Source organism: Amblyraja radiata, chromosome 1, assembly GCF_010909765.2.
Source record: "Amblyraja radiata isolate CabotCenter1 chromosome 1, sAmbRad1.1.pri, whole genome shotgun sequence".
Classification (NCBI taxonomy): Eukaryota; Metazoa; Chordata; class Chondrichthyes; order Rajiformes; family Rajidae; genus Amblyraja; species Amblyraja radiata.
In genome coordinates this window covers 151924823-152050870 of record NC_045956.1, presented here as the reverse complement: position 1 = coordinate 152050870, position 126048 = coordinate 151924823, and the positions used below count along the sequence as shown (strand labels likewise).

At 43.2% G+C, this 126048-nt stretch overlaps 1 protein-coding gene and 1 long non-coding RNA gene across 2 annotated transcripts; both read left to right on the top strand.

The window, feature by feature from the left end:
• The first annotated feature begins 5192 nt into the window (after positions 1–5192).
• On the top strand, positions 5193–19206 carry LOC116976199. The gene is made up of 3 exons (XR_004412904.1): positions 5193–5203; positions 10147–10151; positions 19117–19206. It is a non-coding gene; the product is annotated as an uncharacterized LOC116976199 (long non-coding RNA).
• A 9908-nt stretch (positions 19207–29114) lies between these two features.
• On the top strand, positions 29115–73002 carry LOC116984677 (O-acyltransferase like protein-like). Its single transcript, XM_033039010.1, has 7 exons — positions 29115–29307; positions 32529–32668; positions 32761–32839; positions 36365–36506; positions 36604–36836; positions 49153–49323; positions 72524–73002. Exons 1-7 carry the CDS (start codon positions 29115–29117, stop codon positions 73000–73002), a joined length of 1437 nt encoding a protein of 478 aa, XP_032894901.1.
• The last annotated feature ends 53046 nt before the right edge of the window (positions 73003–126048 follow it).

The following is a 126048-nucleotide window of genomic DNA, read 5'->3' as shown; positions in this document are numbered from 1 at the left end:
GCACCTTCCCCCAACCCTTTCTATGCTTTTATCAATGACTGCATCGAGGCTGGCATGGGCGGAAATCACTTTTAAAACATGGGGGGGACACAAAACGGCCTAACATCTAGGTGAGGGGTCGGTAACCTAGGGCCCACGGGCCGGATCCGGCCGTAACCCGAAATCATTCGGCCCGCAGGCGTTTTTTTTCAATTCGTTTTTGCGACCTGGGAACTGCAGCCAGTCCTGGGGCAGGCGAGCTGACCTGGGTGTGCAGGTGACCTGGGAACTGCAGGTCCTTTGGGCCACCGTGTCCGCGCCGACCACCAATCACCCTGTACACTAGCACCATCCGACACACTAGGGACAATTTACAATTTACCGAAGCACAAACCTGCACGTCTTTAGAATGTGGGGCCGGCGAGCTGACCTGGGACTGGCTGTCGCGCCCAGGTCACAAAACATGGGGATTGTCCCCCACCTCTCAAAACATGAGGGGGACAGCCCTCCCCCCCGGGGACAGCCCTCCCCCCCCCCCCCCCCCCCGTCTCCGCCCCCCTCTGGATTTCCGCCCATCCGAGTTCCGCCCAATCGTATTTGTGCAGAACTCGGGTTTTCATGAACTTCACCACTAACTTTCACCCTGCCCCCAAGGACTATCTCTGACACCTTTCTCCCCTTTCCTGAACTCTCTGTCTCCATCACAGGGGACTGACGACTACTATAAACCCACTGATTCCCCGACCCCATATTCTCTCTCCGGAGATGCTGCCTGACCCGCTGAGCTACTCCAGCACTTTGTGTCTTTTATTGTAAACGAGCACCTGCAGTTCCTTGTCTCTTGAAGCTGCTGGGTCGCCTGGATCAGTAACCCAAACTGCAGCTAAGTATGTGTTGTAACTTCAGTTAACACAAAATGTCATGCATTTCAGCAATTCGAGTAACGACGCTACTCTCAGCATATATGTACCATCTGAAAGAGATGTGATTGGCACACGGACGGGCACACAATGCCACATAGAAGCAGGTGCAATCTCAGTAATAAACATTCGCACAAGAGACTGAACAAAACAAACACAATATCCACTTTACACTACCTAGATATCAGGCTCAGAGCAGGAATAGGTGCTTTGATCGATTGAACACACCGACGATTACACAATGCAAAATGGGCAATTACTGCTGAACGTGATTATTGCTTGTAGTTTTTTGATAAAGTTGTACATGGAATAATGGCGAGTTAGATGTGGTATCATGTTAGTACTAAGTATAAGGCTAGTTAGATGTATCATGTTCATACTAAGTATATGGCTAGTTAGCCAAAAGGCTTTTTGACCACCCTATTGTCTTTCCGCTGACTGGTTAGCGCACAACGAAAGCCTTTCATTGTACCCCGGTACATGTGACAATAAACTAAACTTCAATTCTGTCCCCCCAGCTGTTCAGCCTCTATGCATGGATTAAAGGGATTAATTATCTGTTTGAAAGGTAAATAACAGTAATTTAAAAAAACAATGAAAGAATATTGTTTCTGTTTGTGTGGAGTTTGCACATTCTCCCTGTGATTGCGTGGGTTTCCTCTGGGTGCTCCAGTGTCCTCCCACATCCCAAAGACCAATTTATAGGTTAATTGGTCCTCAATAAATTGTCCTTAGTGTGTGGGGAGTAGATGAGAAAGTGGGATCACATGAAACTAATGTGAACTGGTGATGAATGGTCGGCATGGACATGGTGGGCGGAAGGGCCTATTATCATGCTGTATTTCTAAATAAAGTATGTTGAGTCCTGGAAGGTGTGACTAAGTTGGTTAAATGTATCATCATTCTGATGAAGTGTTTTTGACTGCAACAATAATTTCAATACTTGACTGTGTACAAGTATTGAAATTAATTTCACTACGTGTGACAACGTGCCATACCAAGTTTGTTCCTTTCTCCACAAATGCTGTCTCACCTGCTGAATTTCCCAGCATTTTCTTGTTTTTGTTACTAATTTAGCCGTGCATCTATTGGGAGCTTAAACTTTTATTCTTCTTGCATAAGTAAGGAAGTGAACGTAATAATAGTAAGATTAAACGAGAACTTACCAGTTTGAAGTTTGATCTTGATTTTATGAGGAGTTATATTTACTCCCACCAACAATGACATTTTCCTGTCCCCAACTCTTTCCAATTTCTATGGAGACTACACTCTTTGCAAATGCTTGGTTCCAGTCTCTCCCTGGACAATTTCCCCAGCAACTGCAAAAGATGTAACCTCTGCCCCTACACCTCTTCTCCCACCTCCAACCAGTTACCCCAGCAGTCTTCCTGCTGAGATGGAGATTCACTACATCTCCTCCAACATTGCCCATTGCACTCAGTGCTCCCGATGAGACCACCTCTACAGCAGCTTAGATTGGAATGAGCCAGAACCCCTCCTAGGTTCACCCATGGTGAACATTTGGAAAGTATTTAATATAGGAGGCCAAACGACTCTTGTAAATTTTAATATTAAAATCATAACGTTCTTCCAGCAAGTTTGCGATGTTTCAACTCCCCAACCTTCCCATGGGTTAATTTCATATCAACATCTATTTTATCTTCAGGACTTGTGGCAGTTTGCAAATAACTTTATTTAAGACTTTTTTGGAATTCCGTTTCGCCATGTTGCACGGATTTCACTGCCCTCAAGAAGAGATTATTTTCAAACCAGGTCTTCACATGAATCATGTTGACCCCAGCATTTATTAGATTTCTTGACGTTTCTGTTGATGATCTATTCTAAATGATTGATCTTTGACGTATCTTTTATTTACTAAACTTTGACAGCTTGATTCCTCCGAATATTAGGTTTACGTTACAAGTTTTCACACCATCCGTGATAGTATTTAATTGTGTGCTTGCAGAGTGACTCGGAGAAATTTGACTTCCTCTGTCTATATCAACTTAGCACTATTGAACTCAAGTTTCATGGTGAAAGGTAAAACATGATATTTTTATTGAATTTTTGAGGAATACATTATGATACGATATGATAGAACTTTATTCATCCCCGGTGGGAAATTGGTCTGCCAACAGTCACAACACACAACAGGTACACAAAAAGGTGAAATTAAAATTAAATTAATTTAAAGTCCCAATTTACGAAGCCAATGTACATTTATATTGCATATTCCCAAATGTCACACACACACACTTGACTAACTACTGATCCTAATTTGCTGGTTCCGAACTTTTGGGACTTTCATAGTTGACAAATCTGTTGGTGTGGCGGCAACTCATGGTTATCAAGCTGGTGTCTTAAGGCCCTGTCCCACTTGAACGTCATTTTCGCGTCATTTATGCGACATCATTTACGCGTCACGACGGGCGCATGGTGACGTAGGCAGTGACACGCAGATGCGGGCGGCGCCCCAGGATTTTGTGATTCACAAAATCTTCGCGCGCCACCTGTGTGACACGCAAATGTCACCCAAGGGAGACAGGCCCTTTAAGCCTCCAAGATGGGAGGAAGTGTGCACTCATTTGAATTGCGCATCATCTAAGGATCAGGCTTGTAGGACCTTACTCTTCTTTCTCATAATCTTATGTTCTATCACATCTGTATAGCGAAAATAAATTCCAAGATCCCCACCTGATGCAGGCTTAAGCTATTTCAATAAGTGAACTTACCAAGATTTAACTGAAGGTGGACTGAGAGGAAGATAAGAGCTGGATCAATGAGGAAAGTCTTGTCTTTAATACTATAACATTTAAAAGTAATTTAAAATACATTTGGACAGCTTCATGGATAGGAAAGATTTAGATAGGGGCCAAACATGGGCAGGTAGGACTAGTGTAGATGGGGCAGCTTGGTCGGCATGGGCAAGTTGTGGTGAAGGGCCTTTATACCGTGCTGCCTGACTCTATGACTATTACATCACTGAGGGACTGCATCATGAATAACTGCTTCTCAAATGCTTTACAGATCCATTGTTTAAGGAGAGCACATGAGGCATTGTTGCATTTTAATGGAAAGTTCATAATTCATAAAACATAGGAGCAGAATCAGATCATTCGGCCCATCGAGTCTGCTCTGCCATTCAATTGTGGCTGATCTACCTTTCCCTCTCAACCCCATTCTCCTGTCTTCTCTGCATATCCTTTGACATGCTTACTAAAAATATATTGAATATGTGCAGCACTAAATGTGAAGAAAGAAATATCCTGTTTGTATTTGCTACATATATTAGGATATTTATTAAATAAAGTATATTTTTGAGTGGCAAAAAACTGGAGGGTGGCTAATGTTCCACTATTTAAGAAAGGCTGCAAACAAAAGTCTGAGACTTATACTACGGCACGGTGGTGCAGCAGTAGAGTTGCTGCCTTACAACACCTACAGTCAGAGACCTGGGTTCGATCCCAACGACAGGTCCTGTCTGTATGGAGTTTGTATGTTCTCCCCGGACAGTGTGGGTTTTCTCTAGGATCTTCAGTTTTCTCCCACCACTCCAAAGATGTACAGGTTTGTAGGTTAATTGGCTTGCTATAAATGTAAATTGTCCCTAGTGCGTGTATATTCGTAATAAGGTGGATGAGTTGAACGTGCAGATAGCCATTAATGATTATGATATAGTTGAGATCACGGAGACATGGCTCCAGGGTGACCAAGGCTGGGAGCTGAACCTCCCTGTTAGATGTGGCCCTTGTGGCTAAGGGGATCAGAGGGTATGGAGAGAAGGCAGGTACGGGATACTGAGTTGGATGATCAGCCATGATCATATTGAATGGCGGTGCAGGCTCGAAGGGCCGAATGGCCTACTCCTGCACCTAATTTCTATGTCTATGTTTCTATGTGTAGGATAAGGTTTGATGCGGGGATCACTGGTCGGCGTGGACTCGGTGGGCCGAATGGCCTGTTTCCACGTTGTATCTCTTAACTGAAAAAATAAAAACACCATAGTGCAGTAATCCTAACTTCTGTGAAAGGAAAGTCGTGGAAATAAATTTGAGGGATAAGATATAATGTGCATGGATAGACAGGGGTTGATTAGGAATCGTCAGCATGACATTGTGCATGGGAATTCATGTCTCACAAATTTAATTGAGCTTTTCAAAGAAGTACCCAAGAAGATTGTGGGCAGGGCTGTGGACGTGGTCCATATAGACTTCAATAAGGCTGTGATAAGATTCTGTATGCTAGACTGCTCTGGAATGTTAGGTTGCATGGGATCCAGGGAGAGCTAGCTAATTAGGTACATAGTTCATGGTAGGGAGCAAAGGGTGGTGGTGAAGGGTTGGCTTTTGGACTGGAGGTCTGGGACTAGTGTGTAGGAAGGCTTGAATCTCTCATGGTCATAGCTAGATGCACACTCTCTTCGTTTTTTTTAATGTATTTAAAATTACTGTCTGAATAGGAAAATCTTTCACACCATATAATGACAGCTGCTTTGCTTTTAAAGAGGCCTCGGGTTCAGCTCAGTTCAGTCTTTTCACTTACAGTTTAGTTTATTGTCATGTCATCCGAGGTGCAGTGAAAAGCTTGTGTTGCGTGCTATCCATTATTGCAGCAGAAGGACAATACATGATTACAATCGAGCTATTTACAGTGTATAGATACATGATAAGGGAACAACGTTTAATGCAAGGTAAAGCCAGCAAAGTCCGATTAAGGAAACTCCAAGGGTCACCAAAGAGATAGATAGTAGTTCAGCACTGCTCTTCTGGTTTTAACCATATAACCATATAACAATTACAGCACGGAAACAGGCCATCTCGGCCCTACAAGTCCATGCCGAACAATTATTTTCCCTTAGTCCCACCTGCCTGCACTCATACCATAACCCTCCATTCCCTTCTCATCCATATGCCTATCCAATTTATTTTTAAATGATACCAACGAACCTGCCTCCACCACTTCCACTGGAAGCTCATTCCACACCGCTACCACTCTCTGAGTAAAGAAGTTCCCCCTCATGTTACCCCTAAACTTCAGTCCCTTAATTCTGAAGTCATGTCCTGTTGTTTGAATCTTCCCTATTCTCAAAGGGAAAAGCTTGTCCACATCAACTCTGTCTATCCCTCTCATCATTTTAAAGACCTCTATCAAGTCTCCCCTTAACCTTCTGCGCTCCAGAGAATAAAGACCTAACTTATTCAACTTTTCTCTGTAACTTAGTTGTTGAAACACAGGCAACATTCTAGTAAATCTCCTCTGTACTCTCTCTTGGTTTTGGTAGGATGATTCAGTGCCCTGATAACAGCTGGGAAGAAACTGTCCCTGAATCTGGGGGGGTGCGTTTTCATTCAGTTTAGCCATGCTTGTGCCATTTGCTATACATTCCTTTGCCCCCTGTTGATTGTTTGCACACCCTTCCCTGAAGAAAGAACATGTCTTAAATATAGTCTCATCTGATTTATTTGCAAGAGTTGACGCACATCCAGTTTTATTATTATGTAATGACATTCTTTTATTTAAAAGATTATCATGTAATGTGCTATTCATTTTTACAAAATACCTATTTATTTATATTATTAAGGAACACTGTCACCAAGAAAGATGTTTAAGTATGCAAATACTTCGAGTTTATCTTATTGCTTCTTGGTACGGAATGTACTTTTCGTCCAGTGCCTAATAGCCTGTTAAGATTATTATTTTGTTGCAGAGTTTGGGGTCCCAAGAGCCAAAAAGCTTTTAGCTGTAGAGAGAGGAATAAATCAGAGCCTAAAGTTATATAATATCCAATTGGTTTAAATGGAGCAACTCGTCCAAAGCGAGGAGCTGCTAAATTATCACCAGCATAGTGGTATTTTATTTCAAAGAAATACTGTAAATAAAAAGCAAGCAAACATACAAAACAAAGGAGATACAGACTTTGTGCCCAGACTGTTTAAGATAGTAACGGAGAAAAAAGAGATGTCACTTACAGGGAGTTCTGCCATACTGTGTATTTACAAACTGCACACTGGATATTATATCATTGATGAATTAGGGAACGTTAGATGTATTCAAGAGAGTTAGATATAGCTCTTAGGGGTAATGTAATCAAGAGATATGGTGAGAAAGTAGGAACAGGGTACTGATTTTGGATGATCAGCCATGATCATATTGAATGGCAGTGCTGGCTCGTAGGGCCAAATTGCCTACTCCTGCACCTATTTTCTATGTTTCTATTATTTGTATTATGTGTGCCAAATTGGTTAAATCGTAATTTTGATTGGAAACTAGAAAGCCACTCAAAAGTTACTTTGGAAAATGACAAGTAAAGGAAAAGTTGCCTTGGCAAAAAAAAAGATATGACAAAAAGAAACTGTTTTCATGTAACCTCCCCACACTATGATCTCCCGAGGACAAGGTTTGTCAATTTCACCGCTGCTGGTCAATGAAATTGACAAGTAATTGCTTCTAATGACACGTGCAATGATACTCATGTTTAATAAACAATATAATATAGACCTTTGTAGTAACAAAAATAACTTTACAGATAGAGACATAGTTATACAGTATGGAAACAGACCATTCGGCCCAACATACCATGCTGACCAAAATGTCACATCTACACTAGTCCCACCTGCCTGCATTTGGCTCATAACCCTATAAACAATTTCTATTCATGTAGCTGTCCAAATGACTTTTAAATGTTGTTATAATACCGGCCTGCATCACCTGCTCTGGCATCTCATTCCATATGCTTATAATCCTCTGTGTGAAAAAGTTGCGCCTCAGGTTCCTATCAAATTTTCTTCTCACCCTAAACCAATATGCTCTGGTTCTTCATTCCCCCACTGAGTAAAACTCTGTGCAATCACCCTCATACCACTGATAAATATTCAAGGGTATACGTCCTATCAAAAAGACAGACAGATGGGCAGAGAGGGTGGGGTAGCTGGTGGTGAGGAATGAAATTCAATCCCTTGCGAGGGGTGACAAAGAATCATGAGATGTAGTCAGTATGGAGAGAACTGAGGAATTGTAAGGGTAAAAAGACCCTAATGGGAGTTATCTACAGCCCCCCAACCAGTAGCTTGGATATAAGGTGCAAGTTGAATCAAGAGTTAAAATTGGCATGTTGCAAAGGTAATGCAACGTTTGTTATGGGAAATTTCAACATGCAAGTAGACTGGGAAAATCAGGTTGGTACTGGACCCCAAGAAAGGGAGTTTATGGAGTGCCTCCGTGATGAATTCTTAGAGCAGCTTGTACTGGAGCCTACCAGGGAGAAGGCAATTCTGGATTTAGTATTGTGTAATGAACCGGATTTGATAAGAGAACTCGAGGTAAAGGAGCCATTAGGAGGCAATGACCATAATATAGAAACATAGAAACATAGAAAATAGGTGCAGGAGGAGGCCATTCGGCCCTTCGAGCCAGCACCGCCATTCATTATGATCATGGCTGATCGTCCCCTATCAATAACCCGTGCCTGCCTTCTCCCCATATCCCTTGACTCCACTAGCCCCGAGAGCTCTATCTAACTCTCTTAAATCCATCCAATGATTTGGCCTCCACTGTCCTCTGTGGCAGGGAATTCCATAAATTCACAACTCTCTGGGAGAAAAATATGATAAGTTTTAATCTACAATTTACGAGGGAGAAGGGAAAATCAAAGGTGTCAGTATTACAGTTGAACAAAGGGGACTATGGAGCCATAACGGAGGAGCTGGCCAAAGCTGACTGGAAAGATACCCTAGCAGGGATGACAGTGGAACACCAATGGCAGGTATTTCTGGGAATAATACAGAAGGTGCAGGATCAGTTCATTCCAAGGAGGAAGAAGGATTCCAAGGGGAGTAATAGGCGACTGTGGCTGACAAGGGAAGTCAAGGACAGTATAAAAATAAAAGAGAATAAGTATAACATAGCAAAGATGAGCAGGAAGCCAGAGGATTGGGAAACTTTTAAAGAGCAACAGAAGATAACTAAAAAGGCAATACGGGGAGAAAAGATGAGATACGAAGGTCAGCTAGCCAAGAATATAAAGGAGGGTAGTAAATGCGTCTTTAGGTATGTGAAGAGGAAAAAATTAGTTAAGACCAAATTTGGACCCTTGAAGACAGAAACAGGTGAATTTATTATGGGGAACAAGGAAATGGCAGATGAGTTGAACAGGTACTTTGGATCCGTCTTCACTAAGGAGGACACAAACAATCTACCAGATGTACTCATGGCCAGAGAACCTAGGGTGACGGAGGAACTGAAGGAAATTCACATTAAGCAGGAAAGGTCCATCAGGAAAGACTGAAGAAGGTCCATCTGTCTCCTCAGATCCTGGTGAACCTCTACCGCTGCACCATCGAGAGCATCCTTACCAACTGTATCACAGTATGGTATGGCAACTGCTCTGTCTCCGACCGGAAGGCATTGCAGAGGGTGGTGAAAATTGCCCAACGCATCACCGGTTCCTCGCTCCCCTCCATTGAGTCTGTCCAAAGCAAGCGTTGTCTGCGGAGGGCGCTCAGCATCGCCAAGGACTGCACTCACCCCAACCATGGACTGTTTACCCTCCTACCATCCGGGAGGCGCTACAGGTCTCTCCGTTGCCGGACCAGCAGGTCCAGGAACAGCTTCTTCCCGGCAGCTGTCACTCTACTCAACCACGTACCTCGGTGACTGCCAATCACCCCCCCCCCCCCCCGGACACTCCTCCCACAGGAAAAACACTATGTCTGTATATATGCTAATGTAAATATTTATTCAAATCATATGCTATGTCGCTCTTCCAGGGAGATGCTAAATGCATTTCGTTGTCTCTGTACTTTACACGGACAATGACAATTAAAGTTGAATCTGAATCTGAATCTGAAATAGTGTTGGGTAGACTGATGGGACTGAAGGCTGATAGATTCCCAGGGCCTGATGGTTTGCATCCCAGGGTACTTAACAAAGTGGCTCTAGAAATCGTGAATGCATTGGTGACCATTTTCTAATGTTCTATAGATTCAGGATCAGTTCTTGTGGATTGGAGGGTAACTAATGTTATCCCACTTTTAAGAAAGGCGGGAGAGAGAAAACAGTTATAGACCAGTTAGCCTGACATTGGTGGTGGGGAAGATGCTGGAGTCAATTATAAAAGATGAAATAGCGGCACATTTGGATAGCAGTGACAGGATCGGTCCGAGTCAGCATAGATTTTTGAAGGGGAAATCATGCTTGACTAATCTTCTGGAATTTTTTGAGGATGTAACTAGGAAAATGGACAAGGGAGAGCCAGTGGATGTACTGTACCACGGCTTTCAGAAAACATTTGATAAGGTCCCACATAGGAGATTAGTGGGCAAAATAAAAGCACATCGTATTGGGGGGGGGGGGAAGGGGGGTACAGATATGGATAGAAAATTGGTTGGCAGACAGGAAAAAAAGAGTAGGGATTAATGGGTCCGTTACAGAATGGCAGGCAGTGACTAGTGGGGTACCAGAAGGCTCGGTGCTGGGACCACAGCTATTTACAATATGCATTAATGATTTAGATGAAGGGATTCAAATTAATATTAGCAAATTTACAGATGACACAAAGCTGGGTGGCAATGTGAACTGTGAGGAGGATGCTATGAGGATGCAGGGTGACTAAGACAGGTTGGATGAGTGGGCAGATGCAGTTTAATGTGCATAAATGTGAGGTTATTCACTTTGGTGGCAAAAACAGGAAGGCAGATTACTACCTGAATGGTGTCAAGTTAGGAAAAGGGGAAGTATAACGAGATCTGGGGGTCCGTGTCATCACTCACTGAAAGTAAGCATGCAGGTACAGCAGGCAGTGAAGAAAGCTAATGGCATCTTGTCCTTCCTAACAAGAGGAGTTGAGTATAGGATCAAAGAGATCCTTCTGCAGTTGTACAGGGCCCTGGTGAGACCACACCTGGAGTATTGTGCGCAGTTTTGGTTGAGTACGATTGAGGGAGTGCAGCGTAGGTTCACGAGGTTAATTCCTTGGTCGGCGGGACAGTCATATGTTGGTGGAGCGGTTGGGCTTGTATACTCTGGAATTTAGAAGGATGAGAGGGTATCTTACTGAAACATATAAGATTATTAAGGGATTGGACACGCTAGAGGCAGGAAACATGTTCCCGATGTTGGGGGAGTCCAGAACCAGGGGCCACAGTTTAAGAATAAGGGGTAGGCCATTTAGAACGGAGATGAGGAAAAACTTTTTCACACAGAGAATTGTGAATCTGTGGAATTCTCTGCCAGAGGGCGGTGAAGGCCAATTCTCTGGAGGCTTTCAAGGGAGAGTTAGATAGAGCTCCTAGGGGTAAAGGAATCAAGAGATATGGTGAGAAGGCAGGAACGGGGTACTGATTGTTGATAATCAGCCATGATCACATTGAATGGCTCGAAGGGCCGAATGACCTACTCCTGCACCTATTGTCCATTGTCTATAAAACAAACTTCATCAAAGATAATTCCAAATATGTCAAAAGTTAGGAATTCTTTCTTATCCATTGAAAACTCTTTTAAGCTATTTCTGGAAAGTTGAAAAAACATGTCAATGTGGGAAAATGAAGGCCTTGAGGCAATGATTACCCATGAAACTAGTGATAATTGTTCTTTCTGTTGTTTCAGAACAGGCCCTTCTCTGCTGTAGTTCGGTCACCTGTAATTTACTCTCTCCAATCGTGCAGCCTGGCCCACAGGTCATGTCCCGAAACGTTGCTGTTAATGAGACGTAATCCTGACAAAGAAGCATACTCAACCACTAACCGCACCGTTTAGATTTTTAACCTGCGTTCACTCTGTTGCGGTTATGTACTTTGACTTTGAAACACAAAAGACTGCAGTTGCTGGAAGCTAGACCTACAAACAAACTGCTAGAGTTCACTTATCCATCCTTTGTGTGGAAAATAAAGGTTGATGTTTTGGGTTGAAACCATGCCTCGGATTTGTTGCTGTTTCCTTTGCCTTATCTATCTCTCTTACCACTTTTTCTGCAACTTATAATTAACTTTCAGTTACATCTCCCAGTTATCTCAAAGGATCTGTGACCTGAAATGTTAAAGATAAAGTAGACTATTATCTGAATGGTGGGCGTTTAGGAAAAGGTGAGATGCAACGAGACCTGGGTGTCATGGTATACCAGTCATTGAAAGTAGGCATGCAGGTGCAGCAGGCAGTGAAGAAAGCAAATGGTGTGTTAGCATTCATAGCAAAAGGATTTGAGTATAAGAGCAGGGAGGTTCTACTGCATTTGTACAGGGTCTTGGTGAGACCACACCTGGAGTATTGCGTACATGTTTGGTCTCCTAATCTGAGGAAAGACATTCTTGCCATAGAGGGAGTACAGAGAAGGTTCACCAGACTGATTCCTGGGATGGCAGGACTTTCATATGAAGAAAGACTGGATAGACTCGGCTTGTACACGCTGGAATTCAAAAGATTGAGGGGGGATCTTATAGAAACTTACAAAATTCTTAAGGGGTTGGACAAGCTAGATGCAGGATGATTATTCCCAATGTTGGGGAAGTCCAGAACTAGGGATCACAGTTTAAGGATAAGAGGGAAGTCATTTAGGACCGAGATGAGAAAATCAATTTTTACACAGAGAGTGGTGAATCTGTGGAATTCTCTGCCACAGAAGGTAGTTGAGGCCAGTTCATTGGCTATATTTAAGAGGGAGTTAGATGCGGCCCTTGTGGCTAAAGGGATCAGGGGGTATGGAGAGAAGGCAGGGATAGGATACTGAGTTGGATGATCAGCCATGATCATATTGAATGGCGGTGCAGGCTCAAAGGGCCGAATGGCCTACTCCTACACCTATTTTCTATGTCTATGTTTCTAAAAGCCCTGTCCCACTGTACGAGTTCATTCAAGAGTTCTCCCGAGTTTGCCATGATTCGAACTCGGAGGTTTACGGTAATGGCCGCTTGTAAGTACTCGGAGTTCTCGTGGAGATTTTTCAACATGTTGAAAAATCTTCACGAGTCTTCCCGAGCTTACAGCTTTTCCCGAGTACCTGCCGTTAGCTACCGCTAAGAGACGTCCCCGAGCTCCGACGTACCCGCTACGTACATTCTACATGCTTACCACGAGTTTTTTTTTTTTTTTTAAACTCAGGAGAGCTCTTGAATTACCTCGTACAGTGGGACAGGGCTTTAACTCTTTTTTCCATTCATGCTGCCTTATCTGCTGAGTATTTCCAGCATTTCCTTTTATTTTGTGTTTTATTTTTGGCTTTTATATGACATGCTGTTTTGTCAAACTCGTGACAAGTTTTATGCAGTTGTAATCTGAATGATTTGATTAGTGACAGACTTGAAGAAAACTTGTCAAAAGCTAAAATTAGACGGAATATTTTTACATTTGTCACTCAGTGATGCAATTCTCCACAGCCACTCAATAATTAACATGTGTTCTCTAAGTTGCTGTGCAGTCAATGTTTACACATTAATTACTGGTGGAAGTATGTCAAGTTTTCTGATAATTGAAAATTGTATGAAATGACCCTCATTCCAACTTATGTGTGAATGATTGCTGTCTGAAAGTATAATTGCAAATTGACCGCACCAGTTTTATGGAGTAATGTGATTTGGATTGAGTGTATTGGAGTAGTGAGTCGTGTGGCTTAAATAAGTATTTAAATCTGATCCAATTGCCCAACAAAAATGAGGAATGCAGGCTTGTGGCAATAAAACATGGATCTCAGCTGCTCTGCCGTGGGCATCAGCAGCAGCTTCTTCCCAAAGAAGAGGACAAAATGTTGCACTTGCTGGAGGCTGGAGCAGATTGGAAAACAGCTTTCTTGCACATTCTCCAGAGAGAAAAATAGAGTGATTCATACCCTTGTTTCCCACCTTGCAAAGTAACACATTTGCTTCAAAGCACCATCTAATTCTATGTAGTTATATTCCATTTCCTATTTATTAAACATTACACTTTCTTGTTGTAAGGTAGAGTCATCAGGCGAAGCTTATCTGAATTCAGTGACTCACGGATATAAACATTTCTATTTTAGGTTTGCAAAGCCACAAGGCAACATCTTGGACTTTAACTTCCTATATACATTTAAATAGAGAGAAAGAATGACTTATGTGTCATTTCATTCAAATGCAGTGCATATTGTTTCAGAAGAACTGCAGAGTTCAATGAATATTTTGTACTGGCCTTTCTTCCCCTCTGCTTCTTGCTTAGTTTGTGGGTTTGAATCTGTCCAGTAACAATATTTTAGCAGATGATGTGAAGTTATGTGGTCAAGTTTAACTTGTGGAAAGTGGATTTTAGATTAAAGAACAGGGTGTGAGAGGTGATTTTTCATTAGAAAGTGACAATGTTGATGTGAAAAGTTTCAGACTGAAAATGAGTCATTAAAATTTAGGGTTGAACACAAAATCCATTTTGGGTCTCAGTGCTGAAAAAACTCTCTGAGGGATCTAATGCTTCCTTCTTCCATTCCATGCAAGCATCCCTTGCATTATGGAAATTGTTTACCCTATTTCCTGAGAATCCTTTTTTTTAGTTTCCACTTATTTATTTAATCATTTGGTGACTAGCAGAATTAAAATGGTACATTCAATTTATATGTGGCCTATTGATGATTGAAGTGAATTTGTATCCAACCCGAACATTTACTGGGATGAAGGTTTTCTTTTTCTCCTTGTTGGGTTATGGAGGCAAAAATAAACAATGTGATTCAGCTGAGAATGTGGAGAACGGCACGGTTAGTTGTACGGCAGAGATGGGGTCTGGCATCGTTAGGTGTGTGCACAACCGAATTTTGCTGTGATTAGGTGTACAGCCAGATCCAATGAATAGCATGTCTGGGTGTGCAGGTGTGTTCGGGTGTGTGTGTGGAACTGAGGATCAGCATTGTTCAGTGTGTGTGTGTCTGGAACCAGAGAACAGTGTGGTTGGGCAGCGGTTTGTGTTGGTGCATGTACATGCCCATAGAAACATAAAGTAAATAGGTGCAGGAGTAGGCCATTCGGCCCTTCAAGCCATTCACTGTGATCATTGCTGCTCATCCACAATCAGTACCCCATCCCTGCCTTCTCCCATATCTCTTGATTCCTTTACCCCTAGGAGCTCTATCTAACTCTCTTTTGAAGTGAATTGGCCTCCACTGCCTTCTGAGGCAGAGAATTCCACAAATTCACAACACTCTGGGTGAAAATGTTTTTACTCATCTCAGTTCTAAATGGCCTACCCCTTATTCTTAAACTGTGGCCCCTGGTTCTGGACCCCCCAAATATCGGTAACATAGGACCTCTTTGCTCCTATACTCAAACATCTCATTATGAAGGCCAACGTGCCATTAGCTTTCTTCACTGCCTGCTGTACCTGCATGCTTACTTTCATTGTCTGACGGACAAGGACACCCAGGCCTCCCCTTTTCATAATCTGACACCATTCAGATACTAATCTGCCTTCTTGTTCTTGCTACCAAAGTGGATAACCTCACATTTATGCAAATTACACTGCATCTGCCATGCATCTGCCCACTCACCCAACCTATCCAAGTCACCCTGCATCCTCATAGCATCCTCTTCACAGTTCACACTGCCACCCAGCTTTGTGTCATCTGCAAATTAGCTAATGTTACTTTTAATTCCTTCATCTAAATCATTAATATATATTATAAATGGCTGCGGTCCCAGCACCGAGCCTTGCGGCACCTCACTAGTCTCTGTCTGCCATTATGAAAGGGACCTGTTAATTCCTGCTCTTTGTTTCCTGTCTGACAACCAATTTTCTGTCAATGTCAATATCCTACCCCCAATTCCATGTGCTCTAATTTTGCCCACTGATCTCCTTTGTGGGACATTATCAAAGGCTTTCTGAGTCCTGATACACTACAGCCACTGGCTCTCCCTTATCCATTTTACTTGCTACATCGTCAAAAAATTCCAGAAGATTAGTCAAGCAAGATTTCCCCTTCAAAAATCCATGCTGACTTGGTCCGATCCTGTTACTGCTATCCCGTTACTTCAATACACTGCTAGTATATCTTTAATAATTGACTCCAGCATCTTCCCTACCACCGATGTCAGGCTAACATGTCTAAAATTCTGTTTTCTCTCTCCTTTCATAGAAAGTGGGATAACATTAGATCCTCTCAAATACACAGGAACTGATCCTGAAACGATAGAACATTGGAAAATGATCACCAATGCTTCCACAATTTCTAGAGCCACCTCCTTGAGTACCCTGGGATGCAGACCATTAGGCCCTGAGGATATATGAGCCTTCAGTCCCACCAGTCTATCCAACACCATTTTTTGCCTAATGTGAGTTTCATTCAGTTCCTCCGTCACCCTAGATCCTCTGTCCCCTAGTACTTCTGGGAGATTGTTTGTGTCTTCCTTAGTGAAGACAGAACAAAAGTACCTATTCAACTCATCTGCCATTTCCTTGTTCCCCATAATAAATTCGTTTCTGTCTTCAAGGGACCAACATTTGTCTTAACTAAGCTTATACTCTTCACATACCGAAAGAAGCTTTTACTATCCTCCCTTATATTCTTGACTAGCTTACCTTCGTACTTCATCTTTTCTCCATGTAATGTATTTTTAGTTATCTTCTGTTGATCTTTAAAAGTTGCCCAATCCTCTAGCAATGTTACAAAATTTTGAGATTTTAAAAATCAAGTCTGCAATTTATCCCATCAGTTAAGGCATAAATAGAAGTTTAATTTGACACCTAATTCACTTTCATATCTTCAGTATTAAAAAAGTTATGGGCATTATCATACTCGGAAATTAGCATCTTGTTCCCTATTGCTTTTCCATTGATTTAACTCAAAAGCTGTGATCGAGGACAGTCAAAAGCCCATAACTTTCTTAAAAATTAAGAGAACTGAATGAAATTTTCATTTATTATTGAAGCATTCTGAAACAAATATGAAACAATCTTACTTGGATGACCTGAAATTAAAGCATATAATTAGTTAGTTACCTAATTGTACCTAATTACAAAATTCAATTACTAGATCTAAACATCTATCCATTTTTTAAGAAAAGGTTAACATTTTTAAATAGCCTAAGTGTCCAAATAACATTCACACAAGAATTCACAATATAACATGATTTTTAAATCTCATTGTCATGAATTTATAGGCCAAATGGAAAGAATTTAGTGTTTAATTCCAGTAAATTAATGGCCATTTAAATCATCTTGCGAGTGAGATTTTGTGGAACGCGATCGATTGGAATGTTGCATTTGCGGTGGATTTAAACCCCATATCGGCAGGAAAAACACTGCCGGTTCGTATGGGGCCTAAATCACCTTTTCGCAATGTGAAATTTTGATTAAAGGCATCTTAAGAAGCACGTTTATATGTAAAAATAAACGGCGTACCTTGCTTTGTCCCGTACGTGAGATCCATCCCGTTGTCGGCGTTGACGGCTTTAGAATACGATTTTTATTTTACTCCTGCTATTAAATTATCCAGCACTATTTTTAAAAAACTTGATAAAACGGATGTCGGAGCGATTTTTCTTCAGCAACTAAACAGCATGACAAAGATCGATTTCAACAGGCTGGAGAAAACGGCATTTTAAACCCGCCCCCCTCTCAAAGGCGCCAAAGTCACGCACACGGCCAGTGACAGAACTGCAGCGCCGCTGAAGGTAGGTTTTGTAACATACCTAAATCCTCTTGCTTCCAGCTCATCTTTGATATGTTATACGTTTTCTCTTTTAGTTTTATACTGTCCTTGACTTCCCTTGTCAGCCACGGTCGCCACTTACTCCCCTTAGAATATTTTTTCCTCTTTGGAATGAAATGATCCTGCATCTTTGGGATTATTCCCAGAAATTCCTGCCATTGCTGTACTACCGTCATCCCTGCTAGGGTTCCTTTCCAGCCAACTTTATCCAGCTCCTCCCTCATGACTCCACAGTCCCCTTTGTTCAACTGCAATACTGACACTTCTGATTTTACCTTCTCCTTCTCAAATTGCAGATTAAAACTTATCATATATGTTCCCCGACCATATACCAGCATGGTTAGGTTTAGTTTAGTTTAGAGATACAATGTGGAAACAGGCCTTTCGGCTCTTCGAGCTTAGTCACAGGGACTGACCAGGCCAGACCAGTCAAGGGAGAGAGAGTACACATTTCATACCAGATGAGAGAGAATGGAAAGATACAGCTTGTATGAGAATAAGGAATACCTGGTATGAATCATCTATTTGTTTGTACAACTACTTCAATAAAGAATCTATTAACCTGGAAATGACGACTTGAGGATCCGTTTCTTATCGTCTGCGTAAGTTCACTCCTACCTGTCTGTGTAGTAATGGCAATGAAAAGCTGGACATGGGAAAAGTTTGAAATAGCCATCACAGAGACTTTAGAGGAGATGCAGAAGGGGTTCACCAGGATGCTGTGTGAATTGAAGACTAGGTTGAATTGGTTCTAGGACAAACTTGGATTTTTATTCTCTGGTTTCATGAATATGGATTCACTAACAGAGCTTTCACAACTTCGATGCGTTCAGGAAAGAAAACTGAAAGAACTAAAGTACTAGCATTTTTAAAGTGCCATTCACATTACCAAGGCACAGTGATTCATAGCTAATGGATAACCTTTGGACTACTGTTACTGCAGTAATGTGAAGAAAAATAATAGCAAAATTACTTCTCAAATACCATTTAGATGATTATCCAGATAATCTGGTTGTGCATTCTTGGTTGAGAGATAGCTGTTGGTCAAGCGACAAGGAGAATGTAGCTTCAAGAGTAACATAAATAATTCTGTATCCACATATAAGACCAGGATGGTTCTTAAACAAGATTAAAGGAGCAACAACTGGTTGATTATATTAAAAAATTAAAAGTTTATTAAATATAAAATTCCATGTTTAACCACAGGCTGATGAATAGTTCACAACCTTTGGTCTGTAGTTCACTTGGATGACATTCTATTGTGATGCATCATAGCTTCATTTGGCAACACCTCTGCAAAACACCACAAGAAATTACAGAGAGCTGTGGATGTCGCCCAGTCCATCACACGGACAAGTCTCCTCACCATCAACTTCACCTGCACTTCGCGCTGGCTCGGGAAATCAGCAAACATAATCAAGGACTATATTTACCTTCGTCATAGCCTCTTCTCCCCCTATCTCATTGGGCAGAAAATACAAATGCTTGAAACCACAAGAAGGAACAGCTCTCCCTCACAGTTATTCAAAGGGCCTATTTCCGTGCAGTATGACACTGGTTCCCAGTTTTATCCACACACAGTGTAGATTGTTTACTTCTTACTAACCAAATGTAGAGCTTGTTAGTAGAAGCTCTGCCTACTATGCAGTTTATATTATCAGAAATCTGCTTAAGTAACTAGTCTGAGTAGCTGCTATCTTACTGTAACACCAGGCAGCCGAATGCTGTGAGTGATCTTTAATAAACAGGTGTTGTACCTTGATGTGCGTACGACTCATTATATGGTGTCAGAAGTGGGATACGAACCCACGCCTCCATTTGGAGTTGTTTCTGCACCGCGGGAGGTGAACGGACCTGTGGCTGCAACAGCTGCTGGGGTACGGGCAGGGCAGCACGGGGGACATTTACAGACACAACCATCAACATCTCCTTCCTGTGAAGGAACCACATCCTGCGGCTCCGTATCCACAGGCTTTATAGACCATCCCACTGCTGGGCCGACTGCTCAACAACCACAGACTGTGTCCCCCGCGGCCTCTCCATGGCGTTCAGCACCCAGCTCGCCTATTTCACCACCTCCACTCGGCAGGTCTCTGGTTCCGTCCCCGGTCACGTCACTGGTGAAAGGAGGAGACACGGATTTATACCGCACACGCACCGGACGGGTCAGCAGGCCACCCCTTAGATACGGAGATTTTGTGTAACCATCTATACTTCCCCATATGCGTTATTAGCGATTCGGCTACTGTATTATTTAGCCAACATATCAATGCTTAATTTTGTTTCTAGAAGGAAAGATTAGATTGTTTACTTCTTACTAACCAATTGTAGTGCTTGTTAGTAGAAGCTCTGCCTACTATGTTGTTTATATTATCAGAAATCTGCTTAAGTAATTAGTCTGAGTAACTGCTAGCTTACTGTAACACCATGCAGATGAATGCTGTTAGTGAACTTTAAAAAACATGTGTTGTACCTTGAGACAGAGGGGTCTCGACCCAAAACATTGCCTATTTCCTTTGCTCCATAGATACTGCCTCACCCGCTGAGTTTCTCCAGCAATTTTGTTGTCTACCTGCAGATTTGTAGGGATCATTATTGGCTTCTGGTATGTAGGATAGAAGTAGTGTACGTTTGGTAGCTAATTGTAAGGTCGTACAAAGTATCAAGTACCCGCCCCCAAGTGTTCAAAATAATTCTGCAAGAAATATCTGGACAAAATAATAATATATGCCAACAGTAGCTCCCCTAAACCTAAATGGCTCCTACAGTCTCCACTTATGCAATGCAATGACCAGAACTGCAATACTCTAAAAGTGGCCACAACCAAAATGTTATACATGTACAACACAAGACCAAGACAGTTTCGACACCTCAAACAATGAAGACAAATATAGCATACGCCTTCTTTACCGCCCACCCTATTTAACTGTGTTGCCATTTTCAGGGAGTTATGGAAATGTGCTCCAACATGTCTGTGCATATCAGTCCTGTCATATACTGCATATTCTTCTCTTACATTTGACCTCCTAAATTGCAACACCTTATACAGTTGTCCACATTAAACTTCAACTGGAGGCACAAGAGGCTGCAGATGCTCATTTGACCTCCAGACATTTTCCACCCATATGCCAACTTCTCTTGCCTGCAATCCACCTATCATTTGCATGGCTTTCTCATGTTCCCAGCCTCCCCCACCCCCCTCACTACTTACACTCTGAAGAAGGGTCCCGACCTAAATCGTCGCCTATCCATGTCCTCCACAGATGCTGCCTGAGGCAGAGTTACTTCAAAACATAGTGTTTCTTTGGTAAACCACCATCTGCAGTTCCTCGGGTCTCCATATATATGTGTGTTGTTGCACATTGTAGCTGCTATATGGACTTTTATTTATCTTTTCAGGAACACTAAAGCTTATTTAATACTCTTACTAATAAGTTGTCAATTATAAGAGGTGCTTGGCAAGCATCAAAATTATAATTCAATCTCACTTACTATACAAATGCCTATGTATTTAATAGTAAGATTAAACGAAAACTTACCGGTTTGAAGTTTGATCTTTATTTTATGCGGGATTACGTGAAGAAGGACGTCAACCCGCGTGCGCGTCAACCTTTAAAGCAGCGGTGTGAAAGCACAGATTACAGTTGTTGAAATGAAAAATAGTAAGATACGAGAGACTAGAATACCAGCTGATCTTTTATGAGGGGTTGGGAGCGGGGGGGGGGGGGGGGGGGCACGTAATCCCTCATCGTAACGCCTCATAAAATAAAGATAAAACTTCAAACCAGTAAGTTCTTGTTTAATCTTACTATTTCATTTCGGAGTCACATGAGTGACTACGTGAAGACTTTGAAGCTCTGAGCTTTCATGCCGTGGACTCAAGTCCAAGCCACGCACTGTGTAGGTTGACCAAGGATAAGAGGTAAATGCATTCAGACACGTCAATTTTTGAGAACACCCTGAAGCTTTTAATGGACAAATCATAACAAATAGCAGATCCTCTTATCCAGGGAAACTACTAAACAGAACTTAAAACGGTTTCGGCAAAGGCCCTTGGTCTGGTGACTGGTTTATGATAGAAAGCCTGAAAAGTACATTCTCCTGACCATCCTGCGGTTGCTAGGATCTGGTCTAGCGGGACGTCCATTGTCCTCGCTGCTGTTGTAGATGCTGCCCTGGTGGAGTGAGATTTAAAATAGTCAGTATCAACTCCTGCGTATGTCAGCACCTGTTTCAGCCACCTGGAAATGGTCTGAACCGAAACCTTGTTGTGAGGTTTCTTAAAACTAATAAACAATGCTTGTTCCGAACCCCTGAGGCTCTTGGTGACCTGAATATATAGTCGTAGGTGTGTTACCTCACAGAGCCGGTTGTCCAAGGGGTAAGCTGCAAAAAGAAGCTTGAGGCCGGAGGTACCTGGTCTGCTTTGCTTAACTCGGTCATACACGTAAAACGTGATACTGTAGGCAGACATGACCATACTATCCATTTGCAGCTTGTGTAATGACTGGGCCCGCTGAGCTGACACCAGAGCCATGAGCATCACTACTTTATACGTGAGCTGGGTCAGGCCCACCGGCGGAGCAGTGTTAATACTATGCCTACATCCCAAATTTCCGTATATCTGGGCCTAGGGGGTTTCATGTTGAAGACGCCCTTCATGAACCTAGACACTAGTGGGTGTGACCCCACAGATTGTTGTCCTGATCGTGGTCCCAAATATGCCGATAGTGCACTTCTGGCACAGTTAATAGAAACATAGAAACATAGAAAATAGGTGCAGGAGTAGGCCATTCGGCCCTTCGAGCCTGCACCGCCATTCAATATGATCATGGCTGATCATCCAACTCAGTATCCTGTACCTGCCTTCTCTCCATAACCCCTGATCCCTTTAGCCATAAGGGCCACATCTAACTCCCTCTTAAATATAGCCAATGAACTGGCCTCAACTACCTTCTGCGGGAGAGAATTCCAGAGATTCACCACTCTCTGTGTGAAAAAAGTTTTCCTCATCTCGGTCCTAAAAGATTTCCCCCTTATCCTTAAACTGTGACCCCTTGTTCTGGACTTCCCCAACATCGGGAACAATCTTCCTGCATCTAGCCTGTACAACCCCTTAAGAATTTTGTAAGTTTCTATAAGATCCCCCCTCAACCTTCTAAATTCTAGCGAGTACAAACCAAATCTATCCAGCCTTTCTTCATATGAAAGTCCTGACATCCCAGGAATCAATCTGGTGAACCTTCTCTGTACTCCCTCTATGGCAAGAATGTCCTTCCTCAGATTAGGAGACCAGAACTGTACGCAATACGCCAGGTGTGGTCTCAGCAAAAACCTGTGCAACTGCAGTAGAACCTCCCTGCTCCTATACTCAAATCTTTTCGCTATGAATGCTAACATACCATTCGCCTTCTTCACTGCCTGCTGCACCTGCATGCCTACTTTTAATGACTGGTGTACCATGACAACCAGGTCTCGTTGCATCTCCCCCTTTCCTAATCGGCCACCATTCAGAAAAAAATCTACTTTGCTGTTTTAGCCACAAAAGTGGTTAACCTCACATGTATCCACATTATACTGCATCTGCCATGCATTTGCCCACTCACCCAGCCTATCGAAGTCACCTTGCAGCCTCCTAGCATCCTCCACACAGCTAAAACTGCCCCCCAGCTTTGTGTCATCCGCAAACTTGGAGATGTTGCATTCAATTCCCTCGTCCAAATCATTAATATATATCGTAAATAGCTGGGGTCCCAGAACTGAGTCTTGCGGTACCCCACTAGTCACTGCCTGCCATTGTGAAAAGGATCCGTTTACTCCTACTCTTTGCTTCCTGTCTGCCAGCCAGTTCTCTATCCACATCAATACTGAACCCCCAATACCGTGTGCTTTAAATTTGTACACTAATCTCTTATGTGGGACCTTGTCGAAAGCCTTCTGAAAGTCCAGATATAACACATCCACTGGTTCTCCCTTATCCACTCTACTAGTTACATCCTCGAAAAATTCTATAAGATTCGTCAGACATGATTTACCCTTCATAAATCTTTGTCCAATGATTTCACCACTTTCCAAATGTGCTGCTATCCCATCTTTAATAACTGATTCTAGCAGTTTCCCCACTACCGACGTTAGACTAACTGGTCTGTAATTCCCCGTTTTCTCTCTCCCTCCCTTTTGAAAAAGTGGTGTTACATTAGCCACTTGCCAATCCTCAGGAACTACTCCAGAATCTAAAGAGTTTTGAAAATTTATCACTAATGCATCCACTATTTCTGGGGCTACTTCCTTAAGTACTCTGGGATGCAGCCTATCTGGCCCTGGGGATTTATCGGCCTTTAATCCATTCAATTTACCTAATACCACTTCCCGGCTAACCTGGATTTCACTCAGTTTCTCCATCTCATTTGACCCCCAGTCCCCTGCTATTTCCGGCAGATTATTTATGTCTTCCTTAGTGAAGACAGAACCAAAGTAATTATACAATTGGTTTTCCATGTCCTTGTACCCCATGATCAATTCACCCGTTTCTGACTGCAAGGGACCTACATTTGTTTTAACTTATCTTTTTCTCTTCACATATCTGTAAAAGCTTTTGCAGTCAGTTTTTATGTTCCCTGCCAGTTTTCTTTCATAATCTATTTTCACTTTCCTAATTAAGCCCTTTGTCCTCCTCTGCTGGTCTCTGAATTTCTCCCAGTCCTCTGGTAGGCTGCTTTTTCTGACTAATTTGTACGCTTCATCTTTTGTTTTGATACTATCCCTGATTTCCCTTGTTATCCACGGATGCACTACACGGATGCAATAGCACTATAACTCAATTTTTCTTTAAAGAACAATTTAGAGAGAAACTCCAACACATCGGTTATGTGTGCTGAGTCATAAGATATATTGGATAGTGAGCAGTACTCTTCCCATTTCCTAATATGAGAAATATATTGTATATTCGTACTGTCTCTCCAGGCTGCAGTGAGTACATCCAACGTGCGTTCAGTCAATCCAAACCCCAGAAAAGGTCTTCTCAGACTCTTTAAATCAATAATTAATTTGGTTATGGAGAGGATGTTTTCAAGGTGGAAAGCAGACTACTGCCTTTAGGGATGGCCATAAAAAGCTGATCTTCCCAGTATAGCACATGGCTTCTGTCGGCCAATCTGGTAGCACCAGGAGGCTAGCGACAGGGTCTCGCTTGATAGAAACATAAAATCATAGAAAATAGGTGCAGGAGTAGGCCATTCAGCCATTCGGCAATTCAAGCCTGCTGATTCATGGCTGATCACTCAAATCAATATCCCATACCTGCCTTCTCTCCATACCCCCTGATCCCTTTAGCCACAAGTGCCACATCTAACTCCCTCTTAAATCTAGCCAATGAACTGGCCTCAACTACCTTGTGGCAGAGAATTCCACGGATTCACCACTCTGTGTGTAAAAATGATTTTCTCATCTCGGTCCTAAAAGACTTCCCTCTTATCCTTAAACTGTGACCCCTTGTTCTGGACTTCCCCAACATTGGGAATAATCTTCCTGCATCTAGCCTGTCCAACCCCTTAAGAATTTTGTAAGTTATAAGATCCCCCCTCAATCTTCTAAATTCTAGCTAGTACAAGCCGAGTCTATCCAGTCTTTCTTCATATGAAAGTCCTGCCATCCCAGGAATCAGTCTGGTGAACCTTCTCTGTACTCCCTCTATGGCAAGAATGTCTTTCCTCAGATTAGGAAACCAAAACTGTACGCAATACTCCAGGTGTTCGGCGTCGGCGTTCCATCATCCCGGCGTGAGGGCCTGAGCATCGGGCCGCCCCCGTGGCGGCGACTGCGGGTGCTCGGGAGGTCCCCGACCACGGGTGAACATCTGGGAAGATCGGCGGGGAGGCTGGCTGGACTTATGGTACCTTCCTCAACTTTGGTGCCACTGTGGGGTTATGTTGTGTCAGTGGACTTCTGTGTTTGTGCTTTAAAAAAATATGTTTTTATTTATTTATTATTTATTTTTATGTTACTTGATTGTAAGGAAAATCCATTTCGTTGTCTCTTATGAGATAATGACAATAAATTGAATACAAAAAAAAAACACAAAAAAAATCTAGCGAGTATAGATAGTTGAGGCGGTATGAGGAAAAACATAAAACTCATCCTTGCCCAATGTAGCGGGAAATACATCCACCGCCACTGTCCGTGGGCCTTGTACATGTGAAGTACAATATCTGGTGTTCATACCGGTCGATGATGTTCATAGAACATGTGGTTTACTTTTTATTCTGTGCGTTACTGAATTACCATATAACCATATAACCATATAACAATTTACAGCACGGAAACAGGCCATCTCGACCCTTCTAGTCCATGCCGAACACGTATTCTCCCCTAGTCCCATATACCTGCGCTCAGACCATAACCCTCCATTCCTTTCCCGTCCATATAACTATCCAATTTATTTTTAAATGATAAAAACGAACCTGCCTCCACCACCTTCACTGGAAGCTCATGCCACACAGCTACCATTCTCTGAGTAAAGAAGTTCCCCCTCATGTTACCCCTAAACTTCTGTCCCTTAATTCTCAAGTCATGTCCCCTTGTTTGAATCTTCCCTACTCTCAGTGGGAAAAGCTTATCCACGTCAACTCTGTCTATCCCTCTCATCATTTTAAAGACCTCTATCAAGTCCCCCCTTAACCTTCTGCGCTCCAAAGAATAAAGCCCTAACTTGTTCAACCTTTCTCTGTAACTTAGTTGCTGAAACCCAGGCAACATTCTAGTAAATCTCCTCTGTACTCTCTCTATTTTGTTGACATCCTTCCTATAATTAGGCGACCAAAATTGTACACCATACTCCAGAATTGGCCTCACCAATGCCTTGTACAATTTTAACATTACATCCCAACTTCTATACTCAATGCTCTGATTTATAAAGGCCAGCACACCAAAAGCTTTCTTTACCACCCTATCTACATGAGATTCCACTTTCAGGGAACTGTGCACAGTTATTCCCAGATCCCTCTGTTCACCTGCATTCTTCAATTCCCTACCATTTACCATGTACGTCCTATTTTGATTTGTCCTGCCACCTCACACTTATCAGCATTAAACTCCATCTGCCATCTTTCAGCCCACTCTTCCAATTGGCATAAATCTCTCTGTAGACTGTGAAAATCTACTTCATTATCCACAACCCCACCTATCTTAGTATCATCTGCATACTTACGAATCCAATTTACCACACCATCATCCAGATCATTGATGTACATGACAAACAACAGTGGACCCAACACAGATCCCTGTGGCACCCCACTAGTCACTGGCCTCCAACTTGACAAACAACCATCCACCATTACTCTCTGGCATCTCCCATTCAGCCACTGTTGAATCCATCTTGCTACTCCACCATTAATACCCAACAATTGAACCTTCTTAACCAACCTTCCGTGAGGAACCTTGTCAAAGGCCTTACTGAAGTCCTTTGCTATCCCGGCGTCCAACACCATATCGTGTCTGTCATACCAGTGACATTTTTATATAGCCAACAATATAGAATATGGCCTAGATTTCGAAGTGATAACTTATACCACCGATGTGGTAATCCTAAATTAAGCTGAACATGCCTCTTCCCGCAATAAATGTTTAACTCATAATGTGCACCCATCAATGCTGAGTGTACTCAAAGAACTGGTGATGCATCTTATTTTAGTCACCACAGCAGATGTGATTTTTCAGAATTGACTATATTGAAATTCTATACCGCACAACAGACTTGAGTGGTGCCAATAAAACATTCAGTTATATTACTGAATTTTGGCTTAAATACCAAACCCTTGTGATAATTTCCCCTACATGTGAGTGATGCACACCCTTATGTTCTAAACCCCATATCCACCTACCTTTATGGTTAACAGTGGCTTTGTGGCATGAATTCCCGTCCCCGAGCTCTGGGAGGTGGAACTGCTGGGGTGTTCCAGATGCGCATCTTGGAGGAGGGCCGGCCTTGGCCATACTCTAAAAAAGAATTTGGCTCATAGAGGTCGGGCCTCATGCTGCTACCAGCTTCAGAGAAACGAGTGCTGCTGGTAGAGGCGTAGGATGTTGCCGCCGGAAAACCGTGGCTCTGCTGGTTGATAAAGCCGGGATTAATCCCAAGTCTTTCATCTCATCATCGAGGTCTTTAACCTGTTTGGGTAGGTTTTCCCCAAATAGGTAGTTAGGCGGCTGTACGTTGCTTGATTTACACAACCCTGCAAATTTAGGATTGAGGGTGGGCCTGATGGCATTTTTCCAATGACAATTAATTTCGAATTGCGCGTTGCATAGTAAAGCAAGCGCATCTTGTTGGTTCCCCAATAAAGGAACTTTATCCACAGTCCTTGCAAACGCTGTGATACCTGAGGCCAGCAGGCCCAGGATTTTTTGGAGTTTTACCTCCTGGTTTCTGATGGTTTCACCCAGATGGTTCCATATCGAGCTATTGACAGCCAGTACATTTAAAGATGGATAATTGATGGGTGTGTGGTGCCTCCTGGCTGTGTCATGATAAGGAGTGTGTCATGATGGAGCATCCTCTCCATGAGGTGCTCCATCCGGCGACGCTACCCATAGTGGGAGTTGCACCCTCCTGGCCTGACTCATCTGAGTCTATAGGCCTTACAGACTTCTGCTTGGCTTTCCCACCCTTGGGGTAGCCACGGTGCTCTGCAGAGTCACCAAGTCTGCAGTCGCTGGTATTAGCGTCAGCGACTGGGGTGGTGAAGTTGGCGGTCCCCCGCTATCTGCGGCCCCGCGGTCTTCTGTAGCGGGTCTCGCTCCGGGTCTCCTAGTCTTCATTTTGTCCATATTTATCGTTCAGGAACTTGTAGCGAATCTGCAAACAAGTTTGAACGACAAAACGACATGCGGGTTGACGGCCTTCTTCACGTAGTCACTCACGTGACTCCGAAATGAAATTACTGGGTAAACACCACAGCAGGCCATTGAATTCTATTGAATACTTAGACACAAAAATTCTCATTGAGCAATTAAATTTGCCTGTGTAATAATAATTATTCTATTTTGAAAGGACCAATTAGGTGTGAATAATTTTGACAAGTTTGGTGAACTTATTAAAATAATTTTTTTAAATTTGGTGCAATTGAATTCAATTTATTTTAATTTGTTTTTTCCAAATATTATTTCCTTGCAAAATCATGTTTCCAAACTATATTTAATTGCTCGTTGACTGTTTGCCCTCTGGATACTGCTTACTAGGATTGTCGTCAGTGGAAACCAGTTCGTAACGAGGTCTGAACCAATGTGAATAAATCTGCTTTCACAAGTAATGACCATGACAAAGATGAAGGAAATCAGTATTGTACCTGAAAAGATGTTATGATTATTGTACACTCAGGGAGGAAATAGATCTGATGGACATACGTATCTTTCAGTGGAAAAGATGTTCAGCGTGAGTTTCAATTTATGTCATGTTCACCGTTGAATCTAACCAATTACATGCTTTAAATTTTCCATGGTGTAAGTATGGTTCTTTTGACGTACCATTTTTATAGCATCATTAGGACCTGATCTGAAGTGACATCACAAACGTTCATGTGAACATGTATAAATCCAAGGGGCAGCATTGGAAGATTCACCAGGTAGCAAAAATGCGAGCAGTTTGGATTTTCTTTATGCTGTCACTGGTACGAGGTAGAACTTTAGATCGAAATATCTCTTCGAAGTGCCTGGAAGACAGCATTGAATTTCTTGAGGACCTTCAGTCTGAAACTCCAGAAGAGTATGCCTTATTGAGTAAGTACTGTAAATGCTTCCTTTAACCTAAAAATATTGTGTGATGTTGGAGCTAATATTTCAAATGCACAAGGGCGTGGATTTACAGGCTGAGCAATCATATGAAATATAATTACAAAATCATGGGGATGATGGGGAATTAAAATGAGAAAAAGTGGATTTTCTATTGTATATTGGGTGCAATTAAAGTTGGCATCTCAAAATAAATGGAAATAAGAAGGAAGGAATAGAATGGAATGAGCCCAGTCGGCTCATTCTTTCATCATATGTCAGTCCCTTCATCCCAGAATTAACTGAATGAACCTTTGCAGCACTTCCTCAATAGCAATAAAGTCCTTCCTCAAATTAGGAGGCCAAAATTGTACACAATACTCCAGGTGTGGTCTCACCAGGGCCCTGTACAACTACAGAAGGACCTCCTTCCTCCTAAACTCAAATCAATTCGCAATGAAGGCCTACATGCCATTAGCTTTCTTCACTGCCTGCTGTACCTGCATGCTTACTTTCAGTGACTGATGTACATGCACACCCAGGTCTCGCTGCACCTCCCTTTCTCCTAATCTGACACCATTCTGATAATAATCTACCATCCTGTTCTTGCCACCAAAGTGGATAACCTCACATTTATCCACATTATACTGCATCTGCCATGCTTCTGCCCACTCACCCAACCTATCAAAGTCACTCTGCATCCTCATAGCATCCTCCACGTAGCTCACACTGCAACCCAGCTTAGTGTCATCCGCAAAATTAGAGATGATACATTTAATTCCCTCGTCTAAATCGTTAATAAATATTGTATACAACTGGGGTCCCAGCACCGAGCCTTGCGGCACCCCACTAGTCACTGCCTGCCATTCTGAAAAGGACCCCTGTATTCCTACTCTTTGCTTCCTGTCTGCCAACCAGTTCTCTATCCATGTCAATACCCTACCCCCAATACAAATTTAGCACACTAATCTCTTGTGTGGGATCTTTACAAAGGCTTATTGAAAGTCCAGATACACCACATCCACTGGCTCTCCCTTATCCATTCCACTTGTCACATCCTCAATAAATTCCAAAAGATTAGTCCAGCATAATTTCCCCTTCATAAATCCATGCTGATTTTGACTGATTCTGTCACTGCTTTCCAAATGCGCTGCTATTATATCTTTAATAATCGACTCCAGCATCTTTCCATAACCTTACCAATGTAAGGTTAACTGGTCTATAATTCTCCGTTTTCCCTCTCCCTCCTTTCTTAAAAAGTGGAGTTACATTGACTACCCTCCAGTCCACAGGAACTGATCCAGAGTCAAGAGAACATTGGAAAATGATCACCAATGCATCTACAATTTCTAGGGCCATCTCCTTGAGTACTCCGGTATGCAGACCATCAGGCCCTGGGGATTTATCTGCCTTCAGTCCCTACAGTTTACCTAACACCATTTTCTGACTAATGTGGATTCCCTTTAGCTCCTCCCTCCCACTAGTCCCCTAGTATTTCCGGGAGATTGTTTGTGTTTTCCTTAGTGAAGACAGAACCAAAGTAATGTTCTGCCATTTCCTTGTTTCCCATTATAAATTAATCTGTTTCTGATTGTTAGGGACCTACATTTGTCTTCACTAATCTTTTCCTATTTACATATATAAAGAAACCTTTACAGTCAGTTTTTATATTCCCCATAAGCGTTCTTTCATGCTCTTCCCCCCCCCCCCCCCTCTTAATTAACCCCTTTATCCTCCTCTGTTAAGTTCTAAATGTCTCCCAGTCCTCTGGTTTGCCGCTTCTTCTGGCCAATGTATATGCCTCTTCCATGTATTTAACTCTATCCTTGTCTTCCTTCATCAGCCACGGTTGAGCTGCCTTCCCAGTTTTATTTTTTCCCCAGACAGGTAGGAACAATTTCTGGAGTTCATCCATGCGGTCTTTAAATCTTCACCATTGCTTCTCCACTGTCAACCCTTTAAGTATAATTTGCCAGTTTATCCCAGCCAATTCAATTCAATTTCAATTCAATTCGACTTTATTGTCAATTCCCATCTCATACTTTCAAAATCTCATTTATTCAAGTTCAGGACCCTAGTCTCTGAATTAACCGTGTCACTCCCCATCCTAATGCAGAATTCCACCACCACTGTTGCACAAGGGGCCTTGCACAACAGGATCACTAACTAATCTTTCCTCATTACACAACACCCAGTCTAGGATGGCCTGCCCTCTAGTCAGTTCCTCTACAAATATTTGTTTAAAAACCCATCTCGTATACATTCCAGGAATCCTCCTCCTCAGCACTGTTACCAATTTGGTTGGCCTAATATATATGTAGATTAGTCACACATGATACCAGCTGTACCGTTGCTATACACATCCCTAATTTCCTGCTTATAGCATCCTGCCCCATGAGCATACAGCATACAGTATCCTGCCCCCTGAGATCTCGGAGAAAACCCACGCGGTCAAGGGGAGAATGTAGAAACATCGTACAGACAGCACCCGTGGTCGGGATTAAACCCAGGTCTCCGGCAATGCAAGCACTGTAAGGCAGCAACTACCGCTGTGCCACCGTGCCGCCCGCCGAACCGTGTTCTATGTATTAAGACGAGAGAGGGCAGTAGTGGATCAGGGGCCGATAGGTGGTCTGAGGTGGGTTACGGATGAGAGACAGAAGGGCCCAGGTAGGGAAGGGGTGGAAGGAGAAAAAAAAGGACATTAAAAGGAGTCTTGCGACTGACAACGATATCCCACAAATGAATAAATTTGAACCTTTTGGAAAAATTCTTCTATGTTTGAAGACAAAACTTTGAGGTTTATGGCAATCATAATTATAATATCCCTCAATTTTCTGGGAGGATGGTTTAATATTCCTTGTCTAGAAATCATTAGGTTTCAGTGAAGTTATGATGATAGTTGGGGGCTCAATACTGTGAATATTATCAGCATTGTAGCATATAATAACCTGTTGTTATTAATATTATTATTGTTTTGAATCTCCCTTTCTCCAGGGTAACCTGTCCCAGCTTCCTGATATCATTTAGCTAAAATGTCTAGATAATTTTCCTCATTGCCACATTCGCTGTACAACAACAAAAAAATGTAGACAACATGACAACACTCATTGTATCCTGTCCATGATTGTTTTAAATGTCTTTACAATGATTGTTAATTTCTGAACTAACTCGTGTCTAAAAATGTCTCGGCAAATAATGAATACTTTTTTTTCTCTTGGGAAATTCAGTGTATGATTCCATTGGAAAGGAAGGCAGCAATATTCTACATGGAAATGTTGATCAATTGGGATCATATAGTGAATGTACATCAGCTCAAGCTTCTTCTGGGAATTTTAGTGGCCAGTATTGTAAATTCACAATTCAACAGGTACAGCATGAACTCAGAACAAAAAGTGATACGTTTGCCTTTTGTATCATAGAGCTGATTCAGCAATAACACTTCTCTTTTGTTTTGAATAGGGCAAGATTGAATATACTGTTGCTATTTGTGTGCCCAGTTCTTGTAAGAAAGATGATATATTGATGCTTGAATGGCTTGGTAAGATTGTAAAAGTGTTATAACAGATTATACATATGTAACATTCCATGGCATCTGCTATCGTTGTGCTCTGTGGTTTCTTAGTTTGATCCCTGGTTAAAGTGCATTGACAGTGTGCTGCTTTGTGGGTGAGAAGGAGGCAGAAAAACTTCTATTCCATTCACATTTAGTTATTAACCTGCTAGATGGAAAGCTGCATAGAAGCATAGGTGTTATGATAATCCAATCAATCAAGTTCTGACTAAACTCAGTTTTGATATTGAGCAAATAAAGGAACTAGATCAGTGATAAACTGTCCTATTGTGGGCTATTTATATACATATAGTTTTTTATTTTTGTTATCTTTCATTTTCTTTTTTCCCCACCTCCAAAGTTGTTTATTCGCATGGGAGTTTGGCTCCCCTTCTCCTGGCCACACATGGTGGCTTATACAAAGCTTTTGCATATGAGCCTTGGTAATAGCTAGGTCTTTATATAGTAAGGCTAAAGGGAGTGCCCTTCGGTTCTGCCTACCTTACATGAAATGTGAAAATGGACATTTTTTTAAATTTCAGTTGGAAATATTGAAAATTATCGTTGTACTTAAGAAACTCCAAAGCAAGTAGCTGAAATGTTCCCAGCAGGCGAGTTTCTGCCAACTTGGTGGAGAGTACATGGTCTCTTAGAGCAGAAAGACATTGTGCTTACTTAAAGAAAAACACAGAGTACTGGAGTAAGTGGAGTAGCTCTTCTTCACTGAAGAATGTTTCCGATCTGAAAGGATCCCTATCCATGTCCTGCAAAGATGCCGGCTGATCTGCTGAGTTACTCCAGCACTTTGTGTTCTAAGCAAGATTCCAGCATCTGCAGTTCCTTATGACTCCAATCTGCTAATTTAAGCCCATAACAGTTTAGAGGCATGTTGGTAGACCAAGGGTTTGGGAACACCCAAGTGTACACAACAATAGGTCAACTGAAGGAAATCATGCACATTTTTGTTGCTTATCGGACTGGATCAGTGAAGCGATAGTGTTGAGTAGAAAATAAAGTCTTCAATAACGAGTTTGTCTTTCTAGATCACATTAATAAATTGCAACATCGAATCTCCCTAGTCCACATTTTGGATTGCTTAAAGCTGGGAAGGAATCACTTAGGAAGACCTTTTTAAAAGGACAGTCATTAGTTGATATTTAGACAATTGGGTGTTACAAGGTAGAGAGATTGTTTGGAGAATTATCTTAGTCATCGACTCATACAGAACGGAAACAGGCCCTTCGGCCCAACTTGTCCATGCTGACTGATGCCCCATCGATACTAGTTCCACCTGCCTGCATTTGGCTCATATCTTTCTAAACCATTAGTTTCCATGTCCCTGTCGAAGTGTCTTTTAAATGTTATTAAATCCAATAAAAATGTATTAAAAATAAATAAATAATAAATGTTATTATAGTACCTGTCAACTACTCCCTCTGGCAGCTTGTTCCATATACCCACGACCCTCTGTGTGAAAACATTGCCTCGCAGTTTCTTATCAAATTTTCCCCCTCTTACCTTAAACTTCTGTCTCTCTGGTTCTTAATTCAACTACTGGTACTCTGGGTAAACGACTCTGCATTCACCCTACCCATTCCCGTCATGAGCATTTATCTCTATAAGATCATAAGATCATATGAAATAGAAGTAGAATTAGGCCATTTGGCCCAGCAAGTCTACTTCGGCATTCATTTATGGCTGACCTACCTCCCGCCTAACCACATTCTCCTGCCTTCTCCCCGTAACCTCTGACACCTGTATAAGATCACTCCTCATCCTCCTGCCCTCCAAGGAATAACGTCCTAGGCTGCCCAACATCTCCTTATAGCTGGGACCCTCAACATAAAACATCCTTATAAAACTTCCCTGCACTCTTTCCAGCTCTATACTGCAAGTTTCCAGAGAACCGGCCTCCACTGCCCTCTGAGGCAGAGAATTTCACAGACTCACAACTCTCTGTGTGAAAAAGTTTTTCCTCATCTCCATTCTAAATGGAGTACCCCTTATTCTTAGACTGTGGCCCCTGGTTCTGGACTCCCCCAACATCGAGAACATGTTTCCTGCCGCCAGCGTGTCCAAACCATTAATAATCTTATATGTTTCAATAAGATATCCTCTCATCCTTCTAAATTCCCGAGTATACAAACCCAGCCGCTCCATTCTATCAACATATGACAGTCCCACCATCCCGGGAATTAACCTGGTGAACCTATGCTGCACTCCCTCAATGGCAAGAATGCTCTCCCTCAAATTGGGAGACCAAAACTGCACACAATACTCCAGGTGTGTTCTCACTAGGGCCCTGTCCAACTGCAGAAGGATCTCTTTGCTCCTATACTCAACTCCTCTTGTTATGAAGGCCACCATTCTTCACTGCCTGCTGTACCTGCATGCTTACTTTCATTGACTGATGAACAAGGACCCCCAAATCCCATTGTACTTCCCCTTTTCCCAACTTGACTCCATTTAGATAATAATCTGCCTTCCTGTTTTTGCCACCAAAGTGGATAACCTCACACTTATCCCCATTAAACTGCATCTGCCATGCATCTGCCCACTCACCCAACCTGTCCAAGTCACCCTGCATCCTCATAGCATCCTCCTCACAGTTCCCACTGCCACCCAGCTTTGTGTCATCTCCAAATTTGCTAAATACTTTAAAGAGCTGATCATCTAAATTCAGTGCCCCATTCTTGCTTTTCCCTCATATCCCTTGATTCCTTTAGCCCTAAGAGCTAAATCTAACTCTTGAAATCCCTTGTTACATTCCTTCCTAACCCAGGAACAGTAAGTTTAATCAAAGCACAGGCATGGGATCAAACCTGTAACCTTTTTAGTCTCTGTAGTTTTGCATGTCCCCTACAACTCTCATATTTTCAAATGGGACACTTATAGCAGGCTAGTAATTCCACCTGAACCTACCTGATCTCCTGGTTGCTAAACACTTTAATTCTTCTTCCCATTCCCACACTGACCTTTCTGTCTTAGATCTCCTGCATTGTCAGAGTGAGGCTAAACGCAACTTAGAGGAACAGCTCTAACTTCGGGTAGCCCCGGCATTCCCTCTCTCTCCAACCCTCCCCCACCCAAGTCGCACCAGCTTCTTGTTTTCACCCAACTAACAGCTAACAATGGCCTGTTTACTTTATCATTGTCACTTTTTTGCATATCTTTCATTCATGGTTCTTTATCTCTCTACATCTCTCAGCGTCTCATTTCCCCGGTTCCTAACTAGTCTGAAGAAGGGTCTCGACCTGAAACGTCACCCATTCCTTCTCTTCAGAGATGCTGCCTGTCCCGTTGAGTTACTCCAGCTTTTTGTGTCTATCTTTGGTTTAAACCAGCATCTGCAGTATCTTCCTACACATAGTAAATTTATGCAGCAGGCTGGTACACTCTGTGGGTTATTGTTGTCTAGTTTCCTACCAAATAAAGCCAGTTATGGTTTACGATTTAAAAAAATAGTCAGAATCAATCAGTAGTTTTTAATACTGCCTTTTGTTTTATTTTCAGGAATTTTCACGTACAAGAACAAGTCTTTCATAGGTCCTTCACAAATTCTATCGTTCATTAGTGCCAATGCTACGTACAGGGTGAAAAGTGTTCACTGCCAAAATAATACTCCTTACATTGATGTTTTTGTTGGCATTTGTATGTATGTAATAGACATATTCAATATATTATCAATTAATATCACACATTTTTGTGTTTATATGCAGGCTGTTTCTTATAATCTCTTTTTTTCTAAGCAGATTTGTTGTTGCTCTTTTCATTACCATGATGATAGCTGGATCCATATATGTAACAATAAAAGAATGGAAGAGCACTGGTAAAATGATGGAAGATGATTTAAGCCCACCTCACAAGAATTATAAGACAATTTCAGTTAGCAAAATAAATGGCCATCAGTTGCAAGAAAGTAGTGCAAAATCCAAGCATCAATCATCAGGCCATGGTGTAACGGAGGGAAAGAACAATAAAGTAGGTAAGCATGCACATAATTTTACAATTAACCTACTGGGGACAAAATGCACACAGAATTCCTGCATTAGGAATTAAACAACATGCTGAACTCTCAGTTCAGTTTCCGTTTAGTTTATTGTCACATGTACTGAGGTACAGTGAAACGCTTTTTTTCATGCTCACCAGTCAGCAGAAAGGCAATACATGATTACAATCGATCCATTTACAGTGTATAGACACATGACAAGGGAATAATGTTTAGTGTAAGGTAACGCCAGCAAAGTCCAATCAAGGATATTCCGAGGGGCACCAAAGAGGTAGATAGGAGTCAAGCACTGCTCTCTGGTTGTGAGTAGGATGATTCAGTTGCCTGATAACAGCGGGGAAGAAACTGTTCCGGAATCTGGTGATGTGCGTTTTCACACTTCTATATCTTTTGGCTGATGAGAGAGGGGAGAAGAGGGAGTGGCCTGGGTGCAACTCGTCCTTGATGATGCTGCTGGTCTTGCTGAGGCAGCGTGAGGTATAAATTGAATCAATAGAAAGGAGGTTAGTTTGTGTGATGGTCCACAATTTGCTGCAATTTCTTACTGATTGGAGCTGTTCCCAAATGGAGCTCTGATGCGTCCTGATAAAATGCTTTATATGGTGCATCTGTAGAATCAATCAATCAACCTTTATTGTCATCTTGCAAAGCAACAATTGTACAGTTGGTGAGAGTTGTAGGGATCATGCCAAATTTCCTAAGCCTTCCAAGGAAGTAGAGGTGTTGGTGTGCTTTCATGGTCGTTGCTTCAATAAGGGTGGTCCAGGAGAAGTTGTTGGTGAATTGGTGGTGACTGGATTGATCATCGCATCAAAGGTCTCAATTTTTACACTGGAGATTAATTAAAACTTAATTCTTCTTGAACTTTAACTTAAACTGAGGACAAAACAAGCGCTCTGGAAATTGAAATTGGAATGTTTACAGGATTGTCCCATGAAAACCAATAATTACTGTGGTTCAACATGACGTATTTATATCAGATTTTCAACATTTGCAGCATTTTGGCTTTGAAGTATTTTTACCCTGACCGCACATTTTGTTTCATTTATAGAATGGGAGTTTTACTGGCAGGGTCAGTATTTATTTGACTGGCCTCTTGAACTGTGTGCCAAGTCAGTTTAGAGGGCGGCATAAGTGTCAACTACATTTGAGGGCCTGGACTCAGAGACAGATCAGATTCAGTGGACAATGGCAGATTTCCTTCATTCGGGGACATTAGTGGGCCACCTGATATGTTAATGAATTTGAGAACTGATTTTTAACTCCAAATATATTATTTGAAGTTAAATTCACCAGCAGGTGGTGTGGGATTTAGATTTGTGCCGACTAATTAGTGGTACAGGTCTCTGAATACTTGCCCATAACATGACCATTGTGCAACTACGCTTTGTTGCAATCTTCCTGAGGATTGGAGGGTAGCTAACGTAACCCCACTTTTTAAAAAGGGAGGTAGAGAGAAAATGGGGAATTACAGACCAGTTAGTCTAACATCGGTAGTGGGGAAACTGCTAGAGTCAGTTATTAAAGATGGGATAGCAGCACATTTGGAAAGTGGTGAAATCATTGGACAAAGTCAACATAGATTTATGAAAGGTAAATCATGTCTGACGAATCTTATAGAATTTTTCGTGGATGTAACTAGTAGAGTGGATAAGGGAGAACCAGTGGATGTGTTATATCTGGACTTTCAGAAGGCTTTCGACAAGGTCCCACATAAGAGATTAGTATACAAACTTAAAGCACACGGTACTGGGGGTTCAGTATTGATGGGTTCCTCCCACATCCCAAAGATGTGCAAGTTTTCAGGTTGATTGGCTTCTGTAAATTGCCCCTCGTTTGTAGGGAGTGGAGGCGAAAGTGGAATAACATAAGAACTGGCTGGCAGACAGGAAGCAAAGAGTAGGAGTAAACGGGTCCTTTTCACAATGGCAGGCAGTGACTAGTGGGGTACCGCAAGGCTCAGTGCTGGGACCCCAGCTATTTACAATATATATTAATGATTTGGACGAGGGAATTGAATGCAACATCTCCAAGTTTGCGGATGACACGAAGCTGGGGGGCAGTGTTAGCTGTGAGGAGGATGCTAGGAGGCTGCAAGATGACTTGGATAGACTGGGTGAGTGGGCAAATGCATGGCAGATGCAGTATAATGTGGATAAATGTGAGGTTATCCACTTTGGTGGCAAAAACAGGAAAGTAGACAATGGTGGCCGATTAGGAAAAGGGGAGATGCAACGAGATCTGGGTGTCATGGTACACCAGTCATTGAAAATAGGCATGCAGGTGCAGCAGGCAGTGAAGAAAGCGAATGGTATGTTAGCATTCATTGCAAAAGGATTTGAGTATAGGAGCAGGGAGGTTCTACTGCAGTTGTACAGGGTCTTGGTGAGACCACACCTGAAGTATTGCGTACAGTTTTGGTCTCCTAATCTGAGGAAGGACATTCTTGCCATAGAGGGAGTACAGAGAAGGTTCATCAGACTGATTCCTGGGATGTCAGGACTTTCATATGAAGAAAGACTGGATAGACTCGGCTTGTACTCGCTAGAATTTAGAAGATTGAGGGGGGATCTTATAGAAACTTACAAAATTCTTAAGGGGTTGGACAGGCTAGATGCAGGAAGATTATTCCCGATGTTGAGGATGTCCAGAACAAGGGGTCACAGTTTAAGGATAAAGAGGAAATCTTTTAGGACTGAGATGAGAATAACATTTTTTCAGATTCAGATTCAGATTCAGATTCAGATTCAACTTTAATTGTCATTGTCCGTGTACAGTACAGAGACAACAAAATGCATTTAGCATCTCCCTGGAAGAGCGACATAGCTTATGATTTGAATAAATATTTACATTAGCATATATACAGACATAGTGTTTTTTCTGTGGGAAGAGTTTCCAGGGGGTGGGGGGGGGGGGTGATTGGCAGTCACCGAGGTACGTTGTTGAGTAGAGTGATAGCCGCCGGGAAGAAGCTGTTCCTGGACCTGCTGGTCCGGCAACGGAGAGACCTGTAGCGCCTCCCGGATGGTAGGAGGGTAAACAGTCCATGGTTGGGGTGAGAGCAGTCCTTGGCGATGCTGAGCGCCCTCCGCAGACATCGCTTGCTCTGGACAGACTCAATGGAGGGGAGCGAGGAACCGGTGATGCGTTGGGCAATTTTCAACACCCTCTGCAATGCCTTCCGGTCGGAGACAGAGCAGTTGCCATACCATACTGTGATACAGTTGGTAAGGATGCTCTCGATGGTGCAGCGGTAGAAGTTCACCAGGATCTGAGGAGACAGATGGACCTTCTTCAGTCTCCTCAGGAAGAAGAGACGCTGGTGAGCCTTCTTGATCAGAGTTGAGGTATTGTGGGTCCAAGAGAGGTCATCGGAGATGTTAACACCCAGGAACCTGAAGCTAGAAACACGTTCCACCTCCGTCCCGTTAATGTGGATGGGGGTGTGCGTGCCGCCCCTGGACTTCCTGAAGTCTACAATGAGCTCCTTGGTCTTCTTGGAGTTAAGGGCCAGGTTGTTGTCAGCGCACCATGCTGCTAAGTGCTGGACCTCCTCCCTGTAGGCCGACTCATCGTTGTTGCTGATGAGGCCAATCACCGTTGTATCATCTGCATACTTGATGATGGTGTTAGTACCATGTACAGGTGTGCAGTCATAGGTGAAGAGGGAGTAGAGGAGGGGGCTCAGCACACAGCCCTGTGGAACGCGGGTGTTCAGGGTGAGGGTTGAAGAGGTGTGCTTTTCTAACCTAACAGATTGTGGTCTGTTGGTTAGAAAGTCCAGTATCCAGTTGCAGAGGGAGGGATCGATGCCCAGGTTACCGGTTTGGTGATCAGTTTAGATGGTATAATGGTGTTGAATGCTGAACTGTAATCGATGAACAGCATTCTTACGTAAGTGTCTCTGTTGTCGAGGTGGGAGAGGGCGGAGTGAAGTGCCGTTGAGATGGCATCCTCCGTACTCCTGTTCTTGCGGTAGGCAAACTGATAGGGATCCAGTGTGGGGGGTAGGCAGCTTTTGAGGTGTGCCAGGACCAGCCTCTCGAAGCACTTGGTGATGATGGGGGTAAGTGCAACTGGGTGGAAGTCGTTGAGGCTTGCCGCAGTGGAGTGTTTTGGCACTGGCACGATGGAGGTGGTTTTAAGGCACGTGGGGACAACTGCTTGGGCAAGTGACAGGTTGAAGATGTCAGTCCAGACGTCTGTCAGCTGCGCAGCACAGGCCCTGAGCACGCGCCCGGGGATGCCGTCAGGGCCAGCAGCCTTACGTGCATTAGTCCTACTCAGTGCCACGTATACGTCGTAGGGGGTGAGTGTGAGGGGTTGGTGATCAGCAGGGAGCACAGCCTTGATGGCTGTCTCTAGATTGTCCCTGTCAAAGCGGCCATAGAAGTGATTAAGCTCCTCAAGGAAGGAGGCGTCGCTGGATGTGGGGGTGGTGTTGGTGGGTCTATAGTCCGTGATGGCCTGGATGCCTTGCCACATGCGTCGGGGGTCGGAGTTGTTGTTGAAGTGCTCCTCAATCCTTAGCTTATGGCAGCGCTTGGCCTTCTTGATGCCCCTCTTCAGGATAGCCCTGGATGAGCTGTAGGCTCGAGCATCGCCTGACCTGAAAGCGGTGTCCCGTGCTTTCAGCAGTAGCCTGACCTCGCTGTTCATCCATGGCTTCTGATTCGGGAATATGGTCACCTGTTTGAGGGAGGTGACACTATTGATGGTGGAGTTTACAAAGTCCAGAATAGAGGATGTGTAGGAATCAATGTCCGTGTGGGAGTCAAGGGTGGCCTGGGCTGCATACGCCTTCCAGTCAGTGTTTCCAAAACACTGCTGAAGTGTGAAGTCCGCTTCCTCTGACCAGACTTTAACTGTCCTCACAGTTGGTTTAACCCGTTTGATGAGTGGGGAGTACTTAGGGAGCAGGGACAATGAGACGTGATCAGACTGACCAAGGTGGGGGAGGGGGATGGCTTTGTAAGCTTCAGCCATGTTGGTGTAGACTTTGTCCAGTGTCTTGTCTACTCTAGTGGGGAAGGAAACATGTTGGTGGAATTTGGGGAGTACAGTCTTCAGGTTAGAGTGATTGAAGTCACCCGCAACAATGAAGGCTGCCTCGGGGTTGTGCGTCTGTTGATTGCTAATGGAAGTATGCAGCTCTTTCATTGCAAGCTTGGCATTAGCATCAGGAGGGATATAGGCTGCAGTCACAACAGTGGAGGTAAACTCTCTGGGCAGATAGAACGGTCTGCATCTAACCAAGAGGAAATCAAGGTTAGCTGAGCAGTGACTCTCGATGATGGTGGAGTCCGTGCACCATGCTTTATTTACATAAATGCACAGACCCCCACCTCTGGTCTTACCGGAGTCTGATGTCCTGTCCGCTTGGAGTAAATGACGCCCCGTTAGCTGGATAGCGCTGTCAGGAACGTCGGTGTTGAGCCAAGTTTCTGTGAAGATCAGGATGTTGCAGTCTTTGATCCAGTTGTAGGAGGTGATCCTTAGCCGGAGTTCGTCCATTTTGTTTGCCAGTGAGCGCACGTTGGCGAGGAAAAGGCTAGGAATCGCCACCCTGTGTGGGGCTAGCTGTAACCTGGCCTTTAACCCACCTCTGCGTCCCCGGCGGTGCTTTCGTACGCATCGCCGTCTGTTGGTGCTTCTGGTCGGCCGAGCTGGCTTGGTGCGCTCTGGTGTTCTGCCGCTCCGTTGCTCCGTGGCTCCGCAGGCGTTCTACAGCCCTGCAGCTCTGCTGATGGTCTCGAGCTCCGGGGCTCACCTGGCGTTCTCCAGCCCAGCGGGTTGGGTGGCGGTCTCCAGCTCCGCGGGTCGGGTGAGCTCCACGGGTCGGGTGGCGTTTTTGCACAGAGAGTGGTGAATCTCTGGAATTCTCTGCCACAGAATGTAGTTGAGGCCAGTTCATTGGCTATATTTAAGAGGGAGTTAGATGTGGCCCTTGTGGTTAAAGGGATCGGGGGTATGGAGAGAAAGCAGGTACAGGATATTGAGTTGGATGATCAGCCATGATCATATTGAATGGCGGTGCAGGCTCAAAGGGCCGAATGGCCTACTCCTGCACCTATTTTCTATGTTTCTATGTTTCCACTTTCCTCAATGGTCTTAACTCAACTCATTGAATGCAAAGTACAACCTTTTTTAAAAGCCAACACCAAAAGCAACACATATTTGAGAGGAAATCAATTTTTAAACAAAGGATTGGTTCAATTTGCATTCATTTGTAAAAATGATATTGGCAACTCCTGCTTGTCATACAAGTTGCTCCTTATGTGGCTAATTTGTGGTCAGTGGCTTGCCACTGAAGTTAAAGGTACCCATTCTCAAAGGTCCAACCCGGATTGAGGCACAAACTTCTTCCTTTGGTGATAATATCTCCTCTTGGATCTCAGTTCATAAAGATCTTTGGTGCCTCATAATGCCAGAGACCCTGGGTTTGATCATGATTTCGGTGCTGTCTGTGTGGTGTTTCCAAGATCTCCATGACCACAAAGGTTTCCTCTGGATGCTCCGGTTTCCTCCCACATCCCAAAGATGCGCAAGCTTGCAGGTTGATTGGCTTCTGTAAATTGCCCCTCGTTTGTAGGGAGTGGAGGCGAAAGTGGAATAACATAAAACTGGTGTGATTAGGTAACCGGTGGTCGGCATGGACACATTGGGTTGAAGGGCTTGGCTCCATGCTGTATTATTCAATGAAGCTAGTCCAGATGTTAACAAGTTGGCTGAGCAGCCAAACATAGAGTCATACAGCAATTAAACTGGCCCTTTAGCCCAATTTGCACACGCCGACCAACATGTCCCATCTACGCTAGTCCCACCTGCACATGTTTGGACGATATCCCTCTAAACCTATCCTATCCTATCCTATCCTATCCATGTACCTGTCTAAATGTGTCTTAAATGTTGCGATACCTTGTCTTGCAACTCTTTCCATACACCCACAATCCTTTGTGTAAAAAAATTATCCCTCAGGTTCCTAATAAATCTTTCCCCCCTCTCCTTAAACCTTGATTCCCCATCTCAGGGAAAAATTGTGCATTTCCCCGATCTATTCCACTCATGATTTTGTACACCTGTATAAGTTCACCCCCATCCTCCTCCTGTATTCCAATGAATAGAGTCCTAGCCTGCTCAACCTCCCCCTATAGCTCAGGTCACCTATAACGTTTTCTTGGGAGAAAATCCCTTTGATTGTTTATAATGATTGATAGTTAATGGTAAACACTATGCACAATTTGGAAAGGGACTGTTGAAAACCCTCACAGATTGCAAACCAGGGAGTGTCAAACATGTCTTAATATCAGCTGTTGAAAATATAATTTCACTGAATGTGAAATATAGATTAGTACATAACAATTATGGTTGCAGCTGAAACATAATAAATAAAATATTTTTTTAAAGACCAAATTAAATATTGCACGTTGTTGACTTTCTGTAATGGACCTGTTTCAGAGTACCCTAAAGGTCTAAATGCTGCTGGTGGTTTTCTCATTTTGCTGCTGAAAAATCACCCAGAATAGATGCTGTCTGTTCTGTTGAGTTACACCAGGAATTTGCGTTCATCTTTGGTGGAAGGTTGTTTCAGCCACAGTTAAAGGGACTGTGAACTTACCTCGTCTGTTGCTGTGGTGTTCAGCGTGTGCATTCTCTTACTGTTGGGTTCTGCTTTAAGTGCTTTATCCAGTGCCTGGGATATAGAAGCTGGGAGGTCATGTTGCATTTTTGCAAGACATGAGTGAGGCCACATTTAGAGTATTGTGTTCAATTTTAGTCACCCTGTTATGGGATCATTGTTGTCCAGCTGGAAAGGGTGCAGAGAAGATTCATGAGGATGTTGCCAAGACTTGAGGGTCTTATGTCTAGGGAAAGGTTGGGCAGGCTAGGGCTTTATTCCTTAATCAGTGGGGTAAATGGAAATGTAGAGTTAAGGCTACAATCAGATAAGAAGCAGTTTACCAAGACTGTTAAATAATGGAGCAGGCTTGAGAGACAGAATTGGCGTATTCTTGTTCCTTATTTGCATGTTTCTATGTATGTTCATATGTCTGTACCTCTCCAAGTGACCCATTCATTTTCACCAAATCTATTCCAATCCTTAATTTTCTTCAATCAACCCATCTGAATTTTGACCCTTGCCCAATGCTATGCACTTTCCATCATCTCTGTACTTCTATTTCTAACTCTAGTTTAGTTTATTTATTGTCATGTCTGCCGAGGTACAGTGAAAAGCTTTTGTTGTATGCTAACCGGTCAGTGGAAAGACAATACATGATTACAATCGAGCAATTCACAGTGTACAGATACATGTTAAAGGGAGTAACATGCATAATGTTTAGTGCACGATAAAACCAGTAAAGTCCGATCAAAGATAGTCCGAGGGTCTCTAATGAGGTTAATCTTCTTCTTTCGAGTCCATCTTGTTACAAATGTTGACCCCACTGTCATCGTCCGTCCTGAAAAGGACGCAAGCTTCCGGCGACAATCAGTGTGAGCCATCACTTGTCGCAATAGATGATGATGGTAGCAGAATTAGTTCAGGATACTTCCGGTTTCCAGCCCCACGATGTGGACACTTCTGCTATGGGGCCTAATGAGGTTAATAGTAGTTCAGGATTGCTCTTCAGTTGCTCTCTAGTTGCTCTCTATGCTCTTCACACATTGACTGTTTGATCTGTATGGGCTCCACAATGCCAGCAGCTTGCAGATGGAAGATCTTTGTGCACACGAGTAGCACAAGGACTGTAAGATTTGATGCATTCTGTGGGCAACAACATTTTGCTACCAGGAGGACCTCATGCTCAACTCCAGATAAACTCACAGAAAAAACCTCTGCGGACAACTTCCACGCCAATAATTTTCAGCTTACAGTATTTTACACATTTGTAGGAAGGATGTGATTACATTAGAGAGGGTGCAGGAAAGGTTCACAGGAATGTTGCCATGACAAGAGGGCTGCAGGTGCAGCAGGCAGTGAAGAAAGCGAATGGTATGTTAGCTTTCATAGCAAAAGGATTTGAGTATAGGAGCAGGGAGGTTCTACTGCAGTTGTACAGGGTCTTGGTGAGACCACACCTGGAGTATTGCGTACAGTTTTGGTCTCCAAATCTGAGGAAGGACATTATTGCCCTAGAGGGAGTGCAGAGAAGGTTCACCAGACTGATTCCTGGGATGTCAGGACTGTCTTATGAAGAAAGACTGGATAGACTTGGTTTATACTCTCTAGAATTTAGGAGATTGAGAGGGGATCTTATAGAAACTTATAAAATTCTTAAGGGGTTGGACAGGCTAGATGCAGGAAGATTGCTCCCGATGTTGGGGAAGTCCAGGACAAGGGGTCACAGCTTAAGGATAAGGGAGAAATCCTTTAAAACCGAGATGAGAAGAACTTTTTTCACACAGAGAGTGGTGAATCTCTGGAACTCTCTGCCACAGAGGGTAGTCGAGGCCAGTTCATTGGCTATATTTAAGAGAGAGTTAGATGTGGCCCTTGTGGCTAAGGGGATCAGAGGGTATGGAGAGAAGGCAGGTACGGGATACTGAGTTGGATGATCAGCCATGATCACATTGAATGGCGGTGCAGGCTCGAAGGGCCGAATGGCCTACTCCTGCACCTAATTTCTATGTTTCTATGTTTCTATGTTTACTTATTGTATAAGGAGACACTGGGACTGTTTGGTGTGGATAAAGAAGGCTGACGGGTGACCTCATAGAAGTTTATCAAATTATCAGTAGCACAGATAGGGTAGATAGTCACAGCCATTTTCCCAGGGTAGGGAATTTTATAACTAGTGCATAGGTTTAAAGTGGGGGGAGAAAGATTTTGGGTAGATCTAAGAGGCAAGTTTTTCACACAGAGGCTAGTGGTTCCGTGGAACAAGCTGTCAGAGTACGTGCTAAAGACAGGTACAATTACAATGTTTTAAAGACATTTGGACAGATACGTGGGTAGAAAATGTTCAGAGAGAAATGGGCCAAATGTGGGCAAATAGGATGCGACAGATGGGACAAATTAGAATTGTTTTCGCTGAAGCCTGGAATGCTGAGGGGAGACCCGATAAAAGTGTATAAAATGTTGAGATGGTGTGATGAGGTATGGTAGACAGTCGAAACCATTTCCCAGAGTGGAAATGCCAAATATGAGGAAGCATGGCTTTATTGTGAAAGGAGCAATGTTTAAAGGAAATGTGCAAGGCAAATCTTTTACCTCGAAAATACTAGAACCTGATCGTTGTAAGAAACGATCTGATCCTGGACCTGGTGATGAGGGACCTCAGTTGTTGTATCCACTGCCTGACTGCAACAGCAAAACGAGGGCATGGCCTGGATAGTCTCATTTCGATGCTTTACTGGGTAGGGAGGGTTGTACCCATGTTTCTACGTATAGAGACGTTGTGCTCTAACAATCCCCTGCTGCAAAAAATATAAGTACATTGTTTGTGTAGGAAGAACTGCAGATGCTGGTTTAAACCAATAATAGACACATAAAGCTGGAGTAACTCAGAGGGACAGGCAGCATCTCTGGAGAGAGGAATGGGTGACGTTTCGGGTCGAGACCCTTCTTCAGACATTGTTTACTTGAAGTTCCCTCTCTACTATGTAGTGAAATAGGGTCAATCATGAATTCAGTAGTGGAGTGAAAGATCAGTTTTCTGGCATCTGACCTCCAGCTCAGCTTGGTTTGGTTGAGCTTGGAAATCTAAGACACTTAGACAACCACCTTGGTGGCTCACAACAGTTCCTTGTGGAATGATTGATTATCAGTTAGCTTAACCTGGCCCATTATTTTGAGCACAAATTGACAGAAGAAAATTACATGCAATCAGTACATTTTCAAGGAAAAAACCCCATTAATGCCAACAGCAAATGGATGAGAGAGCACCAGTCTTTGATTGTACTCCTGACATTTAATATCATTGATTTTATTATAGCCTAATGTTGGGAGGTGAGTACAAGTGCTGGAGGATATTCTTGCACCTACTGATTTAGTACAAGTCATCAAGGATGAATTTCTATCCATTCAAATTTAACTAAGTCAGGAATAAATGAAAATCCAATGCAATGTGCTGCAGGTTTTCTGATATTTCAATATTATTATATTCACTAATTTTCCTTTGTACTCCTTAAGATCCTACTTTTCATGATACATGTCCTCCTCATTCGTGGTCCCAAAATGCATCACACACACATTTGGCTAGATTAAACTTAAACTGTCATTTTTCAACCCATTTCACCAATACAAGAAATCTCTTTGCTAGATTACTTCAACACTAAGACTACCTTCAACACTATTTCAAGAGAGATTTAGGTTTGGCTCTTAGGGTTAAAGGAATCAAGGGACATGGGAAACGGGGTACTGATTTTAGATGATCAACCATGATCATATTGAATGCTGGTTCGAAGGGCTGAATGGCCTCTACTGCACCTATTTTTCTATGTTTTTTCTATGTTTCTAACAACTCGACCAATCTTCATGCCCAAACATTCACAAACATACTGATCATGTCTCCCACATCCACATCAAAGTAATTCACATATGATACAAACACCAAGAGTCCCTGTACTGATCCTTGTGGATATCAACAGCCCTTTCCGTTTCTTTCATCCCCTTCCATCTATATCCCTTTAAAGGGCCTGTCCCACGAGCATGCGACTCCATGCGGCAAGCGTGACCTAATGTGGTCGCTTGAGCCGTACGGCCTCGCGGGGCCGGTCCCACTCCGATCGCCGGAGCCGTATGGAGTTTTGCGGAGCTGTTCCCGACATCGCGCGGGGCTCCGAAAAACTGACCGTGTTCAAAAATTCCGCACGTCAATGGCCTTCCGGCCCGCAGCCGCCTCGATGCCATACGCACTGCCTCAACGGGCGTGCGCAGTGTCTTGACGCATTACGCAGCGTCTTGACGCCGTACATCACGCGCGAACCTCCCGCGGACTTCGCTCGAACTTCACGTCACTCACTCGACCTCCGCGCGAGCCCCGCTTCGGGTTTGGTCGCGCTAGCCGCATGCAGACGCATGCTGGTGGGACCGGCCCTGTATGGGGATCACTCGACCTCCGCGTGGCCCCCGCTTTCGGTTTGGTCGCGCTTGCCGCATGCAGGTCGCATGCTCGTGGGACAGGCCCTTTAATGTACTCATAGAAGCGGAACATCATGGAAATTAAAATTTGAAAAACAATTGATCTGCATGGATTAATAGCGTGATCAACTGGAGTGTTACAATCATTTTCCAATATCCATTATAAAGCTTTATTTTTTAACATTTTTTCTTGTTGTTTGGTCTTTGCAGGATTCCTCGAATGGATGTTAACCAGCTTTGCCATACAGAAGACTGTCCCCGCTGTGTTATCCACACAAATCACTGCAGGAAGCTATTCCGCGATACATGGGATTCGAGTCCTGAGTTTATTGTGGATAATTTCAGGACATGTCTGCCACTTTACCTTACTGAATAATCTAGGTACCCTGATGAATATTAGGCATTAATTCTGTACACATATTTGCTTTTCACAATCTTTTTTATATTTTGATAGATTATATGAATGGGAAAGGTTCTAAAAATGTTAAGAGATCTCTTTGTTAAAGCAGCTCCTATTATCAAGATGGAGCCCGAGTTCATTGCCATTTGTGCAGAACAAGGCCATCAACATTAACAGGTCCCAACTCAGAAGGAAATATTTTTATTTGTCAGCATCTGGGGATATGGATCGCATGCAGGTAAATGGAAGCATAGCAACACATAAAATAGGTGCAGGAGTAGGCCATTCGGCCCTTTGAGCCAGCACCGCCATTCAATATGATCATGGCTGATCATCCAAAATCAGTACCCCGTTCCTGCTTTCTCCCCATATCCCTTGATTCCATTAGCCCTAAGAGCTATACCTAACTCTTCAATACATTCAGTGGATTGGCCTCCATTGCCATCTTGTACCTTGTATCTTGTACCTTCCAAAGAGTCCATCAGGGATTATACTGGAATTTGGACAATTTTTTTAAATATTGGACAATCTTTACATTTACAAGCCAATTAACCTATAAAACATGTACGTCTTTGGAATGTGGGAGGAAACCGAAGATCTCGGAGAAAACCCACGCAGGTCACGGGGAGAACTTCTCTGTGGCAGAGAATTCCACAGATTCACAACTCTGGGTGAAAACGTTTTTCTTCATCTCAGTCCTAAATGGCCTACCCCTTATTCTTAAACTGTGACCCTTGGTTCTGGACTCCCTCAACATCGGGACCATTTTTCCTGCATCTAGCCTGTCCAATCCCAAGTATTTTTAATGTTTCTATAAGATCGTCTCTCATCCTTTTAATTCCAGTGAATATAAGCCTAGTCGATCCATTCTTTCATCATGTGTCAGTCCCGCCATCCCGGGAATTAACCTGCACTCCCTAAATAGCAAGAATGTCCAAGAATAGCAAGAATGGCTTTAGTTTAATTTGGCATCATTTTCCACTCAGACATTGTAGGCCGAACACCCTTTCCTTGTGGTGTACTGTGCTGTATCCTATGTTCTAACTGAAATATCCAAGAAATTATCCCAGTTCAACAAAACATCGTTAGATCCAATATATCTCTACTTAAGAAAATTACGTTTAAAAAAAAAAAAGAAGATGCATACAGATTTAAAACTGGGATAGCAAACATCAGTCTGAGCTTCTGATTGAATGTGGAAGAACCTGCATTTAACCTGTACAATTTTATATTTATTTAATCACATTTTTTTCATGGTTATTGCTTGCATTTTAACACACCAATACAGAAATTAAAGCTCATGGGCTTCTGAAAAAATGACATTTCATCAGCAGGGTAGAATAGGGTAGCACAGTGGCACAGCGATACTGACTTACAGCGCCAGAGACCCGGATTCAATCCTAACCACGGGTACTATCTATATGTAGACGTTCTCCCTGTGACTGTGTGGGTTTTCTCTGCATGCTCTGGTTTCCTCCCGCACTCCAAAGATGGGCAGGTTTGTAGGTTACTTGGTTTTGTTAAAAATGGTAAATTGTCCCTAGTGTGTAGGAGAGTGCTAGTGTACGGGGACCGCTGGTCACTGGTCCACGCTGTATCTCTAAAGTCTAAAACATTCACAAAGTTAAATAATGTGGACTGTAAAACTACTGTTCGGTCAATACTTTATAGAATCGAATAAACCTGTCCTAAAAAAATCTTTTATTTCTGAAAGCTTTATTTGTTGTCCGCCAATGTTTATGGGATATTGCTCACATCATTATTTATGCCTAATAGTTAAGCTACTGTGTTAACATTTAATCTGTTCACCATTTCAAGTTAAATTTATGATTCTTGTGTTGTTCTCATTTCTTATAGATAATCCAGTACAATGGTTGTTGTCTGTCCCAAACAATGTCCTTTACATTTTTTCCCTTGGTGGCCCTTTTTATTTGGCAGTGGATACCTTTTTCCTACTTAGGTGAGTGAAAAGTGTTACACCATGGGAAAACTGTCTGAAAAAGTGTCTCCTGACCAGAAACATCACCTATCCATGTTCTCCAGAAATGCTACCTGATCCGTTTAGTTGCTCCAACTGTGTTTTTTTGTAAACCAGCATCCACGATTCTTTGTATCTCCTGTGATGAAACGCTAATTATTTGCATAACCACTGGCTTGTAGTTAATATCACAGGCAAATCGATATAATGTTGATGAACTGAATGGAATTGTAAATGATGTGCTCTCAATGGATTACAAATTCAACAGATTTTCATACTGATCTTTGCACCTGCTCTGGTGTGTTTCTTATGCTCTTACTATTCATAGGCTTTCATTAGGCCATGTTCTTAATTCTAAAGAAAGGCACAAAATGTTGGTATAACTCAGTGGAGCAGGCAGCATCTCTGGAGGACATGTTTCAGTTCAGGACCTTTCTTCAGACTTAAGTCTCGAGTCTGAAGAATGCTCCCGCCCTGAAATGTCGCCTATCCATTTTCCCCAGGGATGCTGCCTGACCTGCTGAGCTACTCCTGTACTTTGTGTCTTTCTTTGGTATAAACCAGCATCCGCAGTCCGTGCTGTTACATATTCTTTAATGAGTTTTTTGCTACCTAAGCCTCTGTTCGTATCTATTGTTCCTGTAATGAATGACTTGGAATCTGTGACAATATTTATATTGAGGTAGTGATTATTACTCTCTCATTTTCACATAACTTTTCTGGTACTTTGTTAAATCGACCAATACTCATTGCATACTTAGGAGGCACATATAACCAAACACAAACGTCTCAGATTCACTTTCCCAACAATTCTTAATTCTGTCATTTGAAATTAGCATCCCGATTGTCACTGTACTTAGCGCCATAAAGTCATACAGCGTTGGAACAGCGAGCCTTTCGGCCCAACCTGCCCATGCTGTCCAAGATGCCCCATCTACACTAGCCCCACATGCCTGTGCTTGGCCCATTTCCCAAGAAACACTTCCTACCTGTACAAATGCTTTTTTAAACGTTGTTATTGTACCTATCTCAACTACCTCTCTGGCAGCTTGTTCCATATACCCACCACCTTCTGTGTGAAAACGTTGCCCCTCAGGTTCTTATTAAACCTTTTGCCTCTCACCTTAAATCTATAACCTCTCGTTCTTGATTTCCCTGCTCGGAGTAAAAGATTGTGCATATTCCCTATATATTTGTCTCCTGATCTTATACATAGAAATTAGGTGCAGGAGTAGGCCATTCGGCCCTTCGAGCCTGCACCGCCATTCAATATGATCATGGCTGATCATCCAACTCAGTATCCCGTACCTGCCTTCTCTCCATACCCTCTGATCCCCTTAGCCACAAGGGCCACATCTAACTCCCTCTTAAATATAGCCAATGAACTGGCCTCGACTACCCTCTGTGGCAGGGAGTTCCAGAGATTCACCTCTATAAGATCACCGTTCATCCTCCTGCACTCTAAGGAATAAAGTCCTAGCCTGCACAACCTCTCCCTACATCTCAGGCCCTGGAGTCCTGGCAACATCCTCATAAATCTTCAATGACAAATCTTCCATCTTAACAACATCTTTCCTACAGCAGGGTGACCAAAACTGAACAGAATGTTCCAAATGGGTTCTTACCATCAAACATGCTGTACGTATTAGGGCAGTATGGTGGTGCAGCGGTAGAGTTGCTACCTTACAGCGTCAGACACCCGGGATCGATCCAGACTACAGATACTGCCTGTCCGGAGTTTGTACGTTCTCCCCGTGATCTACGAGGATTTTCTCCGGGAGCTCCTGTTCCCTCCCACATTCCAAAACAAATACAGGTTTGTAGGTTAATTGGCTTGGTAAAATTATAATTTGTCTCTAGCGTGTATAGAATAGTGTTAATGTGCAGGGATCACTGGTTGACAATAGACAATAGGTGCAGGAGTAGGCCATTCGGCCCTTCGAGCCAGCACCGCCATTCAATGTGATCATGGAGGGATATGGTCCAAGCGCACGCAAGGGTGACTAGTGTAGCTGGGACATTGTTAGCCGGTATGGGCGAACTGAGCCGACGGGCCTCTTTCCACACTGTATCACTCTATGACTCTAATAACGGCAGCAGCAGCAAATTAGTCCAGTAGTTGAATCCTCAAAAGACATTTGACTCTAACCTGAGAGAAATTATTTTTACTTCATATGTTTCACCAGTGAGACTACATTTCAGATTGACTTAGATGTTTTCACCACAAAATCAAAAGGAAAAACATTATGTTGTAGCTGCAATCTGCTCTTAGACACATATTTTGGCTGATGCCTGACATTTTGTGACAATCTGCAGCAACATGTTAGTCTCCCTGCAGCATGCCAGTGATTCAGCCTGGGTTTATCTTTAGAAAGATTATTTTTGAGGATTAGGAACTGAGTACATACCATGGCTAAAATATTGCATGAATAATCCAATCCTTCTATGATATTCCCAACCCTGCGATGTGAGCAGAACTAGTTCAAGGAATAAGCTCGACAAAGTATTTGCTCCATCCAGTGTAGGGATAAATTCTCTTTCGTTTAGTTTAGGGATACAGTGCAGAAACAGGCCCTTCGACCCACAGAGTCTGTGCTTACCAGCAATCACCGCACACTAACACTATTCCACACATACTAGGGACAAATTACAATTATACCGAGTCAATTAACCTACAAATCTGTACGTGTCTGGAGTGTGGGAGGAAACCGGAGATCCCGGAGAAAACCCTCGCAGGTCACGGGGCGAACGTACAAACTCTGTACAGATGGCATCCACAGTCAGGATCGAACCTTGGTCTCTGGCGCTGTACGGCAGCAACTCTACCGCTGCACCACCGTGCCGCCCTCTGGAAGAGATTGATTAGAAGCTGAAATCTATTGATGATTAGTTTTGTAAAATACCAACCAAAATATCAAATAAAAGAAATGAAATAACAAGGAACTGCAGGTGCTGGTATGCCAAAGGAAGGCACAAAATGTTGGAGTAACTTAACAGGTCAGGCAGCATCTCTGATAAACATGGATGGGTGATGTTTCAGGATGGGACCTTCTTTGGACAAAAATAAAAACAGAGGGTGATGGTTATTTGGAACAATCTGCCTGAGGAGGTAGTTGAGGCAGGTACTATTAAAAAATAAATAAGCTAGAAACATCACATGGTATGGTTATGAGGAATGAGCTGCTAGAGTCAGTTATTAAAGATGGGATAGCAGCACATTTGGAAAGTGGTGAAATCATTGGACAAAGTCAGCATGGATTTACGAAAGGTAAATCATGTCTGACGAATCTTATAGAATTTTTCGAGGATGTAACTAGCAGCGTGGATAGGGGAGAACCAGTGGATGTGGTGTATCTGGACTTCCAGAAGGCTTTCGACAAGGTCCCACATAAGAGATTAGTATACAAACTTAAAGCACACGGCATTGGGGGTTCAGTATTGATGTGGATAGAGAACTGTCTGGCAAACAGGAAGCAAAGAGTAATCGGGTCCTTTTCACAATGGCGGGCAGTGACTAGTGGGGTACCGCAAGGCTCAGTGCTGGGACCCCAGCTATTTACAATATATATTAATGATCTGGATGAGGGAATTGAATGCAATATCTCCAAGTTTGCGGATGACACTAAGCTGGGGGGCAGTGTTAGCTGTGAGGAGGATGCTAGGAGACTGCAATGTGACTTGGATAGGCTGGGTGAGTGGGCAAATGTTTGGCAGATGCAGTATAATGTGGATAAATGTGAGGTTATCCATTTTGGTGGCAAAAACAGGAAAGCAGACTATTATCTAAATGGTGGCCGATTAGGAAAAGGGGAGATGCAGCGAGACCTGGGTGTCATGGTACACCAGTCATTGAAAGTAGGCATGCAGGTGCAGCAGGCAGTGAAGAAAGCGAATGGTATGTTAGCTTATAGCAAAAGGATTTGAGTATAGGAGCAGGGAGGTTCTACTGCAGTTGTACTGGGTCTTGGTGAGACCACACCTGGAGTATTGCGTACAGTTTTGGTCTCCAAATCTGAGGAAGGACATTATTGCCATAGAGGGAGTGCAGAGAAGGTTCACCAGACTGATTCCTGGGATGTCAGGACTGTCTTATGAAGAAAGACTGGATAGACTTGGTTTATACTCTCTAGAATTTAGGAGATTGAGAGGGGATCTTATAGAAACTTACAAAATTCTTAAGGGGTTGGACAGGCTAGATGCAGGAAGATTGTTCCCGATGTTGGGGAAGTCCAGGACAAGGGGTCACAGCTTAAGGATAAGGGGGAAATCCTTTAAAACCGAGATGAGAAGAACTTTTTTCACACAGAGAGTGGTGAATCTCTGGAACTCTTTGCCACAGATGGGTAGTTGAGGCCAGTTCATTGGCTATATTTAAGAGGGAGTTAGATGTGGCCCTTGTGGCTAAGGGGATCAGAGGGTATGGAGAGAAGGCAGGTACAGGATACTGAGTTGGATGATCAGCCATGATCATATTGAATGGCGGTGCAGGCTCGAAGGGCCGAATGGCCTACTCCTGCACCTATTTTCTATGTTTCTATGTTTCTATATGAGGTAATTGAGGCAAGTGCTATAAAAAAATAAATGAAGCTAGAATCATCACATAGTATTGATGGAAGGTGATGGCTCTGAGCGTGGGCAGTTGGTAAGCAGTGGGACGGGGGAAAGGGGGTAGCTGAGCAAGACGCAAGATATAACAGCCTACAGAAGCTTGCCAGTGACCCTGACTCTTGAATCCACCAATGGTCTGGGGCTTGAGTCAGATTTTTATGTTAGTAATACTGGTGGTAGCCTCACTGCCATGATCGTACATTGTTTGATCGATTGACATTGAAAGATCCAGCAAAGAAACATATTCTTTGATCCACTGAGTTCATGTCGTACATTGGGCAAATTATAATGCAGAAGTGTGTAGGAAGGAACTGCAGATGCTGGTTTTAACCAAAGATAGACACAAAATGCTGGAGTAACTCAGCATGACAGGCAGCATCTCTGGCGAGAAGGAATGGGTGAAGTTTCGGGTCGAGACTCTTCTTCTTTCTCTCCAGAGATGCTGCCAGTCCCGCTGAGTTACTCCAGCATTTTGTATTATACAGAAGTGATTGTTCAACACGGTGGCGATCTTATCTCTCGAACAACATCAAGCACATCATGTTCCATTGGTCCCTTACAGTATCTGCCACCAACCTCCTTTCATCGAGCTCATACCAGCTCATTTCTCTTACACTAGGCTGGGGCCAAAGAAATTTCAAACCTTTCAAGAGAAGACTCTCCTTCAGGGAGTTTTCCTATGTCAGAGTACTCATTTATTTCCAGTAGGTGTGGTGGACTTTGAATAAAAGACTGTCAGGTAAAATTCCACTCAATGTGTAATGTAAAGTTAGTTTAGTTTAGAGGCAAAGCACGGAAACAGGCCCTTCAGCTCACTGAGTCCATGCTGACCAACGATGGATAACATTATCCAACACAATAGGGACAATCTACAATTTTTACCGAAGCCAATTAATCTACCAGCCTGTACATCTTTGGACTGTGCGAGGAATCCGGAGCACCCAGAGAAAACCAATGTGGTCACGGGGAGAGCATACAAACTCCATATAGATGGCAACCCAAGTCAGGATCAAACCGAGGTCTTTGGCGCTGTAAGGCAGCAACTTTTCGCCGTGTCACTGTGCTGCCAAGCACATATGTATTTTATATTTAAGGCAAGGCATTATGAGATAATATGTTAAATTAATGACTAAATCAATGGGAACCAATATGTTAATGACTGAATCAATTAATAATTGATTGCATCTCTAAATGGTTTAATTAATTAATAAACTAAATGCAAATTATGTTGTGTTTGTTTTCAGTGGTTTACTGAGTGCAAGGACACTTTTAAACATGCACCATCAACCCGATCAAGGACTGACCAAAACTGTAAAGGATTATGTGATAAATAGATTACAAAGGTAAGGTCTGGAGACAGTTTTCATAAATATTAACAGTGGTGTTGACAGCATTCACCACTACAATGATTTAAATCAAACAACATCTTCCATCATCTAAAGAAGGGTCTCGACCCGAAATGTCATCTATCCTTTTTCTCTAATGCTGCCTGACACGATGAGTTACTCCAGCCCCTTGTGTCTATCTTTGGTATAAACCAGCATCTGTGGTTGTTTGTTTCAACATCTTCCAGCAGCCAATCCCATGCATCAAATTGTGTATCTCTGCAATTACTGTCAGAGATGTTCCATTTCAGAACATAATTATTTGGTGCAGTCCTTACCATCAGAGCTGGCCTCAAAATGGCTGTGATGGCATTCATTTGAGTTTCATTTCCTTAGATGAAAATTAATGTCAAAGATTTTAAATAACAGTATCTCTAGTGTCTCTCTCTTTTATCTCCGTCCTTAGCTGGAATAGGCTGCATGGGTCAAAAGTTTTCTTTCGTAGTACAATGATTCAGTGATTCAATGAATCTCATTAGGCTTTTATCATTATTTTAATTTGCCTTTGCTTCTAAACCTCTAGTCCATGATCTGCGCTGTACAAATTAACCTCAGGCAGCGGTGCAAAATGTGCCCAACATAAGCACCAACCTCCGCCCAGTCCGCCTAAACCTACCTGATCTCCCGGTTGATCAACACTTTTAACTCCCCCTTACATTCCCATGCTGACCTTTCTGTCCTGGGCCTCCTTCATTGTCAGAGTGAGGCCCAGCGCAAATTGGAGGAACATCACCTCATATTTCTCTTGGGTAGCGGCCCGGCGCGGGAGATGTCGCCAAACGGAGAGCGGAGAATCTGATCCCGGCAGAAGAAAATGAGAGTCCCCATCGCACCGCCAGTTCCAGCCCCTTCCCCTCTGGTCCCCCTCGCTGGCTCCTACCCCCCTCCCCCGTGATACCCCCTCTCCCCCACCACCCCCGTCTTTTCTCTGAGCTCTGACCCCGCCCACCCACCCACATACCCGCACCCCTCACAACGCCCTCCCCACCCCCCGGCTGACACCCCCCTCCCTGTACAACCCCTCTGCCCCTCCCCCCACAACCCCTTCCACAATTCCGCCCACACACACCCCCTCCCCCCCACAATCCCCCACTACCCACATCTTGCCCCACATCCCTCCACCCCACCTACACACCCCCTCCTCTGCCCAAAATCCCTCCCTCCCCCACAACAACACCACACCCCTCACACCGCCCACACCCCCTCCCCCCACAATCCCCCCCTCCCCCCACAATCCCCCGTCCACACACACTCCCTCCCCCCACAACCCCTACCCCCGCCCCCTGTGTGCTGCTGCTAGGCAAAATGTTGTGTTCAAGGGTATGAACAACACTTCAAACCAACATGAATGACTGTTCAAACAAGTATCCCTTTCACGTGGATACATTATTAAAAGATGCTCATGGCCTTATTTACCAAAGATTAGGATAATTTTACTGATGTCTTGGACAATATCTGTACCTCAAACTACATTACCTAGAACAGGGGTTCCCAACCTGTTTCATCCCGTGTACCCCTGGCAACTTTAATAGCACATAACAATGTTAGTTCACTTATTTATGAACAACTAATGATGAACAGATACCGGTATACTAGAACTAAACACAGTCAGTCAATGAGAAAAAATATGTACAAATCCAGAATCAACAAATTTACACCCATGGGTAGGTGAAATTTACCTTACCCCAGGTTGGGAACCCTTGACCTAGAACATCTACCTGGCCATCTACCTTCCTGAAAGCGGATATAATAGTAGCATTTTAGAGGGTTCCAGATAAGCATGTGGATATGCAGGGTGTAGATGGATATGGATGACATAGAGGCAGAGCAGTTTAATTTGGTGTCATGTTTGTCATAGACATAGTGGGCCAAAGGACCTGTGCTATATTCTGTTCTGTTCTATATTCTATGATCCTTGTGAAACCTTGGCGCCTGGAAATTAACTGGATTGTTCCTCCATTAAGTAAATGTTCTTAGACAAAAAATAATTAATTTCCATTCAGCCCTTTTGGACTTTATAATAAGATAAAAGATGGTGCATGATTTTTTCTTTTGCTGTGCATAATTATACGCAGTTAATTAATATATGATCTTGAGCATCGTTATGAGATAATTCAGTACTATAGAAGTTATGAGTAATTACTTTTCATTCAACTATGGCGGGGTCAAATTACAGCACATGGTGTAGGACTGTAATGACAACCCTAGCAAATTTTCAGAAAAAAGTACATGTGCATGTATTGTAGAATATTTTTTGGGCATGTACATTCTCACCTGGTGGAATTCTGTATCTCACCTTTTGAAGTTTTACCACGGATATAGAGATTGAGGAATTATCACATGGAAACCTATTGCAAAAATAGAAGTTGCAAAAATAGTAGCATCAGAAACAGTAAATAACAGAATTTCCCAGAATCTGCAGTTCCTTCTTAAACAAATTGAAAATTACAATGTTTTTAAAGCAATTTGAAATATAGGTATCAGAGGTTATGGGAAGAAGGCAGGAGAATGGGGTTATGAGGTAGAAATAGGTCAGCCATGATTGAATGGCAGAGTAGACTTTGATGGGTCGAATGGCCTAATGCTACTTCTATCACTTATGATCTTATGATAACCTTGAATGGCCAGACATGGGTAAGAGGATAACATCACAGTGAAAAGGTGAAAAGCATGGAACAAGATCAAAGTATTTGCATAACTTTTAGTCTCTTGTATGGTCACTGATCAATGCTGTCTGCAATTTCAATATGAATCAAATTTGAGAAAAATTACAACAAAGATGTCCATCATGTGGTTGAATACAGAACGTCACTATTTGTTCAAAACAAAAATGAAGCAAATATATGCCCCAGGAAAAGAGCAGCCATGGTTAACCATGTACCTTTACAGAATTGTCCTAAGTGTTTTACTTTCTTGAATGGGCATAATGAAAATCATCAACATTTTAGCTGCAAACTACTCATTGAGCACCCCACCCCTGCCAGTGTGCACTCATTTCTCCCACTGCCCCATCACCCTATTGCTGTCCCCTCCTTATGTTTATCCCCATCTCGGTACCCATCTGCCAATCAACCCCCCCATCCCACCTCACCTCACCTATAGCAATATCATAGTCATAGATTGATAGAGCGTGGAAACAGGCCCTTCAGCCCAACTTGCCCACACCAGCCAACATGTGCCATCTACATCTGTCCCACTTACCTGTGTTTGGCCCATATCTCTCCAAACCTGTCCTATCCATGTACCTGTCTAAATGTTTCTTAAATATTGCCATAGTACCTGCCTTAACTACCTCCTCAGGCAGCTTGTTCCATACACCCACCACCCTTTGCGTGAAAAAGTTACCCCTCAGATTCTTATTAAATCTTTCCTCCCCACCATAAACCTATGTCCTCTGGTTCTCATTTCCCATACTCTCAGCAAGAGACTCTGTGAGTCTACCTGATCTATTCCTCTCATGATTTTATACACCTCTTATAATATCACCCCTCATCCTCCTGTGCTCCAAGAAATAAAGTCCGCTTGCTCAACCTCTCCCCATTGCTCAGGCCCTCAAGTCCTGGCACCATCCACGTATATCTTCTCTGCGCCCTTTCCAGCTTGACAACGTATCTTCATGTTGACAACTTGTCAAGCTATGCCCCCCAGCCTAATCATTCTCTTCCAGCTTTCTACCCCTTACCCCACAATACAATAATACAATACAATATTTATTCCATGTCATTTGAACCTCAGTGAGGCTCAAACTAAACTGCGTTTCTACAGCCATACAAACAGAACAATTCCTACAGACACACACACAATTCAATTTACACAAACATCCATCACAGTGAATCTCCTCCTCACTGTGATGGAAGGCAAAGTATTTTCTCTCCCCTGCACCATCTCCCGTGCAGGGAAGAGATTTAAAAGTTTCCCCTCCCCCCCCCCCCCCGCCCCCCACATAAACTCTGTTAAAAACAGTATAAAAAACACAAACAACTACATTTAACTAGACAAAAAATAAAAAAAAGACAGACAGGCTGTAGGGGCCGCTGCAACAGGTGAGTCGCGCCGCTGCAGTAATATTCCATCAGTCTGAAGAAAAGTTCTGAGCCAAAACACCATCTGCCCATTGCTACCACAGATGCTACCTGACCCACTGAGTTCCTCCAGCTGTTTGTTTCTCACTCAGTAAGAGTTTCGGATAACAATCTCTGATTGTTTTGTTGATCTCTATCTGAACTAATCCATGGATTTTATTTCTTCATTTTCGGTCCTTTGTCCTACAGGTTTATCTAATTTCCTGCATTAGCCGTGCCTTTCACATACTTGCAGGCTCTCTTGTTATAAATGCCTTTAAATAACCTAATTTACATTTTCCTGGGTTACTATTCAATGATTTGGAATATACTCAGCTCTTTTGCCTTTCTTTCTGCAATTGGAGTATTTATTGATTCTCCAAGCTCCTTTCTTATCCTTTAGTTTAGTTTACAGATACAGCGCGGAAACAGGCCCTTTGGCCCATCGAGTCCGCACCGACCTGTGATCCCTGCACATTAACACTATCCTACGCACAATAGGGACAATTTTACATTTATAAGCCAATCAACCTACAAACTTGTACGCCTTTGGAGTGTGGAAAGAATCCAAAGATCTCAGAGAAAACCCACGCAGGTCACGGGGAGAATGTTCGAACTCTGTACAGACAGCACCCGTAGTCGGGATCTAATCCAGTTCTGTGGCACTGTAAGGCAGTAGCTCTACCGCTGCGCCACCGTGCCGCCCTCTAATGATGAACTTAAGGATTGACTAGTCTTTACACTTGAGAAATGCAGGTTGACCTGTTGTGTATTTCAATATTCATGTTTAAACTTCAGATTTCCTAAATATCTACATATTTTGTTTTTTTGAACAACCCGATTCCTGTAGATAGCCTTGTGAACAAGAACAGGGAATAAAATGCTTTTGTTTTAAATGTATCATCATAGATAGGACACTGGGCTTTTAGACTCAGACTCCAGAAGGTTCCCTTTGTCTTACAGACATCTTCACTATCATTACCGTGACTTGTCCTTCTTAATTTAAGTGATTAGCTGTCATAATATGTTTAAACTATTAGATGACACATGAATGCTCAGATTATATCCTGTTGCAAAGAGGAAAGTTACATCCGAGTGTTTGTCTCAGCTGGAGACTTGCTGGCTGGGAGAAAATCCTGGAACTATTTGTTTTGGAAAGTTCTGTGTCAATTAGAATGACCTGTCTTAGTTAATTTGTTCTTACTGTCCTTCAAAACCTCAACAACGTTAATATCTTACTGTCCTCACACATAAAGATGATAATAATTTTATTCAGATTAATGTTAGAATATACTAAACATGTACCTGCTTGGAAGCAAAGTACGTGAATAATTGTCCTCATGATTTCAATATCTATTGACAATAGAGTTCTGCAGAGTGTTAGGGAAACTTATCTCTGTCATATTTTAGATTATGAAGTAATACCACGAGGTTTTCCTGTGCTTCATGTTTACAACAGTGATGTAGATAGAAGTACTTGCTTTGTTAGGCCTGTCTCACATGGTGATTTTTTTGACGACTGCCAGCATCATTGGCTGAAGTATCAGGTCACGGAAAAATTTGCGTTGTGATGCGGCGGTGATGGGTTGTGACACTGCGGGATGACGTATGACGCGCGGTGTTTTTTCAAGTGTCGCAACATTTTTTTTTGTCGCCGCTGGATTTTGAAATGTTCAAAATCTTTTGACGACACTGATATGACGCTGGCAGTCGCCGAAAAAATCGGCAAGTGGGACAGGCCCTATAGAGAATTTTCAAACTGGAATTTTACTAATCCAAAGGGAATATTACTACATAAGGATTTCAGGATATTACGGGTGAGCATTCAACCTGAAATATGGATCCCTGAACAAGCTAACTGGCACAACTACCAACTTCATTACTAAAAGCAAGAACAATTTTACTTCGGAGTCACGTGAGTGACTACGTGAAGAACCCCACTAGGACGCATGCGTGTCATATCGCTACACGCATTGCAACGAGTCACAGCAGCCTTAGCGGCAGAATTTAAAAGCCGGGAACAGCAGGTAAGGAGACTCTGCGTTCTTTCCACTTACTTTACAGGTGGAGGCATGGACAGATCCACGAGAAACAAGAAGGCTGCAAAAAAGCTGGCGGGGGAGAACCGCGGAGTTGCGGGCAGCCAGCGGCAGCCAATGGCACACCAATCTCCCGTAATGGGAACAGCTGTGCCCGACTTCGCTCCCGCACCGGCCAAATCAACACCACGGCCGGGCGGTAAAGCGAAGCAAAAAACAGACAGAGTCGTTGACTCCGATGAGTCCGACTTTGAACAGCCGCGAGCGGCCAGTGCCCGTGAGCATTGGGGCCGGTTGGAGCGGCTTCAGGAGCAGCCGCGAGCGGCCAGTGCCCGAGAGCATTGGAGCCGGTTGGAGCGGCTGGAGGAACAGGAGCAGCCGCGAGTGGCCTGTGCCCGAGAGCATAGGAGCCAGTTGGAGCGGCTGTTGGAGCAAATACTCCAAAGTGGCAGGCTCCGGGAGAGGGAGCCTAGTCACAGTGGGCAGCTAGTAAGTCCTACAGCAGTACCTCTTGTGGAGCTGCACAGTGTTTCTCCCTCATCAGAGGGGAGTACGGGGCTCAATTCTGGGCTGACCCTGTGAAGAGGGGTGTGCAGAACATACCTCTAGTGTGCATGGGGTGCAAGAAAACCTATTGGATATGGTGTCCCAGTTTATTCAACCCGACCAAACTGGCCAAAACCTGGAGCCCAAAATAGCTGCAAGTATTGACTACATGTCATTCAACCAGCTACAAGGACAGGCATTACTGGACACCACAGCAAGACACTTACCACCAGGGAACTGCACATCACTGAATGTTCCCAGTGTCAACCAGTGTATTTGGAAACATGTACATGCATCAATCAGAGCCAGGGACTTGAAAATACAAAAAGTTCTGAAAGTCCTAACAGCGGGAATTACGGCTTTCGCCTGCACATTGAACGAACAAGGCATGACACAAGATCACCAAGATGCACTGGCTTTATTTTGCAACTCCCAATACGAGTTAAATAGTATTAGGAAGAGTGCCATCCAACCGGCTTTAGACCCCAAATTTGCAGGCCTCTGCAAACCTGGAACCTCCAAACCACCAATACTACTATTTGGAGGGGACTTATCCAAACAGGTAAAATATCTTGACGAAGAGGCTAAAACCCTGGGGCTCATTAAAGCAGCGTCCAAAAACTACTTCGGCCAGAAACAGCACCCCTACGCAGCCACCAGTCGGCCAAGACAAACTGGTGAAAGCTCGAAGGCCAGGAACACTCAACATCGGTCTTTTTTAGGCCATGGTCCAGACCGGCCTTCCTGGAAAATGCGCAAACCCTCAACACCAACCCAACTACAGATCCAGACACCGGCGCCTCAACGTCCACGGAGGATGCCGAAAAAGTAACAAACCTACCACTGGTAACCATGGAGGTAGGTGGGTCTGGTTCCTTACGAGGTTGGTGGGAGATTACAATTCTATCTGGATGCATGGAATAAATGAACTACCGACACTTATATTTTCAGAAGTATAGGGTTATACCATAGAATTTATACAAAAACATAATCCTCCAGTTCAGCATGTACCGAACCGAATGTTCGTGCTTACAGGCAAAGAAAAATCAAAAGCGCATGCTGAACTACAGTGGCCTTATAAAAAGGAGTAATGGAGGAAACCCAACACGAATCACAGGAATTTATGTCCAAAATCTTTATCATAAACAAGATGGTGGTTGCCGCATCATCATAGATTTGACTAATTTGAATACTTTCGTACTATATATTCATTACAAGATGGAAACCTTTGTTACTGCTATGCAAATGATTTCCTAAGGTTACTACATGGCAAGCATCGATTTAAAAGATGCTTACTATACAGTACCTATTAGAGGTGACCACAGATGTTATTTAACACAATGGATCATCTGGGGTACACCCTTAACTCAGTTCACATGTCAGTGACTTTGCCGAAAGAAAAGGTTACAGCCTTAATGGAGGCTTGCAGCAAAATCATTGACATCACAAAACCATCCATCAGACTGGTAGCAAGAATAATTGGCATAATAGTGGCTGCGTTTCCAGCCACACAAATCGGACCTTTCCATTATCAAAAATTACAGAGGGCTAAAATACGAGCACTCAAAAATTATGGTGGTCATTTTGACAGACCAATGAAGCTACCAACAGAGGCCATAATGGAACTAAAATGGTGGAAAGATAACATTAGGCATTGTTCCAATCCAAACATTATCAGCAACCCATCTATGGTACTACAAACTGATGCCAGTGCACTTGGTTGGGGTGCTACCAATTCCATCTCCAGCTGTGGGGGAGATGGAATGCACAGGAGGCATCATTATTACAAACACTGGGCATAAACTACCTGGGAATGTTAAGTGCATTCCATGGCCTTAAGTCATATTGTTCTGGGTTATATCACCAGCATGTTAGACTACAAATTGACAACACCACCGTGGTAGCATATATCAACCATATGGGTGGAAACAAATCGACATCATGTGACAATTTGGCCAACACAATTTGGCAATAGTGTATCCAGAGAGATATTTGGATATCAGCTACCTACTTACCAGGTAAACTAAATTTAGTGGCAGACAACAGGTCACGCAAATTCAATGAAAACACTGAATGGATGTTGGATAAAAATGTATTTGCTGAAATTACAGCACGGTATGGAACACCAGATATCGACCTATTCGCCTCCAGGCTCACACCAGTTATCGAATTATGTTCATGGGAACCAGAACCTGGGGCAGCGGCAACAGATGCATTTTCGCTGCATTGGGGTATATTGTTTATTTATGCATTCCCTCCTTTCTGCCTCATCAGTCGGGTATTAAGGAAAATACAGCAAGACTCCGCGTCTGGTATTTTGATAATACCCGATTGGCCTACTCAACCATGGGTCCCGGTGATACTCGACATGGTATTAGAACCATGCATCACCATCCATCATAGACTTAATTTACTGGTTCATCCCGCAACAAGGGGAAGTTACCCATGTCATAATTATATAAACCTATTAATTTGTAGAGTTTGAAAGCACCTCTACTATACCTGGGACTGACGGACCGAACAGTGGATATTATTTCAGCGGCCCACAGACAGTCCACCAAAAAACAGTACTTGGTGTCATCAAGAAATGGGAAAAGTACTGTCACAACAATAACATCACCCACAGATCTATGAACATCCCGTCTGTTCTGGAATTCCTGGCAAGCCTCCATTACGATGAGAGGCTCAGTCATAGTGCCATCAACTGTGCCAGAAGTGCTCTGTCAACATACCTGTGGCAAGGAACAGAGCGGCATTCTGTTGGGACACACCCCCTGATAACCAAACTCATGAGGGGCATTTTTAATGTTAATCCCCCAAGAACCAGGTACTCCCAAATATGGGATGTGAGCATTGTACTGACCATGTTAAGAAACTGGTCTCCACCTACAGCTCTGTCCCTACAGAAACTGACTATGAAAACAGTCATGCTGATGGCCTTGGTCACGGCACAAAGGGTCCAGTCGCTACAGAAACTAAGGCTGGACAACATGACTATTTTGTCTGGAAATTTAACTTTTCACATCAATGAATTTGTCAAACAGAACAGACAGGGGTCAGCAGGCCTAAAAATAGAATTCAGGGCCTACCCGACAGATGATCGTCTCTGTATTGTAACACACTTACTATTATATATGGAGTATACTAAGATCTTCAGAGGCAAAGAAATGGCACTTTTAATCAGCTACAAACAGCCACACAAAAAAAGTGACAGTCCAGACCATCTCGAGATGGCTAAAACAGGTCCTAATAAAGGCTGGAGTAGACACTAACATTTTAAAATCTCACTCCACCAGGGCTGCAGCTACATCGGCAGCTATAAAGTTGGTTGTTCTTATGGACCAAATCCTCAAGACAGCAGGATTGTCAACGGAGAAAACTTTCCAACGATTTTATAACAAACCAGTAATTGAACCTGGAACATTTGCAGAAACAATTTTAAGTTCTGTAATATGATTTTACCCCATAAATAGGGGCTATAATTTGGTGTTAATAAATTTATCGTTGTTTTTCAATATCGTATTGATGTCTAATGATGTTAACAATATTCTCCCCATAATTAAGGCAGATGTGATGCATGGACTCGTATCCACGGCATGAAATCACAGAGCTTTAAAATCTTCATGTAGTCACTCATGTGACTCCAAAGTAAAATAGTAAGATTAAACGAGAACTTACCAGTTTGAAGTTTGATCGTTATTTTATGAGGAGTAACGTTGAGGGAATACGTGCCCTCCGCTCCCACCCTTGATCATATACTCAACTGGTATCTCTTCTCTAATCTTACTATGTTTAGTCATTACAGTTATCTGTGATTTCACACCGCTGCTTTGAAGAATGACACGCATACATCCTGGCGGGGTTCTTCACGTATTCCCTCAACGTTACTCCTCATAAAATAACGATCAAACTTCAAACTGGTAAGTTCTCGTTTAATCTTACTATTTGTTATCCTTATTGGCTTATCAATAAATTTGGTAAAGCTAAATAAAATCACTCGCAATGTAGAATTATAAATCCCCATGTGATCATCCTTTTCTTTGTCATCATTTAACTCTTTAAACATCTTCCTCATCAGTCCCACACCCTTGTTCTCTGCATATTATTTTCAACAATCATTTATTCAAATGCAATAAAAGCTGTTGCAACTTTTGTTTCCACTACCCTGTCAGACAATGTATTCTAGATTATAACAATGCTGTATATTTAAAACAAACGCCTTACTTCAGTCTGAAGAAGGGTCTCGACCCGAAACGTCACCTATTCCTTCGCTCCATAGATGCTGCCTCACCCGCTGAGTTTCTCCAGCATTTTTGTCTACCTTCGATTTCTCCAGCATTTGCAGTTCCTTCTTAAAACTTACCTTTGATGCTTCCCTTATCATTAATATTTAACTGTGCCTTCTGGTTATTGAAATTTGCTATAGTGGAAACAGCTTCTGATTATTTACTCTAAAGTTTTTCATGATCCTTTGCCCCTTTTTTTCTTTCAAGAGAACAGTGCCAATAGACAGGGCTGCCAACTCTCACGCTTTGAGCCTGAGACTCACGCCCTCAAGCAAACTCTCACGCCCTCACGCTCGTCAGAAATTTCTCACGCTCAGTGGTGAGAAATTTTGTGATCAACGAAAATTTCAAAACTCGGATAAACTGCATGGTCCGCGGGTGTTGGAGAGCAGGGGCTGCGGGAGGGATGGAAGCAGAACCAGCGGCGGGAACAGATGCGGGGAGCCGGGGCGGACGAGTGTTTGCCGGGGCTGGTGTGTCGCTCGCTGCAGCTCTGGCCATGGAGCACTCCGGGCAGTGCGAGTGTCCTGGGCGTCGGAGGCGTCGGAAGCGTCGCGCCGCTGCCGTGAGAGTCTCTGTGCCAAAGGGACAGACTCTCAAAGGGAGGTGGAGAGAGAGAGAGGGGGGAAGGAGACAGGGAGACAGTGGGGGGAGAGAGAGGGGGGTGAGAGGAGAGAGAGGGGAAAGACAGGGGGGGAGTGAATGGAGAGAGAGAAGAGGGAGAGGGGGGGGGAGAGAGAGGGGGGAGAGTGAGGTGGGAAAGCGGGGGGAAAGTGAGAGAGGGGTGAGAGGGAAGAAAGAGGGAAGAGGGAAGAGAGAGAGGGGGTGGAGAGGGAGGAGAGGGTAGGAGAGAATGGGAGAGAGAAGGGGAAGAGAGAGGGGTGGTAAAAGAGAGAGGGGGAAGATGGGGAGAGGGGGAAAGAAAGAAACGGGGGAAAGAGAGAGATAGGGGGCCAAGAAAAAGAGATAGAGACAGAGGAGAAAGAGAGGGGAGAGAAGCCAAGGGGAAGAGTGAGGTAGGAGGGAGAAATGGGGAAGAGAGGAGGAGAGAGGGGGGAAGAGAGTGAGGTGAGAGGAGAGACAGAGAGAGAGGGGAAAGAGAGAGGGGAGAGTGTGTGGAGAGGGAGAGAGAGGGGGAGATAGAGAGGGGGAGAGAGAGTTAGGGGAAAGAGAGGGGAGAGAGAGAGGAGAGAGGGGACAAGAGAGGGGGAGGGGAGAGATAGAGGGGGAGAGAGAGAGAGGGGGGCTTGAGAGGAGAGAGAGCGGAAGAGAGGGGGGAGGGAGAGAGAGTCTCTGAGTCGAATTTGCCCAGGTGACCGGCATGGATCAGGCTGTGGCTCGGTGCATCCTGGAGGACAACCAGTGGCTGCTGGAAGTAAGTACCAAGCACTGGGTTGAAACGGTGGAAGGTAGTGGACTTCAAATGGGGGTGTTTGGAGAAAGCATCCTGCTTGCCTTCTAGATTTTCACTTACTGTAACTGCAGGAAAAATGTTCCCGATGTTGGGGGACTTCAGAACCATGGGTCACAGTTTAAGAATAAGGGGGGGGGGGCAGTTAGGACTGAGATGAGGACAAACTTTCTTCACGTAGAGAGTTGTGAATCTGTGGAATTCTCTGCCAAAGAAGGCAGTGCAGGCCAATTCACTGGATGTTTTCAAGAGAGAGTTACATTTAGTTCTTGGGGCTAACAACATCAAGGGATATGGGGATAAAACAGAAAAGAGGTACTGATTTTAGATGAATAGCCATGATCATATTGAATGGCAGTGCTGGCTCGAAGGGCCGATGGCCTATTCCTGCACATATTTTCTATGTTTCTATGCTTGAGTATATGGCAATAAAACTCGATCACTTGATTTTGAAGCATTCATGCATGGTGGAGGTATAATGTAGTCATAGAGTGATACAGTGTGAAAACAGGCCCTTCGGTGCAACTTGCCCACACCCGCCAACATGTCCCAGCTACGCTACCTACTTTTGGTCCATACCTCCAAACCTGTCCTATCCATGTATCAGTCTAACTTTTTCTTAAATGTTGGGATGGTCCCTTCCTCAACTACCTCCTCCGGCAGCTTGTTCCATACACCCATCGCCCTTTGTGTGGATAAAGTTACCCCTTAAAAAGTTACCTCTTAAAAATACTTCATACAAAAAACATTGAAATCATACTTCTACAGTGCACTAAAACATGATTTAATACATCATTTAATTTAAAACATGAGGTATTAAAAATCAACACTGCTGGAGACTTCGTGGCTGCAGTGGATGGCCATGTCGTCTTTAGTGCTCGGACTAGACCTTCGCCTTGCACAGTGTGTTGCTGCGTCGCCTTTCCAGCCTTTAAAGATCATAAAGATCTTCCGCCTGGTCCGCCAAAGTCAAGTCAAGTCAAGTCACTTTTATTTATTTAGCACATTTAAATAACAACTCTCGTTGGCCAAAGTGCTTTACATTGGTGGAGGTACTAACGTTATACAACAGTGGTTCATAGATTAAATACATACATCACTACATACATATACATATATCCCTCGCTCAGAGGACGTCAAGAAAGGCTTGGGAGTAGAGATGAGTTTTAAGTCTCGACTTAAAGGAGTCGATGGAGGGGGCAGTTCTGATGGGAAGAGGGATGTTGTTCCACAGTCTAGGAGCTGCAACCACAAGCACCTGAGCTAATGCCTAGACCGCGGGATGTTCAGTAACCCCAAGTCGGCCGATCTGAGGGACCTGGAGGTGGAGTGGTGGGTGAGAAGACTTTTAATGTAGGAGGGGGAAAGCCCATTAAGGGCTTTGTAGACATAAAGGAGGATCTTGAAATTTATTCGGAACCGCACAGGGAGCCAGTGGAGAGAGGCCAGGATCGGGGTGATGTGGTCCCTTTTTCGGGTGCCTGTCAGGAGTCTCGCTGCGGCGTTTTGGACCAGTTGCAGGCGGGACAGGGAAGATTGGTTGGTGCCAGTGTAGATGGAGTTGCAGTAATCTAGGCGGGAGGAAATAAATGTGTGGATGATCTTTTCGAGGTCATCAAACTGGAGGAATTGTTTTATTTTAGCTATCGTCCGAAGCTGGAAGAAGCTAGCTTTTACCACGGCATTGACTTGTTTGTCAAATTTCAATGCTGAGTCAAATATTACGCCAAGGTTTTTGACATGAGGTTTGAGTAGTGGGGTAAGGCTTTCAAGGCTGCCTGCTATCGTTTTGATTGAGTCCAAGGGGGGGAGAAGGATGACCTCAGACTTTCGTTTAGTTGGGGGAAGTTCTGGGCCATCCAACACTTTATATCCTCGAGGCAGCAGATAAGGTTAAACAGATTTGATTGTTTTTTGGGCTTCGGGGGGAGATAGAGTTGTGTATCGTCTGCGTAGCAATGGAAGGAAATGCCGTGCCTTTGAATGACTTGGCCTAAGGGGAGCATATACAGGGAGAAGAGAATGGGGTCAAGGATGGAACCTTGTGGAACCCCACAGCAGAGATTAGCTGGGGAGGAGAAAGAGTTGCCTATGTTAGTAGAGAAACTCCTACCTTTGAGGTAGGAGATGAACCAGCTCAGGGCAGTGCCATCAATACCAACCCTGTACCGGAGACGGCCAATTAGGATGGTGTGGTCTTAGGGCTCTGGTGGTGTCATTGAGCTACGGCCAGCCTTTAGGCTTAGGCTTTTTCATTTTAAGAGGAGCAACAGAATCCAGAATGGAAGAGCGAGTGGTATTGAATAGAGAAATGAGGTAATCTGTGCTGAGATGGAGGGGAGACGCCTCAATAGTGCAGATGTCGGGGGCGGCTATGAGAGCCTCAGAGAACTTACTGGCAGTCGAAGAGTTTACGTAGTGGGAGTAGCGAGCAGGGAGATGGGATTTTGAGGGAGAGAAAGGCAGAGATATATCGAATATAATAGCACTATGATCAGACAGACAGGCATCAATAATATCTGTGTTACAAATTGGGAGGTATGGCCAAGCTTGTGCGTGGGTCCAGTGGTGAGTAGAGACAGATTGAAGGACTCAACCAGGTTCATAAATTCACTCACAAGAGGCTTTGTGGGACAGCAGACATGAATGTTAAAGTCACCAAGAATCAGGACCCGGTCAAATTTGGGCAACAAGCTAGCGATAAGATCACCAAATTGTGAGATAAAGTCCTTATTCGTTTTTGGTGGGCGATACACAAGAACAATTAAAAGTGGACAGGTTAGACCAACTATGATTAGTTGATGTTCAAAACTGGAGACGTTGATCAGTGTTCAGAAGGTGGCAGTTGAAATGCTTCTTAAACACAGTGGCTAGGCCCCCACCGCGACCTGAGAGCCTGGGCGAGCTGAAAAAGTTACAGTTATCAGGACAGAGTTCCAGGAGTGGAGCAAGGTTACCGGGATTAAGCCAGGTTTCTGTGATTAGTAGGAAGTCCAATCCACGTGCGGTGAAGAAGTCATTGAGGATGAAGGTTTTGTTCAGCACTGATCTCGCGTTGATCAGGGCCACTTTTGCAGGTGAGTTGTGGTCCGATAGCGGCCCGAACCCATACATCCATCAGGAGCCGAGCGAGGACCGAACGGTAAGTGAAGCCTTGTCGGAGGCCCAGTCCGAGGCCCAGTCCGGGGCTCAGTCCGGGGTTCAGTCCGGGGTCTTGTCCGGGGCCTCGGATGAAGATCTCGACGATAGAGGCTCGGCTCTGTCCGGGGCTCAGTCCAGGGCTTCGTCCGGGGGTCGGTCGGGGGCCTCGGATGAAGATCTCAATGACCGAGGCTTGGATGTCTAGTAGTGCTTGCCGTTCGTACGCCAGCTTTGACTTCCTTGCTTTTTAACTCTGTCTCAGTTTATAAAACTGGGGATCTTGCATGTTTTTTTAAATTTCAGTCATTTCTTATCTTGCTCCTTCCAAAGGCTTGCATATATATGATCTCAGAACCATCCTCTCATGCACCATTTAGTTAATATTGACTCTCTTCCTTCTTGCTACAAACATTTACTTTACACTTCCCTGCACAACATTTCATCACAATTTCACAACGTTGTCCATGTTCGTCTGAAAATTGTTTTACCATCCTTCCGACATTTAATGATATGAACAAGATTTGTGTCATCTTCCTTTGTAATTATGCCCTACACGCTAATGTCTAGGATAGTAATGTGATATTGGGCTGTGCTACTGTATACTTCTCCCCACTTTGAGAAGAGCAGTTCAACACTATTTATTCATGCTACTTCTGCCTCTTAATCCAATGCATTTCCATTACTTAATGTCCATTATGTGGTTGTTTATCAAATGCTTTTAAAAATCTATATGCACATAAATATCATCACAAGAGCTTCAATAACTCTTTCTTTTGTCTTATTATGCAAGTTTCCCAAATATGATTTATCCAAATGGAATCAACACCTGCTGCCATTAAACATATTTTGCCAAGTGGCAATAAGATTTAAGATTGAATAAGTTTTAGAAACATAGAAAATAGGTGCAGGAGTAGGCCATACGGCCCTTTGAGCCAGCACCGCCATTCAATATGATCATGGCTGATCATCCAAAATCAGTACCCCATTCCTGCTTTCTCCCCTTGATTCCGTAAGCCCTAAGAGTTATTTCTAACTCTCTCTTGAAAACATCCAGTGAATTGGCCTCCACTGCCTTCTGTGGCAGAGAATTCCACAGATTCACAACTCTCTGGGTGAAAACGTTTTCCTCATCTCAGTCCTAAATGGCCTCCCCTTATTCTTAATTTGGGATGTTAGCTCCCTCTCCGCTTTTTTACCACGATAAAAGGAAACATTTCTCAATTCTTAACAACTTCAACATAAAATATTTTATTTTTTATTTTGGTCTTCTCAATTTTGAGAGTGAGCAACACTGCAGATCTTGAAAAATAAAAAAATATATTGGGTTAACTCTGTTTCTGGATTTCCAAAAAATATATTTATATTAGTTTTAGCAAAAATAACTAAATCTTACATTTCCCTTTATAATCAGTCAAAATGAATTTAAAACCAAATATCACTATTTTCTATTCATGTTTACTCTTTTACAAAACTTGCTGAAAGGCAGAAATTGTCCCCCCCTGCGTGATGTAGATCAGGAAATGTTATGCAACCTAAAATTAGTTCTGCTAATTAAAACAATTATAATAATCATATATTACAACAGCAAGTTATGACAGGAGTCAGTATAACTGTCGGGATTAATCAGGATGCTGTTGCATTGGTAATGCCTTCTTTACGGTTTCATAACTGGAGTAAACATGATGTCAGGTCTGAGGTATAAACTCTTGCCTCAGGAAAGGGATTTCACTGAACAGCCCTGAAATGTGGAAATGACTTTTGTAACATATATTCCTGTTGTGCTCTATTCCACAAGGAAGAGGGAAATGTTGCCTAATCCACAACACCATACAAGAATAATCTGCTATTTTAATTTTGTCTTTAGTCTGGGAGTTGTATTCAGTGGAGGTTTATGTAAATGCAGAATGGAAATTTACGCACAGTAATATAGTCCTTATATTTTCAAGCGATCGATTGTTTTACCTGTTCTGTACCTTTTGTTGCTCTACTGTTATAATAAATGAACAGTTCTGGGCATTTAAACAAAATGACTAACAATTATTTTGTTATTTTTAGAATTCTTCCACTCTACATTTACACCATGTGCTTATTTATTGGGATGTGTTCACTTATTCCATGGAAGTCCTTGGGAGAAAATCCAAAGTCCCACTTGGAGAAATGCAGAAGGTCCTGGTGGACAAACCTGCTGTTTATTAACAACTTCATTTTGATTGACCAGCAAGTAGGTATTTTCTTTAAAAAGGAATGGATGGAATGGAATGGAATACTTTATTGTCACATGTGACAAGGCACAGTGCAATCCTTTGTTGCATGCCCAAGGTATACAAATAGTGGCCACCTAAGGCGCTGACAAGTTACAAAGCACGCCGGCTCCGCCTTTGTTATCCACACCCCCTCTCCCCCACACCGGTTCCCCCATGCCAGGTCCTCCATTGTCCATCATTCTCTCCCCTCACCCCCCGTTGTCCATTGTTCTTCCTCCTCCCTCACGGCGGTCCCATCAACCACGGGTCGATTGATCATTTATGGTTTGTTAAAATTAAACTGACCTGAGATTTAAAGTTAGACAAAAATACTGGAGAAACTCAGCGGGTGATGCAGCATCTATGGAGTGAAGGAATAGGTGACTTTTCGGGTCGAGACGCTTCTTCTGACAAAGTTATTGACAGTACTGACAATGAAGACAAATGTAGGTCCCTCACAGTCATAAACAGATGAATTTATAATGGGAAACAAGGAAATGGCAGACCAGTTAAACAAGCACTTTGGTTCCGATTTCACTAAGGACGACACAAACAATCTTCCAGAAATACGAGGGCACTGAGGATCTAGTGGGAAGGGGAACTGAAGGAAATCCACATTAGTTGGGAAATGGTGTTGGGTAAACTGTTGGGACTGAAGACAGATAAATCTCCAGGGCCTGATGGTCTGCATCGCAGAGTACTCAAGGAGGTGACCCTAGAAATGGTGTCCCTCGCTGGAGTCAATTATTAAAGAAGTAATAGCAGCGCATTTGGAAAGCATTCCTGGTCTGGTCAAAGTCAGCATGGATTTATGAAGGGGAAATCATGCTTGACTAATCTTCTGGAATGTTTTGAAGATGTAACAAGTAGAATGGATAAGGGAGAGCCAGTGGATGTGGTGTATCTGGACTTTCAAAAAGCCTTTGACAAGGTCCCACACAAGAGAATAGTGTGCAAAATTAGAGCACATGGTATTGGGGATAGGGTATTGACATGGATAGAGAACTGGCTGGCAGACAGGAAGCAAAGAGTAGGAAAGGGGTCCTTTTCAGAATGGCAGGCAGTGTCTAGTGGGGTGCCGCAAAGCTCGGTGCTGGTTGTTTACAATATATATTAATGATTTAGACAAGGGAATTAAATGTAACATCTCCAAGGTTGCGGATGACACAAAGCCAAGAAACCACAAGAATTGCTGACTTGTTCCTACTTTCCAATCCTACTTTTCCTTTTCCCCACCATGTGGTATAAATACCAGGGGCAATAATAGAATGTACAATACATACATTGTTAATCTTTTTTAGGAGATAGTTTCAGACCTGCATTTAGGTAGTGATACTGGATATTAGCTTTGAACCCCGTCTCTGAAGGGTTGTGTATACTATTTCAAGGTGCTTTTCCCAACAGGAGCTCCTATTACCTTTCAGCCTTCTTTATGTCCCAGAAGAAATGAATTATACTCCTGACTGGCACCATTTGCAGTCTGGGTGGCACATATTCACTGACAAAGATCTAAATGTATTGGAATTAAATTGGCAATTGGGTGGGAACAGCAGGGAAAGTGTCTCAAATACCTCGGAAAGAACTGCCAATGCACTTTATCTGTTTATTTATTATGTGTATATATGGTCTATGGTATATACACACACTGAACTTTTATCTCCCGTTCTGTATTATGTTTACATATTCCGTTGTGCTGCAGCAAGCAAGAATTTCATTGTCCTATCCGGGACACATGACAATAAAAACTCTCTCTTGACTCTTGACTTGACTCATGAAGATAGACACAAAATGCTGGAGTAACTGAAGGAATGGGTGATGTTTCGGATCGAGTCTGAAGAAGGGTCTCGACCTGAAACGTCACCCATTTCTTCTCTCCAGAGATGCTGCCTGTCCTGCAGAGTTACTCCAGCATTTCGTGTCTACTGTCTCAAATACCATGCAGTTTGTCGAAATGGACAGAACATTTGCCTGTCCTCTTCTATGTCAGAGTTTGCCATGATAAGTTGCAAACCTGGAGTATTTGAACTGCATTCCAAATTTACTGTTATTTCTGCATTTACAGTACAGTAAACCCTCAATATTACAGACCTCTTTATGATGGATTTTAGTTATAGTGGACAGACCTACCGTCCTTCACCTCCAGGCTGGGCTGCCCAAGTACTTCCTCTCCGGCCGGTTCCAGGCTGGGCTGCCAACACTCTGCTGCACTGCTTCCCCAGCTGCTTCCAGGCCAGACCTACTTCCGCCACCACTGGCCCACACAACGTCCTTGGCCACTTCAAGACCGCGCCTGCTGCCGCCACCCCTTTACCTGCACTCCTGACGTCTGTGGGCCGCGACCAATGACTCCTCCGATTTCCGCCTCTCCCCCGGATACCAGCAGGGCAGGGCTGTCAACTCACCAAATTCCAGGCCCAGTCCCAGACTGAGGGTCTGAAGTAAGGTCACGAACCGAAACATCACCTATCCTTGTTCTCCAGAGATGCTGCCTAACCTGCTGAGTTACTCCAACACTTTGTGTCCTTTTGTGTATTAACCAGCATCTGAATTTCTACTACTACTACTACTTATACAATTATGCTCTATTACTAGGTTATAAGTTTATAATGAACACCATTCCCCACCAGTCTGTTATAACAAGGGTTTACTGTACTCATATTCCAGGAAAGGGCCAAGCTTTTTGTTATCCAAAGAAATAGAATTATCTATTTGTGATATGAAATAACTTATCATAGACTCTGTCGTTGCAGTGCATGGGTTGGACCTGGTACCTTGCAAATGACTTCCAGTTTCATATCACAACTCCCATCTTCATATTTCTGCTGTTCAGGTAAGCACTATTAAATACTTACACCATGATTAGAACAATGGAGGGTCTGGCAAGGGGGGACCGCCGTGGGGGAGGTGGCTGCTATTTGTTTACATTGTGTATGCAAAGAAAGAATTTCACTGTGCCTAGACACATGTGACAATAAAGTATTCCTATTCCCATATTTTGATATAAATGTATATTGTCTACTTTAGCTTCTAAGGTCATAAGGTCATAAGTGATAGGAGTAGAATGAGGTCATTCGGCCCATCAAGTCTACTCCGCCATTCAATCATGGCTGATCTTTCAAGAGAGAGTTAGATAGAGCTCTTAAACATGGCAGAGTCAAGGGATAGGGGGAGAAGGCAGGAACAGGGTACTGATTGTGGATGATCAGTGCTGGCTCAAAGGGCCGAAAGGCCTATTCCTGCACCTATTGTCTATAGTCTACCTCTCTCTCCTAACCCCAGTCTCCTGCCCTCCCCACAACCTCTGACACCTGTATTAATCAAAAATCTATCTATCTGTGCCTTAACACGAAGCTGGGGGGCAGTGTTAGCTGTGAGGAGGATGCTAGGAGACTGCAAGGTGACTTCGATAGGCTGGGTGAGTGGGCAAATGTTTGGCAGATGCAGTATAATGTGGATAAATGTGAGGTTATCCATTTTGGTGGCAAAAACAGGAAAGCAGACTATTATCTAAATGGTGGCCGACTAGGAAAAGGGGAGATGCAGCGAGACCTGGGTGTCATGGTACACCAGTCATTGAAAGTGGGCATGCAGGTGCAGCAGGCAGTGAAGAAAGCGAATGGTATGTTAGCTTTCATAGCAAAAGGATTTGAGTATAGGAGCAGGGAGGTTCTACTGCAGTTGTACAGGGTCTTGGTGAGACCACACCTGGAGTATTGCGTACAGTTTTGGTCTCCATATCTGAGGAAGGACATTATTGCCATAGAGGGAGTGCAGAGAAGGTTCACCAGACTGATTCCTGGGATGTCAGGACTGTCTTATGAAGAAAGACTGGATAGACTTGGTTTATACTCTCTAGAATTTAGGAGATTGAGAGGGGATCTTATAGAAACTTACAAAATTCTTAAGGGGTTGGACAGGCTAGATGCAGGAAGATTGCTCCCGATGTTGGGGAAGTCCAGGACAAGGGGTCACAGCTTAAGGATAAGGGGGAAATCCTTTAAAACCGAGATGAGAAGACCTTTTTTCACACAGAGAGTGGTGAATCTCTGGAACTCCCTGCCACAGAGGGTAGTTGAGGCCAGTTCATTGGCTATATTTAAGAGGGAGTTAGATGTGGCCCTTGTGGCTAAGGGGATCAGAGGGTATGGAGAGAAGGCAGGTACGGGATACTGAGTTGGATGATCAGCCATGATCATATTGAATGGTGGTGCAGGCTCGAAGGGCCGAATGGCCTACTCCTGCACCTAATTTCTATGTTTCTATGTTTCTATGTTTAACAACATCCACTGACTTGACCTCCACAGCTTTCTGTGGCAAAGAATTCCACAGATTCACCACCCTCTGACTAAAGTTTAGTTAATTGTCTGTGTACTGAGGTACAGTGAAAAGCTTTTGTTGCGTCCTAACCAGTTAGCGGAAAGACTATATATGATTCCAATCTCTTCAATTAACTCCATCTACACTTCAAGCTGCCTCGTCAAGGCCACCAGCATTATCAAGGATGAGTCTCAACCCAGTCACTCCCTCTTCTTCCCTCCCCCATTGGGTAAAACATATAGAAATGTGAAAACGCACACCTCCAGATTCAGGGACAGCTTCTTCCCAGCTGTTATCAGACAACTGAACCATCCTACCACAAATAGAGAGCGGTGCTGACCGACTATATACCTCATTGGAGTCCCTTGAACTATCTTTGATCAGACCTTTCTGGCGTTACCTTGCGCTAAACGTTATCCCCTTACCATGTATCTGTACACTGTGAATGGCTCTATTGTAATCATATATTGTCTATCTGCTGACTGGTTAACATACAACAAAGCTTTTCACTGCATCTTGGTACACGTGACATAAATAACTTGTAATCATTAAAGATTTAGGTTTATAATTGTCACACGTACTGAGGTACATCGAAAAACTTTGTTTAGCATGCTATCAAATCAGATCAAATAAAATACATAAATGCAATAAAGTCAAACTCGAGAATTATAGATAGCACAAAGGAGAAGATATAGAGTGAATAATATAGTTCTCAATGTTGTTGCTCATCTGTTCCATAGATAAAGTTCAATGTCCATAATGGGTTAGAGCACAATCAGTCAGTGCCCTAGCTTATGGAAGGACCATTCAGAAGCCTGATAACAGGGGGGGGGGGGGGGGGGGAAGCTGTTCCTGTGTCTGGTGGTCAGCACTTTTGAAATACCTGTATTTTCAGCCGGATACAAGGAGGGAGAAGAAGCAATGATTGGGGTGGGACATGTCTTTGATTATGTTGGCTGCTTTTCTGAGGCATCGTGAAGTGTAGATGGTTAATAGTTAAGTCTGGAGTAGATTTTAAGTAGACAATAGACAATAGACAATAGGTGCAGGAGGAGGCCATTTGGCCCTTCGAGCCAGCACCATCATTCAATGTGTTCATGGCTGATCATCCCCAATCAGTACCCTATTCCTGCCTTCTCCCCATATCCCCTGACTCCGCTATTTTTAAGAGCCCTATCTAGCTCTCTCTTGAAAGCATCCAGAGAACCTGCCTCCACCACCCTCTGAGGCAGAGAATTCTACAGACTCACCACTCTCTGTGAGAAAAAGTGTTTCTTCATCTCCTCAAATGGCTTACTCCTTATTCTTAAACTGTGGCCCCTGGTTCTGGACTCCCCCAACATCGGGAGCATGTTTCCTGCCTCTAGTGTGTCTAAGCCCTTAAGAATCGTATATGTTTCAATGAGATACCCTCTCATCCTTCTAAACTCCAGAGTGTACAAGCCCAGCTGCTCCATTCTCTCAGCACATGACGGTCCCGCCATCCCGGGAATTAACCGTGTAAACCTACGCTGCACTCCCTCAATAGCAAGAATGTCCTTCCTCAGATTAGGGGACCAAAACTGCACACAATACTCCAGGTGTGGTCTCACTAGGGCTCTGTACAACAGTAAAACGACCTCTTTGCTCCTATATTCGATTCCTCTTGTTATAAAGGTCAACATGCCATTCGCTTTCTTCACTGCCTGCTTACGTTCATAGACTGATGTACAAGGACCCCCAGATCCCGTTGTACTTCCCCTTTTCCCAACTTGACACCATTTAGATAGTAATCTGCCTGTTTTTGCTACCAATGTGGATAACCTCACATTTATCCACATTAAACTTCATCTGCCATGCATCTGCCCACTACCCCAACCTGTCCAAGTCACCCTGCATTCTCATAACATCCTCCTCACAGTTCACACTGCCACCCAGCTTTGTGTCATCTGCACATTTGCTAATGTTACTTTGAATCCCTTCATCCAAATCATTGATGTATATTGTAAATAGCTGCGGTCCCAGCACCGAGCCTTGCGGTATCCCACCAGTCACTGCCTGCCATTCTGAAAGGGACCCGTTAATCCCTACTCTTTGTTTCCTGTCTGCCAACCACTTCTCTATCCACGTCAGCACTCTACCCCCAATACCATGTGCCCTAATTTTGCCCACTAATCTCCTATGTGGGACCTTATCAAATGCTTTCTGAAAGTCCAGGTACACTACATCCACTGGCTCTCCCTCGTCCATTTTCCTAGTTACATCTTCAAAAAATACCAGAAGAATAGTCAAGCATGATTTCCCCTTTGTAAATCCATGCTGACTCGGACGATCCTATTATTGCGATCGAAATGTGTGGCTATCTCATCTTTTATAATTGACTCCAGCATCTTCTCCACCACCGATGTAGAAACATAGAACATAGAAAGTAGGTGCGAGAGTAGACCACCAGGTCCGTCGAGCCCGCACCGCCATTCGCTCATGGCTGAACACTAAACAGACACACTTACCCACAAACAGTAGACACAAGACACAGAACACAAGACACTACCCTCCCCTTTATACCGCTATCACCCCTCTCCACCCCAAGAACCTCGTGATCTCCTGGGGGAGGCAAAAAACCGGATAAAAACCCAGGTCCAATTCGGGAAAAAAATCCGGGAAATTCCTCTCCGACCCCAATCCAGGCGATCGACACTTGTCCAGGAGATCACTCAGGTCTTACTATACTAACCATACCTAGGTCCATATCCCTGCCCTCTCCCCGTAGCCCCTTATCCCCTTGGCAGCTAAAAAACTATCTATTTTAGACTTAAATATATTTAACGTTTCTGCTTCCACTGCTCCCTGGGGCAGTGAATTCCATAAATTAACCACCCTCTGGGTGAAGAAGTTCTTCCTCATCTCAGTTTTAAAAGAGCCCCCCCTTATTCTGCAACTATGTCCCCTAGTTCTAGTTTCCCCGATCATTGGGAACATCCTCGGTGCATCCACCCGATCAAGGCCCCTCACGATCTTATATGTTTCAATGAGATCGCCTCTCATTCTTCTAAACTCCAAAGAGTAGAGTTCCAGCCTACTTAACCTTTCCTCATATGTCAATCCCCTCATTGCAGGAATTAATCTTGTAAACCTTCGCTGCACTGCCTCCAGGGCTAGTACATCCTTTCTTAAGTATGGACCCCAGAACTGTACACAGTATTCCAAATGTGGTCTCACTAATACTGTGTACAGCTGCAGCAAGACCTCCGTGTTTTTATACTCAATCCCCCTAGCAATAAAGGCCAAAACTCCATTGGCCTTCCTGATTGCTTACTGCACCTGCATACTAACTTTTAGTGATTCATGTACTAATACCCCTAGATCCCTTTGCGTTGCATTACAACGCAGCTCCTCCTCATTTAGAAAATAATGACATAATGTCAGGCTAAATAGTCTATAATTCCCCGTTTTCTCTCTCGCGCCTTGTACAAGTAGGTTTTAATTTTTGCCAGGGATGTTTGGCTGGGAGAACCTACTTGTACAATAGGTGTGGATAAGAATAAGCTATTTTTTAGCCAAGGGATTACAGCAATGTAACCCTTAAATCCACAAGTAAATGAATGGCATTGTCAGAGCTAATATTGCAGGAGATGTTGGCATTGTTTCCTGCTTTATGATGCCCCATTGAGGGACAAAATTGAGAGATGATGCAAAGGTACTGAAGCGTGCATTCTAAGTCCAGGGATGACCTTTGCAGACCCTGGCAGCTTCCAGATCCACAGTTTTGTCCACGGCAGATGTTGCAGCAGATGGTCCAGATGCCACTGGAGCCTCTGGTCAACTGTAACATTTTCAATCAGAGCTCCTCTGCCTTTAGGTATTAGTATGATGCAAGGCAGGTTATGCTTGCACCTTCTAACCACATAGACTCTGCAGTTGCTTTATAGTCTGCTTTTGACTGCACCCAACATCCCATCCCCAACACCCCATCCCCAACACCCCATCCCCAACACCCCATCCCCAACACCCCATCCCCAACACCCCATCCCCAACACCCCATCTCCAACACCCCATCCCACCCTGCTGACACACAAACAATCAATTCCTAATCAGTCAATATTCGCCCAAACACATGCTGGAGAGCAACTGAATACTCATGAACTAAAGAGAAAAGATGGAAAGCAAGCTCAGTATGCAATTTAGTCATTTGGTGGAACTTTTTGAAAGCACTACTAAGTACAATGCATTTTCATTCAAGCCTTTTGCATTTCTTTAGAATTGGTCAGTAATTAGTCTGTGACATTCTACTGTAAATTGCACGAAACTGCATGGGCTTTTAAGTTTTAGGGCATCAATGGAAAATAAGGCTAAGGTTTTTGATAATGTGGCAGAGGGAGAAAAGTTTGATATTGTGTGGAAAACGTCCCTCTACTTACCTACATAATCTCAAATTCATTGCCACAGACTGCAGTGGAGGCCAAGTCAATGGATACTTTTAAGGCGGAGATTGACAGCTTCTTGATTAGTAAGGGTGTCAGGGGTTATGGGGAGAAGGCAGAAAAATGAGTTTGAAAGGGAAAGATAGATCAGCCAAGGTTGAATGGCAGAGTAGACTTGATGAGCCAAATAGCCTAATTCTGCTCCTAGAACTTATGAACGTATAAATGAACCTGTCATGGTAATAATTTATGTGTGGTAACAGTAGTAGATGGGAGTGACTATAACTGACATCACTCATCAGCATGATCAAAGTTGGTGTTTTGAATATATTACGGAGCATGCAATTTTTCTATTCTTATTCAGGAACAAAGTGCTAATGTTTGCCCTGGCAGGATTTCTCTTGATGGCCTCTTTTATCGTTACTGCTTTAATCTCATGGTTCTTCAAATTGCCAATAGGACTTCACATAGATGCCAGGTAACCTCCGAATCCAACTACTACTATTAAGACGTCTGAAGAAGGGTTTCGGCCCGAAACGTCGCCTATTTCCTTCGCTCCATAGATGCTGCTGCACCCGCTGAGTTTCCCCAGCAATTTTGTGTACCTTCGATATTCCAGCATCTGCAGTTCCCTTTTGAACACTATTAAGACGTTAATAGCTCGGAAAAGTCTTGAAATTCCCATCAACAATATTAGGAGGTGACTCCTGAGTGTATTCTGATAATGTTCATTGTTTTAAAGAAGTGTTATCCTACCTATTTTAACTTGGTTAATGGCCATAATGTTTCTTGGGGTGGGAGGAAGAAAGGAAGTGGCGGAGACAGTGGGCTGTGGGAGAGCTGGGAAGGGGAGGGGAAAGAGGGAGAAAGCAAGGACTACCTGAAATTGGAGAAGTCAATGTTCATACTGCTGGGGTACATAGGGAGACGGATACGTACCAAATGCAGGCAGGTGGAACTAGCATGGATGGGACTTCATGGTCAGCATGGGCAAATTGGGCCATAGTTTCCATGTTTCCATGCATTACAACTCCATGGAAGATTAATTGGATAAATTAAGGGCCGTGTAAGTAGTCCTTGAATTAAATTAAGAAGGCTAAATTAAGATGAAATTGAACCAATTGAAGTGGTTTTAGGAGAATCAATGAATAACTTCCCTCCTGGTGCAGTGCAAGAGTATGAAAGCTAAAATGCAGCCAAAATATCAAGATAAACTTGTTTCAACTGCAAGGTCTGGATTTATCTACTGAGTCCCCTTAACTTCAAGCCATAATTTTAATAGAGCACTATAATCCTCAAACAAAATACATTTCCAGTTAAGCATAGCCATTTTTCCAGGGTCAATAGACAATAGACAATAGGTGCAGGAGTAGGCCATTCGGCCCTTCGAGCCAGCACCGCCATTCAATGTGATCATGGCTGATCATCCCCAATCAGTACCCCGTTGCTGCCTTCTTCCCATTTCCCCTGACTCCGCTATTTTTAAGAGCCCTATCTCGCTCTCTCTTGAAAGCATCCAGAGAACCTGCCTCCACCGCCCTCTGAGGCAGAGGATTTTACAGACTCCCCACTCTCTGTGAGAAAATTGACCTCGTAACAAAATAGAGGTTAAAAAATATTTAGTCATTTGTGAATCCAGGCCTAGTTGCAAAGGTGCAAGAGTCAAACCTTGGAAGTGATTGCATGAAGAATTATGCAACTACTCATCAGTATCACAAGACTGAGTCACAGTCTCGTGTGGCATGGAAACAGGGCATTTGGCCCAACTTGTCCACACCTACCATTAGGAATCCCTTCTGTATTAATCCCATCCCCCAAAACCTGGTCCATAGTCCTCCATGCCCAAGAGATTCAAGTGCTCACTTGGATACTTGTTAAATGCCAACAACAACTCAGCTTCATCCATTTATTCAGGCTCTGATTACAGCTACTTATCACACTGGGCAAAGAAAATCCTTTCTATCATATACCTTCTAAATCTCTTGCTCATTACCCAGAATCTATCTCCCCTTGAATCAAGGAAAGGTTCCCGGCAGTCTATCCTATTTATATCCCTCATAATATTATACATCTCAATCACAATCCCTCTTGGTCTTTTCTGCTCCTCTCCATATAACTGGACTGCTCAATCCCTGTCTGCGAGATACATCTGATGAGCAAAGATGGTAGATAATGAAGAATATAGTCTGGAAAGAGTAAACTTTAGAACCTACTTTAAATTGGATTATAGTGTAATAAGGGTCCAGTTTTAAAGTTCCAGATGTATTACAATTTTGGAGCTTTTCAATAATGTAATTACTTAATGATGTTCATTCAATGTCTGTCACTAAAGATCGCATCACATTTGTTTTCAGATTGCTTTCACATGGTGAATATAACATACAATATTATACAAAACCTTATTGTCGCTACGGCCCTTTCTTAATTGGAATTATGTTGGGCATTTTATTGCATCAAAAGAAAACATCTCTGCTGACCAAGGTACTTACTTCAAGACAATGAGGAAGGGAAATATTTAGTGTCTGATTTTTGCTTGGGTTTGTGTAGAGGTAATAGTTTCTTAGGTTTTGAATATAGTTGAATATTTGTACATAATAACTTAAGGACATAAGTAATAAGAACACAAGAATAAGCCTTATGACTCCTTGAGCCCACTCTGCCATTCAGTAAGATTAGAGTTGAACTGAATGTTGGTCTCAACGCAATTGTCCTGCCTAACCTGCAAAATAATTCCTTTCTCATTGTACAAAACTACATTTATCTTAACTTTATTATTGGACTATTCTACCTGCCATCACTACTGCACTAAAATCAAGAAGAATAAAAGAGCACAACAAGGTTGCACAAGAAACAGCAGATTTCCTTTATCTTGTCCCTCTCTGCTCAGCCTCCTTGCCTCATACTCCACACAGTGCTTAAGCCTCTTGAGCCTAAGGGACGGACCGACAGATGCACGCACACTCTGCTACACATTGCCTCACTTTTATTGGCTGCTCAATTAGCCACATTTAATCACTCAACCAATCCAATGGCTATTTTAAATCTCCCGCTGCTGCTCCAACACTGAAATAGACTCTTCCAATTCAATGATCCAAGATAGTTTAGTGTCATGTGTCCCAGATAGGACAATGAAATTCTTACTTTGCTTCAGCACAACAGAATATAGTAGGCATGAATACAGAACAGATCAGTGTGTCCATATACCATTATATAAATATATACACACATGAATAAATAAGCAGATAAAGTGGAAATAATCAGACAATGGTTTATTAATGTTCAGAGTTTTGTTTCAGTTGAGTTCAATAGCCTGATGGCTTTGGGGAAGTAGCTATTCCTGAACCTGGACGTTGCAGTCTTCAGGCTCCTGTACCTTCTACCTGAAGGTAGCGGGGAGATGAGTGTGTGGCCAGGATGGTGTGGGTCCTTGATGATGCTGACAGCCTTTTTGAGGCAGCGACGGCTATAGATCCCCTCGATGGTAGGGAGGTCAGAGCCGATGATGGACTGGGCAGTGTTTACTACTTTTTGTAGTCTTTTCTGCTCCTGGGCACTCAAGTTGCCAAACCAAGCCACGATGCAACCGGTCAGCATGCTCTCTACTGTGCACCTGTAGAAGTTAGAGAGAGTCCTCCTTGACATACCGACTCTCCGTAATCTTCTCAGGAAGTAGAGGCGCTGATGTGCTTTCTTTATAATTGCATCAGTGTTCTCGGACCAGGAGAGATCTTCAGAGATGTGCATGCCCAGGAATTTGAAGCTCTTGACCCTCTCCACCATCGACCCGTTGATATAAATGGGACTGTGGGCCCCCATTTCTACCCCTTCCAAAGTCCACAATCAGTTCCTTGGTTTTGTTGGTGTTGAGGGCCAGGTTACTGTGCTGGCACCATTTGGTCAATTGGTCGATCTCTCTTCTATACACTGACTCGTCCTCATCAGTGATATATCCCACAACAGTGGTGTCATCAGTGAATGTGATGATGGAGTTCGCACTATGACCGGCTACGCAGTCATGAGTATAGAGTGAGTACAGCAGGGGGCTGAGCACACAGCCTTGAGGTGCTCCCGTGCTGATTGTTATCGAGGCTGACACATTTCCACCAATACGAACAGTCTGTGGTCTGTGGGTGAGGAAGTCGAGGATCCAATTGCAGAGGGATGCGCAGAGACCCAGATCTGAGAGCTTGGTAACCAGCTTGGAGGGGATGATTGTATTAAATGCTGAGCTGTAATCAATGAATAACAGCCTGACATATGAGTTTTTGTTGTCCAAGTGGTCCAGAACGGAGTGGAGAGCCAGCGAGATCGCATCCACCGTTAATATGTTGTGGCAGTTGGCAAACTGCAGTGGGTCCAGGATTTTGTCGAGGTAGGAGTTGATTTGTGCCATGATCAACTTCTCAAAGCACTTCATCACCACCGACGTTAGTGCCACTGGTCGATAGTCATTGAGGCATGTCATCTTGCACTTCTAAAACGCATTGAGCTCGTCAGGAAGTGATGTTTCGCCAACATTTGAGCTACCTCCTGATTTTGCCTTGTAGGAGGTAATTGCATTCAGGCCCCGCCACAGCTGCCGAACATCTGTCTCATCCTCCATGGTCAATGTTCTCATGTTAATTGCAAATTGCTGTCGCTGTTTCATGATAACATAAAAACCTTATTTTCTAGACTTCTGTTCTTACTGGATGGCTTTGTTCTCTGATGACAATGGCTGCAGTAATAGCGCTGGGGTATACATTGGATGACACTGTCGAGTCCTATTCTGCTCCCCCTGTGCTATATCAGGCTTTGCACAGAACTGCATGGGCTGCTGCAGTTGGCTGGATCATACTTGTGTGTGAAGAAGGACATGCAGGTACAATTATGAAGAAGGGTCTCAACCGAAAACATCATCCATTCCTTCTCTCAAGAGATGCTACCTGCTTTTTGTGTCTATCTTCGGTTTAAACCAGCATCGACCCGTTGATATAAATGGGACTGTGGGTCCCCATCTTACACATGGTAACATACAAACTTAGCGGTGTTTTGCAGTTAAAACATAAACCAGATCTTCCCGTGGAATTCAGTTGAACAGTGAGCTGCAATTCAAAGTCAGGCCAATTGCTACACCCAACACAAATAGACTAATGGAACTCGGCTGCGTCTGGTTGAGGTGTAGAAAATACTCCAAGCAGCCTACCTCAATTTGTATAAGGCAAGGCTTTGAAAATGTTGATATGAAAAAAGATGATTTTAACTGCAGCCAGATTTTAACGCACACACAATTTTCTCCAGCTAGAAACTGGAAAGATTAACATCTTGCTAGCTCCATGCTAGCTGCAGATGCTGGTTTATACCAAAGATAGATGCAAAATGCTGGAGTAACTCAGCAGGTCGGGCAGCATCTTTGGAGAAAAAGGATAGGTGACGTTTTGGGTTGGGACCCTTCTTTAATTCTTCAGTTCTTTAATTCTTGACTATTTGGTGTATGTGGATTATTTTTATAACATGCGGAATAACTGTACTCAATCCATTGGTTATGAGACGCTGCTTGAGTGGCTGAGTTCTTCCAACATGTCTGGTTTTGTTTCAGATTTCGGCACCTGTAGGTTTATTGTTTTCATTTATTAAATAGTAATGTGGCAAATTCTATCCCTGTAGTTTGACTTTTAAAAAATGCCATTGTTTTAATCAAACTGCTGTAACTATTTATTTCACTGAGAAATAAAGGACTTTGAAAGGACACAGCCTCTAAGTTATGAAGATAAAAAACTATAAAAATCATTGCCTCGGCTATTTGAGGCATACCATAAGGCCACTCATGATGTAAATGCAAAAAGAAGCACTGAAAATCAGATGGTAAAATCTTGGCATTTTAATCTTGCCTGAAATGCTTCAAGATGTAACTTTTACACGTCATCAATCATTTGGTTGTTTACAGTTTAGGAAGAGGGTGCATAAGTATTCCAGTAAATAATGAGAATGATATAGATTTTTTATTAAGCCATTTTAAAAATTTGGTTTCTTATCAATTCCCCCCCCCCCCCCCAGGGTTTGTTAATACTTTATTGTCCAGCAAGTTATGGATCCCAGTGGCCAATCTCAGCTATGCCTGTTTTCTGATACATCCTGCTGTAATAGATATGTATTATGGGCTGCAGGAGACACTCCTTCATTACACAGACATCAATATGGTGAGTTATAACTATAGTTATTTTTACAATTTCCCCTGATTTGATTCTGGGGCTATAAAATATATGCATATTACAATCAAATGCAATAAAAATTGGCATTCATATTATACTGCTCCAAGTTGCTCTGTAGCATTATCAAGCAAAATTTGCACAGCATTGGCTGAACATGAGCAAATATTCGGACTGGTGGCCAAAAGCTTGGCCAGTAAGACAGGTTTTATGCAGATTCTTAAATAGATAGGGCAAGAACGAAAACTTTTGTAGGTGGGAATTGCAAAATGGATTTCCAGAGCTTAAAACTATGGAAGGTTTATGGTTATCAATAACGTACCAATTAAAATGGTAACATTCAGAGGTCTCAGAGGCTTGAAAGATTAGAAGAGATTACAGAGCCAAAATGGGTAAGTTCACAGAGAGACTGGAAAATGAGAATAAGAATAAAATCGAGCTGTTTCTGGACTGGAATCCAAACTAGATAAACATGTAGGGTGGTAAAGTTTTATATCTAGAAGTCTGAGGAAAATTAGTAAAGGCTTATGATAAATCTGCGACATACTTGCAACTTCAGGGCTCGGCTTTGCCCCTAACATCTAACAGTGATTGATTCAGCCTGTGAATGTGATCAGGGCTTGTGTCCAGGGCAATTAGTTTAAACCATTGTGCAAACACCAGCATGTTGAGCACAATTTTACTTCGGAGTCACGTGAGTGACTACATGAAGAACCCCGCCAGGACGCATGCGTGCCATATCGCTACACGCATTGCAACGAGTCACAGCAGGGGGAACAACGTTCCCCTTAGCGGCAGAATTTGAAAGCCGGGAACAGCAGGTAAGGAGACTCTGCGTTCCTTCCACATACCTTACAGGTGGAGACATGGACAGATCCACGAAGGCTGCGAAAAAGCTGGCGGGGGAGAACCGCGGAGTTGCGGGCAGCCAGCAGCAGCAGCCAACGGCACGCCAATCTCCCGTAATGGGAAAAGCTGTGCCCGACTTCGCTCCCGCACCGGCCACGGCCGGGCGGTAGAGCGAAGCAAAAAACTAACAGTCGTTGACTCCGATGAGTCCGACTCTGAATAGCCGCGAGCGGCCAGTGCCCGTGAGCATTGGGGCCGGTTGGAGCGGCTGGGAGCGGGGAACAAGAGCAGCCGCGACGGCCAGTGCCCGTGAGCATTGGAGCCGGTTGGAGCGGCTGCAGGAACTGGAGCAGGAGCGGCTTCAGGAGCAGCCGCGACGGCCAGTGTCCGTGAGCATTGGAGCCGGTTGGAGCGGCTGCAGGAACTGAAGCAGGAGCGACTTCAGGAGCAGCCGCGACGGCCAGTGCCCGTGAGCATTGGAGCCGGTTGGAGCGGCTGCAGGAACTGGAGCAGCTGCGAGTGGCCAGTGCCTGAGAGCATTGGAGCCAGTTGGAGCGGCTGTTGGAGCAAGTACTCCAAAGTGACAGGCTCCGGGAGATGGAGACTAGTCACAGTGGGCAGCTAGTAAGTCCTACAGCAGTACCTCTTGTAGGGCTGCACAGTGTTTCTCCCTCATCAGAGGGGAGTACAGGGGGTCAATTCTGGGCTGACCCTGAAGAGGGGTGCAGAACATACCCCTAGTGCACATGGGGTGCAAGAAAACCTATTGGATATGGTGTCCAGTTTATTCAACCCGACCAAACTGGCTAAAACCTGGAACCTAAAATAGCTGCAAGTATCGACTACTTGTCATTCAACCAGCTATAAGGACAGGCATTATTGGACACCACAGCAAGACACTTACCACCAGGGAACTGCAAAACACTGAATGTTCCCAGTGTCAACCAGTGTATTTGAAAACATGTCGGAGCCTCAATCAGAGCCAGGGACTTGAAACTACAGAAAGTTCTGAAAGTCCTAACAACGGGAATTACGGTTTTCGCTCGCACAATAAACAAAAAAGACATGACACAAGATCACCAGGATGCACTGGCTTTATTCTGCAACTACCAATACGAGTAAACAGTATTAGGAAAAAGTGCCATCCAACCGGCTTTAGACCGTAATTTGCAGGCCTATGCAAACCTGGAACCTCCAAGCCACCAATATTACTATTTGGAGGCAACTTATCAAAACAGGTTAAAGAACTTGACGAAGAGGGTAAAACCCTGGGGCGCATTAAAGCACCGTCTAAAAACTACTTCGGCGAGAAAAAAAAGCAAAAAAAAAAGCACCCCTACGCACCACCAGTCGGCCAAGACAAACTGGTGAAAGCACAAAGGCCAGGAACACTCAACATCGGTCTTTTTAGGCCATGGCCCAGACCGGCCTTCCTGGGGAATGCGCTAACCCTGTACACCGACCCAACTACAGATCCAGACACCGGCGCCTCAACGTCCACGGTGGATGCCGAAAAAGTAACAAACCTACCAATAGTAACCATGGAGGTAGGTGGGTCTGGTTCCTTACGAGGTTTGTGGGAGATTACAATTCTATCTGGATGCATGGAATAAATTAACTACCGACACTTATATTTTCAGAAGTATAGGGTTATACCATAGAATTTATACAAAAACATAATCCTCCAGTTCAGCATGTACCGAACCGAATGTTCGTGCCTACAGGCAAAGAAAAATCAAAAGCGCATGCTGAACTACAGTGGCCTTATAAAAAGGAGTAATGGAGGAAACCCAACACGAATCACAGGAATTCGTGTCCAAAATCTTTATCATAAACAAGATGGTGGTTGCCGCATCATCATAGTTTTTGACTAATTTGAATACTTTCATACTATATATTCATTACTAGATGGAAACCTTTGTTACTGCTATGCAATTGATTTCCTAAGTTTACTACATGGCAAGCATCGATTTAAAAGATGCTTACTATACAGTACCCATTAGAGGTGACCACAGATGTTATTTAACACAATGGATCATCTGGGGTACACCCTTAACTCAGTTCACATGTCAGTGACTTTGCCGAAAGAAAAGGTTACAGCCTTAATGGAGGCTTGCAGCAAAATCATTGACATCACAAAACCATCCATCAGACTGGTAGCAAGAATAATTGGCATAATAGTGGCTGCGTTTCCAGCCACACAAATCGGACCTTTCCATTATCAAAAATTACAGAGGGCTAAAATACGAGCACTCAAAAATTATGGTGGTCATTTTGACAGACCAATGAAGCTACCAACAGAGGCCATAATGGAACTAAAATGGTGGAAAGATAACATTAGGCATTGTTCCAATCCAAACATTATCAGCAACCCATCTATGGTACTACAAACTGATGCCAGTGCACTTGGTTGGGGTGCTACCAATTCCATCTCCAGCTGTGGGGGAGATGGAATGCACAGGAGGCATCATTATTACAAACACTGGGCATAAACTACCTGGGAATGTTAAGTGCATTCCATGGCCTTAAGTCATATTGTTCTGGGTTATATCACCAGCATGTTAGACTACAAATTGACAACACCACCGTGGTAGCATATATCAACCATATGGGTGGAAACAAATCGACATCATGTGACAATCTGGCCAACACAATTTGGCAATAGTGTATCCAGAGAGATATTTGGATATCAGCTACCTACTTACCAGGTAAACTAAATTTAGTGGCAGACAACAGGTCACGCAAATTCAATGAAAACACTGAATGGATGTTGGATAAAAATGTATTTGCTGAAATTACAGCACGGTATGGAACACCAGATATCGACCTATTCGCCTCCAGGCTCACACCAGTTATCGAATTATGTTCATGGGAACCAGAACCTGGGGCAGCGGCAACAGATGCATTTTCGCTGCATTGGGGGATATTGTTTATTTATGCATTCCCTCCTTTCTGCCTCATCAGTCGGGTATTAAGGAAAATACAGCAAGACTCCGCGTCTGGTATTTTGATAGTACCCAATTGGCCTACTCAACCATGGGTCCCAGTGATACTCGACATGGTATTAGAACCATGCATCACCATCCATCATAGACTTAATTTACTGGTTCATCCCGCAACAAGGGGAAGTTACCCATGTCATAATTATATAAACCTATTAATTTGTAGAGTTTGAAAGCACCTCTACTACACCTGGGACTGACGGACCGAACAGTGGATATTATTTCAGCGGCCCACAGACAGTCCACCAAAAAAAAAAAACAGTACTTGGTGTCATCAAGAAATGGGAAAAGTCCTGTCACAACAATAACATCACCCACAGATCTATGAACATCCCGTCTGTTCTGGAATTCCTGGCAAGCCTCCATTACGATGAGAGGCTCAGTCATAGTGCCATCAACTGCGCCAGAAGTGCTCTGTCAACATACCTGTGGCAAGGAACAGAGGGGCATTCTGTTGGGACACACCCTGGTAACCAAACTCATGAGGGGCATTTTTAATGTTAATCCCCCAAGAACCAGGTACTCCCAAATATGGGATGTGAGCATTGTACTGACCATGTTAAGAAACTGGTCTCCAGCTACAGCTCTGTCCCTACAGAAACTGACTATGAAAACAGTCATGCTGATGGCCTTGGTCACGGCACAAAGGGTCCAGTCGCTACAGAAACTAAGGCTGGACAACATGACTATTTCAACTGGAAATTTAACTTTTCACATCAATGAATTAGTCAAACAGAACAGACAGGGGTCAGCAGGCCTAAAAACAGAATTCAGGGCCTACCCGACAGATGATCGTCTCTGTATTGTAACACACTTACTATTATATATGGAGTATACTAAGATCATCAGAGGCAAAGAAATGTCACTTTTAATCAGCTACAAACAGCCACTCAAAAAAGTGACAGTCCAGACCATCTCTAGATGGCTAAAACAGGTCCTAATAAAGGCTGGAGTAGACACTAGCATTTTTAAATCTCACTCCACCAGGGCTGCAGCTACATCGGCAGCTATGAAGTTGGATGTTCCTATGGACTAAATCCTCAAGACAGCAGGATGGTCAACGGAGAAAACTTTCCAACGATTTTATAACAAACCAGTCATTGAACCTGGAACATTTGCAGAAACAATTTTAAGTTCTGTAATATAATTTTACCCCATAAATAGAGGCTATAATTTGGTGTTAATATATTTATCGTTGGGTTTTCAATATCGTATTGATGTCTAATGATGTTAACACTATTCTCCCCATAATCAAGGCAGATGTGATGCATGGACTCGTTTCCACGGCATGAAATCACAGAGCTTTAAAATCTTCACGTAGTCACTCACGTGACTCCGAAGTAAAATAGTAAGATTAAACGAGAATTTACCAGTTTGAAGTTTGATCGTTATTTTATGAGGAGTAACGTTGAGGGATTACGTGCCCTCCGCTCCCACCCTTGATCATATACTCAACTGGTATAACTTCTCTAATCTTATTATGTTTAGTCATTACAGTTATCTGTGATTTCACACCGCTGCTTTGAAGAATGACACGCATGCATCCTGGCGGGGTTCTTCACGTAATCCCTCAACGTTACTCCTCATAAAATAACGATCAAACTTCAAACTGGTAAGTTCTCGTTTAATCTTACTATTTATAGTGAAGGTTCTGCAATCTTTTGCAGCAATTACAACAAAATTAGATGGGCATTGAGCTGAGTGGAAAACTGTTGAGTTACTCTCGGGTATTATCTTTTTGTGATAAATGCTCTCCATGCTATATTAACTAAATTGAAAAATAACAAGGAATACCTTTAAAATAGTTTTTCAAGTGTTCCCTATACCTTCTGATTTCTTCAATATTCTGCAAATGAGTTTGAAGGGGAAATCATGGAAAGAAAATACTGAACAGTCTTTTTTATTGCCAATGATACTCAATCTGTAAACCTGAAATTATGAAGAGCACATCATTCTAGAAATAATTACATTCAATGAACTAAAAACAATCTCATCCCAAAATGAGATATAATTCTCTTAATAACATTTTCTGAATTTGCATACCATGGATTTTCCAAGGTGCATTTTCTTCATCACTGTTATAATTGATATTGGAGTCTCGAATGAAATTACTATGGCAGAGAAGGAGAGGCACTGAGGAAATTCACACCATGCATCATCAAAACTATTGAGATAAGCTTTTTTAATAAAATATGTTTTGTTGTTTGAGAATTGGGGAAGTTGGGCGATGTGGGCCAGTTGGGCTGAAGGGCCTGTTTCCACACTGTATGACTCTCTATGACTAATTACAAACAATACCAATACTCTTTCTTTCTCCTCTTCCTAGTTTTACCTCTTCCTGGGTCACACAGTTTTGGCGCATATCATAGGATTGGCATTATGTATACTCATTGAAAATCCTATGCAGGCATTAAGAAAGTACTTCTGATGATGTAATTCAAGAGAATTCAAGTAACACCCTGTGTACAGCCTTCCTTGAGGATTCAACAGTTTGATTTATTCTTCATGCAGATTGAAATGGTAAATCTTTAAGTCAAAAGAAAGTTGCCTTTTCGTTCAAAGAACACCCCAATTATAATGGTATTAGAAATAGTTACAACTATGTACTACTTAATTGCTCCCAAAAATGTGGCCCACATAGAATGGATTTTATATCTCGAGATGTATTTGAAATGTTTTAATTGTTCTAGTTGTAACATCCTACCACCGTTTTTCTTAGGAGTATACCACTTATTTAAACCTTTCAGATAACTCAATGCAAAACAACATTTTGGATTAACTTTCAATTATATTGATGATTATGGTATTTCTCATTAAAGTTTTCTACATATTATCTGATCCACTGTTTAATTTTGTCATTTGGAAAGACCATGAAAGTAAGGACACAATTTTAGATGTGTTAGCACTGACAATCAAATACCGATTTCTGCCTTTGAGCATTTGAAGCAAATGCTATCATTCAAGATCCTACGAAATATACTTAATTGTATCAGTGTAAAATATAGAGATATTCATTTGAGTGAGATCATAGAAGAACAGTTGAATAGTAGTAGTATGTAATAAAAGGTGTAGTGATTCATTTTACCAGTAAAATATATGCCAACAGTTCGCTGCACAGAAGTTTCTTTCAGCAAAGTCTCTGCACAATGTCGTCCTTAACGTCCTTAAAGTGTATTATGTGATCATCAAGGAGTAATATTTCTATACCTCCCTGGTGTTTATTGAACACATTATAACAACATTGTAGTCGACATAAGATTTGCTATAAAATATTGACAAGTTGTTAATGCACAGAGTATAGCTGAGTTGGGTTCATATTTCCTTTGGAAATGTTTCACAAAGCAATGAAGACAAGAGAAAACAAAACTGTTGTGCGTGGAGGTTACATTTTTTTTGTTTTTTGATTTGTTTAATAGCATGAATGTTTCCAGAATTATATGTGCCAATGCGTCATACCATTAAGTATCCATTTACACCAATCCCATTTTTCTTCTCATGTCGCCCATCAACAAACCCCTCACCATCCCGGTTCTTCTGCCACCTACCTACATAAGGGGAGTTTTATAGCATCCTACTAGCCTATCAACCTATCATCTTTGGCATGTGGGAGAACATCTGAGTACTCGGGTGGAATACCCACATGATTGTACAGAGAATGTGCAAAGACACCAAACAAAATCAGAATCCATCCCCGTCCCTGGAGTTGCGAGGCACTAGTGCCACCATGGCTAAATTCTGTGGTGAAAACAATGAGAGTGGAAGTCTGGAATTATACTAATATTAAATAGAAATAATTAAATAATGCTTGACTTTTCTTTCTTTTTGCTGTATGGACAATACTTATTTGCATTTCACTGAGAACAGAATTCATTCATAAACTGTCAAAAGCAAAAACTAACCACACTGTTCTACATTGGCTAGCCTTTTCTTGATTTGGTTTTGATAAGGGAAGAGATGGATGATATAAGACCACAAAGCATAGGAGCAGAATTAGGCCATCATCGAGGCTACTCTGCCCTTCAATTATGTCTGAACAGCATGGGTATTTTTTAGGATAGGTGAATGACCAATATTCACTCTAAATCAACTGAATCCACAGAGACATGGACAGCACTAACTCTCATTCTACCTCCTGTAATCAATCACTTCCATATTCATGGACACATCCATTTTGCTTCCAAAATGGCTTCCAACTAAGGACCACATTCCCAACCTCCCAATTTATACCATAGTCAATAGAATACTCAACAGTGCACAGGCTGCCTACTTTAATCCTTCCGATCACTCCCAGAAACCCAAAACTCTCCAACCTGCTCCCATATCTCTAATTCTAGTGTGTAGAAAGGAATTGCAGATGCTGGTTTAAACCGAAGAAAGACACAAAAAGCTGGAGTAACTCAGCGGGACAGGCGGCATCTCAGAAGAGAAGGAATGGGTGACTTTTCAGGTCAAGACCATTCTTCCATGCTATATTTCTCTTCAGTCCTCCGTCTGTGCCGCCTTTCACCAACCTATTTTCATTAATCTATCATTAATCCCATTTTGTTTTAGTCTCCCCACAGTCTCAACAACTCTCCAGATCCTACCACCCTGTATCTTCCAATTCTTACTTGGCTAGACCAACATTGTGGATGACATGGGAATGTAAAGCCATCCAAACATCCACAGGTCACCTCACGGAAGGGCCAGTGTCACACATCTCGTCTCTGTGATCTTCACATGCATCCAGAGTGTTATCTGGATGTTTGGAGCATAATTGCCTGCACTGACTATCTTTCCACAACAAAATGCTTGCACACAACTGTGACCTCATAAAACTTCAAAACACAAATTCACACAGTTGAAGTTGAGATCACCTTCTCTCCCAATTTCCAAGTCTCTGACTCATTTCAGTGTGTCGCTGCTGATACATTCAACATACGCAATTTGTTCTTCACTGTCGTATTAAGGAGGTTATCGGTAGTCATTCTGTGTAAGATCAAACCTCATCTACTTCTTTAACTCACAGAAGCAAGCAGGCAATACTGGGCACTTACTACAATCCCGAACATTTCCAATTTGCAACCATTTAGAAACTTTTTATAAGATATTTGGACTGTTGGAGAGGAGGACAATATAATGGCGATGTTCGGGCAAGTTTTCTTTACACGGAGGATGGTGAGGGCTTGGAACACATTGCCAGGGGTGGCGGAGAAGCAGGATACGATAGTGGAATTAAGAAGCAGTTAGATAGGCACATGATTTGCAGGGAATGGAGGGATATGGATCACTTGCAAGTAGATGAGATCAGTTCATTAAGGCATCATGTTCAGCACAAACATTGTGGACCGATGAGCCTGTTCCTGTGCTGTACTGTTCAATGTTCGATGTATATGTGGATATAAGGGTTTTGGAGGGTTATCAACCAGATGAAAGCAAATGGACTAGTTCCATATGCCGTTGGTTGGCTGGCATGGGCAAGGTGGGCCGAAGGACCTGTCCATGCTGTATAGCTTTATGTGTCCTACTCTATGATGGCCATCCAGCCCCATGGCAGTTGGAACTCCAATTCCCAACAAGCAAGAGCCCATTAAGAGGAAGAGATTATATTCACTCAACATGAATGTGATTTGAGAGCATGAAGGCAGTTCCCATAACTCATTTAATTTTTATCTGGTCACTACCCCCTGTCATCTTCCAGGGGCCATGCTGGGGTCTATTTCCTGCTAATCACATGACTAATCACAATAGGGTTTTCCGAAATGATATTTCCCTGTGAATGGTGGTGCTCCACAACATTCAGCAACTACACTGTCATCCTCCATCTTGCTCTGTTGTTCACTCAGCCTTGGCCTGCCAAGATCAAGCCAAGGGAGGACCAACGGGGAAGGCAGCAGGATCAGCAGAGTGAACATGGGGATGACCAGGAGGAACAGCAACAAGAGGATGAGCTACTTAGTCCGTATCCTCATCACCAGGACCCACTTACATCTACTGTATGTAGTGTGACGCTGCATTTGATCCTGGAAAGGGTCTCATAAAACTCTAACAACTATTCTTAGAACAGTACAGTGTAAGAAAATGCCATTTGGCCCACAATATCAGTGCTGAATATGATGCCAAGACCATCCCTTATCTACCTGCACATAATCCATATTCCTCCATTCCCTGCATATCCATATACCTGTCCAAATGTTTCTTAAATGCAATTATAGTATCTGCCTCAACCACCAACCCTGGCAGCACATTCCAAGCATACCCCACCCTCAGTGAAAATATGTTGCCCCATATATCTCCTTTAAACTTTTCCCCTCTCACCTTATGCCTATGCTATCCTATATTTGATTTTTCCATCCAGCAAAAATGGTTCTGACTGTTTACCCTATCTATGCTTCTCATGATTTTATATAGAAACATAGAAACATAGAAATTAGGTGCAGGAGTAGGCCATTCGGCCCTTCGAGCCTGCACTGCCATTCAATATGATCATGGCTGATCATCCAACTCAGTATCCCATACCTACCTTCTCTCCATACCCTCTGATCCCCTTAGCCACAAGGGCCACATCTAACTCCCTCTTAAATATAGCCAATGAACTGGCCTCGACTACCCTCTGTGGCAGAGAGTTCCAGAGATTCACCACTCTCTGTGTGAAAAAAGTTCTTCTCATCTCGGTTTTAAAGGATTTCCCCCTTATCCTTAAGCTGTGACCCCTTGTCCTGGACTTCCCCAACATCGGGAGCAATCTTCCTGCATCTAGCCTGTCCAACCCCTTAAGAATTTTGTAAGTTTCTATAAGATCCCCTCTCAATCTCCTAAATTCTAGAGAGTATAAACCAAGTCTATCCAGTCTTTCTTCATAAGACAGTCCTGACATCCCAGGAATCAGTCTGGTGAACCTTCTCTGCACTCCCTCTTCTATACTTCTATCAGGTATCCCCGCGACCTCTAGTGTCCCTGAGAAACCAATCAAAGTCAGTAAAACCTCTCCCTATAGCTAATACCCCCTAATCCAGACATTCTGGTAGACTTCCTCTGCAGCCTTTCCAAAGCCTCTACGTTCGTCCTGTAATGGGCCAACCTGAACTGCATGCAATACTCCAAATGCAACTTGACCAAAGTCCTATAAAGCTGCATCATGTCCTCCTGACTTTTATACGTGATGCCAAGACCTATGAATGCTAGCATAGCTTATTTACCATTCTATCCACTTGTGTTGCCACTTTCTGGACCTGAAATGAGAATTTAGTTAGTTAGGAAGAGAGTTAAGGAGAAGGGCCGCAAAAGTAACAATCTCAGGATTACTGCCACGCGACATTGAGAGTAGGAATGGAATGAGGTGGATAAATGCGTGGCTGAGAGACTGGTGCAGAGGGCAGGGATTCAAGTTTCTGGATCATTGGGACCTCTTTTGGGGAAAGTGTGACCTGCACAAAAAGGATGGGTTGCACTTGAACCCGAGGGGAACCAATATCCTGGCGGGGAGATTTGCAAAGGCTACTGGGGAGACTTTAAACTAGAATGGTTGGGGGGAGGGACTCAAATAGAGAAAGCTAGTAGACAGTGTGTGAGGCAGGAGGCAGGAGGCAGAGAAAGGAAGCACTCAGGCCCAACATGTAGGGGAGAAAGAAGAAAAAGATAATAAACAGAGAATAAGAGGTGATGGGTTTCTTAAATGTGTATATTTTAATGCTAGGAGCATTGTAAGAAAGGTGGATGAGCTTAGAGCTTGGATTGACACCTGGAAGTATGATGTTGTGGCGATCAGTGAAACATAGTTGCAGGATGGCTGTGATTGGAAACTAAATATTCCAGGATTTCGTTGCTTCAGGTGTGATAGAATTGGAGGGGCAAGAGGTGGAGGTGTTGCTTTGCTTGTCAGGGAAGATATTACAGCAGTGCTTTGGCAGGATAGATTAGAGGGCTCGGCTAGGGAGGCTATTTGGGTGAACTGAGAAACTGAGAACTGAGAAATGGGAAAGGTGTAGCAACACTTATATGGGTGTATTATAGACTGCCTAATGGGGAGCGAGAATTGGAAGAGCAAATATGTAAGGAGATTGCAGATATTAGTAGTAAGCACAAGGTAGTGATTGTGGGAGATTTCAATTTTCCACACATAGACTGGTCTCTGATCTCACTGCTTCCCTTGTGGTGTTTTTATGTCTGTACTCTGTGAGGTCTGGCAGATGATATGTTGTTACAATAACCATATAACCATATAACAATTACAGCACGGAAACAGGCCATCTCGACCCTTCTAGTCCGTGCCGAACACATAATCTCCCCTAGTCCCATATACCTGCGTTCAGACCATAACCCTCCATTCCTTTCCCGTCCATATAACTATCCAATTTATTTTTAAATAATAAAAACGAACCTGCCTCCACCACCTTCACTGGAAGCTCATTCCACACAGCCACCACTCTCTGAGTAAAGAAGTTCCCCCCCATGTCACCCCTAAACTTCCGTCCCTTAATTCTCAAGTCATGTCCCCTTGTTTGAATCTTCCCTACTCTCAGTGGGAAAAGCTCATCCACGTCAACTCTGTCTATCCCTCTCATCATTTGAAAGACCTCTATCAAGTCTCTATCAAGTCAATGCAGTAGCAGGCTCCATTATTTCCTTTTTTATATACAAATTACTCCCACAGCTTCTGTGGGGCACTCAGCTACGGTTCCTTATCTGAAGCGAAATGGAATATATATTGAATTTAGTCTTGAGGGTTTACTCTTTTGTCAGAGGGTGGTGAATCTGTGGAATTCATTGCCACAGAAGGCTGTGGAGGCCAGATCAATGGATATTTTTAATGTGGGAATTGATAGTCATAGGGACATACAGTGTGGAAACAGGTCCTTCGGTCCCACTTGATCACACCGACCAACGTGTCCCATCTGCACTAGTCACAGTTGCCTATGTTTCTCCCATATCCTGCTAAATCTGTCCTATACATGTACCTGTCTAATTACTTCTTAAATGTTGCTAGAATCTTGATTTGTATGGGTGTCAGGGGTTATGGGGAAAGCAGGAGAAAGGGGTTTAGAGGGAAAGATAGATCAGCCATGACCCAGTAAACTTGATGGGCCCAATGGCCAAATTCTGCTCCTCCAACTTATGAACATGAATAAATGAGCATGCAGCGATAATGAGCTATGCATTTTATATCTCTTTACCTAATATGCTTCAGAACTGTAATGAAACACACCTGTAATGCACAGCAGATGGCATCTTTCTGCAGCTATTGACCTGGTTTGCTTGAAGGTGCCATTTATTAATAGTGTGAGAGAGATGAGCTCATGCTGAAATTATGACCCAGGATTGGCTGCCTCCACTGAATATGTTTGCGAGCAACCATGAAGACTGAAATAACTAAGAACATGAGGATTTGCCTGATGCAAGGTCTATAATGTGCCTATCACAAGACAACTACACTGTAAGAACTCAGGGAGTGTAGACTTCCACAGAGTATGCCACAACATCCTTAGCTATTGCTCCCTCATGAGATTAAGATCTGGGGGTATGGATGTGTTGCACTATGAAGGATGCTGTGAGCTGAGGACACTATAATACACAGACCTCTGATTCTTTTGGGGTGTCTAGTCCTATTGAACTTCAGTTATATACATCTGGTTAATGTGCCAATTTATTGTGAAAAAGGGTTTCCTTATCTCCGTTCTAAATGGCTTACCCCTTATTCGTAAACTGTGGCCCCAACATCGGGACCATGTTTCCTGCCTCTAGCGTGTCCAAACACTGAATAATCCTATATGATTCAACAAGATACCCTCTCATCCTTCTAAATTCCTGAGTATACAAGCCCAGCTGCTCCATTCTATCAACTAATGACAGTCCCGCCATCCTGGGAATAAACCATATGAACCTACGTCCCTTAATAGCAAGAATGTCCTTCCTCAAATTTGGAGACCAAAACTGCACACAATATTCCAGGTGTGGTCTCACCAAGGTCCTGTAAAACTGTAGAAGGGCCTCTTTGCTCCTATACTCAACTCCTCTTGTTTGTTGCGTGCTATCCAGTCTGCAGAAAGACAATACATGATTACAATCGTGCCACTTACAGTGTATAGATACATGAAAAGGGAATAACGTTTAGTGCAAGGTAAAGCCAGTAAAGTCCGATCAAAGATAGTCCGAGGGTCACCAATGAGGTAGATAATAGTTCAGGACCGCTCTCTAGTTGTGGTAGGATCATTCAGTTGCCTGATAACAGCTGGGAAGAAACTGTCCTTGAATCTGGAGATGTGCGTTTTCATATTTCTATATTTTTTGCTCAATGGGAGAGGGGAGAATAGGAAGTGGCCAGGGGGCAACTTGTCCTTTATTATGCTGTGGACCTTGCTGAGGCAGCATGAGGTATAAATGGAGTAAATGGAAGGGAAGTTGGTTTGTGTGATGGCCTGGGCTATGTCCACAATTTGCTACAATTTCTTGCTGTCTTGAAGTCTGTTCAAAATCAAGCTGTGATCCTGATAAAATGTTTTCTATGGTACATCTGTAAAAGTGGTGTGAGTTAAAGGGAAATGCCAAACTTCCTAAGCCTTCTAAGTAAGTCGAGGCATTGGTGTGCCTTCTTGGTCGTTGCTTCAATATGGGTAGTCCAGGAGAAATTGTCGGTGATATTGACTACTAAGAAATTGAGGTTTACAACCATGTTTACCGGTGCTATCAATGCACACTGGGGTATGTGTACCGCTTTGCTTCATGAAGTTGATCACTATCTCCTTTGTCTTGCTGACATTGAGAGTGTCACCAGACCAGGACACAAGGTTCTCAATCTCCTTCCTGTACTCCACCTCATCATTATTTGATATCCGGCCCACAATGGTGGTGTCGTATGCAAATTTGAAAATTGAATTACATTTGTACATGACTGCACAGTCGTGGGTGAGAGAATGGAGCAGCTGGGCTTGTACTCTAGGGGTTTAGAAGGATGAGAGGGTATCTCATTGAAACATATAAGATTGTTAAGGGCTTGGACACACTAGAGGCAGGAAACATGTTCCCGATGTTGGGGGAATCCAGAACCAGGGGCCACAGTTTAAGAATAAGGAGTAAGCCATTTAGAACGGAGACGAGGAAACACTTTTTCTCACAGAGAGTGGTGAGTCTGTGAAATTCTCTGCCTCAGAGGGCAGTGGAGGCAGGTGCTCTGGATGCGTTCAAGAGAAAGCTAGATAGGGCTCTGAAAAATAGCGGAGTCGGGGGATATGGGGAGAAGGCAGGAAGGGGATACTGATTTGGGATGTTCGGCCATGATCACATTGAGTGGCGGTGCTGGCTCGAAGGGCCAAATGGCCTACTCCTGCACCTATTGTCTATTGTCTATTGGGTGTACAAGAAGTAAAGATGGGGGCTGAAAATGCATCTCCGTGGAGCACCAGTGTTGAGGATTATCGTGGAGGATGATTTATCCTCTATCCACACTGATTAGGGTCTGTTGTTCAGGAAGTCGAGGGTCCAGTTGCAGAGATGAGTCCTGACACCAAGTCCCCCGAGTTTGCTGATAAACTTGGATGGTATAATGGTATTAAAAGCAGTACTGTAGTCTATGAACGTAGGTCTCGCGTATCCAGGTGTTTCAGGTGTATTTGGGAATGAACCGCCTTGTTTATAGGTTTAGGTTTACCCTGGTGTCTGGAGACTGCTGCTCTAGTAACCATCAGGTCTACCATGTTTCTCTGTGAACCTGAACATTTGAGGTCTGTAAACATACAGACATTCAGATACATTTTAAGAAGTGGCCAGTTTTGACAGCTGGAAGCTGAAGGAGAAGCATTCCCTGATGTCAGAGGATGTCAAATATTTTAGGGGATGGAGATGAGGATGGAAGCTTTGGCTCCACTGAGCACTTGGGGCTCCTCCGGCCATTGGATAGACATTTCCCATGTTGAGCAAGTTAGTAAGCTGCCGGCATGTCACTGCGCCATCAAGATCTGAACCAATGTTTCAGGTCAACGACTTTTCACAAGAGCATCTGATGGAAAATCATTGACCTGAAATGTTAATTCTGCTTCTCTCTGAAGGTGTTGCCTGATGGATCATGAGTATTATGGTCATTTGGAGTATGCGCATGGACTCAGGTTTAAATTTAACATAAAACCTAGAGGTTTTACATTTGTAATAAATGTGTAACTAAAATTGAGGTATATTCTAGTTTATTTTAGTTTGGAGATACAGGATGGAAACATTGTCGTGGAACATTGAGTCCGCGCCGACCAGCGGTCCTGCACACTAACACTATCCTAGATGCACTAGGGCCAATTTTCAATTATACCAAGCCAATTAACCCATAACCCTGTATATCTTTGAAGTGTGGGAGGAAACCGGAGCTCCCGGAGAAAACCCACGCAGTTCATGGGGATAACGTATAAACTCCATACAGACAGCACCCGTAGTCAGGTTCGAACCTGGGTCTTTGATGCTCTAAGGCAGCAACTCTACCACTGCATCCAACAATACCATCCCTCCATTGTTGGTATTTTCGCGAAGAGAGGTTCTATGAGCAATAGGAATGGGAACTGAGGATTATATTTTTGGGAGGAGGGCACGTGTCAGAATATCACAGGAATTTCCTACTGTTTTGTAAAGTAACGTTATGTAGCTTTTACATCACTGGAACTCACAGATGTTGCCTTGGTTTCATGTGTCATCCAAAAGATGACAGTCCCTATCGTGCATCAGTCTATTCCTATTGCACTGATGCATCAAACTTATGACGTAACTTTCCGCATGGTGCTTTAAACCACAGACTCCTCCACAAATTACAGAATGCCATCAATTCAGCTAAATTTGCATTATCCTATTGACGTTGCGATAGTCACTGCCCTGCTGACCTCCTCCGGCAGTTCATTCCACCCTTTGCGTAAAAATGTTACCCCTCAGATTCCTATAAAATCGTTCCCCTTTCACCTTAAACCTATGCCCTTTGGTTCTTCATTCCCCTATGTGGGGCAAGAGATTTTGTGCATTTACCCATTCTATTCCTCTCGTAATTTTATATACCTTCATAAGATCACCCCTCATCCTCCTGCGCTTCATGGAATAGAGTCCTAGCCTATTGAACCTCCCTATAGCTCAGACCCTTGAGTTCTGGCAACATCCTTATAAATCTTCTCTGCACCCTTTCCAGTTTGACAGCATCTGTCCTATAACATGGTGCCCAGAACTGAACACAATGCTCTAAATGCAGCCTCACCAACCTGTTATATAACTGCTCTATGACCTCCCGACTTCTATACTTAATACTCCGACTGAAGGCCATTGTCCCAAAAGCCTTTTTGACCACCCTATCTACATACGACTCCACCTTCAAGTAACTATGTACCTGTAGATCAGTGCATGCTCCTTTAACATAGTGACCTCAAAATTTTACATGGTGTCAGAAGTGGGATGTCGCTGAGCACGACCTGCACCTCCGCCAGGTCCTGGACAGGGCTCATGAGATCAATCTCAAACTCAACCCGAAGAAGTGTCGGTTCCGCGTTCCGGAAGTCACTTATGTAGGCCACGTTTTCACGGCCGGGGGTCTAAAGCCAGACCCCCAGAAGACGGCAGTGGTCACCGAAATGCCCGCTCCCACCGACGTGCCCGGCCTGCAGCGCTTTCTGGGCATGGTCAACTACCTGGGGAAGTTCATACCTGACCTCAGCGAACTGAGTGCCCCCCTGAGGGAGCTGATCAAGAAGGACAATGCCTGGGTCTGGCTCCCGCATCACCAGTCGGCATTCGTGGCTCTGAAGTCCAAGCTCGCACGCACCCCGACTCTCAAGTTCTTCGATTTAAACAGGCCAATTGTCCTCACTTGCGATGCATCTCAGTTCGGCCTCGGTGCCGCCTGCCTGCAGCTCTATGACCACCAGCAGCTGCCTGTTTCCTATGCCTCTCGCACCATGACCCCTGCTGAGCAGCGCTACGCTCAGATTGAGAAGGAGCTCCTTGCCGTGGTGTTCGCATGCTCCAAATTCAAGGACTACATTCTGGGCAACACCTTCACCATTGAAACTGACCACCAGCCGCTGGTCTCTATCTTGAACAAGCCTATCCATGCGGCCTCTTCACGTTTGCAGCGAATGATGCTGCAGCTCCAGCGTTTCACGTTCCAAATTGTGTACCGCAAGGGCAAGGAGATGTTCGTGGCCGACACATTGTCCCGTGCGCCGCTCCCTTCCGTTGCCCGCCATCCATACGAATCGTCTGACCTGATGGTACTGAACGTTAACATTGTTCCTTCTTGGCAGATGCAGTCCCTGGTCAAACACACTGCCGCTGATCCTGCCCTGCAACAGCTTGCGGGCGTCATCCGCCGTGGCTGGCCTGACCGACGCTCTTCCCTGCCGGCTGGTGCCGTGCCCTACTTCCTGGTTCGGGACGAATTGGTGCTGCACAACGGCGTGGTGGTGAAGGGTCACAAGGTCGTGGTGCCGGCCGCTCTGCGGGATCATTACTTTCAAACCGCCCACAACGGCCACCCCGGGGTGGAGGCCACTTTGTCCCAGGCCCAAGCCCAGTTTTACTGGCCGGGCCATGGCTCAGGACATCCAGGACAGGGTCTCCGCCTGTGCTGCCTGCAACAGTCTCCTGCTTCATCAACAGCGCCAACCTCTCATGCAGCAGCTGGCTCCCGAGTTGCCGTGGATGGCTGTCGCCACTGACATATTCGAATGGCGTGGCAAACACTTCCTGGTCCTGGTGGACTCCTACTCCAGCTGGTTCGAGGTGGACCAGCTGCCTTCCCTCACGTCTGCTGCCGTCATCGGGAAGCTTCGCCGCCACTTTTCAACCTTTGGGTCCCCGGTGACTCTCCAATCCGACAACGGCAGCCAGTTTTCCAGCGCAGAGTTCCGTGCCTTCGCCGCCCGTTGGAACATTCGCCACATCACCAGCAGCCCCGAGTACCCGCAAAGCAATGGCCTTGCGGAGCGCGCTGTCCGCAGCGCCAAGGAGCTGCTGGAACATTGTCGGCTTTCTCATTCTGACTTCTACCTTGCCCTCCTCAACCTCCGCAACATTTCCCGGGACCCCGCACTCGGTTCGCCTGCCCAGCGCCTCATGTCCCGCACCACTCGCCCTCCTCTCCCGGTCTCTCAGCAATCCCTCAAGCCCTCGGTCCGGAGCCCTGCCGCTGTCAAGGAGCGCATCATCGAGAAGCAGATCATCCAGAAGCGCTCCTTTGACAAGTCGTCCCGTCTCCTCCCCCGTCTGTTCTCGGGCCAGGTTGTCCGGATGCAGTCCCCCTCCGGTCACCACCGGCTGGCCGTTGTCGTTGGCAATGCTGACTCTCCCCGGTCATACCTGGTTGACTACGAGGGCACCGTGTACCGTCGGTCCCGCCAGCACCTGCTGCTTGTCAACGAGCCTGCTCCGCCTCCCGCAGACCCGTTTTCTCCGCCTGTCCCTTCCCCCCTGCCCGAAACTCCTCCTGCCCCTGTCACTCCTCGCATGCCCCGGAAACTGCCCTCTCAGCTCTCTGTGCCCCGCACACACCAGCCTCCTTCTCCCGCCCCACCTGCGAGTGTACCTGTTTCGCCCCCCCGTTCTCCTCCTTCCCCTGGGCGCTCTTCACCTGGATCTCCCATCTCTGTCCCTGCCCCCGTCCCTGCAGCTCCTGCGGTTGAAGGGGAAGGCGGGTTGCGCACCCGCTCTGGGCGGCTGGTCAAGCCGCCTGCCCGGTACGGGGTGTTTGAGTAGCCTGTATCATGATATGCTCTAACCGTTCCCTGCGCGGTTTCTGATTCTAGCGTATGAGCCGTGATTGCTTCTGTTTCCAAGAGGAATGATGTAGATCAGTGCATGCTCCTTTAACACAGTGACCTCACCACTACTAACCACTCCCCATTGTCTCTTGTATAATTGTAGCTTCCCCACCTCCAGCTCTCTCTCTAGCTCCAGTGATGACCACGGACAGCTAGTGCATAGTGTGTGTAGTGCGTATAATAAAGTTATATAGTAAAAGACTTTGTGTGACAAGCAAGTCATTTTACAGTACCTGAACTCCTAAATGCCTCTGCTCTATTACAGTCCCCAGAGCACTACTATTCACTGCGTAGATCCTGCCCATGTTCGACTTTCCAAAATGCAGCACGTCATATATTCTCTGTATTAAATTCTATCAATCATTTGAGGAATGACTGAGAGCCCACCTGGCCAACTGATTACGATCCTTCTGCAGTTTTTGACAACCTGGGTGTAGAAAGGAACTACAGATGCTGGGTAATGTCGAAGATAGACACACAGTGCTGGACTCGCTGAGTTACTCCAACACCTGGTATCTATCTTGGGCATACATAATCTTGATTTCTGAAGAATGAAAGATAATTTCATTGAAACTCTCAAAAAATGCAACGTGAAAGAACAGATGGAGTGCTAATATGTTGCTTGGTAGGGATCCCCTGAACCAGGGATCATAACCACAAGATAATGACGGCCATTCAGAACTAGAAACATAGGAACATAGAAAATAGATGCAGGAGGAGGCCATTTGGCCCTTCGAACCAGCACCGCCATTCATTGTGATCATGGCTGATGATCCATAATCAGTAACCTTTGCCTTCCTTTCCCCCATACCTCTTGATTCTGCTAGCCCCAAGAGCTTTATCTAACTCTCTTTTAAATTCATCCAGTGAATTGGCCTCCATTACCTTCTGTGGCAGAGAATCCCACAAATTCACAACTCTCTGGGTGAAAACGTTTTTTTCGTGCCTCCGTTTTAAATGGCTTCCCCTTTATTCTAAGACTGTGGCTCCTGGTTCTGCACTCCCCTAACATTGGGAACATTTTTCCTGTATCTAGCTTGTCCTGTCCTTTTATAATTTTTGGTAGACAAAAATGCTGGAGAAACTCAGCGGGTGAGGCAGCATCTATGGAGAGAAGGAATAGGTGATCTTTCGGGTATGGACCCTTCTTCAGAATTATAATTTTAATAATTTTATATGTTTCTATAAGATCCGCTCTCATCCTAAATTCCAGTGTATATAAGCCCAGTCTTTCCAATCTTTCCTCATATGCCAGTCCCGCCATCCTGGGGATGAACCTTGTGAACCCTTGCTGCACTCCCTCAATTGCAAGGATGTCCTTCCTCAAATTAGGAGACCAAAACTGCATACAATACTTCAGGTGTTGTCTCACCACCAGGGCCCTGTACAACTGCAGAAGGACTTCTTTACTCCTTTACTCAAATCCTCTCGTTATGAAGGCCAACATGCCATTAGCTTTCTTCACTGCCTGCTGTACCTGCATGTTTACTTTCAGTGACTGGTGTACACCAAGATCTTGTTGCACTTCCCTTTTTCCTAATCTGACACCATTGAGATAATAATCTGCCTCCTTGTTCTTGCCGCCAAAGTGGATAACCTCACATTTATCTACATTATACTGCATCTGCCATGCATCTGCCCACTCACTCAACCTGTCCAAGTCACCCTGCAACCTCCTTGCACCCTCTTCGCAGTTCACACTGCCACCCAGCTTTTTGTCATCTTCTAATTTGCTAGTGTTACTTTTAATTCCATCAACTGAGATGAGAATTACTTCGCACAAAGTACCTGGTTCTCAATCTCCTTCCTGTACTCCATCTCATCATTATTTGATATCCAGCCCACAATGGTGATGTTGTATACAAATTTGATAATTGAATTAGATTTGTACATGCCTGCATAGTCGTGGGTGTACAAGGAGTAAAGATGGGGGGCTGAAAATACATCCCTGTGTTGAGGATTATCGTGGAGGATGATTTATCCTCTATCCACACTGATTAGGGTCTGTTGGTCAGGAAGGCGAGGATCCAGTTGCATAGATGAGTGCTGACCCCAAGTCCCATGAGTTTGGTGATATGCTTGGATGGTATAATGGTATTAAAGGCAGAACTGTAGTCTATAAATAGGAGTCTGACGTAGGTCTCTCTTGTCCAGGTGTTTCAGATGTACTTGGGAATGAACCTCCTTGTTTATAGGTTTAGGTTTACCCTGGTGTCTGGAGACTGCTGCTCTAGTAACCATCAGGTCTCCCATGTTTCTCTGTGAACCAGAACTTTTGAGGTCTGTAGACATACAGAGACATTCAGATGCATTTTAAAAAGTGGCCAGTTTTGACAGCAGGAAGCTGAAGGAGAAGCATTCCCTGATGTCTGAGGATGTCAACATTTTCAGGGGATGGAGATGAGGATGGGAGCCTTGGCTCCACTGAGCACTTGGGGCTCCTCCGGCCATTGGATAGACCTTTCCCATGTTGAGCAAGTTAGTAAGCTGCCGGCATGTGACTGTGCCATCAAGATCTGAACCATTGTTTCAGGCCAATGACTTTTCACAAGAGCATCTGATGGAAAATCATTGACCTGAAATGTTAATTCTGTTTCTCTTTGAAAGTGTTGCCTGATGGACCATGAGTGTTATGATCATTTGTAGATGTGCTTGGACTCAGGTTTAAATTTAATATAATTTACCAGAGGTCCCCGCACACTAACACTATCCTACACACACTAGGTCCGATTTACAATTTTACCATGCCAATTAACCTACAAACCTGTACATCTTTGGAGTGTGGGAGGAAACCGGAGATCCTGGAGAAACCCACGCGGGTTATGGGGAGAACGTATAAACTCCGTTTATAGTTAGAACAGGGACTATCGCCACATTTAAGAAGCAATTAGACAGGTACATAGATAGGTCAGGTTTAGAGAGATATGGGCCAAACGCAAGCAAGTGAGACTTGTGCAGATGGGACATGTTGGTGGTTGTGAGCATGTTGGGCCAAAGGGCCTGTTTCTTCACCCTGTTTGGCTCTATGAGTCCCATGACTCTATGGGTATGTATGTCCAATCTCCTAATCTCCTTTCACACTGCAAGCCCCCATCCCAGGAACCTATTGACTGAACCTTTTGCACATCCACTGTAGCACGTATAATACAATGATTAAAGGAGAACTTACCGTTTGAAGTTTGATCATTATTTTATGAGAATTTGAAGTGAGGGAATACGTGAAGAGCCCGCCAGCCCACATGCGCGTCAACCTTCAGAGCAGCTGTATGAAACCACAGACTAATTGCTGAATTTAAGCAATAGAAAGATTAACGAACTGAATTACCGAATGATCTTTATGATAAGTAGGGTTGGGAGTGGAGGGCACGTATTCCCTCACTTCAACTTCTCATAAAATAAAGATCAAACTTCAATCGGTAAGTTCTCGTTTAATCTTTCTATTTTATTTCGAAGTCACGTGAGTGACTACGTGAAGACTTCAAAGCTCTGTGGTTTCATGCAGTAACCCAATCTGTGTGTGAAACACTTAAACAGATAAACCATTAATGGTAGAAAAACATGGGTTATTAATACCATGATGCTAACTTGCATACATGGCTATTGTTCTCTATCGGTCCATAGTCCCAATTGACTTTGAGTTAGACAATAACTCATGCTACACTGTGCAGAATTCTATCTGCAAATATCCAGACATATACAACCAAATTTTATAATTTATTAACACGCACTATGAAAGCCTCTTGCTGTATGATGAAAGGGAACTATCCATTCTATTGGCTGATAATTGTATTGTATTGTTGTATTGTATATCTTTATTGTTATTTTCCTGAGTACTCGCATACCCAGAGGAAACAAAAAGACGTTACTCAAACCAGTGTCCATTCAGTGTGCAGTAAAAAATAAATAAATAGAAATAAAAATACATATATCATGAACCATCAGCAATATCTTGAGACTATTAAATAACAATAAAGAACTATCTTTCATCTCATAGGTACTAGCAAGCCCAGTGCACTTGTATACCTAATGGCACCCCCAATCTCTGTTCTGGTGGGTATGCTGTCCACTTCAAATGTACGTAATCATGCCCATTTTGCTTATGAGATAATTTACATAACAAGCTACCCTAATGTCAGTTATGACCCAGAGACCGAGCCAGAGGTTGAGTAAAGACTGTGTTCTTTGTGCTGAGATCAGTTGATGAAAGCATAATCATCTTAAAAATACTGCTCCCATTAGGAATACAGCAGAAAAATATTTGCATAATAATTTACTGATATACATCGCACACTACAATGAGTGTAGGCTATTAGAGTGGTCATATAAACGACACACTGCATAACGTTAGTGAACAGTGGGTGAATAACCAATCATTTATTGTCCCACTTATGGTACTATAGAGCATGACAAAGCAGCACACGCAGTGTCAATTGTGCTATCACATAAACGCTTCTCTAGGCTCAAACTGAAAGCCACACAAACCTCTGTTACTTCCGTTTAAAAGTAACTCACAGATTTTGTTCACAAACTTCCCATACAATTGTGCAGAGCTAGCTGCCCGAGAAGACAGGCTGCCCAAGCCATCACTCGTGATCCTAGTAAATATGAGTTGCTTCAGCCGCCTTACCATGGCCTGAATGAATAGACAAAATTGGCACTATTAATTTTCATGTTGCCACATTCTTAATATCGCATGAGGTATCTACTGATAACCCCTAAATTTTATCAGCTGCAAATTTATCAATGACACAATGTCCTTAGATCTGAGTAGGGCAGCATTAGCTTCCACCACTGGCTTTGTTATCAAAACACCAGATAATCGTGCCTCTTGTGTATAGATATGGCAAAGTATGTATCTTGAAGATCGATTCTCTGAATCAGTTAAATTGCTGAAAGCCAATCATCCATCTTATCTGGGTAACTAAACACATGATCAGATTAGCCAAATCCTAACCTGATTCGGCATGCTTCATGTTTCTGTAATCTTGAAAAGTATCAGAAATATACCCCTCTTGTTCTTGAGCAGACCACTCATCCTCTGTGAGATGTCACTGATTCCACTTGGAACCACCGTTCCTCTATTGACCATACGGACGGAAAATGTTTTGGCTTCTCTTGCCGCGGAAGATGCATTATCTAATTATTCATACCTTTTGCTGATAACATATAATCAGAACCTTATGACTAGAGCTGAAAACACAGTCTCCCCTTGATGTGGGAATACGGGTTCCCTGTCAACTCTTGACTATAAGAGTCGCCACAAATTCTCAGCGTTCTTTCTCAGAGTGGAATTTAGCATAATGCAAGGCTGAATCAGGAATTACTTCGCAGTCCTCTGACTGAAACCACTTGTCTGAGTCGGCAGAGTGCGCAACACAATCTCTTCGACCCGCCACTCAATCAGGAATACTGGTATTGAAAGCCTACAGATTATTATAAATACATTTTTTATTCACAACATGAACCTGCAGGTCAGATAAAAATATTATATGCCAGACCAGCTTCCTGCTGGTAGCTACCCATCCCAGAGAGGATGGCAATGATGTTTCCAATGAACTGACAACTCCACTAACTAAACAGAAATTTAAACATGTGTTGAGGGAGACTTCAACTACTTCATACTAATGAGCAGCCTGATAACCTCAATCACAGATGTTGAGACAGTGCTTCCCTGGTCAATATGCCCCATATGCCCAGCCAGTTCCATGATGGTGTACCCTGAACCAGGGTAACCAAGCTGTTCCTACTTGGAACTTACAGAGGTTACTATGCAAGGCACCCTGCCAATGTCTCTGCATCAAGCTGATCTTCCCCAGAGACAGTGACAATATACTAGACAGCTCATGCTGCCAGTAAACCCAAACCTGGGCCAACAGACTGCTCCATTTCGGAGTTTTACGGAGGCTAATAAAGAGACCTTACCTGCCAGCGTCTCTGAACCCGGGTCGATCTGCTTGTTGGAGCTTCACCGAAGTTCCATTTTCAGACCTTGTCTGACCACATCTCCTTCAGCTGGTGTGATGTTAGGTAGCTGATGTCGCTGGCCAACTCCTCTTGTAGTGCCTTGCCCGTCCCCGAGGCAACAGCAAATTTAGAGGCAAGAGGAGGCTGCTCTTCCTTATGCGACTCTCGTACATCATGCATTAAAGCATGGGATTCCGGCACACCTGCCAGAGCAGTTTCGAAATGCTCCGACTCGCGCGCCATGCGTCGACGTATTGACGCGTATGCGGGCTGGCGGGCTCTTCACGTAGTCACTCGCATGACTTCGAAATAAAATCGTCCATTGGTATAGGCAGGCAGGCCAGACAGACACTCGGTAGCACAGGTCTAAGAAGGGCCTTGCATAATTGCAATAATGTGACCTTTCTCTGGAACTCAAATGTTTTAGCAATAAAGGTGGAAGCTGTGGGAGGGTCTGCCTGTCAAGGATAGGCCTAGTCAGCCACAGCAGGAAAAGCAACCATAGATGATACATTCCCCTTCCCATGCAGGACAACATCAAAGCCACACCCTCATCTCTCGCAGAGGGATGGGTGCCAACTACAGACTACTAAAGGTCATCATGTCATGAATATAATATTCCTATTGTATTAATCTAATTTCTTGATTCATACTGAACTCCACACTGCCGCTATTTAGTTTAGAGATGCAGCGCAAAAAATAGGCCTTTCTGCCCACCGAGTGTGCACTGACCAGCGATCCCCGCACACTAACACTATCGTACACACACTAGGGACAATTTACAATTATACCAAGCCAATTAACCTACAAATCTGTATGTCTTTGGAGTGTGGGAGGAAACGGTAGATCTTGGCGAAAACCCATGCAGGTCCTGGACAGAATGTACAAACTCCGTACAGAGAACCATCTGTAATCAGGATTGAACCTGGGTCTCTGGTGCCGTATGGCAGTAGCTCTACTGCTATGCAATCGTGCGGTCCCAATTGTTTGGAGGGCTGGAGCAAACTCTCACATTGCATCTCCCCCTTTCTGTTTCTTAATTTCACACACACGTTGATTCTAAATGTTGAATTTCCAAGCAATGATTCTTTTTCTCTCCTACACTTTTCTCATCCTTTGCTTAACAGCCTATCCCTGCTATCCCTCCTCATTATTTGACCTCCCGATGGGTGGAAACATTTTCTCCTCTCCTACACAATTAACTCTTGAGTACTGGATTATATCTCAGCCCACTGTGGCATATATATTAAGCAAAATACAATATTTTTGGCCGCATTAATTCCTTAAATAAAGGAAGTAAGATTGTACTACTCAGTCATTACAATGTTATTGCTTGACTGTTGACAGAGCAGAGCATCCATCATTTAAAAAATTCATTTAAACTCTTCTTGTCAGTGTAATACATTCTGTTCTATGCCTAAAACATGTTTGAGCTATATTGTATTCTTACTTGTTTATGTCTCTCCATAGGCAGTCTGTCCTTTCGTGACAAAGTAGGGAACAAAATTATCAGTCGTTTTAACTTTAATATGTCATATAAGATACAGCGGAAAATAGCTTAACATAGCAGCAACAGCTCCTTAAAGTGACCATTCTTTGCTTCATCCATGGGATGAAGAAGTATGTGTCCCTGACGAAGGCAGCTCTCAATGCGCTTCTCGCGATTGCCCTTGGGAAAATGGTTGTGAGTCATAGTTTACAGCTTCTCTAGTCTGGGTGGTCTCAATGCTCATTTGTATTAGTTAATAAGTTACTAGATTTCAACCCAGGAACCGTCAAGAGATGGGAAGATATTTCCAAGTCATTTGGAATGGAGTAGCGGAGGAATTTCCTTAGCCAGACGGTGGCGAATTTGAGGAATTCATTGCCACAGATGGCTGTGGAAGGCAAGTTGTTCAGTATTTTTACTGTAGAGATTAATAGGTTCTTGATTCGTAAGGGCATCGAAGGTTTCAGGGAGAAAGCAGGAAAATGGATTGGCATAAATTGGATAGGCATATGGATGAGAAGGGAATAGAGGGTTATGGTATGAGTGCAGGCAGGCAGGTGGGACTAAGGGAAAAAAGTTGTTCGGCACGGACTTGTAGGGCCGAGATGGCCTGTTTCCGTGTTGTAATTGTTATATGGTTTGTTATATGGTTAATGGTGTTGAGAGGGAAAAATAGGCCAGCCACGACTGAATGGTTGGCGAAACTCAATGGGCCAAATGCCTAATGCTGCTGCTATGTCTTATGGTCTTATGCTTGTTGCAACTAGATGGGCAGAGGCTCTCCCATATTCTTGCTGTCATAAACCTTCCAGGTGACTTTGTGAGTTGTTGTTGAAGGAACTTCATGAATCAATTCAATACAATGATACTTTCAATTAAAAATATTTTGTGGTCACATGTACCTAGAACTGTGAGATTCTCTGTATTTGCATACAATCCAGTAAAGTCCATACAGCAGACTTCACCTAGGTAGTACACAAAGAATGGCCATATTTCTGGCACCGACAAAGTTTCCAAAGTCCTCAGTACAGTCTTACCTATTCTTTGCAACTTTACAAACGCTAATTAATTTACAGACTCGTAAAACTTTGGGATGTGTGAGGAAACCAGAGCACCCGGAGGAAACCTACAGTCACAGGGAGAACGTGTAAACTCCACACAGACAGCACCTGAGGTCAGGATCGAACCTGGGACCCAGGCACTGTGTGGCAGCAGCTCTGCCAGCTGCTTCACTGTACCGCCCTTAAAGAATAGGTGACATTTAAATTCATGAAACGATGCACAATTTTTTATTATCCCAAATGGGCTGCCACTCCTGGACTGTTCAGAAATGTGTTATTGGGACAAATCTGCAAGCTTTGTTTCTTGCAGCTCTATACTCAAGAAGGAATGAGATAAATTCTTCTAACTTTGAACACTTATTTTTTGCAGTTTGCAAAGATAATGATACTTACCAGGCTTTTCCTTGCAGCCATTCTTACATAGAAACACAACATTTTATGAGGATGTTGCCAGAACTAGAGGGTGTGAGCTATAGGGAGAGGTTGAGTCGGCTGGGTCTCAATTCCATGGAGTGTAGGAGGATGAGGGGAGATCCTGTAGCAGTATACAAAATCATGAGAGGAATATATCGGGTAGATGCACAGAGTCTTTTACCCAGAGTACAAGAATCGAGGACCAGAGGACATAGGTTCAAGGTGAAGAGGAAAAGATTTAATAGGAATCTGAGGAGTAACATTTTCACATAGAACAAGCTGCCAGAGGAGGTGGTATGGAACAAGCTGCCAGAGGAGGTAGTTGAGGCTGGGACTATCCCATTATTTAAGAAACAATTGGACAGGTGCATGGATAGGACAGGTTTGGAGGGTTATGGACCAAGCGCAGGCAAGTGGGACTAGGATAGCTGGAACATTGTTGGCCGGTGTGGGCGAGTTGGGCTGATGGGCCTGTTTCCACACTGTATCACTCTATGATTCTAAGCCTAAAAAGTTCTGGGCCGCTCTGCCCTTTCCCAGCACAAGGAATCTGGATCAGGCTGGAACTCCACCTATGGACCTACCATCTACCTCATTGGAGACCCTTGGACTATCTTCAATCTGCCTTTACTGGACTATCTTGCACTAAACCTATTCCCTTTATCATGTACAGTATCTGTACACTGTGGATGACTCAATTGTCTCTCAGCTGACTGATTAGCAGGCAACAAAAGCTTTTCACTGCACATCGGTACATGGGACAATAAACTAAACTAAATTACACTTCAATGATCACCTCCTTTGGAAATCATAGTCTCTTCATTCAATGCTTCTCTGACAAGTGCCATATTCATTGCTGCTCTGATAAGTGATGATAGGAGAATCACCACTTTGTATGAATTTCACTTTGTTAGCACTTTGCACATCTGACAATAAAGGCATTTTAGAGCATTGTTCCTTGGAGATTGTCGTGAGATTATGCCCAATATCCAGTTGAAAATTAAGCAGATATTATAGAAGAGAATATAATAAACTCCTTGGAGGTTATCCAAAACGTCATGCAAATAAGTAGGCAAGAGAAGATTTGTATCTTAGATTGCTCTGGTCTTGCTTCCAAAATCTCTGGCAGGACAGATTGCATCCATGTTGCCACGTATATCTTTGAAGAAGGAAAGCATTTGGAATAACAGGAACAGGGCAGTGCATAGGGTTAAGCACATGATGTGATTATGAGTTTTCATTATCATGTCGTGATTTCTACACATGATCTAATTCTGGCCTGAGCTGATGTCGTTTGGCTTCAACAAGACTGCAGGAAGGCGTCTCATAGTCCCGCAGGTCTCTTTGATTTATCATGGAATATGCCACAAATCTTTCCACTTTCCTGCACTATCTTGAAAACCATTTTGTATTTGATTCAATTCTGCCATCCACCCAAATTTTTAAACAAGAAGCAATGCCATTAATGTATCTCCAATGATGCGATGGAACAAGATGAGGTGAAAAAACAAATTTAGTTTTTAATTACTTTAATGGGGGGAAAATATAACTAGAATAATGTTATGCTCCTTGTAAGTGGTTAGATAAATCTTAGGTATGATTTAGGTAAATCTTAGGGCGGCACGGTGGCGTACCAGTAGAGCTACTCCCTTTCAATGCCAGAGACCCAGGTTCGATCCTGAGCACTGGTGCTGTCTGTGTGGAGTTTGTACACTCTCCCCGTGACCTGCGTGGGTTTTCTCCGAGATCTTCTCCACACTCCAAAGACATACAGTTTTGCAGGTTAATTGACTTGGTTGTAAATGTAAAATTGTCCCTCGTGTGTGTCGGGTAATGTTAATGTGCGGGGATTGCTGGTTAGTGCAGACTCAGTGGTCCAAAGGGCCTGTTTCTTTGCTGTATCTCCGAAAAATACATTTTTTCTTGTTGATGGAGAGTGTGTATGTGTTGTCAAGGCTTAACTGTGAATAAAGACCACGTGAATGTGGATCTGCCAGCTATGTTACAATACTCCTCTAGTGCTAACATTTTCAAAGCAAGGTTAACACAATTGGTAAAGGAAACGTTAGTGAAAGTCTATATAGAACATTGAAAATTCAATAGCGATAGGACACAATGAAGAAAATAGCTTGATATAATTTAAAACGTATGTTCTATTAATCTATTTATTTATTTATTTATTTATTTATTTTTAAAAATTGATTTTTAATAATATTTATTTTATCAGAAGCAATTGTACAAGGAGAAAGTAATCGACATAATAATTATACAATTTTCGTACAGCTTCAGTTTTAACATTTTATAAACTAATAAGTAAATCGGAAATAAGAAAAAAGGAAAGAAGGGAAAGGAAGAAGAAAGGAAAAGAAAAGAAAGAATTTCGGAAAAGATACGAAAAAGAAAAAGGAAAAACCCCTGAACTAACGAAGAAGTGAGAAAAAAGCGGAGATATATCCCACTACCCTTTCCTACACCCGCTCACCCAACCCTAGCGTCGGTTTTGAATTTGTGTTCAACCCTTATGTTGTTGAAGAAATTCAATGAAAGGAGACCATATATTGGAAAATTGATCTGATTTGTCAGACAAAACAAGCCTTATTTTTTCTAAATGTAGTGTCTCGGTCATTTCTGTGATCCACATCTTCACTGTGGGGACTGTTATCCTTTTCCAGAATTTAAGTATAAGTTTTTTCGCAGTTATTAAACCATAGTCAAGGAAGTCCTTGGAATATCGTTAACTTAGGGCAGCCCTCTGACATTCCTAATATTATTAATTTTGAATCTCACTCCAATTGAATTTTAAGTGTTTTAGAAATGGTATTGAATATTCCCGTCCAGAAGTTTTGTATTTTTATACAGGATACAAAAGAATGGGTTAGGGTAGCTTCTTGGAAGTGACATTTATCACAGAGAGGGGAGACAATTGGGAAGATCTTGTTCAGTTTGGTCTTTGAGTAGTATAACCTATGCAATACTTTGAATTGTATCAGGCAATGTCTGCTATTTAAAGAACAGTAATGTATGTATATTAGGCTTTCCTCCCATATATCCTTTGAAATAGGTAAACCCAGCTCGTCCTCCCATGCTCGCCTATAAATCTCAGAAGGTGGGGTGTCAATATTTAGAAGGGTATTATAAATGTAAGATATCAACTTACTTGTATCGTCATGTCTATTCAAACAATCGTCTAATATATCTGGACCCATAAGAGGACAGTCTTGTGTATATGTTTTCACATATCTCGGATTTGAAGGTATCTAAAAAAATTGTTGGCTTTCAAGTGCTATGTTATGTCGATTACTTTCCTGTAGTTCTTGAAAAGAAGAGAGAGTCCCCTTCTTATAGAGGTCTCCCACAGTATTGATTCCCAGGTTCTTCCATTGAACAAACACCACATCTAAAGTAGACGGTTTAAACGAGGGATTGTTTGTAATAGGAAGAAGGAGAGACATTTCTCAATTTAAGACTGAATTTCAGCTGTTTCCAGATACGGATAGTACTATGTATTGTCGGATTTTGCTCATACGTTGACTTATTCGAATGTATTGGAGATAGGAGGATCGAGCCTATACTAAAAGGCAAACGTATGTTTTAATAGTGGTCCAGAAATATCTGTCTGCAGTGACCCACCCGAGACTGGTATTCAATACATGCAATGTGTATGGAGGAACGGCAAATGCTGGTTTAAATCGAAGATCGAAACAAAATGCTGGAGTAACACACCAGGACAGGCAGCATCTGTGGAGAGAAGGAATGGGTGACGTTTCGGGTCAAGACCCTTCTTCAGTCTGAACCTAGAACTAGAGATAACAGTTTAAACATAAGAAATCACACATCTAAAGTGAAGGGAAGTTCTTTCTAAACTGTTTGCTAATTTTGAAGTTCTCTTTCTCAAACGACAATGGAAGAAAAATTGTTCGATAACCGATAGATTCTGGATAAGCAAGGAATTAAAGAAACTGCTTGCATTTCTCATCAAGTTCTGGTCAATTAGGATGAACAGACTCTTTTGGGTGAGTTTTTATGACTATCTCTGTTGTATAATTCTAAGTCCTAGGCTTATACCTCAATCTCTTAAACAATGACTCACCAATCATTTACTGGACTTATGTAAGAATATTAAATTTGACAAGCGAGAACAAGTTGTCAACACATTGATGAAGCTCTCCTTCAGTAGTTTTTATCATAATGGAATATTCTTCAGGTAAATGTTATTAAATTACATTTCTTTTCATCTAGTGCATTCAAGTCTTCCAACTCCACATATAATTAAATTAAAATCCTGGAAAATGTGATTTAAAAAAAAGATTAAATGCTAATAAAAGCCGATGATTTTCTGCTCTCAATTAGTATTTCAGACAGTTAAATATTCTGTTCAAGAATACAGATCTGTAAATCAATGGATCTTACAAGTGAGGCTTTAATAGTTCTCCAGTGATTTGACTGTATGATGTTTGATCAAAACAGAAGCCAACAAATACAATTAGTTGTACTGAGTTGTGCAGCAGTCAGAGGATTGTGGTTTTAAATCCCAAACTTGACTGAGAAATGGTAACAAGACACGTGACTTACAAAACACGTTTATGGCTCACAGAACACGTGTAATATTTTTAAATACATCCTCTTACCATTTTTACTATTTCTACCATCTCCTCAAGTTATTCCAGTAAGTATATCAGTGGTCAAGCATATCCTGCATATCAGTGGTCAAAACTATTTAAATCAGTTTCATTGGTTCACCTCCTCCTTCTTCATAGTAATTTTTGGCTACTTTTCTTTGACCTTTGGCCTTTGAGCATAGGAGGATGAGGAGCGATCTTAAACAGATGTATAAGATCATGAGGGGGATAGATAGATAGGAGAGATGCATAGAGTATTTTATCCAGAGTTGGGGAAATCAAGAACCAGAGGACATAGGTTTAGGGTGCGGAGGGAAAGATTTAATTGGAACCCGAGCGTCCACTTTTCCACGCAGAAGGTGGTGGGTATCTGGAACAAGCTATCAGAGGAGGTAGTTGAGGCAGGCACTATAACAACATTTAAAAGACATTTGGACAGGGACATGGATAGGACATTTTTAGAGGGACATAGGCCAAACACAAGCAGGTGGGACTAGTGTAGACGGGGCATCTTAGGGCAGGTTAGGCAGAAGAGCCCGTTTCCATGCTCTCTGACTCTACTTTGGTAGAAACATAGAAACATAGAAAATAGGTGCAGGAGTAGGCCATTCGGCCCTTCGAGCCTGCACTGCCATTCAATATGATCATGGCTGATCATCCAACTCAGTATCCCATATAGCCTTCTCTCCATACCCCCTGATCCATTTAGCCATAAGGGCCATATCTAACTCCCTCTTAAATATAGCCAATGAACTGGCCTCAACTACCTTCTGTGGCAGAGAATTCCACAGATTCACCACTCTCTGTGTAAAAAATGACTTTCTCATCTCGGCCCTAAAAGATTTCCCCCTTATCCTTAAACTGTGACCCCTTGTTCTGGACTTCCCCAACATCGGGAATAATCTTCCTGCATCTAGCCTGTCCAAACCCTTAAGAATTTGATGTCATGTCTTACACTGTCAATATTGTTTGTTTATTATTGGGTTTCCAGATTTTTTATAATTGTTCAGTGGTCCTCAGGGAGTCAGGACTGGTCTGCCTTTATTTATGAATCAAATTTGACATTCGGTATGCACATTGTTCAGGGCACCAAATTTTTAACTGAAAGTACATCTAATTGTGGCACAGAACATAGACTAACAAAATATATATTTTAGCTGACAGTGTAATTTACAGTATCTACGTACCCAAGAACTGCACCTACTAATAAAGCAAAATTATATATTCATTATTATAAATACCAACAAGGCTCTTAGCAATGTTTTTTTTTCAGATAAAGCTGATATGGAAGTCAAAAAAATCAATGTATGGGAAGCAAATAGAGATGAAATTGAGTAAAACAGAAATGTTGCAGAAGGATGTATTTTTGTAAACTAATTTTATATAACTGATCCTGTTTGTTTTCAGTGGACAGCTAAACTAATTAGTTGCTTAACTGCAAAAGAAATGTGTACTTTTGACCTCTGGTATTTTCCCCACAGTGATTGAAGGATCCCAAAAGGAATTGGAAGTCAAAGGTATTAACCCAGGACCCAATATTTGACAAGGTGGTATCTGCAAAGAATAGCAGTAAGTTGGTCCACTTTAAAAGGGTCTTTCATGGCTGTCTTGTTTGGATGGCCTTGCACACGAGTCAAGGGGAAGATCCTGCACTTCATGCTTGAGGCACACTTACTTAGGAAACATGCAAAAATAATACAATACAATAATCCTGACATTTAACGCAAATGTAGGGATTAGTTGTAATTTCTAACTTAGACTTCAATTCCTTTTTGACAATTTCCTCCATCAATTATTTCAAATCCCATTTCCAGAACATATAAGGATGTTGGTTATATATTTATTAACCAGTTCCCTGGTGTTCCTGCCACATTCACATCCTCCATGGTAATTGTTCACCCTTCATCACTTAGTGATCCTGCTAAGTGTCCAATTTCACTTCCTTTTATTGTGTTCCGATTTTTCCATAGCAGAAATAACAGTTGGTTATTTACACAAATGTTATCTTAACTCTCCCTTCCCATAGTGGTGCAGTGGTAGAGTTGCTGCCAGGGATTGATCCTGACTGCAGGTGCTGTCTGTACGGAGTTTATACGTTCTCCCTGTGACCGCGTGGGTTTAGCCCGGATGCTCCGATTTCCTCCCACACTCCAAGAAGGTACAAGTTTATAGGTTAATGGGCTTCGGTAAAATTATAAATTGTCCCATGTGTGTGTGACAGTGCTAGTGTATGGGTGATCGCTGGTCAGCACAGACCCGATGGGCTGAAGAGCCTGTTTCCGCGCTGTATCCCTAAGTCTCAAGTCTAAAGATACCTGACTTTCAATCAGCTCATAGAAGCTCTGTGGCTTTCCACTCCCTCCATTTACTGCTTACAGAGACCTCTGTCCTTCAGGCTGAAGAAGGGTCTCGACCCAAAATGTCACCCATTCCTTATTTCCTGAGATGCTATCTGCCTCGCTGAGTTACTCCAGCATTTTGTATGGAGTATGTCTACCTTCTGTTCTTCTCAAGCCTACTAGGCACTCCTTTGTCATTGCGAATGCCCCCTTTTTCCCAGTTCAAAGTCGAGCCACACGTTTAACCGTTTAAGCTGGAACAATTTACTTCACTCAAAACAATTCTCATTTGTACTTCTTCCAAGATCACCTGTTATTGGAAGGATGTGGAGGATTTGGAAAGGATGAAGAAGAGGTTTACCAATATGCTGCCTGGTTTAGAAGGTATTAGCTTTCAGGAGAAGATGGATAAACGTGGATTGTTTTTCTGGAGTGGAGATGGCTGAGACAATACCTGATACAATTATTATTTTTTTAAATGAGGCATAGGTAGAGAGAGGTAGACAATCAGAACATTTTACTAGCATGGAAATGTCAAAGACGAGAGCGCTGAAGGTGAGAGGGGCAAAGTTTAAAGGAGATGTGTGGGGAGGATATTTTACATAGAGAGTGGTAGG

Excerpts from the sequence above, each read along its gene's own strand:
- LOC116984677 (XM_033039010.1), top strand. The coding sequence starts at position 29,115 with ATGTATAAATCCAAGGGGCAGCATTGGAAGATTCACCAGGTAGCAAAA. Across the intron at positions 32,840-36,364 it reads ATTGATGCTTGAATGGCTTG|GAATTTTCACGTACAAGAAC; the intron begins GTAAGATTGTAA and ends TTTTATTTTCAG. Across the intron at positions 36,507-36,603 it reads GTTTTTGTTGGCATTTGTAT|ATTTGTTGTTGCTCTTTTCA; the intron begins GTATGTAATAGA and ends TTTTCTAAGCAG.